General features: G+C 43.2%; 2 protein-coding genes across 2 annotated transcripts in view; one reads left to right on the top strand and one right to left on the bottom strand.

The window, feature by feature from the left end:
* The window catches only part of LRRC31 (leucine rich repeat containing 31), a 68,814-nt gene extending 14,467 nt beyond the window's left edge, over positions 1-54,347 (bottom strand). Inside the window, exons 1-6 of the mRNA XM_069213192.1 lie at positions 54,037-54,347; positions 38,540-38,794; positions 38,303-38,443; positions 30,958-31,125; positions 16,934-17,101; positions 15,466-15,633 (exon numbers count right to left, since the gene is read on the bottom strand). Coding sequence (XP_069069293.1) covers positions 15,466-15,633; positions 16,934-17,101; positions 30,958-31,125; positions 38,303-38,443; positions 38,540-38,794; positions 54,037-54,061 — 925 coding nt within the window. The 5' untranslated portion in view covers positions 54,062-54,347. The remainder of the gene's footprint in view (positions 1-15,465; positions 15,634-16,933; positions 17,102-30,957; positions 31,126-38,302; positions 38,444-38,539; positions 38,795-54,036) is intronic.
* Positions 54,348-67,826: 13,479 nt separating this feature from the next.
* On the top strand, positions 67,827-142,851 carry SAMD7 (sterile alpha motif domain containing 7). The gene is made up of 9 exons (XM_069215414.1): positions 67,827-67,914; positions 84,352-84,526; positions 87,178-87,304; positions 101,349-101,476; positions 103,447-103,525; positions 108,438-109,132; positions 120,193-120,314; positions 130,701-130,811; positions 141,697-142,851. The coding sequence occupies exons 2-9, from the start codon at positions 84,478-84,480 to the stop codon at positions 141,964-141,966; spliced, it is 1,581 nt and encodes a 526-aa protein (XP_069071515.1). The 5' UTR covers positions 67,827-67,914; positions 84,352-84,477; the 3' UTR covers positions 141,967-142,851.
* The last annotated feature ends 1,328 nt before the right edge of the window (positions 142,852-144,179 follow it).

The following is a 144,179-nucleotide window of genomic DNA, read 5'->3' as shown; positions in this document are numbered from 1 at the left end:
TGTAAGAACAGAGCTCACAACCTCTAATCTGGACATACCAATGGAATCAGTCTCAGCACCACCAAAGCCCCCGCCCTTCAATCCAAAGATAGTTCCATATACTGCAGAAATCCATGAGGAATCAAGCCAAGTTTGTACTGATGCTATTTGCAGGGGGGGAAATGCCAGTGACCTCAGTAGTGGCACAATTGAACTAGCAGACTCATTAGAAGCCTCGCAGTCTTCCTCCATCCAATTAAGGCCCAGTAAAGCAGCTCAACTCTTCCTATCAAAAGGGAAGGATAAAAGGCTAAGAAAGCAAAATAAATAAGCATTTTCAATGCAACGGGTCTCGCATTTGTTCGAGTTAGAGCTATTAGCGTTGTAAAGCAAAAAAAAACGCAGCACGATCGCGCTATGTAAAATGCACGTTTGCGCTGCGTGGAAAATCAACAGATAAAGTAGTCCGGACCCCAGGCTGAAAACATCGAGCCTCGTATGTTTTTGGTACTTTACTGGTGCTGTGTAGGTGGGCTAAACACCGGAAAAGGCATGACGTATGCATGCTTTTCACAAAAGAAAGCAAGCGGATTTTAAAAGGCAAGCCCACGAACCAATGTAAGTGACTGACGTGGCATGGGCGTGGTTTCAAGCCCAAAGAGAGATTACAGAATGGACGGAGCACTTTGGGCTCACCCATAAAAACGGGAAAATGAAGCAAAATCTCAAACAATAAAGGAATCAACCACAAAACAATTTCCCAATTTTTAAAACAGCAGCTGTGCGCCAGGCACGCCCGATTTTCAACACAGCGCAACTAGAACAGCAACATTCAATTACAAACCAACCTTGAAACACGAGCGGTGATCGAACTTGGGAAATCAGCTCAATCAGAAACAGGGGCAAAACTCTTGCTAAAGACCAACCCCGCTCATGCCCCCTTAGTATGTATTCAAGGACATGCAAGTCCTTTTTTCTAGTTGTCTCAAAGTGACCAAGCCATGGCAAAGGGAGAAAGGTTGTCAACCTTCTCTCTGCCGCCTGTTGCTTCAACTTCGAGAATCCACTTTTTGCCACCTTTAAGCCAGAACTCAAAGACCAAGCTTATAAGCCAGTGCTGTAGGAGCCCCATGAACCCCAAGACTGATAAAAGAACGAAGGATTATCCTTCATTGCTCTCAGAGCAAAGTAGCCAACCAGCAGCAGCTCAGATTCTGCAACAACCATTTTTGGGATGCCAAGATTATTCCAGCAAAAAGACTGTCTTGTTCCCCAATAAAAATCCAGAGGTTGATGAAACATTCTTAATAGGGGAAATATTCAGAGGCTTCTGGCCTTTCTTAATGGTCTTAAGCATCTGGCATTGTCCGACTTGAAAGCTGTCCAATTTAAGCCACCAGTAGTGGAAGGCCAAATGAGACCACAATTGTCACATGGGCTTCTGAGGACTTGAAAATGTAATCTTATCAAAGCAGGAGATGTTCTCAGCCTGGGGCTTTACCGTCATCAGAGCGCCTGATCAAAGATACCCAATAGTGTTACTGGAAGAATTTAAGAGACGATTTAGAGACAAAGGGCCATATGTACGAACACATTTTCCCATAGACACAGAATGGGTAAAACCCTTTGCTACATCTGGCCTAAAGACCCATCTGGCAGACCAAAGCAGGAAACAATTGTAAAGGATGTGCAGGAACCTGGTGCAAACTAAAAGGCCCCCTAATTAGAAAGGATTTTAGTGTCACGGGATACCCTCCAAGGTTGCCAGTGCCAACCAGGCCAACCCCCATATACCAAGGGAAAAGATGGGATGGTTCTCGATTGCCCTGAACAGTAATAAATATCCATGACCCGAACCCAAAACTCGTGCTACCCCTTTAGTAAATACAATCCTGAAGAAAAAGCCTGTCTTTGATCTCCTTGAACGTCACTGGCCTAAAAAAGCTATGCACAGATACGATGTTGGAAACTTAAGGCATCAAAAAACAAAGTGATAGATGGAATGCTTGATTTTGTCTTAGCCACTGGTGATCGCTCGGGCCGCATTCCAATCCATCATTTTTCGCTAAGCTCAGTTTGGACACAGCCATTTGCAAACTAGCCTTGCCCCTGCTTCTAATGCGAACAGCCCAGCCTGAACTGCTATGCCAGGTCCTCTCTAATCCAGAATACAAGCAAACCATGACTGGTTTCACCCTTATTATGGGCTCATCAGCCAGGTATAGCTTAATTCCAGTGGCACAGTGAGCACAGGACCTACGTCTGGGCATACCGATCACACGTAAGGAATCAAAAAACAAAGGTATAGATGGATGCTCGATTTAATCTAAGCAGTTGGTGATCACTCAGGGCCACATCCCAATCCATCATTTTTTGCACACCAACCCAACTTAGTTTTTGTGTACTTTAGTATGTCACCCTAAGTAGGACAGATATGCCCAGACATGGGTTATGTGCACACTGTCTCACTGTTACAAGCTATATCCAGCTGATGAGCCCATAACATGGGAAAAACTGCTTCTGGGATGCTTGTGTACTGGTACTGGGAGGACCTAGCTTAGCAGTTCGGGCTGGACTGTTCCCTGGAGAAGCAGGATCAAGGCTGATTTGCATATAGCTGGGTCCAAACTGAGGTGGCATGATGTGCAAAATAATGATGGATATGGATGTGGCCCGAGTAATTACCAGTGGCTGAAATTAATTCAAAGATTCCATCCATCACTTTTTGTATATTTTAGTTGGAAACTTATGTCACCTCTCACGTGCTGATATGCCTACAGGAAAAATGGAAGGAGGAAGAACTACCAGTAAGGGGTTTACTAAATTTTACACTTCCGCAAGCAAGGCAAAAAAATGGCCACCTCAAGGGGGTCCTATCAACTTACGTTTCTATAAAACATGCTTTTGTAGTCACAAAGCTGAACCTCCTTTCAACGAACATTCTATGGATCAGAATAGAAAACTGGATGTTTGGGAGAGCTCTGGGCCTGTGCTTGATGTATACATCAATACAAGTTTGCACCTGATGAAAAAAATTATCAACTCAGTCGAACAAAAGCTAATAGATCACCCATGCATGGTAATGTCCCCTGGATCCTAATAGGTGACTTTAACCTACATCTGTCAAGCCATCTCAGGAGAAAAAGGCTCTTCTGTAGAACTGATGCTGCAAGCAGAATCCCAGTTCAGTCACCCAGGTATTGTAATCTGGATCAACTAGATCATCCATTTCTCACGACTTTAGAGGCTCTGGGCCTGAGAGCACTAAATGGAGGTTTTTATACCTATGACCATCACCCACATGGCCAACATGAGCTACTCAGCGCTGGAGTATATGTTTATCTCCTTAAGGATGTTTCATAAAGCCCAAAGGTTTGCCATTATTCCCAGATGTGAAAGGGACCACTATCCACAAATGATCATTATTGGAAATGACAATACTGAGGCCAACCTTTTCGGAAAGTTTGGTCTCATTCAACCATATACCAATGGAAAAGAATTTCATGAAATAGTGGGTCACCACATGGAAGCAGGTCACAGGCACTGCCAGATGACAGCTGGATAATTCTATTCTACAATGGGAAGCAATGCAAAGGGAATTAAGAATTTACCTTGGAGGCCTTTGATCGTGCCCTAACTGCGACACATCATAAAAAAATAGTACACAGAGGAGCTAAGAAAACAAAACTGAATCAAGAAGCCAATAAATAAAATAAAGATAGAGTACTAAACTGAACACGCTAAGAGATTACAAGAGCTAAGAAAGGCTACAAAAAATCACTATGTGAAACTAGACGGAGCGCAGAAGATCAAAGTTGGCTGACACTCTGTCAAGCCTGTAAGACCAAGAACCAGAAGGTCTTCTGGCGTTCCATCAGCTGACTAGAAAGCGACCACGGTGGGGGGGCGTGGCCTGACTCCGATGGCAGTGGAAGCCTCTCCGTGAGGCTCCCGCCAGAGATCCCCACTCCGGTCCAGTCTGCAAAGAGGTGGACCCCCTGCGTGCCCCACGGACTAACAGCAGGGTCGGGGGGGTCCGGAGACTCATTTTTCGGGGTCCGACCCCGGAGGAAGGAGAATTTCGGGGCCGAATTAGCGCCCGTCGGAGTGCCGCGAGGAAGGGAGAAAAAAGAAGATGGCGGCCGCGACTTGAACGGCGTTTCTGGAGGCGGAGGACCCAATAAAGGCAGGTTCTTGCTCCCTTCCAGTGTATCCCTCCGGGAGTCAGAGAACGAAGGGTGCACTGGGGGATACTTTTTGGGACTCATATCGACGAACAGAGGGGGCCGGTATTGCGGCAGAGACCAGATAGGGACCGCGGGGCGTTCGCAGCGCGGCGTCCCGCGCCATAAGGCTGAATCGGACGGGACTCGATAAGGGGCGATAGCGCCGGGATCTCTCCTGGGGCTCCAGAGACAACCTACCTTTGGCGACGACTGTTTGAGAGAGACGCGGTGGACTCGAGGGGCCTTTCCCGGTGCGGCCCGACCCCTTGTTCCGCCGGAGGGGGGCTGGGGCGAGAAAGGCGAAGCTAACGGTTAGAAGAGGCGAACCCGGACGAGACAGTGAAGCGGCGCAAAAGTCCCCGTACTGCGGAGATTCCCCCTGACGATGCGGCGCTGTGTGCACAAGAGCGCAGGAGTTCCCCAAATTCAGGCTGAGAGCCACTCCGACTTGAAGGTTCTCCCTATGAACAACGAAGTATTCGGGCTGGATGAGATCGCACCCTGTTGCACGGACGAGAGGGTGAAGCGGCGCAAAGGACCCCGAGCTGCGGAGATTCCCCCGATTGCGCGGTGCTGAGAGCATAAGAGCGCAGGCGACCCCAAAATCCAGGATGAGAATCAGTCAGACCTGAAGGTACCCCCCATGACCGGTGAAGTAATTGGGCTTGATGTGATCGCACCCGGACTAGGAGGAGGGTGAGAGGGGCCCATCCTTCTGGAGTGAAATACCCCTCGGGAATGGTCAGTAGTCTAGAGTGAGGAGGATGGCTGGTAACAAGAGGCGATAAATCTCATACGCGGGCATAGTGTGCTGGAAACAGTAATTTATTAATGAAGGTCTGGAGTTCCCCCTGGCGGAGCAGGGCACCGAGTTGTGCCGAAAGAATAAATGTTTAATGACCATTGAACAATCGTAGTTGAAGCTACACCTCAGAAAATGGGTAAAACCGGTCGCCGAAGAGACACAGAACAAAAAGAGGGGCCCACAGTTGAGACACAGGCAGATACGCCCGAACACAGAAATGTCGCCTCGGGGGGGGAACATACCGATCCCACACTTCAAGATGTCCTGCAAGCTATAACGGCTTCCCGGGTAGCACTGGAGGGGAAAATTGATGCATTAGCCACGGATTTTACAGTACTACGAGACGATCACCGCCGCCTGGCTGAAAAGGTGTCCACCACAGACAGACAACTTAAAGAGCTCTTCCCGGAGGTCAAGGATTCTACTAAGGCCACAAAGCTGCTAGAGTCCAGAATTAGGACCTTAGAACTAAGAGCAGAAGATGCCGAGAATAGGTCACGGCGCAATAACATTCGGGTGATTGGAATGCCTGAAAGTGTCCCTCAAACAGGCCTGGCGGAGTTCCTCGAGCGATGGCTTCGAGAGGGCTTAGGGGGCGATGGACTTTCTCCCTTTTTTGCCATTGAAAGGGCTCATAGAGTACCGGCGCGCCCTCCTCCACCGGGAACCGCCCGAGGCCTATAATAGCCAAGCTGCTCCATTACCGAGACAGAGACTACCTATTGCATCAAAGCAGAACCAAAGGAGATCGTACAATGGACAACCACAAGGTTCGTATTTTCCCAGACTTTTCCCGGGAAGTTCAGAAACAAAGGGCCACCTTCAGTGCTGCAAAACAGAAACTGCGCCAATTAGGTCTGCAATATGGCATGATGTTCCCGGCAAAACTTAGAGTAGTAACCAAAGAAGGGACACAGTTTTTCACTACGGCGGAAGAGGTATGGCAATGGCTTGACCAGCTTCCACAAGAGGGGAATGGTCCTCCGGGACAAGTCTCCGGTCATGAGCGGAAGAGAGAGGCTAAATGCAAAACGGCCCGTACTGTAAACAGTCCTTCGCATGGGGAGATGCAAACGGAGAGGCGAAAAGCCATGGAGGCAGCAGCTTCATTGAACGGCTCGGATTGCGGGTCACAAGTGCAGTCTGCAGCGAACTGTAAACCATCTGATTCAGAGCATGAGTCAGAATCCTCTCGGATATCCGACGGATCGGGACCAGTCATAACTCCGGGCACCTCTGACTGTATCATATGAAAACCCTCATACCAAACTGCTCTTGTGACAGTTGTCCTAGTAATGAAGTTTTCCAGTGACTGACAACGTGGTGCTTTTTGAGGAGAGAGCACTGGCTGTTGCTGTGGAGGTTATTCTCATCAGAAGGGCGAGAAAATGGGTCCACAAGCACTATGACACCCTGTAACCCGGTAGTGGGGATCAGAGGGATGGCCCACTCCTTCGAAGAACTTGGAGAAACCCCAATTACAATAAGCTAGTTAAGATTTTGAGTCGTTTGGATGAGAGCTGTTTTAACTTTTGTCCTGGGGAGAGGGAGTTGGGGTGTTAATTGTTGGGGTATGTTTAGGGGGAGTGATGAATGGTGGGTATCTACCTCTGATCTACTGACGGTGTGTGAAGTGAGAATAGGGTGCCTAGTGGTAAATGCTAGCCCTACACGGGATTGGACACAGATGGGGCTTGAAACACAGCTATGGCGTCATTAGGCAATTATAAATTTTTATCATGGAATGTACGGGGTATGCACACAATGGCCAAAAGATATAAGGTATTTTCGCATTTGAAGCGGAGGGGGATTCAGATTGCGCTGCTTCAAGAAACACACTTAACCCAGCCTGAAGGGCTTGCTCTCAGAAGAGGTGGAGAGGCCAGACATACTATACCTCTTACTCTGCATTTGCCAGGGGTACTTTGATATGGATCGGAGCCGGGGTCCCATTCCAACTCTTGGACAAGCTCATAGACCCGGAGGGTCGTTTTGTAGCAATCCGAGGGCGATTGCAGGGAAGGGATCTGGCGTTGATTAATGTCTATGCCCCGAACGTGGATCAGGGGGAGTTCTTCACTCGCTTATCGGGCCATTTGGCCGCCTATATGCAGTTCCCCCTCGTGATGGGGGGCGATTTTAATTGCGTGGCTGATCCTTCTAGAGATCGCTCCCACCCCCCGTTACACGATTCTCCTTTGATGAGAGTAGCAAGATTATTTTCTTCCTGGCAGGCGAGTTGGGGACTAGTGGATATCTGGAGAAAGTTGCACCCGGGGGCCAGAGACTATTCCTTCTTCTCCCCTTGGCACGAGCTCCATGTCCGTTTAGATGTGTTTTTCTGCCCGCCGGACATTTCCCCTCGAGTGCATAATGTTGAATACCTGTCCCGCACTGTCTCCGATCATAATCCTCTTTTATTGGAGATAGGCTGGGGTTCACCCCCTTCCTGCATCCCCACCTGGCGGTTGAAGATTGAATCCCTAGAAGACAAACCCTTTCAGGAAGAGCTAAGACAGCATATTGTCCATTACTTTATAGATAACGAGGCTTCGACAAATAACCCATTGATTGAATGGGACGCTTTTAAGGCGGTAGTGCGAGGGCGCTGTATTGCGGGTGCTGTGGGGGTCCGAAGGTCTTTACTTAGGGAGACTGAAAAAGCAGAGAGTGAACTGCGGGAGATGGAAAAAAAAAGGCCTGAAAATCCGCTCCTGCAGCCCTCTATCTTAGAGCTTAGAGCAACGGTGGCTGACTGTGTGGAGCGCCTTAGATGTTTTGACTACCAAAACTATATTACACGGGCACATGAGGAGAGAGACAAAGCAGGTTGGATGTTAGCTTGGGTGGTTTCGCAAACACATAAAACGTCGCCCATCCTGGAAATGATCTCGGAGGACGGGAATTCCCTTTACGGGCAGGAGCAAATTAACTCTCACCTGATGGCCTTTTATGAACGATTATATAAAAGCACTCTCTGTACAGACGGTAGCTCTATCGATAATTATGTATCTGGACTGCAGTTGCAGACACTGACGCCAGATGCTACGCCACAACTTGAGGGCCCCATTACACAACCAGAGATTCGAAAGGCCATTAGTGAGCTATCGAGGGGAAAGACTCCGGGTACAGATGGTCTTCCCATCGAATTCTATGCCGCATATATAGATCAGTTAGCTCCTAGACTCGAGATTCTATATCAATCTGCCAGAGAAAGGGGAATCTTACCGGCAACAGCGAGGGAGGCAGTAATAATACCCTTGCTTAAAACAGGGAAAAATCCAACGGAAGCGGGGGCATACAGGCCTCTATCCATGCTGAACCTGGACTACAAGATCCTCAGTAAGGTTCTGGCCACTAGACTGCTCCCCCATATGACAACACTAATTCACACGGATCAGGCGGGGTTCATCCCGGGGCGCAACACAGCGGATAACATACGCAGATTTATAGCAGTCATGAATGATCGAAAATCGGCCAGCTCAGCCCCCGGAGTCCTCGCGGTCGATATAGAAAAGGCCTTTGACAGCTTGGAGTGGTCATTCCTTTATACAGTGTTGTCCCATCTTCGATTTGGACCGGAATACATTGCCTGGGTCAGACTGCTGTATACTAAACCCATTGCTAGAGTAGAACGGGGCGGATCATATCCAACCCCTATGTCGTTGAACGGGGTACCAGACAGGGATGCCCCCTATCGCCGCTGTTGTTTGCACTGGCTATGGAGCCGTTGGCGGCAGCGGCGCGTGGGGGGAGAGGGGGCCCTGGTATTGTGGCAGGGGACAAGAGACATCAAATAGCGTTGTATGCAGACGATCTATTGATTTTCCTAGACGATATACATAGAGACCTACCCCGGGCCCAACAGTTGCTTTCGCAGTTTGGTGAGCTATCCGGTCTACGGGTGAATTGGGGTAAGACCGGCTTGTTTCCTTTGAATGCTACAGTAACGCCTCCATTAGAATTGGGAAATGTCCGGTGGGTTCCAAGATGCCTCTCATACTTGGGGGTCAAGGTTTTTCACGACCCACAGGATATAATCGACAGCAATATTGGAGGCGCACTGAGTTCTACCCGATCCAACATGGCTTTTTGGCAAACCTTGCCTTTATCTGTGGCGGGGAGGGTAGCCATCCTTAAGATGGTGGTACTGCCTCGTCTCCTGTACTATTTCACTGTCCTGCCGGTATGGGTTCCTAGGGCCATATTTACAGAACTGGAGACCATGGTCATAGCATTTATCTGGGGGGACAGCCGAAAGAGAGTTGCTCTGTCCAAACTTCAGAGGCGTTCAATAGACGGTGGCCTAGCAGTCCCGGATTTTGAGGCTTATTATTTGGCAGCGCAACTTCAATGGTTGGCACAATGGATATCCAGCAGGGCTGCAACAGGGTTGAGGGTTAAGGCGTTTACTCCCCCAGAAGCTAGATTATACGAACTGTTACTAGGGTACCCGAGTATGGGGAAGAATGACTCCCCTGAGTTTAAAACCCTTGCGCGATGTCATCGTGGTGACTGGGGCGGCCTCCGGTCCTGGGTGGAAGCTGGGATACAGTCGGTGGGAGCACTGTTTAGGGAGGGAACACTGATGTCATTTGAAGCACTGCGGTCACAATTTAATCTACAGAGGGGACACTTTTTACTATTTGGCTCTGTGGCGGCTAGTATCAGAAAACATTGGTTAACAGGAACTGGGGGGCCCGCAACACAAACGACCTGTACATATTTGGTGTCCTCTTCGGGGGCCTCCAGAGCAGTTTCTAACCTTTACAACAGAATTCGGGAGGATATGGCCACACCTTTATCTCAGCTCAAGTCGTCCTGGGAGATAGACCTAGGCACAGCTATATCCGACGAGGATTGGGAGCGTACGCTTGGTGGTTTCCCTAAGATGACTCGCAATGCCAGATTTAAGCTGATTAATTTTTATGTCCTACATAGGGCTTATCTCACTCCTGAACGGATCAGCAGATACTTTGGGGTGGAGGGATTGGGATGCCCGAGATGCGGGTTGGAGAGGGCTGAATTTGGACATATGTTCTGGAACTGCCCTGTTGCGGAGGGATTTTGGGCGGAGGTGTGTAGACTGGTGTCTGGAGCGATGGGAAGAGAAGCCCCTTGCACGATAGGGCAATGTTTGCTAGGGTGGTTTCCACGCACGGCTAAGTACAAAATAACCAACAGATTCAGGGATCTGGCCTTCGTATTGGCTAAAAGGGAAATAGCGATATCCTGGAAAAATCCGATTGGACCAAGATTGTCTCAATGGTCCGGAGAGCTAATTAAATGGGCTGGATGTGAGAGCTCTGTCCTTCATAGTGAGGAGAGAAGGGGTAGACGGCCCCTGGGGGCGGCACAATGCTGGGATGCAATACTTGATTCCTTTAAAGAAGAAAGCCGGGTGGATCCAGTGCCCCTAAGAGAAGGGTGATAGGATGCCATTTTGAAACTGTCAATAGTCCCAAACAAATAGTTGCAATGCAAGATGACCCAGAGGTGAGCCTCTAAGTGTAAACTAATCGGAGAACCACGGGCATGATAAGAGCAGAGGGCTGACTCCTTCATATCACATCTACACACAAAACGACAATCTAGGCATACTACTAGTATCATCACTGGGGGGAGGGTACAGTTGGGGAGGTTGAGGGATGGGGAGGGGGGTAGATAACATGACAATAGAATGCTAGTTAAGTGGGAATGAGTGGGTTGGAGTTCACTGGACTTGTGGGTATGTGAAAATTGCTCTATTTTCCCTTTTCTTTTTTTTCTTATAGCTATGTACTCACGAATGTCGAATTGCCTACTTACTGTCGTTAAGAAATGCAATACATTTTGTTTAAAAAAAAAAAAAATATAGAAAGCGACCACGGTCAGATAGCAGGCAATCCTGTGGATCAATCTGTAAGGATAGCACACATAAAGGAGCTGTATCATTTAAAGTCCAGTGAGCCGCTCAGGCTGGGTGACTGTATTCTCCGGAGCCCACTGGCTTATTCCCAACAAGAAATCAGCAAAGGTCAGGGAAAAGGCATCCTCAGCCCAAACAGCCTGCCTGCTACACTCTAGAAACAAGACCTGGTGCACTGGTCAGCCTCCTTCTGCGTTCAGTTTAATCATTGCCTGTCTGCTGATTCCAAACCAGACGCATAGAAACAGCTGGTGTTACAACAAAAAAGGAGCATATTCTAGCCCAAGCAGCTTCCGTTTGATAGCTCTGTTGAATGTCGAATCAAAGTACTTTGCAAGTCTAATGCTGTCCAATCTGGGAGCCTGGCATCCAAGGAAAACCGAATAAGATTTAATCAAACCAGATTCAAGGCAAAATCAAGCACAACTGACAATATGGTTTGCTTGGCAATGTTAATAGACAAGTCCACTAAGAGGAAACAGTTACTCTACACTTCTTTCATTGATTTTGCCAAGGCCTTTGACCACATATCCAGAATTTGCTTTGGCAAAAACTAGCCTCCTGGAAGATTCCTCCCAATTTGATTTTTGCAGTTAAACTGCTTTACACCAATACTTGGTCCCGATAAAGCTAAGCGTAACTCCCACTCTTTCTGCAAAAGTGACTATAAAATGAGGATTAAAAAAGGATGTGTGCTCACCCCAGTCTTTTTCATTTGCTTATTTCAGATCTGAGCACCTTGTTAGACAAAGCACAGTCTCACCCCCTATTATAGGCGGCCAGAGTCTGACATTCTTATAATATGCGGATGATTTAGTGCTGCTTAATCCATCTGTGGTCTCCAGTCTGTAGGTCTCCAGAGGCTTTTAAACATTTTAGATACACGCTGCAAGGTGAATCAAATGTCTTGTCTATGAACTTTGATAAAACAAATATTTTAAGTTTGGCAAAAAAGTGAGCAGGAAAGAGTAATGGCGCTTGTGTGGGTTGACAATTAAAAGGAGCAATAGCTACAAATACTTGGGAGTATGGCTGCAGGATCATGGTTCACACATTTTGCACCTCAATGCATCAAAACCTAGGCTGACAGTGTTCATTCATGTCTTCCAAGTGCTTCTGCACAAGTCTTCCAGCCAATCACTGATTCCCTTGCTGCAGATTATTAGGCAAAGCTTATCCCGCTGCTGCCTTTTGGCTCTATAGCATTTCTGGATAAACTAGGATTTTAAAAAAATGATTCACAAAGTAAAGTGTACCATTTACTGTTTCATCTCCCCATCAATGCCTCGCAAGTCCAGGTAAGGCTAGAATTTGGTCTCACAGATCAGCAACTTTTCCAGAAGGCTTCCTGATTTAGGATTTATTTTCTCAGAAGCACAGTGAAGCGGCTACATTAAAAGCAAACACTTGGGAGGAGATGCAGAGTAGTGCAAATTTCAACGCAAGGGAGTTAGCACTGACTTCAGCCCTCTGAGATCTTCAGGCTGAAAGCCTATGGAAGTGAAGACTACAGTTCACTATCTTTAAAACAATAACAAATATGTGATCCTTGGTGACAAGGAAAAATATCAGGAAAAGAAGGCATACCTGGATGACGGTAAACACCTATAAGAGGTTCAGCATCAGAACTACTTGGATGGAAGCTATAAAACCTATTTTAAACTAAGTCTAATGCCATTACGCTTTGGGGAGTGGTCATCGCAAGACATATGCCCAAAATTGATGGTAAAGGCACCCAGGAGATTGTGCTCGCTTCAAAAAGACAGGGCCAGATTTATGGAAAAGTGACACAGCGTTGCAGTAAGTCACCTTGCTTCACTGCGTCACTGGGAAAGGGCAGAAATACACAATATTTAAGGCATTTGGCACATTCCTGGCCTTTCCCCTACACTAACGCACAATGGGCTGCCTAGCACCAAAGCAGGAACCCTTGCACCACGGTGCAAGGGTGTCTGCCTTGCATGTAGGATAGTTTCTGTGCAGGAAGACTCTTTCCTCTTTCTATGTGTGCTGCTGCACGCATACAAAGAAGAAAAAACAAGGAGGAATAAAGATATTTCTCCTCATTACGCCTATCCTGAGGAGGCGTATCTTTCAGGAGCATTCCCAGGTTTACCTGTTGTAAATCTGAGAAGGCGTCAAAGTCCATGGGTGCTGCGTGGGAACACCCATGTAACACCCATGGCAACACCTCCCTGGTGCAGAGAATTTGTGCTGCATTACATTACTCGAGATTTATGAAGCCACGTAGAGCCATGCAAGGTGGCCTTACATGGCTTCATAGGGGCTCATAAATATGCCCCACGCACTATTGCACCTCGTCTGCATTTGTCGCAGCCTCCTCATTGGACCGGGTTTGCGACTGCACCCAATGTGTATTAGAACCTGCGGACAAACAATGATCTGTTGCACAAGGGGAGATCTCCCTGTGGACACTAATTGATTTATTAAATTAAGGGACAAAACAGAGTGACTTTTATCCAGAGGACAGAGACACAGCAGGTATCATCTACCTTGACTTCTCTATGGGTATGCGAAATAACATAATGAATTGTATATATATTCAGGTGTGTGCCTGTTGGAACTTAACAATAGGCCTTAATTATTACCCAACTCAATGGTACGCATTTCATTTTATTTCCCCATAAAGAGTACAGGTTTGACTCAACCCTACGAGTTCAAATTTAGGCCACGCAAGTGACATGCAGATGCTTGTAGAACGCACATAGTCCATTGGAATTTTTATCAGAATGAGGAATGTATAACCTGCAGATTAGACAAAGATTCTCTGCAACAAACTGAGCGATCCTTTTAGTATCTAAACCTGCAAGTTTGATGTTACACCTATTGTTAAGTAAATTCAAATTAATTTGTATAATTTGTTAAGAGCACTTCACACTAGGCACTTAAAATGCGAGAGGGAATCTGGGAAAGAATCTGAGGGGCTGGATGGCCTGTAAGATGGTATAAGGGATGGCCGGCTGTTTCTGGGGGGTGGTAGGCGCCCAGAGTTGGGCACCTGGCCCAGTCTCCAAGCAGGCCTCTTCCCCATACTTTCCTTCCTCCTACATACATTGTTGGGGGCGAAAGAGCTACAAAAACAAAAAAGCAAAGTGCATGATATTTTCTTAAAGATTTGGGGCAGATGTAGCAAAATTGCAAATTGCGACTTGCAATTTGCGAGTCCTTCCGACGGTGTCTGCGAATCGGTATGGGGTCGCAAAGACCCACCTCATTAATATTAATGAGGTGGGTCGCAAATTGCGGCCCCATACCGACTATGGGCACTCGCAAACATGGAGGCCTGCTGTAGTCAGCAGACCTCCATGTTCGTAACTGCTTTTAAATAAAGCAGTTTTTTTTTTTTAAGTGTAGCCCGTTTTCCTTAAAGGAAAACGAGCTGCACTTAAAAAAAAATCCGAAACCTTTAGTTTCGGTATTTTTTCAGGGCACCTACCCTGAAAAAATAATTTGTGGTCCATTCACAAAGGGGAAGGGGTCCCATGGGGACCCCTTCCAATTTGCGAGTGGGTTACCATCCACTTCAAGTGGATGGTAACTGCGACACCATTTGCGACCGCGTATGCGGTCGCAAATGGTATTGCATACCACTGCGAATCGCAAATAGGAAGGGAACACCCCTTCCTATTTGCGATTCGGAAATGCATTTTGCGAGTCGGTCCCGACTCGCAAAATTCATTTCTGCATAGGAAAATGCGATTTGCGACTCGCAAACGGCAATTTTTGCCGTTTGCGACTCGCAAATCCATTCCTACATCTGGCCCTTGGAACCGTTAGTGATATTTTTTTATTTTGCCTTTAATTTTGCAGGGGTACACAGAAATAGTCCGTTTTTGTGACATATTTCAGGGTTCGTCAAACAGATTGCTTTACCGAGCATCTCGTCTCATTCGGGAACTATTTTAAAAAGAACAGAACAGATGTGAAATGTGTGAAAACAGCCTCATATTATGCTTATATACGCCCACAAAGAGACGAACGTGTAACCACACATCCAATCATTAATATATTTACTGGCAAATCAAATATGGATGTTTCCTATTTGCCTGAAGCATCCCATGGTCTCTGCACTAGCTGAACCCTTTCAGGGCATTAGCAGCCCCAGGAGCCATACCCACCACATGTTGTACATTGCACATTTTCGATACGTGTAACCTCATTTTTAAACTTTGCAAGGGAAGGGGGATTTTGTGAGAAGAATGGAGTTAATATTTGTGACGATGAATTATATCTTTCCTTCTGAGAACAAGTTTTTTGTCACAAGGTCATACTACATTGACCTATACAGAGAGTACTCACATATGGACTAGGGTGAGTTTATATGTGTTCATATGTTTTTAGCGAATAACTCCAAGTGATGGTTTTCTAGTGAGAGACCTGGTCAGTTGAATTGACAATTGTCTTCTGATGTTTGCTTTGCTGACTACTTCCGTTGGGTGTCCAACAATCCTGCTGGAGAAGGAATTGTGCATGAAAACCTAACACCCAGCTTTTGTTATTTTTAGGGCAATTGTAATGCTACTCACTTAGAAACTGCAAGCTGTCTTGATTTAATCCACACATCTGTAGCTTCAGTCCTCTCAAGCATGGAATGTTTTTCAGTTCCTGTGCAATGTTCTCCAAACTGCTGCCAAGGCTTGTGTTCATGGAGAGATCCAGCATCTCCAGGTTATGCATCACACCCAGAGCTTTGGCTGCAAATAACAGCATGTTACATGTTGATTATCATGCATGTCAAGAACGCTTGATGCACTGATACCGCTCCACAAAAGATTACCACATCAATCCTGTTTCATTTATGAATCAAAGAGTTCTGCAAAGAACACCAAGAGAAGCCACCATTGCCCATTTGATAGCAGACTTATGCAAAGCACAAAACTGGCATAATGGTAGCATGTTCTTCTCTAGTGCTTCATACTTCAGTATCTTCAATGTCTACGGGTGATAATTGTCAGCTGTTACTGTTACCCACTGTAATGGTACACAAAAAGTGTGGTGGAGGAAGTGGTTGTGTCTCAGAGTATTGTTAGCAAAAAGTGTCCAACAGAAATATAGTTTCCTAAATATCTTTTACGAAAATATCATCCTAACTGGGTGTAAATGTTCTATTAATAACTCCAATGGGTAGATCTTTGTAAATTATTTTTAGGACGCAATATTTCTGTCAGATGATATTTTGTTTAGGAAATTCTGGCACCATACTGGAGGAAACCCAGTGATAGATTTTACTCCAGATTTAGCACTTCCTCTAGAAATCAGATGGTTTTCCATTACCAATTGACTCTCTGTTATTTAGCTGGGGAAATGGCTAAGTGAGATAAACACTCTCCGCTAAGTTATACAGGGATGTGGGAATCCCAAGTTGGAATGCCAGCAGGGCTGCTCCAACGAACATCCTTCTAAACAAGGAGATAGGAACACCTGTATTTACATTCCTTAGAAAGGGTGGACATGTGCTATGGAAGGATCATAAAATCAAGTTTTCCATCATCCCCTTGAAAGAAGATTCCAAGTCACAATATATAACTGAGAATCTACAGAGGCAGGACAGGAAATTAAAGGACAGTGAAGGAAAAGGCCAGCTACATTTTCGGCCATGTAAAACTGCATACCAACTTTATTTTAACTGCGGATAACATTTAAAACTTTAAGTGAAGATTTTGAGACATTGTGTTTGAGAAAGCACCCTTCTGCCACCATTTTTCAAAGTTTGCCTGGGTGCAGTGAACCCTCAATACCTCTTGACTGGCTAAAATGTGTTTGGCATGATATGAACTATTGAAAAATGTCAAAACTGACCCAGAACCCATGACCATTTAGCTAATTTACACTTGTTCTTCTCTCCAAATGCACAATTTTGAACCATATTATCAGTGTTTCTTGGAACACAGCACACCCATGAATGCCGTTTGCGGAACTTGGGCTCATCTGCCTCACGCAATCTCAGGCAGTTAGCTACACCTGTGCACACGATGGTCAGTATATACAGCTTACCTAAAAAAGTTCCATCTTCTGATGTCAGGTTACAGTCTGTCAACTTAAGTACTTTTAGTTTACAGTTTCTCTGAAATTTGCTGGTTAACAGATGCAGATTTCCTCCTACGTTTCCATTCCAGGATAAATCTAAGTTTTCGAGGTATGGAACATAGTCAAGTGACTCTCCTAGAAAACAAAATCCACCAAAAACGATGAGTAGGAACTTTTTAAGTACTTTTTGAATTTTTAATCTTAAAACAATTAAAGTTGACAGGAGCTAGTCTTCGGTCGTTCAAATAAAAATGTGAATCAATTTCAATATAAGAAGGTGTGCCACTCTGCCCTAATAGTCTGCAGCACTGTGCTAGTTTCACCAGACAGTGAGGGATACATATGAACATTTGAAGGGAGACACATATTTTTTTATATCTTTATTGAGATACATGGGCAGGATCAAAGATGCACACATAAATCAGTCAGTCGGACAAACAAAACTTTAATTAATCATTACCAAAACATGTAATGCAATTGTAACTGAAACATTCTTAATTTAAAGCATATTATTTTGTCTGTGAATATATTTATTTATTTAGGAGTTTTACATATCCCTGTGCTTGGGCTTTCGAATACTTGAGAGTGTTGAAGTTGAGTAAGAGTCTAGATGTTGTGATGAGAGGAAGGTCCTTTTAGTGGCAAGTAGGACCACTCATTTATTCTTCAAATACTTTTCAAAATCCTTCAACCCCTAACCCTATGTGCGTGGGGGTCTGATGTAGTTTATCTGTAACCAGTTAGGATTTCAGGCATTTTCTGAAAGAAGACAGAAAAGTTGGCTCTACTGCCAGATGCTCCCCGCCCCATGATCTTCCTTCCTGTTTCAGTAGGCTGAAGGCTCAATAAATAAACTGTTCGGAACATTCTTCAGGCTGCTTGAACTGACCAGTACACTGACCTGTGATATTAGTGGCATTTCTGTGCCAAATTGTGATCTTCTGTTGTTGACTTTAGTAGATAGGGCACAGAGAAGCAGGGCAAACAAACAAGCATAGCCTATAATGAGCACCATTATTTAAGATGCACTGGATTTTTATTGTATATCGATGCATCGAATGCCGCCACGCAAGGGGTGAAGTGCCCAGGTTAGTAGACCAATGTGTGCTACTGGTGGTGAGCTGGGAACTGTCAGCATTGTTATACAAAGAGAGACATAGATTTAATGAGAGGAATCAGTGGAAAGAGATACAATTTGAAAACATATGACAGACTGTGTGGGATCCCTGAGGAAGGAAGGCTAATCTGAAAAGAGGCATCGAAATTATGAACACATGCAAGATCTGACAGCACATTCCCTTGTCCACATCCTTGTCTCCGGTCCCTGTTTGAGTGGGCTAGTCGATCAAAATGGCATAAAGGAACAAGTAGCTGGATTCAGTCCCTCTTTCCTCTGGTCACACAAACATGCCACCAGGCTAGGGCCTCATCAAGTAGAAATCAATATGCAGATGAATTCTGACTTCTTATCTCTTAAGGGCAAAGTAGATGTAGCCCACCAAGCTGCTTGTATATCAGAACATCGTTAGACAAAATATCATTGGACAGAAACCCAGTGGTGGCTCCTTTCAAATGGCGAAGTAGTGTCACCCCCCTGACTAAGAGCCAGGAGCTGTAAAATAAACCATATTTAATTAAAGTTTGATTTTACATTTGCTGGCTCAACCAGCAGCATGTTCAGGGAGGGGTGGGCTGGGCCATGGGAGGGGGAGGGGGAGGAGGAGAGCGTGCACCTAAGGATGCTTGTGTCTTTGGCTGACCATCTTAGGCCAGCTAAACATACATGCACACTTAGGTTTCTCCAGCCCGGATGTGTTGAGCAGCCGGGCTGGAGAAACTGCATAGACCACAGGGTTGTGCCTGAGCGGCAGTCCAAGCCGCTCAGACCAATCCTGATGCTGTTTCATGCTAGGTTTAGCATGAAAGCAGCGCCAGGAGCCTCTGCTGGTACCCCAATGAATGCTGGGACACCAGTAGAGAAGAGGAGCCCGAAGCGGCCGGCAGCATCCATGAAGGTAAGTTTATTTTTTATAATATTATTTTTTATTCCATATACCACCCCCCCCGTCCCCATCCCCTGCCTGCCCCTCCCCTTGAGATTTGCAGTGGCCACCGCTGCAGAAATATTACACTCTATCATTTTCAAAAATCACTCCTTTTCCTGTACTTTTTCTATTGTTAACTCCAGTGGGGCAATACTTTTGGTTAACACTATTTAGTCCACAATGTTTCTATCAGATACCACTTTGGTTATTATATTCTAGTGCCATATCTACTAGGCCATATTAAGTTGGCCAAACCAAAGGATCAAATTAAAAGGATCATGCCATTTTTAACATGTTTGTGTGGGGGTGATGTCTACCATGCTTCTGTGGACTTCCTTCTTCTCCATTACACTATTTGTCTCAGACACAGTAGCACTACATTCCATTGAAGCCCTTCTAGAAGTATAGAGTTCAGTTCCTCCGAAAGACATGAGCTGATTTAAAAAAAACAATTTCCTGTATGGAGATACAAATGCAGGGATGGAGATTTGCTGTCCTTGAAGAACACTATCTTTACAATCACAGCCAATTACAAGGGGTTATAAATAGTGATCTGCCCATCATTAGCCAGGTCGACTCGTAGTCCTTTGTGATTGTGAAATTTGAAATACGAACTATTAGTACTTAGGTCTCATTCCTCTACTGAAACCAGTCAGTGTGCAATTTGCACATCCCAGGTTTGTGAACGGCATTAGTCCACTTGGCCTGATATCTCTACAACACATTAGTAGTGGTAACATCTACTTCATACGAGGGTTTCTGTGGGATACTCCTTCAGAGTACAATGTGCCTGTCATTAGCCAGGTCATTTGTAGTCCTTTGTGACTGGAAATATGAAGTACAATATATTAGTACGTATGATGCATCACAAACTGTTCTAAAACCAGCCGGTGTTGAATTTGCACATCCCTGGCTTGCAAACAGAGAGTACATTGGGCCGGGTAGTTCTACAACTCAACCTTAACTTGTAGTGGTACCATCCACTCCATGTAAGGGATTCTGTGGGCCATTCATTCACAGTACCTCCTTGCAAAACTCATTGGTGTGAAGACTAGAGTGGAGGAAACCAATGAGTAACGCAAGTGGTGTGAAAATTGAAGTATTCATAATTGCTACGTCCAGGTTGCACTATTAATATTCAATATGTTTTCCCTATGTTAAAGATCTTCCAAAATGCAGCTAATACACACCTGGGGCTTCCTGGCACATAGACGCAAAACCAGTCCCATATCACAGGCTGCATCAGATCTAAATTTGAGTGTTGGGTGAGCCATGGTATCTCTTGATTAATCCTAATTTTTAGTATTAGTTTTTAAAACCCTAAAACCGATTTATTCATTCTTCTCTGCTCGTTTTCAACTGGATATGCAAATTTCTCACTTTTGCCACATAATTAGAGACAAAAGACCAGAATAAACATGTACAGTCAGTGCCTCGGCTCCGCACCGACCCTGGAGACTCCATGGATGTCCATCACAAGTTCGTGAAACTAACATAAGCAAGTTCTTGAGACGCCATTACTTAAACCTCTGCTCCACTGAGGGTTATAACTGCTCAAGAGCTTTCTAGTAAATCTCCTGTGATGTCAAAAATATCCATGAATAAATTAAATGATCATCCTTTATGGACAGGTATGATGATATACCTCTGGCACGAGCTCATTATTCACAGAGTCCACCAATCCCAATCATGTTATCTTTCACATAACTCTTGACAGCCTGCCCTTCCCTTGGACAGCTCTGTGGAAAGTATGTAATATGAACAATTTACGTCTGCTCGCGCACTCCTGGATTCTGTGCGCATTCCTTTCCTCAACTGACCCACTTTTTACACTTGCATATGCATGACATATATTGCCCTCGCTAGTAATGCTTTTTATGAAACCGAGCTGGAAACCAAAATGTAATTGAATTTATCATATGTAGTGCTCAAGGATGGAGAATAGATATAAATTACAGAAGTATAAATTCAATGGCAGATTTGAAAAAGAGACTGTACATTGAAGGGAATGATGCATATTATAATTTCAGATCCGCCAGGAGCAAGTTGCTTTAGGTCTCATGAACTGTGGTCTGCAGGGGTACAAAAATTGTCACTTTCGCATGTCAAACAAGCACTGTCAAAGGCAATTAGCGTATCTTAATTCATATATGGAAACTTGCACATGAAAAATCTACATTACTTGTTTTTGGGATGTGTAGTGCAACGCATAGGAAAAGTAACTGGTCTACGTATAAGTTGTACGATGTAGGAAAAATGTGTAAACACTGGTATGTTGACATTGCAGTGTTATACGTTTAAAGTTCTTCGCATGTTATTTATAGTTAAGTTTACATGTAAAGATCTAAATAGAAAGTGTAAATGTTAATTTTAAAGGGGAAAGGTAAACGTTCAAAAGAAGTTCGCAAAATTGAATGGTGTACAGAAAATCTAGCACATGGACAGGAATATCTGATGAAAAATGTGCGCACGTGCAAACCTACTGCTACCGCACGTTATGTTGGTTCTGTGCGTGTCCAGAAGAATATGCTAAGTTATGTATTTTTTTGCATTAGAAAGGCTTTCGCTGCTGTGACCCATGGTGTAGATGTGTTGTTTGTTATTGATGGCAGGTGAACCCTTTTCACCATAGGAAAACCAGAAAGATTGGTCCGAAAACGGAAATGGGTGGGGCAAGCTGTGGGGAGAGCACAGGTGGGGGTGGGAGGGGGGGGGGTGGAAGTGGGATTGCTTAGTGTGTGGTGAAGCACAGGGTGAAAGGGTGTCGGACGCTTTGTTTGAACACATAGAACAGGTGCAAGCAGGGCCGGCTTTAGGGCGGTGCGAGCGGTGCGGCCTCACCGGGTGCTGACGTCAGGGGGGTGCTATTAGCAATAACTTATGAAACTCGCGATTTAAAAGCACCTGCTGAAAGGTTGCTTGTGCGTCCAGCCTTCATGGGGCAATTACAATTTCAAGATACCTCTTGTGATGAATGTTCCTGCTAGGGAGAGAGATGGAAGGTTTGTCTAGTGGCAGTTCTGACTCGCCATGAAGTAGTGTGGAGGGTTAATGTGCCTGCCGCAAAGAACAGAATGATATTTTGTGTGGATGGCTGAGTGGATAAGTAAAGCCAGTCTTTACAAGCGCTTTAAAACTAATGAATGTATGTGAAAGGGGGGGCTATGAAGAGATGAGTGGCACATTTGCCGGGTGGTAGTGAGGGATCTGAGGAGGTGGTCATGGGGTGGGGGGTGCCAAAAAAATGACTGTCGCACAGGGTGCCACCGCAGCTAAAGCTGGCCCTGGGTGCAAGCAATGCGGAAGCCGTGCTACCTACCAACACACAGAAAAGTTTCAGCAGCAGCAGAAGGTACCACGTGAGTCTCAGCAGAGCAAGCTTCGCTCAGATACATATATATATATATATATATATATATATATATATATATATATATATGTATATAGTGCACGAGAGAACATCTACCTATACGCATACATACATGTATAGATTGTCGTCTTGGGTGGCCACTTGTGGGCTGTATGCGTGCATGCTTGACGGCTGGTGTGTTGGGCTTTGTGTGCATAGGATAGACTGTAATTGTTTTGCCATGTGTGAATTTGTGTATGTATGTGTGCAGCTGTCAGGCAGACAGAATTCTCAATGCTTGTTAAAGCGTGCAAGCAGAGGACATGCCACGTCTGACATGTGCCTGACTCTGCCCACCCCAAGGGACCTTTGAGAGTTGTGTCCGGCATAAGATTGACCCTAGCTCAGCACTCTGCCTGGCAGAAGTGCACCTAAATTGTGAATGACCATACTCTCACTAGTGCCTCAACAAATGGCGAAGGGGCAGATTTAAGAAAAGTGGTGCTGCACCCAGAGCAGTGCCACTTTTCTTGTGCCCCTTAGCACCCCCCGCCACCATGTGTGCCCCAGATTTAAAATACGACGCAACATGGCAGGGGTAGGGGGCAATAGCGTCAACTCTTTTGGCCCTATTTATTTACTGCTCAGGGTTAGCGCTTTTGGCGCTAACCCTGAACAGTACATAGGGGCCCATTATAACCAATGATATGCCCCCTTTTAATGCCTGCTCTGAGCAGGCGTTAAAAATGCCAAAAGAAATGTAGCAAATAAATCTTTTTGGGGGGAAAGTCTACCCTACATATATTATGCCTGGCGAAGGCATAATTTGGCATAAGGGGTTCCAAATTGTGCCTCTTTGTAAATCCGGTGCAGCAAATTTGACCTTGATGGGCCACATTAGTAAGAAAAAATGATACTATTGTGGTACAAGGAGGTGCTAGGCCCTCTTAAATATGAGCCTAAATCTACAAAAGTGCTATCAGCTTTCCAAAGGTACAGCTGAACTGTGACTGACTAGTCAGAGAACTGGTTATTGCATTTATTTCTCCTCTTCAGCCACATTTGCCTGGCAAGTGTTTGTCGGATGAGACTGACTCTTCCAAAGCACCTTCCATACTTTCAGAGGTATGCCAGATATGATCAAGGGTCTGGTTCAGTCCGGAAGTGCGTATGATATGAGACCGACGTTGCCCCAACACTATCGACATACTAGATGTACGCCTGGCATGTGATCAAGACTGTTCCAGCTCTATTGCCCCATCAAAGCTGCCTTTCCCAGCCCCAGAGGCTTGTCAGCTTTAAGCCTGACATGTGGATGTCTCTGTCCCAGCCTCCTGGTATTTCAAAGGCATTTGTGTATCTGTAAGTCTCCGACTCGCCCATAGGCCAGTCTTAAAATCCATCCCTACATGTCATGCAAGCTACATTCTGATGAGGCTGGTGATCTAAGCACATCAGGATTCTTAGACTGTGAAAACCAAATGGAGTATCCCTCAATCCTTCACAGTTCTGAAACGTGTACTTTTCTAAACATAATCAAATTGTGAAATTCATCACCACACACAATCCCGTTGTATAATCAAATGTAAAACACGCTAGATTCCTGGAAATCTTTTCCCAAGTCTGACAAAACTCTAAGGCCCACATTTCACAAGTTTGAAGGAATTCTCAGTTTAGTCAGAGGCATTTTAATGCCTCAACCCTGCAGGAATAAAGCTTTCCTGATTCCTCCTCGAACACAGCTTGGGAAATTGATGGAAGTCAAGGGCAGGAATTCTAATTTCCACAGTCATCCCAGACACCTCTAGGAACCCTTAAGGGTTAGCTTGAATACTGCGTCATTCCTTCATCACAAAATTAGATAGCCACATTGTTGGTAATTTCGAGAATTGAAATACTGCATTGGTATTCCTGCCACCTTGGGAATGTGAGCACATATGTCGTTTACAACACTTACAACAAACCAATGGTGGATGCATTTGATGACTGACACTCACATGAACCGATGTATTCACTGTATAGATTACAATAACTCCTTGAACAGCTTAAGGTGTCCCCAAAAAACCTGAAAAACACATAATATTTGCCTGGCTATCTATGTCACAATATATTACACAGACTGCATCAAGGTGGTGTTTAGCACCACACTAAATGGCACAACCATCTTTGTGATTTTGATATGCGGTGTCGAGCTGGTGGGTGATGCGCCAGAGTTTCTGTCGCACAGCAGGTGCTGCGTTAATTCCTCACACCGGAAGTCGGATTCGTCGTTCTGGTTCGCATTGCATCGATCTGGTGGGCTGTGCGTCGAAGTTCCGGTCGCAACGCTATCTCTGCGTCGATCTCCACTCGAGGAGCCGGGCTGCGTCGTTCCAGGTCAGCGATACAGTGATTCTTTCACTGTGGGGCACGCTGTGCGTCGATTCTGGCAGGCTGTACCTAAATTTTCACCACACAAGGAGTTTCTTTGCAGAGATTAAGTATTTTTAGCCCTGAGACTTTAGAAACAGGAGGCAAGCTCAATCCAAGCCCTTGGAGAGCACTTCTCAGCGGAGCCAGAGGCCATCAAGGCAGCAGGGCAACAGCAAGGCAGCAGTCCATCTAAAAAAAACAGTCCAGGTGAGTCCTTTGGGCAGCCAGGTAGTTCCTCTTGGCAGGTTGCAGGTTCTAGGACAGAGTGCCTGTCCCAAGGAGTATCTTGAAGTGTCCAGAAGTGCCTAAAATGGTAGGGTCAGGGACCCAGTTTATATATACAAAAGTGCCTTTGAAGTGGGGAGACGTCAAAGGGTGGTTTTGAAGTGCACAGGGTCGCCTTTCAGTACATCCCTGTCTGCCAGGGTCCCAGTAGGGGGTTTGGCAGTCCACTGTGTGAGGGCAAGCCACTGTCCTTTGAAATGTACGTGTCAGGCCCTCCACCCTTCCAGCACAGGAAGACCGATTCAGTATGCATATGTGTGCAGGTGTGACTGAGCATCCTGTTTTTGTGGTTGCCTGGGTGAAATGCACAAGGGAGCTGTCAACCAGCCCAGCCCAGACATGGACTGTACGGCACAGAAGGGTTTAAGTGTAGAGAAATGCTCACTTTCTAAAAGTGGCATTGCTAAAGTAGTAATATAAAATCCAACCTCACCAGTAAGCAGGATTTTGTATTACCATTCTGGCCATACTACCGCTTTCTGATCAGGATCTACCATTCAAACAGTATATGAGGGTAGCCCTAATGTTAGCCTATGGAAGGAGCAGGCCTCACAGCAGTGGAAAACAAAGTTAGGAGTTTTCCACTACCAAGACATATAAACCACACAGGTATATGACCTGCCTTTTACCTATACAGCACCCTGCCCTATGGGTTACCTACGGCCTACCTTAGGGGTGACTTATATGTAGGAAAAGGTGAGTTTAAGGCTTGGCAAGTACTTTTAAATGGCAAGTCGAAGTGGCAGTGAAACTGCACACCCAGGCCTTGCAATGTCAGGCCTGAGACATGGTTAAAGGGCTACTTATGTGGGTGGCACAATCAGTGCTGCAGGTCCACTAGTAGCATTTAATTCACAGGCCCTGGGCACCTGCAGTGCGCTTTACTAGGGACTTACAAGTAAATTAAATATGCCAATTGGGTATGAGCCAATGTCACAATGTTTTAACGGAGGGAGCATATGCACTTTAGCACTGGTTTGCAGTGGTAAAGTGCGCAGAGTCCTAAAACCAGCAAAAACTGTGTCAAAAAGTGGAGGGAGGCAGGCAAAAAGTTGGGGGTGACCATCCTAAGGCTGTCAGGTCTAACAGATATAATCCTAATTTGCATAAAAACAATCCTGTCCCATTTATATCTGTTGAAAGGTGCTCATTTTTTCAATTGATCATTATAATGATCCTTTGTCAAGTATAGATAAACTCTTTCTTAGATGAAATTGTGTATATCTTGTTTTATTGTATTGATCGTGTTTATTGTATTTTCTTTAAATGATTCATTTTCTCATTTAATTGCTGAACTGTGTGTTTTCTTTGCATTTTTTTAGCTCTTGACTGTCTAGTAATTACTCTCATTTTTTTTTATTATTGTGATGGTACATAATTTTCAGTCTCAGTGGTTAATATAATCTAAACATCTGAACATGCATTCGCTATGGAAGTCCATTCCTCTACAAATACACATGGATCATTTTCAAAGTCAAGTCATTGGGCTATTGGCTCTGCCAAAACATTTCCTTGGGAATCAGTTGTTATAATCTTCATCTTAGAAATAAAGGTGTATTCTCCTTAAATCTATATATTAGAGACGGTCTCAGAGGATAAGAAAGAATAGTGAATATACCCCATATAGCAAACAAATATGGAAGTTTAACCATGCATTCAATAAGTGGGAGTTCTTGAAGAAGGAGCTGATCTATGACAAGAGATTGAATGCTGGAGCTGACATTTTTTTCATAAAAATACTTTAGAGTAGCAAACTAAGATTACCACACAATTTATTTCCTCTTCAACCAGAAACTGTTATGAGATGATATACTTTATTGTTAAAGGGTCAACCAAGTACAGTGTGAAAGAGAAAACATGAATGTTCACTGCGCTTAAGCATGATGTGTAAGGTTATATATAGATACAAACTTTTACAATGTAAACTAGAATTACATTTACAGTTTGCAAACATTGAGCTGCCATATCAGCAATAGAAAGATTGATTGAGTCACAAATATACTCAATAGAACATTTTGTCTTCTACAGTTAGTAGTGACATTTGCAGTTTTAAGTACTCTGCTCATCTCATTCCATTTTGAGGATGAAACCTAGAAAGATGTGGGAATTAATATTGCTCTGGCCCATGCAATTCCTTTGAAAGGAACATGCTGCATATCAGTCTAAGACTTCCTGTGTAGGTCAAAAGGCATATTTTTACAAAGAAGTTTCCTTTGAGGTTTCAAACATATATTTGTAACCACCTTTGGAATCTTAGTGACTGCTTCCAGTTATTTGTTATTCCACAAAGTGATCTTATTGGTTTTTAAGCAACAAAAAGGGGGCAAATGAACTAAACACATCCCATAAATTCCAATGCTGATACTGACAATATTTGCAGTTACACTCTGTGCAATCCTAAACCCCACTAGTTAGAGTGGTTCATACTCCTGCCTTCTGGTCACGTCAAGTATTGGTTCACTAAAAACATTGCACCAGCATACATATCTTACGCTTGCTAATGTTGTACGTAAACAGATTAATGTGGTGCAAGGCACACTTACCGCAAGGTCTTGGGGCATAACAGAAGTATACTTTTGTGTGGTTTGTAATCGATCAGTGGTTGCTAAGCTTTCTCAAAGATATCATCCATTTAATTTATCTCACCAATCAGTATTTCCATTGCCAATAGTGTCCCAACTCCCCCATCCAATCCTCTAGATCTGGGACTCTTGCCAATTTCCATCTTTAAGTGATCACTTGCTTTGCCACCAGTAGCATATTAAATCTCAGTCACCAAAATAAGAGTGATGGGTGGCAGATCTCAATGGGATGAAGGCCCAGCAAAACTGTTACCAAGTTAGGTCATATTGGGTACCCATTGCCCCCCCCATATTAGGTGACTAAGTACTTCTTTCCAGAATATGGATAGTACAGGTCAAGACCAGCTCACATGTTCAGTCCCCCCCTCTTGCCCATATCCACTCCAGCTTTGGCCATAAATATTGTTATACATGCTTTCAATCTTTGCAGGGTATAGTGCCAGTTCAGTTTGTGTTTCTACATAGATTCCCTATTTTGGTCACTTTTACATAGGTGGGATGTTGGACCAGAGCATTGCCTATTGTGCAGAAGTTTCAGGGGTTCCCAAGGTCTGCTGCCACTGCATTATATATATCCAGATAGTATTTGGTCTAATATCACTTGAAGTTGCATTGTTATTGGAGATGAGGCCACTACTGGAAGTCGAAGATAGAAAAAGTTTTTCCCAGAGAGCAGGTGGTCTGGTTAATGCCACCCTATTCTCAAGATATATTGCTGAATGGCGCTGCTGGAAATAATGCGTATGTTCTGTTTCTTTCAGTTGAAAATGCTGTTTGCACTGTTGGAAGGAGACCATTGAGCCCTGTTGTGAACTCGGCATTGCCCACGAGTGGAGTAAAGTATCACAGGATTGAGGTTAATTCAGACACAAGCGGCAGGAAGTGCCATAGCTGAAGAGGGGGGCATAGTAATTCAGAAGGTTTACGCACTGGGGGGGTATACTGACCTTAGCAACTAGGGGACTGCCTATAGGGCCAGACCCATCACTGCTGCATCCATGTAAACCTAAAGGCCCTCTGTTTTGTATAGAGACCATTCAAAGAAAATTTGAATCTGTGTACCCTGGAAGTACTTCTTGGTGCCCAGCGAACATGATCCTCCTTGACATTTTATAGAATTTGAGTACCCTTGTAGAGATACGCGGTCACTTCCCAGCCTAAATGAAAGTCTCTATAGCTTTCTGAAGAGTCCTCAATACTATATCCAGAACCTTCACTGGGGGTGTTTTGAAGATGTAAAGTAGGCGGGTCAATACATGTGATTTTATAGTGGCTATCCCTCCCAGCTAAGAGACATACAGAGAATGCCATCTATGCAAATCTTCCATAATGGAATAGATCAGTCTGGAGTATTTGGCCATGTAAAGTGTTCTATGTTGCGATGTTGTATTTATTCCCAGGCACTGAATTGTATTTATTTAATTTGGAGCCCAGTGAAAGAGTACTTGAATAAGTGCTGGTGGCAGGCCTACACTCAACATGTTAGTTTTTGTCCAGAAACCCAAAGCCCTATCAAATCGATTTGGGGTATTCATGATTAATGCTGTGGAGGACTGGGAATCAGTTAACTTTAATAAGACATAATTGGCAAACAGGTGTATTGCCCAAAAGACATTCCTCTGATATCTTGGTGCTGTCTCATCAATGTCGTCAATGGCTCAACAGCCAATGCAAACACAATAGAGAGGTGGCAACCCTGCTGAGTTCCTCTGGCCAACAAGATCTCTTTCAACCTCCCTCCACTGACTAAAGCAGATGTCTTAGGGTAGGTACAGCTTGCCCCAATCCATTTTTTCACGTCAGGGCCCAGACCTATCGCCTTCAGCACTTCAGGAAGGAACATCCCGCGGACCCTGTCAAATGCTTTTTCGGTGTCCAGAGACAGGATCACAATGGAACTTCTCCTCCTATAAGCTTTCTCAATAATGTGAAGTACTTGCCTAATATTATCAGCTGTGTGGCCTTGTGGGATAAAGCCTGACTGGTCTGGGTCCACTAAAAAGTCAAATGAGACATCAATTTGTTGTATAAAATATTTTGCTGTTTCTATTCCACAGAGCTATTGGCCAATCATTTTCCCATTATTTATTGTGTCTGACAAGTTTGTGGATTAAGGCAATTTTCGCTTCTGCCATAGATGGCGAGACCACTTGCAAGTGGATGACAGAATTTAAAAGAATCACAAAAAGCCGCTGGACAAGCCATCAGGTCCTGTTGCCTTGTTAAGGTGGAGATCGTGAACGTCCCTGGTAAACTCATCTAGAATAATAGGGAGTTCTATGCTTGCCATAATAGAGTAACTTTTTAAAAAATATTCTTTCCCTCACTGCCATCCTAAAAGTGGAGGATTGTAGGCATAGCCGGGAAACTGGGTATTTTTTTTAATATAAAGCAAGGTTCAGGGCATGATCATCCTTTGGAAAAAAAATAAGTAATACTGTGTCTACAGTCACAAAATTATTCTTGTAAGTTAATTGTTTATTATTGGATTTCACACTTGTGTGAAATACATTTGTATATTTTGATGGCGTAATGGAGAACCTCTACTAGAATCAAAAACCAGCAATTGTATTATAACATTTTTAGCACTCACAGATATGTTTCATTGTTCTAATAATGGAATCCCTAAGGAAGTAGACATGCCAACTTCGACACATTTAATTGACAAGTACATTGTTCCATTCATCTATTTGCCACTAGCAATGGGTGGCGGCTAAAGGAGTCGCCATTAGGGATTACCAATAACTGTAGGTTATACTAGAACACATTTGAGTAAACTATTTTTGGAAATCTGCTTTTGATGGGGACATTTGTGACTTAAAAAGTTACCAAGTTGTTAACAGAGGCATGTAGAGCTGGTACATAAAGCTATTTTCCTTAGCATGCCTTACTCTTGGAGATGTATAAGTAAGTCATACCAATGGCTGAATCAGAAACAAATATTCACAGAAAAAGCTTTGTGATTCTGGCAGCAGTAGGTAGCACATACTGTAACACATCATGTTATTGTTATCTCAATGGTCATTACTCAATTATTTTAGTGTGCGTCCCTTACCAATGTGTATGTAGTTCATCATTATTTTCAGAATAGACCAATAAAACATCCTTGCTAATGACTTAGGTTTCACAGTAACATTTACTTTGTGTTGACATCTTGTAAAATTATTATTGCCCATTCAGATGCTAAATGGTAAAATAATGAGTTTGGAATTAATTAATTCATACGCCTGATTAAGGATGTGTACGCTAATGGCATTTCTTAATAAAACAAAACCCATTAGGGCTTATGCATAACTTGTATCACATTGTATTGCATACCCAAAGCTTCGATGTCATCTGTCGTCAGTCTGCAGTTGTTCATTTTCAGGATTTTCAATTTGCCAATGTGATGTAGTTGAATGGCGACAGGTTTAAGAGCTCCACCAACAAAATCATTCCAAGAAATATCAAACTCCTCAAGTTCTGGCAGAAAGGGCAACAATGTCACTGGGATAAACACAAACAACATGTGAATAAGGAGTTAGTTTTCCACCAATTTATTGATCCTACACACTGTGGTTAAGATAGCGACTATGCTGGTGAAGTCTAAGTTTCAGATTAGAAACTCATTATCATGGAAGTCTGAGAAGCAATAGGGTACATTACAAACCATGTCACAGACAACACTAGTTATTATAGAAGTAACACAGCTAGAATATTTTACAATGAACATAATAAAGTCCAAATATGTATATTAACTTCTGCACTGATTGGAGACCAATAATAATTGGGTATGGCAAGGCCCTCACCCAAGTATCATCAACACTAGAGCCAGTGCCCTGATTGTGGAGAGAGTCCGGCATGAGGCACTACATGTTAGCTTGTAGAATAAGCTTCTATTAGGTCAACCTAAAGTTCCATCAGGTATCATGCATGGCCACATGACAGTAGAGAACCCTCCTCTTTGGCCTAGGGAACACTCTGGTACAACCCGTGGCACACAGTTGCACTTGAAAAGCATAAGGCATGCATGAGAGAAAATTATAATTCAAGCATCTCCATACACAGTGTATTCAACTCAGAAGCCACAGTACATTACCTACTACTCCCACCTATGCCATGCAGTGCTTATACCATTTTATATTATCTGACTTATACAATCTAAAACAATAGTATTTACAAAAACAGTTATGACCGCAAATCAAATATTTTGTGAGAACATAGTGCATGGTAGAGTGGTGAGTTATGGTGAATGTAGTGTGACACCGAGTTAAATACACTGTGCATGGAGGTGCGTGAGTTATAATCATTTCAAGGTGTTGCGTAAATCATAAATTAAACTTATAAGCATAAGTTTATATATTAAACTTGTTGTGTAGTTTAAGTTTGGTTTGAAGATGAAGAATAAATAAAGTTATATTAATTTAAAGGTGGGTGTAAATTATGAATTTAAGATATATTTATCACTTAAGAAGTCTTAAGCAGTATAATGTTTGTGTATTTTAAGTCTGGTATGTATAGAAAGAATAAATGAAGTTTGTCCTAAATATAACAAAGGTTTAACCTTTGTTTTTTTTCATTGAATTTAAATTGTTTTTATTTTTAATAAAAATGTGTTTCAAATTGTAGAGATTACTGTCGTTGAGTGGAGTGTCATTAAGTGGAATGTTCTACAGTAGAGTGGACGAGAGTGCCATACAGCATTCTTTTATAGTGTTGTAGAGTAGAGTGGAGTGGACTAGAGTGGAATGTGGTACAGTGTAATGACATACAATGGAATAGTGTAGAGTAGAGTTGTGTAGAGTGGAGTGTTATACAGTGGAGTGGGTTACAGTGGAGTGGGTTACAGTGGAATGGTGTAGAGTGAAGTGGAGAATTGTGGAATATTGTAGATTAGAGTGGAGTGGAGAGGCGTAATGTACAGTGTAGTAAATCTGTATATAGTATAGTAGCATATTGTATAGTACAGTGACGTGGCGTGCACTAGAGTGTACAGGCAAAGTTTAGAGCTGACTAAATTGTTATATCTTTGATGTGGTGACTTGTAGAGTATTGATTGGCATCCAAAGCCTCTCAACCAAACAAATTTGTATTTCTATTCTTAGTTTTATTAAATCCGCTATCATTATTAGAAATCGATATGAATTGGTAATGTGACTATTTATTAAGAGAAATTAGGCATTGTCCTTTTACTATATTGTCTTATTGTTATATATGTTTTATAAATATTTATTTCTTACTGTTTTAGTAAGCTTGGGTGGTAAGCTTAGATTTAATAGACTTATTTTTAATGAATGTCACAAGTACTGTATTTTACGATGATTTTTATGTATGCACGTTTACTTTTATGGCTAATCGCCAAATAAAGTAATTTTGACTTGACTTGACTTGACTTGTAGAGTACAGTGGAGTGGTGTGCCATAGAGTGGAATCAAGTGTTGTACACTGGGGTGTAAAGGGATAGAGTGGAGTAGAGGGTTGTATAGCAGCACAGAGTGTAGAAGAGTCGTGCAGAGTGGAGTTGCATTGCATGGAGTACAGTGTGGTATAGTGGGGTGGTGTATAGCACCATAGAATAGGGTAAAGTGCCATGTAGTGGAGTAGAGTATAGTAGAGTCCAGTGGAGTGGTGAAGGATAGAGTGGAGTAGCATGTTCTAGAGTACTGTGGTGTGGAGTCACGTACAGTGCAGTGGCATGGTATACAGTGGAGGAAAGTGTTGCAGAATGGAGTGTTGTGTGGTACAGCGGAGTGGACAGGTGTGTTGTAGAGTGTTGGAAAGTGTTGTAGACGTAGACCTGGTGTGGCTGGGAAGCCTGTGTTTGGCTCTTGCTTGGCAGGAGCAAACATGAACCTGCTATGTCCCAAGGGTGGATATCCCGGGACATAGCAGGAGCCAGACCTGGTGGATGAGGTCCCCAAGGCTATTAATGGCTTCATGAGGTGCAGGGGCTGTGTGACCCCCTCACCTTTCTAATTGTGGCTGGGCCCCTGGGATGAGGTCCCCGGGGCTGAAATAGGCACATGGAGTGGGGCTGAATGTCCCCTACCCCTTTTTACCAACCGCAAAGTCCTGGGGGATGGGCTCCTCGGGGTTGAAATTGGCCTGGCAGGGGGGCTGCATGCACCCTACCACTTATGTTTAAGGCTCGACCCCGTGAATGGGGTTCTAAGGGTCAAAATGGACACAGGAAGGGGGACCACAAGGCCTCCTCCCCCTTCTCATAATTACACAGGCCCAAGGGGATGGGGCCCCGGGGCTGGAATCGGCCTGAGTAGGGGGCCATGCACACCCACCTCCACTATGTATTTCCACCCGGGACCTGGCCCAGTCAGGAGACATTAAAAAAATAAGCATGGTTTCCTGTGCTTTTTTTTTTTAAAGTTTTGCCAAGGATCCACGGATCTGCAGAAAAATGCAAAAACACAAATTTTTGGCCCCCATCAGAGCTAGGGGGTCAGGGTAGTCCTACCTGGCCCCCTTATCTGTTTTGTTTGTGGTTTTTATTGGGACTCAGTCGTGTCCCAAGATGGCTGCCACCATTTCCTGGTTAAAGTGGTGGCTGCCAATCAGATATCCGTTTGAGAGCTGTCAGATTTGCGGACCATCCGCTACTGTAGATATCCATAAATCTTTTTCCCTTAAGAACACTAAAACTACTGTACAGATTTACACCAAATTACAAAAAGAGATCATTCTGGACCAAGGTATAGCTTTCTTCCAAATTTGGTGTAATCACGTCCAGCGGTTCGGGCTGTAGTCGTGTCTACAATCCCTAAGGGAAATTGCAAGGAGAAAATAGGTTTTGGGCCCCCAACTTTTTCTCAGCCACCACTTGACGAATCGCCCCAAAACCTTCCAGATAGCAGTTGGAGTGAGTGACAAACTAGTTTTGAAAATCTCGTGAAGATTCGTCGTTAGAGGCCGAAAATTGTCATGGATGTAAGATTACAGTAAACATCACAACCATACCACCTTGCCTTGCAGAACAGAGTTTGTCATGTGGAAACTATATATATGTGTATATATATATATATATATGTATATATATATATATATGTTTTGGGTTTTTTTCACTTAAAAAAACAAAGGTTACAGGTACGTTATAGTTAGGCTCACATTTAAATGTACAAAACCATAGAAATTCAATTGTTATAGTTAGTTATTGCTGGACCTGGCCCTTTTTGCAAGGTTATTCCCAAACTTTTTGCCTTTTCCTCCTATTTGTTCTGACCTGTTTGTGTTGGCTGTAGGCCTCTGGGCACTTTACCACTGCTGACCAGTGCTAAATGGCAAATGCTCTCTGTCTAAACTGTATTGGTAATTGGTTTGTCCATGATTTACATATTTGATTTACTGGTAAGACCCTAATACAGCTCAAAGTGTGTGCCCAGGGCCTTTAGATCAAATGCTACTAGTGGTACTGCAGCACTGATTGTGAAACCCCCATTAGTAACCCTGTAAACATGTCTCAGACCTGCCACTGCTGTGTCTGTGTGAGCAGTTTTAACTGCCAGTTCGACATGGCAAGTGCACCCACTTACCAAGCTCAAACCTTCCCTTTTACTACATGTACGTCACTCCTAAGGTAGGCCCAAGGCAACCACATGGGCAGGGTGCAGTGTATTTAAAGGGTAGGACATGTACTAGTGTGTTTTACATGTCCTGATAATGAAATACTGCTAAATTCAGTTTTAACTATTGCAAGGCCTATTTCTCCCATAGGTTAACATGGGCATTGTCCTGAAATATCTTTCAAGTGTAATTTCTCATTGGGAGCAGATAGAGATATGGAGTGTGGGGTCTCTGAACTCACTAATTAAATATACATCTTTTGGTGAAATTGTTTTTTAGATTGTAAGTTTGAAAATGCCACTTTTAGAAAGTGTGCATTTTCTTGCTTAACTATTCTGTGTCTCTGTCTGGCTGTGGAATACACGACTGGGTCAGAATGACAGTTCGGCTGTTTGTGAATTCACTCTAGACAGTCACACAAAAGTAGCTGAGGTGTGCCCTGAATATCCTGATGGGTTGTCCTGGGCTAGAATGGTTGGAGGAGCTGACACTTACACCTGAATAGGGCTGTGCCTGTCCTCACACAAAGCAGTCTCCAACCCCCTGGAGTGTGAGTGGGGCCGTGGCAAGGAAAGGCAGGGTCTTGTTTACTAAAAGACTTTCCCTTGAAGTTTGCCTACTTCAAAGGCAGAAATGAGTATAAGTAATGGACCTCTGAGACACAACTTCAGAACCTGGACTGAGGAGATTCTGACAGGAAGAAGAGCTGGATGCTGTAGGAGGAACTGCCACTCTGCTTGTTGTTTTGTTGTGCTGGCCTACTGCTTGAGGCTTCTGTCCTGGAAGTGGAAGGACTGGACTTTGCTTTCTATATTATGCTTTCCAAAGTTTTCCAAGGGCTTGAACTGAGCTTGACTCCTGTTAAGAAGTCTCAGGGACATCAAAGACTTCATCTACCTGTGTCTGGACTCTTCTACTGAGAGTCCTGACTTGCCAAGTGATGCCAAATCCAGTCCCTGGGCCCTAGAAAGGGGAAACTGGTGTCCTGAGGAGGAAACTCCACACTTCAGAATGCCACAGTTGAAAATTAATGCATTGCCTGGCTTGCAGCAGAAGAATCGACACAGCTCCTGCCTTTGCGGCTGAAGAATTGAAGAAGTGCATGCCTTGTGGTAAAAGAATCGACTCAGAGCCTGTAGGATCGAAGCAGCGCCTGTTCCACCGCAGCTCTATTATCATTGTGCATCTGGATTTTCCCTCGCATCATCCCTGGTGTCATTTTTACATCGACTCTGCACCGGAGTAAGGAAATGTGACCGGAAACTAATGCATCATCTCTCCTGCAGTGAGAGAACGGTGCATCACCTCCCCTGCCAATAAGGAACCGACGAATTACCTACCCTGCCAGCATGGAACTGACGCATCACCTTTCTTGCAAGGACAGAATCAACGGATCTTCTCCCTTGCCAGTAAGGAACTGATGCATCACCTCCCCTTTGCAGTAAGGAACCAATGCATCGCTTTGCTTTTCCGATGCATCACCTCCCTTGTTGCCCGCACTGTCTTTGTTTTTGACGCATCCCAGGTGCTGTGTGGTAGCCCCCCTGCATTTGATTACAAATTGTGCCATGGGGAAGTGGTGGTCCCTGGTGCTACGAGGGGGTGCGCGGCCCCTCTGCATTGGAATTTACGCTGTGCCCCGGGGAGGTGGCGGTCCCTGAGGATGCCGGGGGGTTGGGTTGCCCCCTGCATCCATTTTGTGTAAAGCCCCACGGAGGTGGCGGTCTGTGTGGCTGCAGGGGGGCACGCTCTCTATCCTCCCCCCCACATTTCATTTGTAATTTTGCCAGGGGGAGGTGGAGGTTCCCGGGGCTTGGGGGTTGGACGGCCTGTCCCTTCAAAATGTTAATGCCACCAGGACCTGGCCCAACTGGAGGCTTCACTAAAACAAGCGTGGGAGCCCCAGTTTTGGTTTTTTCCTAATTTGCAGCAGATCTGTGATTCCCACTGAAAAGTCACAAAAAAATATTTTTTGCTCATACACATATATATATTTTATTAGATATATATATGTGTGTATATAAACGTATACATATAAATGTATGTGTATATATATATATATATATATATATATATATATATATGTATATATATATATATGTATTTATAGATTTATATATATGATAATATGCAATGGTGTAGCTTCAGCGTGGTGTTTAGGATGTTACTCCCCGCTAATACATGTATTTTCTAACAAATACTGTAGTTGGGTACAATTGCTTTCAGTGATGTACGGGGAGGTGTCTGTCGGATTTCACCAGGAATTGTTACAAACACACATAAATGCACATGCTCTCTTTCCCTCTCTGCTTTGAAAGTGGTACAAAATAAATGTTGGTTATTTTACAAAATATTGTGCTTTCACACTTACTAGCCCTGCCAATCCACATTTGTCTCCCATTCCACTGCCCTTTAGCCCCTCTCATGCGTTCTGCTTGTCATATTTGGTGGAAAATCTGAAGCTCACCCCCCCAAACTCACTGATCAAGCTACGCAACTGAACATCTGTTCTGCTCCTCTATTGTTTTTTCTCACTGATTTCTTCGAATGATTATAAGATCATAATCCTTGTATAACTCTTCAGACTACTGATATATCAGATGGATGTGTCACTTTAGGGGTATCAAAAGTTTATTTTTTGTGATTCCATATATCAAGGGAACCACTATTTGTGTGACTCTGATTACCCCATGTGCTTTCTTGGTTTACCTAAAGTTTACCCATGTAGTCTTAACATTTATCAGTATAGCAAGGGATGTCATGGGTCCTAGAGCAAACAAAAAAACTGGCCGCCTAGGTCGGGAACTAAAATGCAGTAATCACAAGTGTTCAGTGGACGTCCCAGGAAACTGGGCCCTGGTGCTATTGCACCTGCTGCACCACTAAGAGCTTCGCCTCTGGGTGCATTGCGAGTTTAGCCTTGCCATGTGACTCTAAAGTTTCTTTTATAAGCTGAAAGCCCTTCGGGAATACCTTGGCAACACTGCTAAATGTTCTGGGAAATTTGTCTTTCTGGAGTAAAACATGTGCTGAGCTATGCTGAACAGCAGAGAAGGTAAATATTGTGTAAAAATTTTAGGGGTATGCTAGCTGGAAAAAGTATACCTACCTAGCTCCATGATATCACTTGCAGTTAAACCACAATTGTTGAGGTTCAAACAATTGATGTTCGGCTTCTTCTCAAATTTTTCCATAAATTGTTTGACTTTCTCCCAACCGGATGATATTTCCAAAATAGAGTTCTGTTTCTCTATGAAAAAAACAGCAATATATTTCCACTGATTATTTCTCACTGTATCTGTACATAAAATTAACTGTTTTAGGCAAAGTGAATAGGTATTAATACCTGTAGCAGAAGCATCATAATTTCCATCTTTTTTCGGGACATCTGGTTGACAATCACTTTCCTCATTTTCTTTGTTTTCCTTCTCATCCTCGGATTTTGATTTATCTGCTTCTAGTCCTCGGAAGAACCTGCTAACTGAAGATGATTTGCGTTTGTCTGCATTCGAGGTCTTCCTTTGGATCTGGTTAAAAAGTAGGTCAAAGGGGGAGCGCTTCAAGATGCCTTCATCACGTTTCTTCTCTGACCCTTTAACTTCTGCAGATAGGTGCAAAAATTAGTATCATTTACACAGCTTTGACTATTGCCAGTAATCCAACAAATACATCAGTTTGTACTCTATATACAAATACTGTGCTGGGTTCACAATGCCAATGGTCAAAATGTTGTGAATTTACTCTTGTAGGAGTGCCTCTACGTTTGCAGTAGATTTCTGACTTATTTTAAATGCAAAAGGTGTCTCATGGCCTTCTGGAAAGGCACAATAGTCTATCTCAAACTTTGCTTATGCTGATTTTCCGCGCACAGTTGAAGATCGTTAAGAGTAAATCATGCTGAGTTGTGTATTAGCCAAAAAACAGTTTTTTTTTTTTTTAAATCCCCAAAGGCAACACTTTTACCCCATATGGAAGAGTTCCTTCAAAATTCCCATGCTGTAAACAACTTATTTCTGTCTTTCAAAGCACTAGATTTGCATGTGTTTCCAAAGTGGGAACTTACCAGCAAGAGATACACGAACCCCCACAAACCTACATTTTTGATTGTTCACTACTGTCTTCCTAGTTGCTCACTATGAAACCTTCCTTTTCCAGCTCTACTCCTGGTCTTTGGAATTTGCAGTAACTTGCATGTTTGAAATTCCACAAATCAGGATGCTGTGAATCCAGGATCTGAATTTAACATCACAAAATGCTTTTTATGCATTTATGCAATACCACTTATATGCACAAACTTTGTGAATTGTGAATTGGACCCTCATAACCTAACCACACTTCCTGGTTGTGTACACTAACAGACATGTACTTCCTGGATGTTCCCAATGTGGCTAAGATAGCTTTATCGGTGAGGATGACCGTTGACAAACACAAAGAAAAGATGCCACGTCAGTTGCTGCCAGGATGTAGTACCACATCTTCTTCCCTCAGATCTCTCTACTTTTAGGAATGCAGCCCCTGGCAGTATATATAGGTTCCTCTATCTTAACACACCAGTCCATTGCAGAGCGCCATTCAGGCAGCGTTAGTGGTTCCGGGGACTTCCAGTGTTGGTCAATGTTGCGTTTGGCAATCATTCTGCCTATGACAAACAAGGACAATCTCCCCTGGGACCTCCTGCTCCCTCCAGGATGCCCATCAGTGTAACGATGACAGAGCAGTCTACAGGACTCTTTAGGATTTTGGAAAGTGTGGTAAAGATCACAGACCAGATCACAGACCAGTATCAGGTGACAACTGGGCGGAACCATATCACATGGAAAAAGTTGCTATCATTGCTTATGCACCTAGGGCACATGGGGACACGGGTTCCGCTCATCCTCCATAGTCGCTGAGAGGCGAAGTATGAGACATAGGTATTTTAGTTGAACAAGTCATAGGAGTTTGACATCCTTTTAAGGTCTTTGACAGTACAGATGTCAAGCAAACCTACTGTTAACAATATACATAGAGTGAGACAGAGAGGCTGTGGGTCTTCTCCTTGTAACCACTGGCTTTCTTTAACCAGCCTCTTTCAGCCACTGGCTTGAACTTTGTCAGTCATGTCTTGGCTCACCCTAGTGGATCATTCATCTCTTGCCTAATGTTATTGGTTGTTTGAATGTACCCTTCAGCCTCCACTCTTGTGCTTGCATTGAACTTCATAACTATAGCCCTCTGTCCACTCCTGCTGGCTCCCTCTTTAATGCCTCACTCTAATGTACTAACACTGCATGTGCTAGCACGTTCCACCCAGATCTATTGGATTTGTCAATACATGTTTCTTATTTTCAATAGTATTCAAGCCCTGTAGATTTCCTGAATTAAATCCCCCTCTTTTGAATGTATGCATTTGAATTCCTATAACACAAGCCTAGCTAGAAATCAATAGAGAGCTTTATAAGTTGGTTGTGTGGTGGGTGGGGAAGAGGGGTCTTTTGACCAATATGATGGGCAGACCCATCATTTCATAGGTGCAAGCAGGTCTGATTTGTCACCACGCATGTGCGCCTCTTTGAAAGGGTACTGGCTCAATTCCCAAGATGGTTAGGTAAATAAAACAAGTATTTGCAATGCAATAGGTCTCGCATTTCCTTATAGTAAAGCTATTGGCATGGTAAATTCATAAATGGACTTTTCTAGCCACATAAATTGGTCAACCCTGCCTCATAATTTCATCTTTTCCTGCCATATAATTCCAGTAGCCCTGCGTATAAATAAAGCACTTATCCAATAGAATACCACTTTCACAACCCCACCATCAGTGTTGCTGGCTGGCTAACACAATTCCCCCAGAAAAGACACAAAACAGCCATAGAGGAGAAATAAACTAAAATAGTCACCCAGATATATCAAGAGTATCCAAACAGTCATAGTGCAAGGATGATAAATTGGCCTGAATTATGGTCATAATTGTAATAAGGAGAGAATATTAAAACATATACAATTATCATATAAACCTTTATCAGAAATCAGCTTTTGGCATTAGACTGTAATGCTCAAAACAGCCCCTATTGGGCACCATAACAAAAATATAATTAGAAAGAAACATGGTCATGTAACCATACTGTTAGCCTCTAGAGGACATAACCCTATGAAAAATACAGGAGAAAGTAATGCAGTATAATCATATACTTAGCTGGTAGAGGGCGTTTTTAGGGCTAGCAGGCCTACTGCAATGATATTACATACCAGGCCTTTAAAACAAAACTTCTCCCAGCTGTAAAACAAAAGTTCTAGTCATGAGAAATCTTAAAAGACACTGGATGGTGGGAGGGGTTATTATTTTGGCATCCCCACTAAACTAGTGTTGGGACTCAGAGATGACGTAGACAGAAAGCGCTTATTGAAGGTTGTCACATTGTCCTAGGACCACCACAAGCTGAGCTATGTGCAAAAATGTTTTGTGAAAGTAATGTCCTGCAAAGTATTATGTGACAAAGTTCTGTGCCACCAATATTTTAATATGTTGATATGACTGTAATGCTTAGAACAGCCCAAAATGAAAATAGCATTTGTAATAAACATGGTTATGTTACTATATATTAAGCCCCTAGAGGGCATCACCACACAAAAAGAAAATGGCAAGAAATAATGCAGTGTAGCCATATATTTAGCCCCGAGAGGGCACAGCGCATTACATATTTTCAGAGATAGCAGGCCTATAGCAATGATATTACAAACAAGGCCCTTAAAACACAAACTATTCCCAGCTGCAAAACAAAAGTTTCAGCCATGAAAACGCTTAAAAAAAAAAGACACTGAATGGTGGAAGGGGTTCTTATTTTGGGGTCTCCACTAACCCAGTGAGGTACCCAGAGATGACCTGGCCAGAAAAAAGCATGTTGTGGTGAATGTTTTGGCGGTAGTCCTATTGTCCTAGGACCACCACAGGCTGAGTTATGATCAAAAATGTTTTTTAAAAGTAATGCCCTGCAAAGCATTATGGGGCGAGTTTCCTGAGTGTCGTGAATATTGTTGTATCAGCTCTCCCACTGTGTCAAGAGAGCAGCTTTTGCTTTGATGATTTCTGTCTTATGTAAAGCATTTACCAATTTCTAGTGTTTTAAGGTTAGGGCCACAAGAAATGACTCTGATTAGGTAACTGTGAACAATGTGACTAGCGCTCCAATACCGACGATTGAGTTCACACTGTTGGGCCTGTTTGCGCTGGAGTGCCATGGGCACCAAGCAGCACGAAGGGGAGAAACAAAAAAATAGTTTTCCCATGCTGAAATACATCGGCAAAAATACAATAATCCATGTAACAGGGGCAGTATGCAAGGCGTGACAAAAACAGTCTCAAGGCGGGACAAATGTAAAGCATTTACCAATTACATCAAGTGATTTTTGAAAGGCAAGCCCAAGAACGAGTGAAAGTGGTGGCTTGGCATGGGCGTGGTTAAAGCCCACAATACTTCCAACAGGTCAAGGCGCTTGCACGCTCGACCTAAAAAAACATAATCAGGAGTAGCACAAAAGTACTTTTTTAAAAGGTATAAGGGCTGTATCCTCGAAAAAAAATGTAATTAAAGGAATGGTGGGGGGATCAGAGAAACTGGAAGGATGAAATAAGGAGGAGCGTGTAGGAGGAAAAGAAAAATAAAGCTGAAAGGCAGCACATGAAGAAAAAGAGCAGAGTAGCATTTGGGAGCAACAAGAAGCGCAGGAGACAGCTATTTGGCAGGGGGTGAGAAGTGTGAGCGCGTCTAACCTTATTTGTTCTCTGGTAATTTATTTATAGGGGGATGCGTTAGAGGTTCGATCGACCTTTTGATTACGCTTTGAGTGATTCCACCATATATACAATTTTTACTTGTGTTGTGATCAGCAACAACATTGCATGAACAACAAATCCCTTCTTAAAAAGGCTTTGAGTGAGAAATCTTTACACACCATGACCCATGTGGTCATGATTAACCACACCTTATAGTATTATTAGATGGTTTATTTCCCTATATTAACAATGTTAATATCACATAGATTAGTCTCAATACCAAATCATAAGCGCATACAAACAACACAAGCTGACCAAAATGTTGAAAGACTCTCAATTTAACTAAAGCATTTACTATCAAGCCTTCAAGGGTTGCCGTACAAATCAATAGCAACAATAACTGAACCACAGAAATAGCACACATCTAGATTCAACAGGTGAACAAAAACAACTCTTTGTTAATAAACTTTCCAACACATGGGCATACTAGCTAAACCTCCAATTACAATAGCATGTTTCAATGTTCAATTACCATAGCAAATCTCTTCCCAATAAGGAAACTGGACTTGAGTCACAAACTATGAATTTGTGTAATCCATTAAAGTTTCCAATTTTAACTGTAACTGGTTCTGTAATCAGATTTGTCAAATACTGGTTTGCAACTTTCACATATGGACCCTTCTGGTCTAATTCTAATGAAGCTGCTAACACACACTCCTCTTCATCTGAACTCTCACTCACCCAATCCTCATTCGATTCATCTTCACCGCGCAATGGGTGTTGGTGTATGGTGTTATTACTCGTGTTAAACCTCTGACCTGCGCCCTGCTGAGGAAGCATCATCTGTTGCTGTTCTATTGGGGCTTGAGGTTTCTGAATTTTTTGCCTTGGTACCATTTGAACTTGGGGTTGCATTTGCTGTGACTGAGGCTTCTGCAAACGTGGCATTTGCATCTGTTGCATGGGCTGAGGACCTTGCACCTGATTCACATTGTTTTGGAAACCAAAGTTTGGACCTCTCACTTTTGGTCCTCTTATGTTTGGAAAAGAATTAATTTCATTTGTCTGTGGAACAACACCTTCCTATCCTAGCATCAGACACTCCCGCTTCCAATGTCTGAGGCCTCTGCAAGCGTGACAAGGTAACGTTCTTTTCATTGCTTGCATCTCATTCTGAGTAACTACAGTGTTCAAATCTGGACCACAATTTACACTTCCAATTCCAACTCGACCTCTACCTTTCGCCTGATTTGGAAACCACATGTTTCCCTGCTGCTATTGCAGAAACCTCCCTTGCATTCCTGATAGTGCCACTTTAATCTGCATCACCATTGCCTTCTCTTTCAACTTTCTTAGCTTCAACTCAATCTCACCACTACAGTACTTAGCATATTGCAGCACTTCATCAATGGGCTTTGCTTGCCAACAAATCAAATTACTTTTAATCATCTGGCTAATTTCAGGTCTCAATCCTTCAACAAACCTGAACACAAAATGAATCATGTCCTTCGGCTCAATTGTTTATGTACCACTGTAATGTTTGCATGCCTGCAACATTCTCTCATAAAACGCATGTATGGACTCCTTTCCTTGCTGAGCTGTCCTGTCTATGCAAATTGATATTCTTGAGAGAAATTCACGTTTTGAAAAATTCAACCACCTTATAGTAATATCTCATTACATCAGGAAATGGTGCACCTGTGGCCGGATCTCATGGTGGTTCTCTTGGCAACCAATCTACACTTCTTTTGCATTCCTCCCATAAATCTGCTGGAACCACTATCTCTAATCGAGTGTTCAAATCTTCCCACAGGCATTTTGCAAGCTTAACAAACCTATCTGTTTTCTGGTACCATTCCACTGGTTTCTCTCTCAACCTGGGGTAATCATTGGTAAATGACAGAATGCCACTTCTGCTCCAAGGGACATGGACAAAATTCCCTCCTGGAATCTTTCTCATCTGTAATATTTTTACTTGGTTATCAGTCTGCTGCACATTAAGAGTGAAATTCGCAGAATCCCTTTTCTTATTGTCTTGTTTCTTTATCCATCTGCCTTCTCACTTACGCAGTGCTCCCCGTGTCTGAATGCTCTGGATTAATTCCATAATGTGAATTTTCATTCCTGGTATTCTCGTGTTCTTAATACCTTTGGAGTCAAATTCTAATCTGTAACTTCTTCTCAAATGCTTTGTTTTCTCAATTTCTATGTCGTATTTCTCTGCTAGGTCTGCTAATTTCTGATGTACCAATCCTGCTTTGTTGGTAATTAGCTTGCACAAAAAGCGCAACTCGTCTTCTCAATATGAGTCAAGTCTGTTCAATCCAATTGTTCCCTCAATCAATTCTTCTATTTCTAATTTAAGCCTGGTCAAATTTAGTGGACTGTCTCCACTTGAATCTCCAGCTTTTTCAGCCACTCGGTTAATTGTTGGGCTGTCAAACCTTGTAACGAGATATGGTTATTAATTACATTGAGTGCTTGTTGCAATGTTAGGCATGGAGCCTCTGGTGTTCTCGAAAATGGGTTGGGACCTATCTCTGGTCTCCTCGGATTATTCGGTGGAGTCCTGGAACAACTCAAGTCAATTAAGGGGCCTGTCATGTCTAAAGTCTGCTTCATTGGAGACATAGGGGGTCATTCTGACCCTGGTGGCCGGTGGCCGCCAGGGCCACCGACCACGGGAGCACCGCCAACAGGCTGGCGGTGCTCCCACGAGCATTCTGACCGCGGCGGTTCAGCCGCGGTCAGAAGCGGCAAGTCGGCGGGCTCCCGCCGACTTACCGCTGCTCGGGGGAATCCTTCATGGCGGCGGAGCGCGCTCCGCCGCCATGAGGATTCTGACAGCCCCTACCGCCATCCTGTTCATGGCGGGAAACCCGCCATGAACAGGATGGCGGTAGGGGGTGCCGCGGGGCCCCTGGGGGCCCCTGCCGTGCCCATGCCAATGGCATGGGCACGGCAGGGGCCCCCGTAAGAGGGCCCCGCTAAGTATTTCAGTGTCTGCCTTGCAGACACTGAAATACGCGACGGGTGCAACTGCACCCGTCGCACCCCTGCAACTACGCCGGCTCAATTCTGAGCCGGCGTCCTCGTTGCAGGGGCATTTCCTCTGGGCCGGCGGGCGCTCTCTTGGAGAGCGCCCGCCGGCCCAGAGGAAATGTCTGAATGGCCGCCGCGGTCTTTTGACCGCGGTGCGGTCATTTGGCGGCGGTACTATGGCGGACGGCCTCCGCCGTCCGCCATAGTCAGAATCACCCCCATAATTTAATACTCTGATTATTTCTCTGTGCAAATAATGGTATGACTGGACCAATAGTAACAGGTACTGACACAGCATCTGGACTCGGTCGGACGTTTTGATCTCTAGGGTACATTACTCCTGTATTCTGACTTGTCAATGCAGACATCTCTGTCTGTGATCCTGTGATGAGGGTGTACCGCAGGATTGTCTGTGCTTGTATTCAGGGCATTAAATTTGGTGTAGATTCTACCTGAATCAGTGTCAGCTTCTGATAGGTCTGTCTCATCAGTGAAACTTGTCCTGTTGGCACCATTAAACTCATTGCAGTATCTACAATAGGTACATCTGGGTACATTTTCGGTATGTCAGCCTGCGGCATAAGTATCTGTGATGTGTAAGTAGTAGGAACATTGTGGCTAATCTGCATCTGTGTAGTTTCGATGGATACTGGAGCTATAGGGTCTGTAATAGTACTTGGACTTGTCTCGTGTGCTGCATATGGTGGGGGACGACTTCATAGTAGCTGCAAATTAAACTCATCATCATCTGATTCCTAAGCATAGGTAAAGATTTCTAGACTCCTTTGAATTCTGTTCTCTTTCCTCAGAAAGATATGAATCCCTCTTTTTGGTACTCTTTCTGGCATGGTTTTCATTCTCTTGCATAATTGCAGGAAACATCCTAATTCCCTGTAAAGTTTCCGTTCTCCAAAACTTTTGCTCATTATCCCATCTCACTTCAGCTAAAGTTTTCTCAGCCTTTTTCATTATTTTCTCAAGTTACTGTTGCTGTTTCTGTCTGGCCACAAACTCCCAAATAGCTAAAGCTTCAAATTGTGCAGGTCTCGGAGGAGGTTTCGAATCATACAGTACTCTCCTCAAATTCTCTAAAATTCTCAAATTGAATGTTCTGTGGGCAGGAAATTCTAAGCTCCCTTCTTTCTCATTCTCTTTGCACCATTGTTTTAGCCAAAGACATGGTAGCACAAATACACCGCCAGGTGTAACTTCTGGCGGTGTACTTTCTCCTATTCTAACTGGAATTTGCACATCTCACCTTAGAACACTCTTTAATTCTTTGAAGAATTTCATTTCTGTATTTTACGCTACTCTTCAATCGAATCAGGAAGTGAATTTCAATGCCAGAATCCTTTTCGCTTGCCTTCTCAAGCAATGAGGATTCACGGTTGTCCACCAATCCGTTTGCGGCCTTTCTCACCAACCAACCTATCGCCAGCGCTGCTCTAGTGACGTCACACTCACACATACAGTGGCTAACAAAGCCCTTCAATTTGTCTTCCTCAATTCAGATCCGCGCCAAACAAAATGCCAATATTGCAAGCACGAAATAAAAATCAATACACAAAATCGCTTCAGAAACCTTACTGAATTTTCAACTGCAGCTTTTAGCTCTAACAGATACTCCTTCTATCTCAGTTTTCCTGACTCCCAAGCAAAATTTGACCAACACATTTTACCCTCAACTGATCATTAGGTCCTCCTGGTACACATAGGATTCACCAAATCTCTGCTGAAAACTAACACTCACCTTGACACGCATTCTGAGTTTGTCAACCACGCCCGATTGACCTATTAAACAGACAAATTACAACATCGAACCAAGGGCATATTTATACTCTCTTTGCGCCATTTTAGTGTCATTTATTTTGCCGCTAAAATGGTGCAAAGTTAACTCCATATTTATATTTTGACGCTAGACTCATCTAACGTCAAAATATAGGGCATAGCTCCATATTGTGGATGCAGCAAACTACCTTCCACTAATTAGATGCAAGGTAGGCGTCCCTGTCCCCATTATGACACTATCTACTGATTTATACTCTGGGATTTAAATGACGCACACAGAGTAGGCAGACACAAATAATAGTGCTAAGCTTGCTAAGCACTATTATTTAACACCTGAGTCTTACCAGAGGTTAGGGTACCTGTGGACCCATTTCCATAGCTAAACACCATGTAATGGGCCCACAGGTGCCCACCCCAAGCCTCAGAAACTCCCACAGCACAGGGACCCCATCCTGGGTAAGTAGAGGAAAGTATATTTTTTTTATTTTTTCTGTCCGAAAAGGGGCCCCTTAAATGGGCCCTCCTGGCTGGCACTGGGTATGATGTAGATGAAAAGGTGATGGACACTCCTGACATTGACCCCACCATGGTCACATTCATGAAACAATTTGGCAAAGACCCCAAAAAAGGTTTGGACAGATCATGGCGGATTTGCCAAGACAAACTACTGGACGTCACAGGCCCCTTGACAAAAATCCTAGACATGGCCTTCCTCGCCACACAGTCAAATACCCCCGTGGACACAGATGTCCTGATTGGCTGGGCCCAGAGATCGCTTTGCCTACTGGGCAACGCAAACTGCGCGGTGTCGTCGGAACGTCACAAGTCCATTCTTATGAGAATAGATCCCAAACTAACAGACTTGGCGACCTCCGAAGCTGGCCCATCAGCTGATGGCCTCCTCTTTGGCTCGTCCTTTATCAAGGATTTAGCAAAGTTTTGCGCTACCTTCTCCTCCCTCGACAAGGCGCACTTATCGCTTAAGAAGGTCTTCAAACAAAACCTTTTTGCCAGGGCCGGACGTTTTGGAGGGCGTATGCCCGGCCGCGGATCATACCAAAGCTCTCAATATTCCCAACCAAGAGGGAGGAACAGTTGGTACTCCGACCACTTGGATACCACCTTCTACCCCACCCGCAACCGAGGCGGACGCCCCAGATACAGACGAGGACCCCGCAGAGGTCAACAGGGTGCAATCCAAGACTCCAGTTATTCAGGTGAGCATTATTCCGCATTCTCAAGTAAGTCTTGGGGGCAGAGTGGGCTTATTCCTAGAAAATTGGAAAAGAATTTCAGGAGACCCTTGGATTCTCTAGACAGTTACTGGCTTTCATCTAGAGTTTATAGGAACCCCGATCCAGACCTCTCCCCCAACACAAATGTATTTTTCCCTAACAGATCAGACTTTTATAGATGCAGAGGTACAAGACCTCTTACACAAAGGAGCGGTAAGCTATGCCTCCCCTCATCCAACAGGTTTCTTAAGCCCCATCTTTGTCGTAGACAAAAAGGGAGGAGGTCACCGTCTAGTACTAAATCTCAAGGAATTCAACTACTGGATTTTGTACAGACACTTCAAGATGGAGGGTATCCACTTGTTACAAGACATTCTTATAGAGGGAGATTGGATGGTGCGCCTCGACCTCAAAGACGCTTACCTGTCAGTGCCCATTTTTCACCCCCACAGGAGATTCCTACAATTCCTTTGGAAAGGACACTGTCTGGAATTCAATGCTCTTCTCTTTGGTCTCTCATCGTCCCCGTGGTGCTTCACGAAATTATTGAGGCCTGTGATGGAACGACTGAGATCCAAGGGAGTCAGACTCATAGTTTACCTCGACGACATCCTTCTGATGGCTCAGAAACCCCAGACACTCCTGATACATCTGGAATGGACAATCAACCTTCTGCAGGAATTAGGTTTCCTTATCAATGCGCAGAAGTCATTATTGATTCCTTCCCAAGTGATAGACTTTTTGGGATTCAGGATAGATTCCAGCCTTTCCCTTCTTATTCTCCCACCTAAAAAGATCTGAGGCATCAAGAGAGAACTGAGAGCGGCCTTAGCCAACCAGATGATTTCCCTGAGGAACATTGCCAGATTAGTAGGTCTCCTGGCCTCTTCGATTCAGGCAATCTTCCCAGCCCCTCTCCATTACTGCGCCCTTCAGAGACTCAAAATCAGACACCTCCAGCAGGGTCTCAGCTTCTCAGAACTGATTCCCCTGACAGACGAAGTGAAAGCAGAACTTCATTGGTTGCTTCAACACATGGAAGCTTGGAACGGCAGGGCAATTTTCGGCTCTCACCCGGAAACTGTGATAGAGTCCGATGCCAGCCGTTGGGGATGGGGAGCCCGGTGAGGCTCGATAGTAACTGGAGGTCGTTGGTCGACCTGGGAACAGACCCTTCATATCAACTGCTTAGAGCTTCTAGTGGACTCATTTGCCATCAGGAGTCTTTCCCCTCAAAAGACGGACTTCTGCATTCTGCTACGAATGGACAACATATCTGCAGTGCGGTATGTCAACAAACTGGGGGGGCACGAAATCCAGGATACTGGCCGAAATTGCCAAAGACTTCTGGCACTATTGCCTCAGTCACCGCCTGACTATCATGGCAGAATATCTCCCAGGGGACCAGAATACGATAGCGGACTGGAACTCCAGATACCTGACAGACTTCAGCGACTGGAGACTGGATCCGATAATATTCCAACAGATCTCCAAAATTTGGGGCCCGTGCAAAGTGAATCTATTCGCATCTCGTCTCAACACTCAGATACCAGCTTTCTTCAGCTGGTGCCCAGACCCTCTGGCTCTAGCGACTGATGCTTTTCTCCAAGATTGGTCAAAGTTTCGGGATATGCCTTTCCCCCGTTCTTAATGATCCCCAGAGTACTGTCTCAGATAAGACGCCAGAAAGCAGAGATCATCTTAGTGACCCCTTGCTGGAGAGCTCAACCTTGGTTCCCACTTGCCCTTCAGTTAACCTGCGCTCTACCTCTTCTCATTCCTCCTCGCCCGAATCTCCTTTTGAACCCGGAGAATCATCAACATCCAATGATTGTTTCACTGAAACTAACATTGATGGCTTGGAAGGTTTCAGGGCAAGATGGAACTCCCCAGGAATTTCGCAGCAAACTGCGTCATTCATCAAACAAGCCTGGGCAGCAGGTACCCACAAGAGATATACATCTGCATGGCGAAGATGGACTAGTTGGTGTGATAGACGGGATCTCAATCCCGTGGAATCAAATACTGAAATGATTGTTAATTTTCTAGCTGAACTAGCTGGCTCAGGCCTAGCGTATAGAACAGTCAACAACTTTAGATCAGCCATTTCAGCTGGCCATAACCACCTGGATGGGAGACCAGTGGGTGAGCATCCGTTAGTATGTAAATTACTTAGGGGTATTCGCTTATCCAATCCTCCCCAAACTAAATATTCTGTCTTGTGGGACGTCAACATTGTACTGAGGTTCTTGGAATCCTGGCCAGACAATATTTCTTTATCCCGTAAACAGATTTCAGCCAAATTGACAATGTTACTATGCCTCATCTCCTGTAAACGCGTCTCGGACGTCAAAGCCTTGGACTTAACAGGTAGAGTGTTCTCACCAGAAGGAGTTACTTTTAACATCTCCAAACGGACAAAGACTAATTGCAGGTCGGTAACTTACCCAGCATTCTCAGATAACCCAAAACTTTGTGTGGTTCAATGCTTAAGACAATATGAAATGGCTACAGAGCCTCTTAGACAGGATAACTCTGGTCAGCTACTTATAGCTCTGCAAAAAACATTTAAACCGGTCTCATCTGCTACCTTGTCTCAATGGGTTAAATGGTTAATGAATGAAGCAGGCATAGACATTAACGTATTTGGAGCTCATTCAGGTTGAGGCGCAATGGCGTCCAAGACATATGCTCTAGGTTCTCGCTTAGAGGACATTATGAAAGCGGCAGACTGGTCGTCGGAATCCACATTTAGAAAATGTTATCAAAAACCTGTTTTAAACGTTGCTTCTGTGGTTATTAATCAGCTTTAAACGAGCATAATCGGAGCCTCCGGTCCTGAAATAGAATAAAAAAAATTCTAGCTTACGTGTCAAGAATTTTCAATTCTATTAAGGACACGGAGGCGAGGATTATCCCCCCTAAGAAACAATGTTGTTAATATAAAATGTTTGTAATTATGTTTCGATTATATAATAGACATTATTTCTTCCCACTCTGAACTGCTATTGCCATTGAAATATTCTTCTCTGCCTTAGTACGGGATATTACCTTATGTATATTTTTTCCTCAGGTTCTGATCAGAAGAACGTTTGAGATCACATTTTCCTACTCTGAGGGATTTATTCAAGGACCTGTTCGTCGATCCTTCAAGAATCTCGGTTCCAGAGGAATTCGTTTCTCACCAAGTTTGGAGTTTTGAGAACTTTTTACTTTAACTGTTTGCGAAGGGACCTAACCAAAGAAAGAGGAAGTGACGTTGTAGGTCGTGACACTTATGGACAGAGGGTGTGGGTGGTGATTGGGCCACGTGATGCTGGACTTATGCCTTATGGGGATTGTAGTTATTGTTTTTTCTGTGTAATGATTGGCTGATGTTTGGAGTAAGTAAAGAAGGAGACAGCATAATCCTCGCCTCCGTGTCCTTAATAGAATTGAAAATTCTTGACGCGTAAGCTAGAAAATTGTTTATTCTAAATCTGAAACATAACTTGACAGTCTTTCACACGTTGATGATTGGCTCTTCTTCTCCCATTCCTGTCACCAGTTTCGTCAGGTAACTTTTGTTGCACATTGAGGCTGAAGTCAGTACCGCCATTGTCAGCTCCTGAGAACCTTTGCTTCTCATGCATCAAAATTACAAAGTATCAACATCTAGTACAGAGCATTACAGCAGGCAGTTCACATGAGAAAGTATAAGACATTTACAAACAGCATGGGTCAGCGCTGTGTGAACAATGGACAATATTAATTCTCTGCTTTCACAAAACATTTACAAGCATTTATTTTTGCAATGCAACTTAACATGAATCTTGGTCGACTAAGCCCAAAACTTCTATAGATAATCCATACTCAAATATTCTTGGCAAATACATAATATTAGTCGGTTATTATGATCCACTAATACATTTTATTCTAAGTATGCACATTATTTAAACCTCAAGTACAAATTCTTTATCAGTTGTCATATGCGTGATGGTGGCCACTTAAGTGGGCGCATTCTTTATGAGATTATTTTCTCCATGTTAGCCTAATTCATGTAAATTCTTAACCATTAATCAATGTAAATTTACTAGTTATTAATTCAGCTTTCACAGAAGCATACAATGGAGAGGGCTGAAAAACACATGCACTCTCATACAGAGCTTAACCAAAAAATAAAAAGTCGGTAAATAGGTCTTTCGCGTCGCTGTCTTTTAGGCGAGACCTAAATATGCTTGTTCCTAACATAAATATGGGTGGACATATACACCCTTGTCAGGTGATTCTTTTATGTACTTTATATTATAATGCTGTCTCGACGGGCTAAGTTTTTTACCCCAACATTCTATATCTTCTGGTTCTATTACAGACGGCTTGGCACTCTGCCCCTAGCCGGAGGTTCTATCCGGATGCACGCTGTATGCACAGAGCCGTCACCTGAAGACATATCCGGAACTCAGACGCAACGTAAACATGGCTCACTGCGGCCGCCGAGCCCGTACCTCGCCTACTTATGAGGGGCGCGTGCGTATGTTTTATGTAATGCCTGTTTCTTATAGGCGCATCTGTCGGTCATTAGCTCCAATGATCTGCTGGTTTGAATTCATTTGCATTGCACCTGCCACATGCATTCGAAACTAATAACCCACAAAAATAGCATAAACACATTTATTTTTGCCTTCTGGCTAAACAGAATATAATTTGAATTTTTAGCACCGCTCTATGCCAAAAATATAACATAGTGTTCAGTTATCTTCAGTCAATAAATATGTCACCTCGAATTCCTCTGCTAACAATAGTTGGCTTGTTGTCTTTCTACCTTTATTGACTGAACTTTATATCCGGATATCGGGTCCAGTAAACATTGCACACGTACAGTAAATTAAATCTTGAATCAGCCCAGATTCAGAGTAGAAAGGACGATTTGCATTTATCACAGCATGAATTCCTGCATTCCCGCCTCATTAGAAAGTTAATACTTGTATTGCATCACAGACAAGCACGTTTTGTTGTGAAGAAAACAAACACTTTTAAAGGACTTACCTCTTTTATCCATTACTTTGCTCATAAAGGGACGGGCAAGTTATTTTTGTTAAAATTCTCCAATGGCAACTCTACTACCCATATGCAAATGATGTGCGTGATGTGCCGCACGTGACAAGACACAATTCTCCTGTGTTCAATATTTACCAGGCGCCCGGGTTAATTGCAGCCGCCGCAAGTAAGTGCGGTGTCATTGCGTAAATGAATTATTGTAGCGTCTTCTACTTCCCAGAGTTGGGAGGCGCATCGTCTAATTCTGAAACCAGGAAAAATACAGCGATCTTAATCTCCAGAAGGCTGAAGTAAAACCCAGAAGCAAAACATATTCCACCCAGGAAGCATTGGTAGGCACGGGGTGTGGACTTTGTCTCTGAGCTGCTTCACGGTTCACGGCCGCAAAGCCTGAGTCACCGCGCGGATCACATTTCAAGGCAGATTTTTCAAAATATGTTTGTTTGTCGTAGATAGTTCCATGCTTCCTGTCCAGCGAGCAACAAGCAAGAATCACGCACTGCAGGAGATACCCTCCCTCCAAAACCCCAAAGTAAATCACACCTCCCTCCAAAATGTCAAATAACACCATAACACTATAAAATAAACACAAGCATTTCACTTACATGCATTACGCACACACATGCATTACTTACACATTGAAAATAGAAAATTGTTCACAGGCCGCGTGCCCTCCTCCATGTTCTTCTGCTCTCCGACAGAGGAAGCGCTCCCATAAACAATCCAGACACTGCTCTCATGCTGTTAACCAGCATGAGAGCAGCGCCTAGATTGGCTGGAGCAGCCTAGCTGGCTGCTCTTTCAGGCCCTAGAGGCCTGTGATGGTAGAGAGCTTCAAAGTGCACATGTCACTTTGGCCGGCGCAAAACAGCTGGCCAAAGTGACATGCACACTTTGGAGCGTCTAGTCAAGGCACTGCTCCAGTCCACTGCTGCAGGCAGCGGAAGACATGCCTAGCATGTCTTTGGCTGGGACGCGCTTCGTAGATAAAAATAAAATGGCACTGAAATCTTTTCATTGCCATTTTAATTTTGCCTGTGCGACTTGCAGCGGGCGGGGGGGGCAACGCTCCCCTGCCCTCGAGAAGAAACCGCCTCTGAGTCCTGTCCCTGCAAAATGTGGCTAGAGAACTAACTTTTGGAAAGTTGACTTACCAAGGGTGGCATGGGCCCTTATGCAAGGAAAAAAAGTGGGCCCACCTGCCTTGGGGATTGTGTAATACAACACTTGTGGCGCATGGGCCCCACATATTCCTGTGCCTTGGTGCCACTGCACCTGCTGCACTGCTCCAGTACCCCCACTTGACAAATGCAAAGGCCTAGGGCCGAGCAGAAGCTAGGAGAACCTACCTTGCTGCACTTGATACGGAGAGAGATTTGGAGCATTCTGTAAGTCTAAGAACTGCACTTTCTCTCCTGGCTGTGCAAAAACTTTTAGGTAGATGCTATGCATTTGAAAATGCTGTCTTTTGATTCAGCACTATGGTTGTAACTAATGTTCTGATGTATTGACGAATAGTCGATGCTCTTTTTTCTTTTATTTTATAATTGCAATGGTTTTAATTAACCGCACAAATAAAGATCTAAGGGCCATATGTACGAACACTTTTTCCCATAGACACAGAATGGGTAAAAACCTTTGCTACATCTGGCCCTAAATAACATGAAAAATGGTTTCCAAACAATAGTTCAAATTCAGCAAAAAGTTCCCAAAAATTGGTCACAATGTTGCAGGTTTTATACGCATTTCAAATATACTGGCAATGCAATTTGAGAGGCGCCAACTTAAAATGCAACTGACTGCACCCCAGCCCTTCCAGCAGTTCAGAGGTATTACCTTGTCATCTGGGTAAACCTCCACAGTCCTCTGCTGTGGACCTATGGCCAAATACACAGCAGGCCCCACAAGAGCTCCTTGACCTTTGATAATCAAGGGTGGTAAAGGCTTTTGTCTGTGCCTAGTCACACAACCTCGTTGACTTGATGTGTTACTGGCTCTAACGCAGACTGAGCAAGTCTCAGTATCCTCTGCCCTTCCAGATGTACTGGCCCATTGTGTAATTAACTGCGTCTCAGCGCTACATTGCACACTGAAAACATTTCAGTAATATGTGACTGACATTCCCCAGCACCACTGGCTGACTAGAGATGCTGTCTCAAATGCTGTTCAACTGTTTTTAAGGTCCACCAGCCTTTAAGTGCCAGGACCTCATATAACACTTGTTGTGTCTCACTGATCTCAACAGCCTTTAGATGACATCCTGACAGGTGATCGACTCCATCTATGTCTTCCAACTTCATGCAACATGTGACTGGACACTCGTACTACTGTTCTTTGAAGGCCCTTATACTCATCACTCACAAGTACTCTGTGGAATGAGGAACTTCGGCGATCATGCCAAGCACGTAATAGACAACCAGAAACACCGGTCAGAAATTGAAGTCTTTCCAATATATACCTAGATATACACTAACATACACTCATATAATTAGAGTGAGGGATACTTTTTTGCCCTGAAGAATTCCCCTGACCAGTTATCTGGCTCTTAGAGCAAGCACAAACATGTCGGCCCTTTCAAAGGATGATGAGGTCATGGTAGCCCTAAATATCCAGTTACCTGTTTATTCACATCTTCATCATACCTGAGGTACCAAGGTACCTCAAGGTATTATTAGTATAAACTGGATCCCTGTATTATCTAGGAAAATAATACTTCTTAAGAACTCCCCATCCTACTAGAGTGGGATGAGGTGGCCAATGATGACACGTGCCACATTACGTGAGTGAGACCACCTCATCCAAATCTTATTTTGACCCAGAAGGGATCCAATAACAAGCGGACAAGGAGTTAGGGACAGGAATTACCAGTTCTGTCAATAGATTCACTGCACTGATTGTGATTCATTATACTATAGGGGCCACTCCATGCTAAGAAAATGAATTGCGTAGGAAATTAAACGAGTGGCTTTGGTAGGGTGAAAGAAGGCGGTGGCACATAAGACCATTTACGCATTCTGGGTTGGTACGCACCTCAATGTCCGATTACCCTGCCTCCTCCCCACCCATCCACGCTTGTCACTGTGTTGGCTTCTCAGCAGCAATCATGCTTTTTATGGAAGAAGCTGCTCAGAAGAAGTCAGAAAGCAGCAGACACAATACACAAAAGAGGGTGCCCTGATAGGGGGGAGGGGACACATTTTTTTTAAAGAGAGTAAAACGAGAGTTTTACTGGAAGGGAATGTTTCACAGTAAACTTTGTGAAATTCCCTTTGCTGAATTCCCTGGTGGCTATTCAGTACTTTAAAAGTGCACCAAGTACACATGATTATTCTGTTTCATCAAGAGCTGCATCCCCTATATCGGTGTTCCCCAACCGCTGGGCCGCGGACCGGTGCCGGTCCGTGGATCAATCGGCACCGGGCCGCAAGAGGAACTGCAAATCATTTCACTGTGGCGGGCGGCCGAGGCGCAGAGCATTGCAATCGAAACAAGCGGGCCACGGTAAAATTATCAAACATTTACCGGTCCGCGACGATAAAAAGGTTGGGGTACACTGCCCTATATGTATCACCTGGGCCCTGATAAAGCCTGAGCACAGCTCCTCCACAGGCAGACCAAAGGATGGAGCAATCTGGTGGAGGCTAGAGGCTGAATGGAGGCAGAGACGCTGAGAGGCATATGTGAACGCATGGTACAAGAATATTGAAAATAGTATTGATGCAAAATACCACAACGCAAACTTCCAAAATTTTATGAAGTCAAATGTACACAGGCAAGCATATATTTATCATTCTTAACTCCACCTTTTTGTACATTGGGGATGTACATACATTCAATATTTATGTCTTGGCATCTTTACAAAACAACATTTTTGGTGTGTATTTTCTCACATAGATATACAGAAGTGGCTGCCATGAGCACTCATTATCCACTCAGGTCCCAATTTCTTCCTCTCTTGGCTTCGTCAAGCAATGGGAGGAGGTGAGGATCCTTTCCCCTTGAATGAAGAGGGCACTCCCAATATTTACATTAGTACTTACATTTGGCTTTTAATTGTACTGAAGAAAAAACATAGTTATCTATTGGTGGAGGGCTTGATCAATAATTTACAGGTGTATCTATTTTAATTAATGTCTGAAAATACTGCAATTTTACTACAAATTAATAATTTGCATTTTTTATTGATTTTTTGCAAGACATGCTTAGAAGCTGAACAACACCATTCTACAATTGTTAGAAAGAAACTTGTTTTGGTCGCAGTAGGTGAGCCCAAGAATGAGATAACCTGATTGGGGTACTACATACACCTCTGTGGTCTCCCGAAAACAGGAACGGTGTGTAAGCAGGCGCCTGACAGTAGGAGGCAGCACACTGTCATGTTCACGCTACTTGCTTGTCTTCACACTCCTCTTGGTCGAAGATAAATCAGTGCGTGAATGACACCCTCAGTAGGTCAGGCAGGATAAAATGAATGAATATGGAGTCAGTTTTCCAAATTCTGACCTAATTTACTTACCTGAAGCAAGACCCGCATTCTTCAGTTTCCCTATGCAGGCAGTAGTGGGCGGGGCGGTCATTAGCTAACATAACCACCCCTTCCATGTCACGGGCAATCAACAGGGGAGGGGGAGGAGACACAATGCAGGAGTCCAATATGCATGCGAGAAAGAGAGCGGAGGTGGGCATTATGAGTGTGGGGTGTTATATAAATCTGCAGGACTGCAAGGGTGCTTAAGGGCTCTCCGCGGTCTCCATATAGACAAGTTGCTTCAAAGAGGGAAAAGGACAGGGTACACTCTAACAAACAAGGTGCAATAGACTGGAAGTGTTTCGGGACTGTAAGGATACTTATGAGATCTAAGGGCCAGACGCATCATGAATTTTTGCGGTCAGTTTATGACCGCAAAAATTCATTTTGGTATGTATGATTTCCACTTTGCAATTCAGTAACATGTTACCGAATTGCAATTTGGAACTACAACTACATATCGATTTGGTATAGGAAGAGGCGTGTCAAATGCATCCCTTCCTGATACTGAATCTCAGCGGTATGTAGGAATGTTTTGTGACCAAAATGTGATTGCAAACCATTTGCATTTTACCACCTACTTCAAGTAGGTGGTAACCCATTCGCAAATGGGAAGATAACCGTTCCATTTTGTGATTGCATGCAAAAACGTTTTTTAAGAACTCCCTTAAAAAATTAAAAGTAAACTTTTCATTTTTCTTTTTTAAAGCCATCCTGTTTCCTTAAATGAAAACGGGCTGCATTTAGAAAAAAAAAAGATTGTTTTATTTAAAAGCAATCACAGACTGGGTGGTATGCTGAGCCCAGCAGGCTACCATCCCTGTGATTTTAGCAATTCCTAATGGGTTGAAAATTGCGATCTTCCTCAAGAATAGTAATGAGGTAGGTCAATTTGCGAGCCATTGTGAACCGCCAGATGAAACTCCTGGAGTTTCATAAAGTCAAATAGCCAATACCTAATTGTAATTCGCAGAAAATCGCAATTAGGTAATCGCTATTCAAAAATATGATACACCTGGCCATCTGGTCCTAAGTTCCCTCCATGCAGGAATTATGGTGCACGGGCCCTGAGCATCCCAAGGACTTAAAGACTGATCTCCAAACATCCCCAACCTACGAGTGAAAAAACTCTTATTGACTGAAAGGTTTCCTTTATGTGCGTTAGAACAGAAACTGGGATGGGCATGAACAATACTTATTTCGAAGCAAGCAGTAATGTCTCAATAGCTTCCTTTGTATAATAAGTAACCTACATCATATTGTCAGTCTTGTCCCTTCACATCTCTGAAGACAGCATGCAGGGCATTTTTTTTGCAGTCTGTGACATGAAGCAGAAGGTGTATAAGGCAGTGTCAGTCTGGGGAGGCGCACTAAATGGTTTTAGGGATTTTTGGGCCATATGTACCAACACATTTTCCCATAGACACAGAATGGGTAAAACCCTTTGATACATCTGGCCCTTTGTTGTTTAGGTTCGTCTGCTGGTTCTGGATTGACCAAGATAAGGGCGACCCTTTTTAGTAGCCACGATGCTGCTCATAAACACAGAGCTCAGATGTTGGTGGAAATCGTCAAGATAATTTTTCTCATTTCTTTCTTCTGAACAGGATTGTCATGACAGCAGAATATCTGCTGGGATGGAGCAACACAGAGGCAGACTGGAACTTCAAGTTTCTGTTGGATCCCAGCAACTGGATGCTTTACCATCCGGTTTTTCAGGAGGTTTATCAAACCTTAAGTCCTTGCAAGGTGGCCCTGTTCCCATCCAGACTGAGCTTAAAGTTGAAGGATTTCTACAGTTGAAGCTGGGATCCCACAGCGATATTGACCAGTTTGTGGCCCATTCAACTAGAGGTGCCATTGCCTCTAAAGGCCTTTGCGTTTGGGGTGTAGATTAGAGGATTTACTGTGTGCAGCAGACTGGTCCTCTCTGTCTGCGTTTAAACAATTTTACTATAAGCCTATTGTGAATGTGTCTTCTGTAGTGGTGGGTCAGCTTTGAACAAGCATAATCTGATCCTCCAAGCCTAACATAGGGATAAACATTTTCTATCATTCGTGACAAGAATTTTCAGTTCTATTAAGGACACCCAGGTCTTAGCCTGTGGCCAGGGTCAGCACCTACCCCTCCACAAGTGACTAAGCTGCACTCTTCACAGATTCTGAACATACATGTGGAGGTTGTCTGCGAGGCCTGGCGTCACACCAGACCCTGCTTTCAATGTACAATATCGGTTGGGCGGTGGGCCTGCCTCGTGACCAGGGTCTGCGCCCCCCACTTCATGACCACGTAACGCAATACTTCCTTAGCTTCCATCCCTTCACAGCAATGGTCGACCAAAGAGTCTCTTGTTCGGTGATGTTTGGCAGCCAGCTCTCTTCAAGTGGCCTACCTCCACTACACCCATCCCTAGGGTGAATATAAAAAGCCAATGACCATCAAAAGTGCTTCACTTCTGAAATATTTAGTTACTTTTGCATCTTTAGAAAGCTTACAGACAAGCTTATAAAAGTCCAACCATCAATCTAGGCAGTGGATTGCTCCTTGTTCACAATGCCTTTAGCACACTGCCTGCATCATTGGTTGAGGCTATTAGTGATTCCTGGGTGATCTAGTTATGCTGTATTTTGTACATTGAATTGACTACACTCACCACTGCTTTACAGATTTATGATGGGTGGAAATGGCCAAATATGGTACTAAGTGCTATATAAAACTAGTTATCCCTTTTTCATATTATTATCATTATAACGATGATGATGGCTTCCATTATCATCATGACCATTATTATCATCATTATTATTGCTATTGTTGCTAGACCTCGGTGAGTGTGTGACAATTCCTGCTTTGTAGAGTGTAATTGATAAATGATCATAAACGGGTATTGCTTTATTCCTTCCCAGGTGGTGCATTAACAGGGAACACAAATAGGGGGAGCGCGGGGATGGAAGGACGACACCCCTCTAATCAGCAGTGTCTGTACTCGGAGGATTACTCTGGGTTTAACTGCTTTGCCTTGCCCTGACTCTTTAAGATGGGCTCCACTCCTAGGAAATGATGCCATTAAGTGATTAGGAGAACGGGCTTATTTTAAAAAACGGATTTTCAAACACCGAAATCCTCTATCCCCTTTACTTATTAACTGGGACTGACGAGTATTTCTTCTGTCAAATATAAGCACTGGGATGATACTTCGATTTTTAATTTGGAAGCCTTCCCTCTGCAGGCAGATTACTGCAGAACTTCCAGAGATTAAAATATTCCCTGCAGGTTTTTATTTTTAAAGAAACACAACTCATTTATCCCTAACACTCACTTGAAAAGGAAAACTCTAAGAAGTTTGTAGAATAAAAGTAGAGATTAATTAAACAAGCTTTGCCAAGCTCTGTAAACCTGGCTTTTGTAAAATACTGATGACATAGAATGAATCAAGATCTAGAATAAAGATGTTTTGTTTTTTAGACACATCAAATGACTTTGAGTGAAGAATCCAGTGGTGAGAAAAAGGGCTAATGTATTTTCGGACATTTGTTTGTTTTGTGTATCGCATCTTGCTGTAGAGCCCTGGTGTGTGCAAGAGGCAGTGTGTACAGGGCAGTGCAAATGTTTGAAATGAATGGCTACGGGCAGACAGGACCTAACTTTGTTGCAAGTTCCAGGTGGGTTGCAAACTGACTATGCCATGCTATGCACATGTTTTTTAAGGATGTGTAATTAGTTGTGTACACCTGACACACCACAACAGCAGGCATGTAAGAACATTTGGTGCAGGTTTTCTATCTACTTGGTCACAGGGGCGGGGGAGGGGCACAGGAGCAATGCAGTGACCAAAGCTAACCTTCTGATGAGTGTGGAGTGCATGTTCCCTTTTTTTTAAAGAGTCAGGGAATAGACAACAGAGCAGCATTTTGGGTTATTGCCCCTAATACGTAGAGTAGTTTGGCCATTCATTGCCCCTATGATGCAGTGCGAACGAGCGGCTTAGTCTTTCAAGATCCACTACAGTGTGGTGGATTAGGATCCCTAGGGCATAGCTGATTGGTTAGTGTTTAGAGGATGCAGTGCGGTGGGGGTGGTTGTGATTCCTAGGTATAGTTTGGTAGGTGAGTATATCTATGGTACTGTGCAGTGTGGTGTGTTAGTGTCTATGGGAATCAGTACAATGTGGTTGGTGTCTTCCCAGTGCAATGGAGGGCAAGTGGTTGGTTCTGCTATGATGCATTGGAAGGTATTTGGATGGTGTCTTCTGTGATAAAGTGTAGTAAGTTAGGTTTCCTAGGGTGCATGGTAGTGTGGAATCCACATGGAAGGCCCTGACATTCAATTGTGTAAATTTCTGGGGTGCAGAGCCGGCGGCCTATTTAGCCATCATTAGACATTGTGCATAGTGGTGGACTATTGTATGTGCAATATACATGTGGTGTATTGGCATGCCTGTTTTGCACTGCAAAGTGGTGAGTTAGTGTTGCTAGGGTTCACTGTATTATGGTGATTTAGTATCTCCAGGATATAGTGAATCACTGCGGTTCAGGTTTATGGGATGCTGTGTAGGGTGTTGAGTATGCAACTAGGATTAGATCATTATCACTGGGATGTAGTGCAGTGCACTGGGTTCATGCCTACAAGATTCAGTGTACTGTGTGGTGTAGTGTATGTAGGATTCACTGTGGTGAGCTAGGCTCCATAAGATGCAGTGCAATGTGGTTGACCGGTATGCCTAGGATGAAGTACGGTGTAAGTGCTAACCTTTCTAGTATGCAGAGCAGCTCTGTGGGTTAATGCCCATAGGAACATTGCAGTATGATTATTTAGTAACCTGAGGGTTCTGTGCAGTATGGTGAGCATGTGTTCCTAGGTGTTAATGCAATGTGGGAGTCTGGGGTGCATGAAGTAAAAGTTGGTGGAGTTTTGGCCTATATGTACAGGGCCATATTTATGAGGGTGTTACGTCGCTCTTGCACCACGCAACATGGTGCACACGCACGGCAACTCCAAAATGTGATTTATCAAGCCACGCAACACCTTGATAAACCCAGTGAAATCGCTGTGTTGTATTACGTTGCCCCACGGAAAAGGCATGAATGGGCTGTATTCTTTTAAATATGGTGCATTCCCACCCTTTCCCTATCACGTAGTGCAGTACAGCACAGCAAGGTGACTTGCAGCGCTGCGTGACTTCTTCATAAATATGCCCCACGGTACATTGTGATGGCTTAGTATTCTTAGGATGCAGTGCAGTGTGGTGAGTGTGTGTCCTTGGGAGACACTGTAGTGCAGGTGGATCGTTCTTCTAAGATGTAATGCACTATGTGAAAGTCCTGATGATTTTGTGCAGGTAATAGAGCCAACATCGGACTGGCCACACCGGGCATTGGGCATTTCCCGAGGATGCTGGAATGGTGGGGGGGTGGTGCTTTTCTTACTAGGAGACCGGCTTTGTAGCAGTGCAGCAGTTTAAAAGCACTGGAGAGTTCCTTGTATATTCAACAGTTTTCTGCAACAATAAAAGTGCCAGAATAAGTCTGGTGATTCATGTATCTGCTGAAGAGAGATCAGAGTTTTGCCTTTTGGCAGCTTTGACTCATCTAAGGTAGCACAGAGGGTTAATGTGCCTGCTGCAAAGAACGTGTCCTATGCAGATCACAGAACAGTATTTTATGTGTACAGCTCAGTGGGATATTGCTTTTGTCATAGAGATCCTTTTGCCACTGTGCAATTCATAAATTACAATCATAATCTAGTACAGTGATATATGATCTGCCAGGTTAAACAGTTTTATTTTTTCCCAGTCTTTGATTATCCTAATTTTGCTAAAAAAAAGGTTTGCTTATTGGTATTAATAGGTCAATCCTAACCACTGTTCTGTTCTGCCGATTGGCAGCAGAGGACATAAGCACGGCTGACTGGGCGCAACAAAGTGTGCATGTCAATTTCGCCCGCTGTTTTGCGCTGGCCAAAGTGACATGCGTACTTTGAAGCTCTCCCTCAGCTGTCTTAAGACAGCTGGGTGAAGACAAAGCCCAGGCCCTCATGGCCTGAAGGAGCATCCAGGCCAGCCCGCTACATCCATTCCATGAACTTCGCTCATGCTGGTTAACAGCATGAAAGCAGTGTATGGATTGGTTAAGGGAGCTCTTCTTTTACAGCAGAGACATCATTAGAACACGAGGAGGATACGCAGCACGAGGGTTAGTGCAATTTATTTTATTTTATTTGAAATGTATAATGCATGTAAGTGTGTAATGCATGTACATGTGGTGATTGTTTTTTATTTTGCAGTTAGTGGTATGTTTATATTTGGGCTTTTGGAGGGAGGGGTGGTTTACTTTGGGGTTTTGGAAGGAGGGGGTGTTTGATTTTTTTTTGGGTAGTGGTGGGGCACTTCACTTGCCCCACCTCTTTCAAAGGTTACCAGCCGCCCCTACAAGACAGCAGCGTCAAACAATAAAAGGTGCCACACAATCCGCACTATGATTAACCCCTACCAGATCAGAACGGTCATAAGAGTGGGTCAGTTAACTCTGATCCATTCGTAAACCCTTGTTTACACATAGATCAGAATTACAAGTTTGATGGCATTTAATGCATCCGATAATTATCGGATGCGTTCAATAACCCAAACTTCATTACATTTCTGCAGGTCAAACCTGCCGAAACTTAACAGGGGAAAAGCATACGGTATTTACCGTATTATATGGATTTTGGTGCCTTGAATACCAAAATCTGCATGTTATTTCCCACAGCCTTGTAGTTAGGTGTTATTTATCTCACCCAATGAGTAACGTACCTGATGGCATCATTATTTAACTCACAACCATGCCCTTAGATTAGCCATGCATAAGAGAAACGGATTACAATTCCAGACCTCTTTAATATGAAAAAGTACTTGGCCCTCTAGCCACAGAGTGAGAAACACATCTCAGTTTGTTCAAAGTTATAGAAAAATATAAGGAGACTCTAAATGTAAAGCTCAGCACAGCACACAGCTACAAACAAATGGCGGGAAGAGATTATTTATTCTGCCTTTTCCTATTACACGTGCCTCTTTCTAGGGAGCTGGTGTCAGTCCTGTTCTGTTCCTCATCCCCTCACTGTCTGCTCCAACTCCTGTCCTCCTCTCCCATCACCTTAAGTGGTGTCCAGTGTCCAACTGCTCCACTTCCTGTCCTGCTCTACCATACCAAAAGTGTTGTCCGGTGCCAAGGGGGGTGATGTTGGCACTGGGTGGCCACAGAGTTATAACCCCTTGCCTCATACATGACAGCCGGAAATTCAATTTCTGGATAGTTTTTTATCTGAAATAAAAACTGTTATTTATGTTTATTCTACAAGGAATGGTGATTAAACTCATAGATCTATGTATACCAAGTTAAAAAGAATCAGTCAACAGAAGACCGGGAGGTAGTAAAGGTGGAGAAGAGTGGGTTATGGCATCCCTCACTTTGCACGAGAGGAACACGGTCTGCTCCCCTTGTAATGCCTCAGGGGGAGCAGAGCCTGTCCCTGCACCATTAAACAAGGTCTGGGGTCTCCAGGCTCTAAATTATTGGGTCTGGAGTTTGCAGACCACAGAATTCCAGGCCCAGGGACACTCAACATTGCAAGCGGTAGATTTTCACTGACTGACTTATTGCTCTGGATGAAATTCTGGCACTTGTAATGAGGGCCTAAGTTATTGGAGGAACATTTTGGCTATGTACCATTGCCGTCCCTCAATGGGGCCCATTGGCTGTTATTGTGCATGGTGAGACTGATCTAGCAGAATTCAAGAGCACACGTTCATCATGACATGGACTCATCCCATCGCAGGGTTGGCCTAGTCCTGCATTTAAAAGTCTTCAGCATGTTCTAATCCGCTCCCATCTGATGACACAATAACAGTGAGTTTGTTTTTCTTCTCTAAATGAAAACGTGTTTACATAATGCAACACTGCATATAAAGGCTAATAGTTTCTGTGATTTATTATTCTAACAAAAACATAGGGCCTTATTTATAGTTTGGTGGACTGGATACTCCATCACAGATGTCATCTATGTCTTCTGCCCTACTACAAGTACATTATAGTTTATGGCATTTGTAATAAGATGAATGAACGGGACATTGTTTACGTTCTCCTGGCACACCCCCATCCACCAAGTCTGAATAAGGAACCTAGTGAACAAGCAGCAGCACTTGCAATGTAACATCCTTTTATTACATGATATAGTTATATGTTTCCAAGCTCAGTTCTTGCCCAAACTGAAGAATTACACACAAATCATCCGTGAGATTAGAGACACAGAATCTGTAAGCGATTGTTTGCATTACAGTGTGGGTCATACCGAAGTCATGACAATCACGTCATTCCCGGAGTGAAAGCAAAGAGTGAAGTGACAGTGGTGGGAAATACTTGCCAACTGCCTCGCATGGCTAGTAAAATAGACGCATTTCAGATTTTGACTCCTTGGCTAAATCTCTGAAATAAAACTTGCACTGGTATATGGGAAGAATCCATTGTGTTCAAGGACAAGACAAAACGTGTGGCAGTATTCTTAAAAGGGGTTTTCGGGTGTCCATTTTCACACAGTGCTTTGTGCAAATGACATCCTGATACTGGGGCTGTACAAATGCCTTACACAGAGATGCACTCCTCTCTAGAGTGTGCTTAATTTGTAAAAGAATAAGTGCCAATGCCCAGTTTTTTCATAATCCTGCCAACGTCGGAGCCAAACGTCAGGTAGTTGAATTCCAAGGATAATCTTGATTCCACATCCTGCCTCCTTCATCCACCACCAGACACTCCCTGCCCTTTGCCTCCCACTTGCAGGTTCTTTTTTCATCCTGGCCTCTACCATTTTCCTTATTTTCCTCCTCCTTTCCCCTTGAACTGCCTTTCCCTTTCTTGTTCTGGGTTAAAGTCTGATTTTTTAAAATAAATAATTGCTCTGCAAAAACAGAGTGCACGTGGGCCCCACCGGCCACCGCCGCCACGAATTAAGCACGGTAGAGGGCAATTGAGCATGGGCCTCCTAAACCCCCGTTTCTGACTTTTGAGGGTGTCGGGACATAGACAGAGGCCTACTCTCTCCAGCAAGGCCAGCGCCCCTGCTAGGTGCTCCTGTGAGAGGGTCTGCTCACTGGGTCTTAAAGGGTATTGTATGTTGAGAAAAGTCAATGTTAGTTACAGTTCCGCATAGTAATCCCTGTGTGTGAGGTAATCTCTTAACCCCACGACCTAATCCGATCTAAAACGCCAACCACCTGATCCAAGGGATTTCAGCTGTGAGGGAGGACTGAGGGAGTTCGGCGCTCACTTCTTCCGGTGCACCACAGCGGCTAGACCGCGTCGACACTACAGTAAGTACCATTTGGAAAACTACGTCCCAAAAATAGCAGAAATGTAACAAATCTGGGACTATTCATTGCCATTTTATTTCCGGGTTGCATTAGGGCACGGCTTGTCGATGTAACTGATGGTAAAATCCTTGTTTGGTATTCATGAGATTCACAATGAATATGTATAAGGCTAATTTGCATATAATGATTTTCGGGCTGATCATATTCGTATGTTTGTCCTTCATTCTTTAAACCTGATTGAATTATACTATAGGGTAGATTGAGTGTGTTTCCTTTCTTTGTATTAAATAGTTCATACGTATTCTCCTGTTTGCACTGCATGTATTATAGACCTGTACAATTTGTAGCCTAGTGCTGTGACACGCTCCCTTTGACCTTTAGGGGCATATTTACAAGGAGCTTGCGGCACCAATGCAACACTTTTTTTTGACGCAGTGGTGGCGCAAGCCGTGCTCCACCCTTCCCCCATATTTACAAACTGACGCATTGGGCCCTATGCGTCAGTTTGTAGAGGCCAGCGTCACAGTATACCTGCGCCAGATATAATGTATGCAGGGTAGGCGTTCCCATGTTAAAAAGCACACAGAATTTACGCAGTGAAATTTACAACTTTTCACTTTGTCATTCAATTACTTGACTGCGTCAAAATCCTTATGCCCCCTCAAACCAGGCGTAAGGATTGATGCAGTTTTTTAACACGGGTCTTGTCTCAGTGTTCCGACCCATTGCCGGAGTTGCGTCAGTTTTATGATGCAACTTCAGCAATGCATCATTTTAACGGCAACAGATGTATCAGAACATCCATGGCATCATTAGGGCATTCACGGCAGGCGCAAGAAATCTGATACATTGATGCCAACGCATCGGATTCTTGTAAATATGTCCCTTCGTTTTCACTACTGCCCCTGGTGTACTATTAAGAGAAGTATGAAAAAAGCATCTCGGAATTCAAAAGAGACACCAAGCAGAAAATATGCAAACATTTCCTTATTTTCTGGAATTGAATCTCTCTATTTCTTCAGTTTGGTACAGGTTTCAATAATTTCTAACATCTTAATGTCTAGTTTGCTGGTTAAACACTAACCAAAGTGATAGGTTACTAAAGTTAATATAAGGTAACAGAGTTCTAACCTGCTTGTGTTGTTTAACCAGCTCAGGCCTTTTGAGCTCATTTGATAGGTGCAAAAATATCCTTTGACTTTGTGTAAAATTTCATTCCAAACCATTAGCCCTGATTGTCACATTTGTCTATTTTTTTATGTGATGGTTTGGAGAAGGTTTGCAGAATATCAACAACCCTCTTGGCCCAAAGATAGACAGGAGTGAAAGACATGTCAATATGAAATAGGCTGACATTTCAGGGAGCAAACATATTTGGAGAATTTTGGGGAAAAAATCAAGACAAGTTTTAGTGTCCTCGTTCTGACCTATTTTGTCAAGAAAAGTAAACCCACTTCAGCATCCTGAGATTACAGTCTCAAATAAGGAAATGTTTGTTTTGCCTCTATCGTACTCATATACATGTGTGGAAATTGTAGAAATGAGGGGTGTCAGGGCTAAGTATTTGTTCCATTTACATAGCTTTTTAGTTAGTGGTGAATACTGCCTTTCATTGCAGATGTTGCATATGTAGTTACCACCTGAAAAGTTTGGCGGTAATAACGGTTCAATGAACGCCAAAAAATATGTGTTAAGTTGGAGTGTCCGACTGATCAACGTAACCCAAATTTGTAAAGTTTCAGGGCATGGTGAAGAAAATGAGTTAATAATAATGGCAGGATAATCCATAATGTGGGAGCCAAGTTCAAAGATCTGCCAGCCTTAGGAGATTTTTAGATCCTGGGACAGCAAGGAGCAGACTCCGCGTGGCAAGCAGAGCACGAGCTGGTCGATGAGGCTATAACAACGTGGCCGCTTCAATTTTATCGAGGTCATAGAAGACACTGTGCAACAGAGGCAGATATCTGATTTAGACTTTCTGTTCCACTTAAATCCAGCATAGGGATTTCCCGGCAGAATTGACATGGTTGAGCTTGCAGAGGTTACAGACCAATCTTCTTCAGTGTCACATCAAATTCAGGCAACTTTCAGTAAACATAGTGATGTCCAGCTTTGAGGACATTGATGTATGTGATAAAACAATCTTTGGAAATAAAACAATACGCTTGGCGCTACAGAGAATTATGTATCTGTCAGGCAAAATAGTTTGCCTCAAAACCATGCGCTCTTTAACATAAATACAATCAATCTTTTAGATGACTAAATCTACCTTTGAAATTGCATATTTTCATTCCCCGGTGTAACAAAAGTTTCATCCCACCACACTGATGGAGGGAGGCCTGCTGAGATGGCACCAGGAAGCCTCTCCACCAATGAGAGGGCAACCAGTGTGGATATGTTAGGAGAAAAAGTCCATGAAGTGGGTGCATCTGGAAAGGTAAAATTAACTTCAACAATTGTGGGGCCTGGCAATGTCCCCTATTCTGTGACTACATTGCAAGTACACTCCTGTCCAGTGTCCCTAACAAGCCGGGATTTCCCTCGCCCATTCTTAGGAAGCCATTTCTGAGGAAGACTGGAATGCACCCAGTAGTGTTCTTTCCAGGTGTCAAGATTCTTGCAAACTATGGAGTTCTCTGCACCTTGATTTTTCTCACCTTAACTTTTGTGGGCATCAACCTTACTGCATGATGCACCTGAGTGCAAAGCCAATGGATGCTCTTTAATCCGGATAGTCAGTCGTCTGCCACCCTCCTTATAGCACAGCGGAACACTCAGAAAAGTAAGCAAGACTTCTGCCATTTCTGGGCAGACGACCTGCTAACGCCCTTTTCTAATTAAGGCCCCAAAGCTTTGAGTATGACATATTTGAAAAAGAAAATTGGCTTGATTTTGAGGATTTTTTAACTGGAACAGATGCTGTTGCTTCAAATGACCAGGCTGTGATATTCAGGTAGAAAATAGTTCGATCTGATATGAAGGGGTACTAAAGGAGTACAACTTTGCCTACTTACAAAGGCCTACCTGAATCGGTTCCATTGTTTTTACTCCATGTTAGAAGTGAAGGTTAAGTGCAGAAAGGATATGTCTTGTGTAGGGGCGTCACTAACCCCCCACTGTAGCAGTTCGGGGGGGCGGAGTGGGCAATTCTGTGTAACAAAAAACATTTAGGGGCATATTTATACTCTGTTTGCGCCAGATTTGCATAATTGTTTTTTATGCAAATCTGGCGCAAACGTTACTCCATATTTATATTTTGACGCTAGACATGTCTAGCCCCAAAATATTTGAGTTAAAGTCATTTTGTGCCTGAGGAAAACTACCTTGCGTCAATGAAATGCAAGGTAGGCGCTCCCGGGCAAAAAATGACTCAGAGGCCCTATCGCCTTATTTATCCTCCCGTGCAAAAATCATGCACGGGAGGAGGAGGGACATAAATAATGGCACTAAGCCTGCTTAGCACCATTATTTAACGCCTGGGTCAGGACAGGCATTAGGGGACCTGTGGGCCTTTTTCCATGGCCAGAGACAATGGAAACAGCCCACAGGTGCCCTTCCCTGCCCACAGGGACATTCCCACCCACCCGCACCCACACCTGGAGGACACCTAGGGATGGGGGGAGTCATCCCAGATAAATCCAGGTAAGTTTTTTTTTTTTTTTTGCAAAGTGCCTTGGGGGTCTAACTTGCCCCCCCTACATGGCACTGTGTCCAATGGCCATGCCCAGGGAACATAAGTCCCCTGGGCATGGCCATTGGGCTGGGGGGCATGACTCCTGTCTTTACTTAGATAGGAGTGATGTCCATGGTGGTTCGTGTGTGGAAATAATGACGCTAATCAGGTTAGAGTTTTTTTTTTTTACTCTAACCTGACTAGCGCCGTTCTTTCACACACAACCTCCAGTTTCCCCTACGCCTCCCTCACCCAGTTAGCGTCAATATTTATGACACTAACTGGGCCTTACCGCCGGCTAGCGTCATAGCTTAAATGTGACGCCGGGCTGGCGTCCAGGAATGGCGCTAGCCAGCTGGATGCTTTTTGACGCAAACCTGCGCTAATGCAGGTTTGCGTCAAAAAGTGTAAATCAGGCCCTTAAGTTGTTATTTATGGCTCCTTTTACTTTGATCTTAGTTTCTATTCTCCAAGAAGCTCATAAAACGGCTTTTTGCTGTGAAGGACAGAGCGGTGAAGATAAAGAGAGAGATGAAGAAAGGGATGGATGGATGCAGAGATGGATGGATGGGTTTTGGGTGATGAGAAGTCATCTAAACCCCCTTTATCCTTTAATCCACAAATAGTGGATTAATAGAGAAAAGATGAATGTAGAGAAGGATGAACAAATGGATGGGAAATATAGAGCAATGGACGAAAAGGAAGGAATGTAAGAGGGATGTGTGGCTGAATGGATGGATGGTAAAGGAAGGAAAGAAAAAAACAAAGGATGGAGAAAAGGATTATTGAATAAATATTAACAAAGAGGGAAAGAGACTGTCAGGAGGCCCACACAGTGGTGGCTCCTTGAAAGGGCATCCTAGGGTCCCATGAGACATGCTCCTGAGGATGAGTGTAGTTACTTGATGCACCGCTCTCTATAGCGACTTCGGCCTTCTTTCAAACTCAGGCCGGGCTGCATCATGCACAGTGAAAGGTGGACCAGTAGCTTCCAACAGCCAGTCCACCTTTCACTAATGCGCTCTTCCCCGTGCAGGCGCAAGTTTGCATCTGCACAGGGAATAGCAAATTCACTGTAGATGGGTACAGATCACATTTCAGGTTTTTTTCCTCAGTACATCAAAATTAACATGAGAAAGCACTCTTTACTGCTTCAAGGACTATATTAAGTTTCCTAATAGTCAGGGCTTCTCTTCAACGCGATTTTACCATACTGCGCAAATATAAACCATTGCATCCTGGTTTTGATTAAATACATTTTGTTGAAACAAGCACACCTGAAAAAATACTATGCTACAAACCATATATGCAGACGAGCACAGTAAAATATGCTACTGACTACTATGATTGAGGAAGGGAAAGGAATTAACCTCTTGTGAGTCATGGTCACTCCCTACACAACTATATATTTCAAAACCCAAAGATCACAGCGACGTTGTAGTTAGGCTCAGATTTTAAACATACGTAAATACAGAAATTCACCAGTTATAATTAGAGTTACATCAAGTAACTAAAACTTGTGCCCTAAGGTGACTATAACTCATATTTATCATTTATCATATATATATAGTTACTTGAGGTAACTCTAACTATAATAATTAGTTAATTTCGATGGTTTTGTACATTTAAAATGTGAGCATAACTATAACATCCCTGTAACCTTTGGTTTTTAAAGAGAATTTCTATTGTTTTTTTAAATTCTATTTCCTAACTTTAACGTCCCAGTAACCTTTTTTTTTCCCTGTGAATTTCTGTGTTTTTTTTTAACGTATAAGAATTTTCATTACTATACCTTAATCCAACCACCACAGCACACATGTTGACCTGATTTCATTTACACTTTTAGGCTACTTGGGTACATCACAGTCCCATAGCATCCCTGACCCTTTGTATGGTTTTTAATCCTGTCAAGAGAGCCATGACATTGAAAGACTTATTTGGCATCTCTTAGACGGTTTTATATTTCTCTCTCACTTGTACATACACTGTCACTCCACCCCATTCACTTAGAACACCCTCATGCTTACTGTTCTCATCATACAGCATTTTGAAAAAAGATCTCCGCCAAAGTGACCCTTCGAGGGGCCTGTAGGACATTGCAGCGCTGGAGGAGTATGCCCAACAATGAAGCATGACATCCCTTTGGAATGTGTGAGGGCAACACACAACAATCTATAGGATTCCCATCTTTGTTTCATCCAACATTCTGCTTCTTTGTTGATAAGAGCAGTTCCTCCCCTTTGTGTCGAGTTGTTCTGGGAGACACTATGTGCCAGATTGTAAAAAAAAGTAATAAATCTGCAACTTCAGGTTTACTTATCACACAGGGGTGCAAATTTACAATTTTCAACCATTAAGAGAGTTTTCATAAGTGCGCTTGCGAAGCTCAGACAGTCACAGTTTCCTGGCATACCTCTGGAAAACTGTTTTGAGGTCCTATTGGCAACATTTAGCCATTCTAGTATGGTATACAGGTTACACAGTTACCCCTGATGAAATGATCTCACCTTTGTAGAACTGCATCATGTTTTTGTCTATGGAGAAATTATTTTTCCTCCTGGAGAGACTCCTTTCCCCAGACCCCAGCCAATTTTGGTAGTGTTACCTCCTACTCTGAAAATGGGTTTACTCCTGCCTTTCGAAATCTGTAACCACATCCAGGGTGGGAAGGGTTGGAAAGGGGTTTGAGAATAACCCCAAACTCTGGAGTCTGAATGGGTGTTCCTAAACTTACTAGGAAATCTCTCCTCAGGAACTACCACTCCCCACACCTTGAGTGGGATTTACCTCTGTGAAATATTACATCATCCTGGCACAATATTTCACGCAAAAGCAAATCAAGTCATATGCACAAACAAGTCATATTTGCATGCGGAATGGCTTTGTGAATCATCTCCATGTGGCAGATATATATATATGTGTGTGTGTGTATATGAAACTGACATGTCTGTAATGCAAAGATATGTTGAAGGTGTTGGTTACAAAGGGAGCAAATCAAAAGCTGGCATAAGGCGTACCTGGAAAGTCAATGTGAAGAAAGTACACGTCCATTAAAAATAGAAATACAGGGAGTGCAGAATTATTAGGCAAGTTGTATTTTTGAGGATTAATTTTATTATTGAACAACAACCATGTTCTCAATGAACCCAAAAAACACATTAATATGAAAGCTGAATATTTTTGGAAGTAGTTTTTAGTTTGTTTTTAGTTTTAGCTATGTTAGGGGGATATCTGTGTGTGCAGGTGACTATTACTGTGCATAATTATTAGGCAACTTAACAAAAAACAAATATATACCCATTTCAATTATTTATTATTACCAGTGAAACCAATATAACATCTCAACATTCACAAATATACATTTCTGACATTCAAAAACAAAACAAAAAGAAATCAGTGACCAATATAGCCACCTTTCTTTGCAAGGACACTCAAAAGCCTGCCATCCATGGATTCTGTCAGTGTTTTGATCTGTTCACCATCAACATTGCGTGCAGCAGCAACCACAGCCTCCCAGACACTGTTCAGAGAGGTGTACTGTTTTCCCTCCTTGTAAATCTCACATTTGATGATGGACCACAGGTTCTCAATGGGGTTCAGATCAGGTGAACAAGGAGGCTATGTCATTAGATTTCATTCTTGTATACCCTTTCTTGCCAGCCACGCTGTGGAGTACTTGGACGCGTGTGATGGAGCATTGTCCTGCATGAAAATCATGTTTTTCTTGAAGGATGCAGACTTCTTCCTGTACCACTGCTTGAAGAAGGTGTCTTCCAGGAACTGGCAGTAGGACTGGGAGTTGAGCTTGACTCCATCCTCAACCCGAAAAGGCCCCACAAGCTCATCTTTGATGATACCAGCCCAAACCAGTACTCCACCTCCACCTTGCTGGCGTCTGAGTCGGACTGGAGCTCTCTGCCCTTTACCAATCCAGCCACGGGCCCATCCATCTGGCCCATCAAGACTCACTCTCATTTCATCAGTCCATAAAACCTAAGAAAAATCAGTCTTGAGATATTTCTTGGCCCAGTCTTGACGTTTCAGCTTGTGTGTCTTGTTCAGTGGTGGTCGTCTTTCAGCCTTTCTTACCTTGGCCATGTCTCTGAGTATTGCACACCTTGTGATTTTGGGCACTCCAGTGATGTTGCAGCTCTGAAATATGGCCAAACTGGTGGCAAGTGGCATCGTGGCAGCTGCACGCTTGACTTTTCTCAGTTCATGGGCAGTTATTTTGCGCCTTGGTTTTTCCACACGCTTCTTGCGACCCTGTTGACTATTTTGAATGAAGCGCTTGATTGTTCGATGATCACGCTTCAGAAGCTTTGCAATTTTAAGAGTGCTGCATCCCTCTGCAAGATATCTCACTATTTTTGACTTTTCTGAGCCTGTCAAGTCCTTCTTTTGACCCATTTTGCCAAAGGAAAGGAAGTTGCCTAATAATTATGCACACCTGATATAGGGTGTTGATGTCATTAGACCACACCCCTTCTCATTACAGAGATGCACATCACCTAATATGCTTAATTGGTAGTAGGCTTTCGAGCCTATACAGCTTGGAGTAAGACAACATGCATAAAGAGGATGATGTGGTCAAAATACTCATTTGCCTAATAATTCTGCACTCCCTGTATATTAAACATTTGTCTAAGATCATAATAACAATATTAATCTGGGATCTGATCTACTTACTGGGGTAACTGTTTGATATCTAACATTTTCTGGTGAATCCTAAAAGATACCTACCTACCTAATTCCACAACCTAATTTGCTGTGCAAAGTAGAAACTTGTTTTGGCTAATGCAGCATCTGTCGCGCTTTTTCTAGCATGCTTAGAGGCTAAATTAGAGATGGGTGCCCAGACTGGTGGCTGGAAAGGCAGGTTTGCTGAGGGTAAGACTCTAAATTCAAAGATTAGCTCCACTTCATCCCTTCTAATGTGCTCTACAGCCAGGATTTGAGTGGCGGGATCAAGAAGGTCCCAGGTAGGAGGAGATGACCCCCAGTCCGAGCTGTCAGTGTGAGCATCTCAGGGTTGACGTGCAAGCTCTTGAAATGAGACCTCTAAACATTTGGTGCAGGTTAAAAAAAAAGATGGGAGGTCCTACTGGTATTTCTTTATAGACCAGCTATTTACCCCGTCTTGGTAAATTCCCAAGGACAATTGTTTTGGAAGAATGATTTGAGTGTAATGTTCTCATTATGAGGTCTTTGAAAAAGTGAAATGGTAATAACGCATTTTAATAACTGATACTGTGTGGTACTGTAACTAACAGGTGAATATCACCACATTGTTGTACGTTTACACATACAGCAGGGGGGATCACACATACAAAATTGATGTTCGGGACGTAAAATCAGCACGTTTTGCCCACATTCTGGTCAGTTTTACTAAGATATATTTTTCGCTGGTGAAATGTGCCCCTGGAAAAACCCGAAGGTGTTGTTCTACCACATATCATGCAAGTCCGATTTCAGCGGAAATGAGTGTAGGCTTCAATTTGTCGAGAACGGGCAAAGTGAGCTCAAACAGAAACGTGAAAACAGCAGATTAACAACAGAGATTTTCTTTGAGTATCATTGAGTTGAGTTATAACAAATACAACCTTCTATTTTGACCCACAGCAACATTAGGACCATGTACTGTGGACTGAATGCAATTAAAGTGGGTAACAGTACCACCTGTCATTTGCATCACAAAGAAACAACAAGTTGCGACATGAAGCTCTCAATTAAAATCACGCTTTTATTAATATATGATAGTTCCAATTAAGCATTTACATGCAGGTGTCCCCGTTCGGTGTAAACAGGGAATGCTTAATTTACGGATCACTCTGGATTTGTTACTTTTTTCATAAATAAGGGTTATTGCCTTAAGATATTTAAAATGGCGACGAAAGGGAGGGGGAAGGTCAAAGGTCAAAGTGCTCCGCGTTCAATGTTTAACCAACAATAACTGAGGTGAGAATGCACAGGAGGCACAAAGAGGCATGTCTGCGGTTTGGTGGGCTCACTCTCAAGTGTGTGTACAGAAAACGTAGCAAATATTAGAGGATGGATGGAAAGAGGGCGGAGAACGCTTTGTTAAGACGTTGTGAACTCACAGCAGGAGAACGGCATGCACACTATTTCCAGACCTCTATTGAGAACCAAAGACAGACTTGGAAAACTCCCCAAGAGCCAAAGGTAAAGAATCGGCCCAATAGTTTAAGGGGGTGTTTAAAGTCCGGGGGTCCCCCAACAATCTTATTCTAATAAAAGAGGTTCCCGCAGCACTACCAGAGCCCTCTGTTCACTTTAGTAACTTGGAACTGTGGGTTAGAGTTCAGTCGCATATTCACACAATAGTCCCAGAGCGTCACCATAGAAACATGCTCAGATGCTGCCATAAACACCCCGTTCAGACACAGGTGCTGTGGAATGTGCACCTCCCATTCCGACCTGGCGCAGAGCAGGCAGGGGGCAGACATGTCTGCGGTGGACGCAGAGTTATATTCACTCCCTTCACTTTGAGATGGAGATGCAGAGCTGAGCATTGGCATCTGCGGGCACTGTGAAGCAGGTATGGGAACTGACTGCTTGTGCCCATCAATGCTGCTCTCAGGGGTGGCAGCAGGGCCCTGGCATCATGCCCCATTGGCTTCAGGGAGCTAATAGACAATGGCACACTGGGCAAGCACCCGCTGCTTTACTATGAATGGATGGATGAGCTTAAAGGGCAAGCTCAGAGTATCTGCTGACTGCAAAGTCCTCTACATACTCGGGGGTCTCAAATGCGAATAGGTACCAGGGGGCTTTAAAACTGTGGCCGCTCATGCCAAAGGGGAAACGGTTGGAAATAATAACAATACTACTACTGCTACTGCTACTTCTACTGATACCACTACAGTTGGTACTACTACTACAGCTACTACTGATACTAATACATCCACCACTACTACTGATATTGCTACTACTCATAATGTTACTACTATTAATTGACACTACTACTATCGATATTACTACTATTATTGATACAACTATTGATACTACTACTGTTACAACTTATCCCACCCATTACTACTACTATTACTGATAGTACTACTAGTAATACTACCGATACTACTACTACCACTAGTACCACTACTACTACCACTACTAATACTACCACTAATTCTACTTATACTACTACTACTACAATACTACTGCTACTTGTATTACTACTGATACTACAACTAAAACTGCTACTGCCACTATTTCGAATGATACTAGTACTGATACTACTACTTATATACTACCACTACTACTACCACTACTGCTACTAATACTGATACTGCTTCTAGTACTCTTACTACTGCTACCACTACTACTAAGACCACTACTGCTAATACTACTACTGATACTACTAGTACCACTGCTACTATTGACACTACTACTAGTGATACTACTACTACCACAACCACTACTACTACCAGTTCCACTAAGAGTACTACTGTAACTACTACTGATACTACTAGTACAACTACTACTAATACTGATACTACTACTACCACCACCACTACTACTGCTGCTTCTATGGATACAACCACTACCACCACTACTACTTCAAATACTACTACTGATACGGCTACATACTGAAAGCATCCTGCATAATGCGTATGAAGTGAGTTGAAACAAGCTCTAGTAATGGAAGAGGCATCATGCATTGGTAAGAAGGAAGAAACAGAGAGGCCATGCCCAAATGACTGACAGTCAGACTGCAATGTTGGAGGAGCAGAGGATCTATGCTGGCTCTAAGGGTAAGGATGCCAGGAGAGCTGTCGGGTAGAGTTGTCATAACGTGGTAGAGGGGAGATAGCCCGAGCTCTAAGAGTTAAGGTAGAGATGGTACCTGGAGGTCATGGGTTCGAGGACATGCCCTGCAATTACTGCTTAACTTGTGTCGCTGGTTACAGGTCGCGACACTCATTTCTGGTGGCCGAGGCTAGTTTTTCAATTTCAGACCTTGACACAGCACAAGAGAGAGAAAGCCAATGAGATGGATGGATGAAGAGGGGACAGATTCACAGATTTAATGAAAGAAGGCAGGAAAGACAGTCTGAGGAGAAAATGGAGAACGGGTGGGCAGGAAAAAGGAAAGGCAGAAGAATGTATGGATGAGTGGAGGGAAGGATGGGTAGATGAAAAAGACAGATGGGAAGATGGAACGAAGGGAAGAATAATGGCAGATGGATGGATAAAAGAAAGGGTCGAAGGCAGGAAAAAGAGAGGACAGATGGAAAAAGAAACATTCAGAGGAGAAAAAGAAGAAAAGAAAGAAAAAAGACTCAAGGAAGTGTGGAGGAGCAGACGGACATTTCAAAATTTCCTCACTGTATGACCGATGGGTTGCGCCCCTCAAATGCTCAATAACTGCTATTTGAGTTTTGGTTCAAAGTGGTGTTTTAAAAATTTCTGGCACCTCCATTGCGTGTGCTAAATAAGATGTCTAGGGGAGAGACCACAAACTCAAGGAAAGGTTTGGAGGTGAAAGGCATTCACCATTCACATGTGCATCAAAATGGAGCCTCTTTGGCTGGCAGACTCCTGATTAAGAAGAACCAGGAAGCGGGTGGTGTGCAGAAGCTCCTTATCTAGGCCCTGGTTTCATCCTGTGGAGTGGCTTCATGGAGGGATGAAGGAGGTTCCAGGCAGCATTACCAGTGTAAGCAGTGAAACTAACAAAGGACTAGTTGATCTGTGCCTACCATTTCAAGCTGTCACGTGACTGCATGACGCATCAGGAACCTATGGGCAGGTGGGTGAAGTCAGTCATCGCAGAGCATAGAGCTCAGATGAGGTACTTGAAATGTGACTGAAACTCCGTGCCCATCCTCTCTTCGGACTGGCCTCGGAGTTTGCTGGTTAACATGGAACAGCAGGGACATAAGAAGAGTGAATGAGAAGAGGCCTGGGATCCTTTCTAGACAGCCATCAAGCCAAAGTGACCAGCAGAAGGTTGACAAATGGTATCCGTATGTATCGGAGTACAGTTGCACGGCCTCTTCATTGGCCTCACTCTCCCCATAACACACATGGCATTAGGAGGGCGGTGCTCAGGTAAGACAATTTCATTTCCTTAAGCAGTGCAACTCCAACACTCACCCAGGTCCAAAAGTATGAGTATCCACAGCATTCAGTGATGCTGCATGAAGAAATGTGGCATACTGACCTGCAGCATTATGTCAAACAAGTAGGGTCCTGTGAGGACACTGTCATGGAGATACCAGTGTCCTGCAGACAACTGACCAGGCTGACCAACATGTCACAAATCTTTAGGTTCACCTTGCTGGTTTTCAATTAGTTTTGCCTACTTTGTAGTACTAGGACAACTCATGCACTGTGGTTCACCTTCTCATACTGCTAGAAACATTTTTCCTTCAACTGTTACCTTCATTTCAGATTACTAACTATTCAACCTAGACCCTCAGCCTTACCAAAGGGTGTCAACCTATGTAATCATCAACGTCTCCAACGAACTTAAATGGAGTGTGTTCCTTAGGTTGGCGTCAGAAACTGAGGAATGCTTGGTTGTCGGTGCACAAACTTATGGGGCCGATCCACAAAGTTTTTTTCTATGAATCAGTGGGACTTACTCTTGTGTTACTCCTTATTTAATACTGAATTTTAGCAGTGCTCCTGGTTTACACACAGCTTACCTCTGCAATGCAGGAGTACTACAAAAGAACATCACTGCAATATTTTTGTGACTCCGGGCTACAATATTTAGTTGCATTTGGGTGGCACTTGCTTTATTCATAAATGTTTACGCCCTAAGATTTGATGTGCTTACAGATGACATCTAGCCTAATTTGATTCAAAAGAGTGGCACAGCATCTCTCCCTTCAACTTCAGTTCAAGAACGGCATGACACACATTGCTACTTGGATGGATGCCAGCTCACAATGGGCCTCATTTAGAGTTTGGCGGATGCGTTACTCTGTAACAAACGTGACGGATATCCCGCCTGCATATTACCATTCCCAAAGGATACTATGAGATCATAATACAGCGGATGGGATATCTGTCACATTTGTGACGGAGTTACCCCATCCGCCCAACTCTAAATCAGGACATATGTCTCAATTACAACAAAAAAAAATGTCTTGATATTTGGCAGTTCCTCTGGTGTCTGGTGGTCTAAAAAATGTAGACTATGGGCCTGATTACAACTTTGGAGGAGGTGTTAATCCGTCCCAAATGTGACGGATATACCACCAGCCGTATTACGAGTTCCATAGGATATAATGGACTCGTAATACGGATGGTGGTATATCCGTCACTTTACCGTCACTTTTGGGACGGATTAACACCTCCTCCAAAGTTGTAATCAGGCCCTATATTTTTTGTGCATTTCTTTGGAGCCACCATAGAAATGTAGGTAACATTCAAGGATCATAAAAATAAGCTGCTTTGTAAGTGTGATGGTGCTTTGAAAAACTATTCTTTTGCTATCTTCCAGTCTTTGGAAAACAGTAGTACAGTCAATGGTTTATTCCCAACTGGACATCAAAAGCAACCTTTTTTTGGTGTCCCTCATTCATGATGTTTCTCCAAAATATCCAAAATTCTGCTACTCTTTGCCCCCCTGGTCCTTGCACCTAACATATTTTCTAGCCCGACCCTCCTCTATAACATCTTCATTTGTTGTCTGTGTTGAAAAGTTGTCTGCACAAAGATTTAAACCTTTGCTATTGAGTAATCCATTCTGCTGCTCCAAGCTGCATCCAGGGATTGTTTATGTATTATTATTTATATAGTAAAAACCTAGCTGTGAAACAATGCAGTGTTGTGCATTACACAAGGGATCCGGAGACGTTCAACAGGATCGTGTACACCAAGTGGGAATCACAAAAATACATTTTGCATACATTGAGGCACAAGGAGATTAAGCAATTTCCGCAGAGTCACACAGTGTTGAGTCTAAGGCTCAGGCCAGGATCTGAACCTTGGTTGCCATGTACTAAATGCAGCATCTGGATACCTGGAGAAGCTAGACTACATCTCTCCCCTGGTCCTTACTCAGTATTCCCTCCCTTTTCAGATCTTTATGCTCTGAATCCTCCTCAAAGTCCCTCAAACACATCAGCGGTGGTGCCATTGCTAAAGCCTTAAACTCCCTCCTATGTCTATTTGTTTCACCAAGATTTCCCCCTTTACATACAAAGTTAAACATCAATGTTTCCTTTCTTCTGTAAACACTAGCTTGAGCTGTCTGTCTGGTTAGGGCCTTGGTCCTCTGTACCTGAGTAGCTGTGCACTGTACATATGAATATAACAAAAACAGAAATCAGATCAGATAACCATTATGTTCTCCCCATACACCCACACAGAGGGGCTATCTATCACAGAAGGGTGGGAAATACTGTATAAGGTATCGTAGACATACATTTAAGGTATTGCAGATTCCACGACTGAGCCCTCTACCCCCCATACAAAGAAGTTTGCCATGTAGGAGGACAGGCAAGGTTCCTGCTTAAAATATATGTTCCTGCACAACATTGAAGTGCCCGAGATATTACACATTATGGTTAAAGGAGCATAGTTGTTGTAGTTAAAGGCCAAGGTCTTGACACAGGCTGAAACCACTTAGGTGGCAGCTTCTTTATTCCATGTTTGGCTCTTACTTACAACACCAAAGTTCCAATCAGGGCTCCATCCTAATAATTTACTGCCAGTCAACATTTCATGCATCATTACATTCTCTCAGCAACCACCCTTTCCATTCCACACCATGTCTTTAAAACTCATGCATACACAGACACAGCAAGCCACCACAATGCTCTTGAGCAACCAGGGAGCTCAGTAGGAAAGCACCAGAAGAGTTGATGATCTGGCATTAGCTGGGACCGCCAGTGTTGTATGCATGCCCCCCACTGCACCGACTATGTAAATTGAGCCCCCACAAAAATGTAATCTTGCATTGAAATTTTTGTTCTGCCACTATTCACTATTACAGGCATGGCAATAAGGCCCATTCAGTGTGACTAAAATGTTTCAATGTGCATTATTGCTGCCTATTGTTTTTTTTAGCAGAGTTTATGTCCATGGGACACAACCCCCTGCACATGAGCTCCCCCAATCTTACCTGGTGCATGTAACGTTACTTAAGAGGTGGCAGCTGACCCAAAAGGCCTGCCGTGTCTAGCCCACCTGTGATTGCTAAGGACTTGCATGGGGTTCAAGACTTGTCTTGAAGTACACCCCAACTCTTTACTGAGGCTCTGATTATGATTGGAAGGTTGAAAACCCGTCCACGTGCAACCAGGAATATGTGAACGGATCAGAACTCCGAGTTGTGTGACCTTGATTGATCTTCACAAATAAAATCTAGTCAAATTTACTTGGGGAAAAGGCCCAATAAAAAGGCAAAAAATGTGAACTTATGAGAGATAAGTGCTGAATCTTCATGTTATGACTCTTTTCCAGTGCCACAGTTTGTAACAGGACGTACTTTCCTCACCGTGCAATTACCGCATCCCACAGTACCAGTATTTACCTGATTTGGTAAATACCAACCATTGTTATGACATAAGCAGAATTAGGGCCTAGGGCTGTGTCTTTTTGGCCATACTCGGAACAAATAATTGGAAATATTTAAAACCAAATTAGAAAGTTGGGACTTGCATCAATGATGCCGTCCTGCCCGAATATTGCATGGTATTTCACTTCACAAAAGCTGCGACAAGTTTAGTACTTTTTGTGGGAAATGAACATTTCCAAAATATAAAGTGTGATATCCTCCACAGACAGACTCCGAGAACATGTTTACCTGTTGTGCACATTGGAAAAGGCCAACTGTCTTCAAGCCCTCCTTGTAAGAGGACCTCACGAGATCCCCTACAGAACATTTTGTAGCCAGAGAACAAGGCGCTATGGAAGAAAAACATTTATTTCGATTAGCAAACTGTATGTCAGCTGGAGGTAAGCAGATAAACCTTGAGAAAAGTTTTAAAGAGTCATAACTTTTCTACTGTATTGCATGATGGTGTGTTTATTCATGTTAACTGATTTTATGGACCTTGCCTCAAAAAATAAAACTTGATTTAATTTAAATATTTTAAAATATTTCTTTAATCTATCAGCCAACCAAATTTATAAAGTCGTGAAATTTAAAATTTGAGGTGTTTGTTGGACCTGCCTGCTCCATGGCACTGAAAGACCACCCCTATTTAGGGCTGGGTTTCTGCTGGTGTTTTATGCTGCCTATGGGGGCCTCAATGCACACTACAGTAGATTCTGGCAGGGGGAAAAAACGCCAGTGTCCCCCATGTGCTGGGAGAAAACTGTCAACACATCAGGGACTGTTTTTTTTTTTTTTTCAGAAATAATCCGCCACTTTTGGGGTTGTCTTTGAAAAATAAAATAAAATAAAAATGTTGACTGGCCTGCCACGCTGCTGTGATATGGCGGACAGGTTGGCATGGAGCATTTTTGTCAAAAGTGCTCCTGCTGTGATAACGCAAGCTCTTTTGGTGATAAATTCCCACTGACAAAGTGAAAACTGTAACACGGAAGCCAAGCAACAGTGGCAGAAGAAGGAAGAAGGACTTCTTCCACCTTAGTGGCTTGGTGATGCAGCCACCAAAGTATAAAATCAAGCTCTACCTCACAAATGTTCCTTACACATAGATGGACCAGTGCTTAATTTGTGCTTGTTGTTTCCGGTGCTGTGAACCGGCACTTATTTTTGAGGGCCGGGGCTTATTCTTCTTTCTCAAGCATTTGCTACAAGCATATGGGAAAGACTGAGGAAGACAAAAACGAAAAAGCGTCACAAAGGGCAAAAGCAGAAAGTTGCAGGAGTGAGCTGAAGGGGCAGGGAGTGGCTTTAAATGGATTGAACAGGCCCAAGGTGGCTTCAGGATTACGCTGCCTCAGTATTCCGTGCTCGCACATTTAAATGCAGCAGCCATGTGTTTAAGAGGAGGGCTTAGAGCACCGGCACCTTTTTATTTACAAATTAAGCACTAAGATGGACACAGTGGGTCTCATTTCAAAATGGCAGGTCAAACATTGTTTGTGGGGCCACCACCTCAGCTTGTTGTAGAGATGGCATAGTATAGTGAGAGAAGTAATTAAAACCTTCATTACAGTCTGTCTTGCGTTACATGGTAGAGGCTCCGCTCCTCACTCTTTGTTGACATAAAAACAAACACTGTTAACACTGCACAAGACCTACAACATCAAGGCCCATATTTATATTTTTTTTAGCGCTGCATTTGCGCCGCTTCTTGACGCAAAAGGGGCGCAAACTTACAAAATACAATTGTATTTTGTAAGTTTACGCCGCTTTTGCGTAAAAAAATGACACAAATGCGGCGCTAAAAAAGTATAAATATGAGCCCAAACTTTTAGTGCTGAAGCAGGGAGACAAAGCCTATCAAGTTGCACCACAATGCAAAACAAGAAACATTTCAAGTGCGTATTATTCGATCAGGTTTTCAATATTTTCTTTCCATAAGCTTGCAAACATTCTATAAAAATTGTACACAAAGGGATTGTAGGTGCATTTTGGATTTCTTTCTTAGTGCATTTCAAACCCCTGTGATTTCTTGTGGAGGTACCACAATCTGCTTATCATCAATATTTTGCATTAAGATAATTGAAAATAAAACATTGGCTGTAATGTCTCAGCCAATTTTGTTCTGGCTCTTTCACAGGCCATGAAGTGTTGGTACCCGGAACCTCCATAACCTTTGAATTCTATAAACTTATAAAGGAACCGGGGTTTTGGCCCCATGTCTCTATGCGGTCATGGAACTTCTCTGTGACTTGCAATATCCTTATAATAAAGGAGGTACCTTATACCATTTATATTATATGTTATTAGATTAGATTCCATTAGATTACACTAAATTATAGACTCCCTGCAGTAGTGTAGAAAAAAAGAGTAAAATAAACTTTCCAAAAAGGGATTGTGTTAGGAAACATGGGCTAATAGTCCTAAAAGGTGAAGTCTGAAGCATGAGCCCCATGTTGGTGTTGTTTGTCACGCACAGAGAAAAATGGGCTAAGCGGGTGGAAAGAGCAGCATTTACATTACATTTTATGGAGCAATACCTCTTCAAATATATGTGTTAATAGTAGTGCCTAGAAGAAGCAAGGTTCAGTCGCGGCTGACGACTGGGCAAAGTGGTGGGGCAGGGACGGGGGGAATAAAACCAAAATCTTTTTTTTTTTTTAAACTTACCTTAATCGTACCGCCGCACTGCCGCACTCGTCACACTCCAGGCACAGGCTCCCAGCCTGCCATGCAGCCAATCATGATGCTGCTCAGAGCAGCGTTATGATTGGCTGAAGCGCCCTGGTTGGGCGCTCCAAGGCAGACTGGGACCCTGGGCTTGCTGTCTCCAACCTGGCAACAGAGTGCCGGGTTGGAGAGAGCCCTGTGCGGCCAAGACGGCCGGCCAAACATACATGAGTGCCGAGGGGGAGTGCTCTGTGCACTCCCCTAAGTGCTTGTCAACCCCATGTCCCCGTCCCTCTAAAGTTAAAACGATAATAAACATTGTTTTATTTTTAATGGTTTGCAGCTGCTAACTAGTAGATTTACCTCATTTGTGTTGATTCAGAGATTCGCCAACGTCAAGAGATGATCATGAGAAATCAAATGATGGCCGTCAACCCTCAAGTCCTGGGCCCTGGACCGCAGAGAATGCCCGCCATCCCTTCGCCCTTTGAAGCTCGCTTCGTGGAGAGGTACGTTTTTTTTATTCTCAAAGTAGTAAATACATTATTATTTTTGAAAAGTAGAACTGACTCTAATGTCTGTGTTGTGAAATCTCAAATGTAACTCTTTATAGGGTGTGATGATGAGATATGTGTCAAAATCGCTTAAGCCATATGACATTTGAAAATTTTTCAACTTAAGGCACCGTCTAGCAGGCAAACAAAATGGAAGCTGCAATAACTGGGAGGCAATCTATTTCCTGAGCAGAGCAAATGACGCAGTGGGTGTCATGAGACAGGAAGTGGGGCGGTAATCATCCGAGCTTATGCTAGGATTCTGCTTCCAACATCTTTGTGATTTTGGATAGCTCATTCTAAAAGCTGCTTGCTTTGTTCAGTTTGTTTCTAAAGTTGGTAACAGGGACATGAAACAAATGGTAACAAGTAGGCTGTCTATAAGACCAGACTGGAACACAAATATGCCCAGGCACCAATATAAGAGTGGCATACATGCCAACACTCCCGATTCAGGCGGGAGACTACCGATTTCAAGGCTAGTCTCCGGCCTCCCAATTCCTGCATGTAAAAACCCAATTCCTCTGTGAGCTTGAGCTGACAGGGCCCGGTCTTGTGTAACTCGGAGTATGCACTGCCAGTAACCTGCTCCTGCAGGCCAGTGCACAGCACTTGCATCACGCTCTCTTAGCCTGCCATAGCGATGTCTCCGTGCTCCTGACAGCGAAGAGGAAAAAACGTACATTTGTGTGTCTAATATCTGATCCTGGAGCAGCAGACTGGCAAATCCTACACATAGCAGTAACCTTCAGGCGCCAACAGAAGTTAATGGGGGAAATAACATTCTTACGATTTGTTTCTAGAAATCTCCCACTTTTCTCTTCTAAAATGTTGGCAGGTACGGAGTGGTCCCCATTAACAAATCAGAGCAAAAAAATTGTCTCACATTCTGAAAACTGGGGCAGTTTTGAAACTATTCATACACGCTATATAAGTGTTTTGCAAGGTTTGGGAGATTGCATGCATTCGTGCTTGCTGCAGACACTGTTTGTTTTTATATCAGGGAAATCAACAGTAAAAACCGGCTGCTCAGACCATAAGACAGGCCCACAAACAACCAAAAAGCCCACACACTGACCTGACAGGCCTGCTATTCTGGCATTGCCACATTGCCCTGTAGGCCAGTCTGACCCCGCAAGCTTGTTTGCACAGGGAGGACTAGTTCTCCTAGCCTTGTGTTCTACAGGAAGTGGGGTGATAATGCCCTCAGCAGCCACGGTTATTCACAACTCTTACACCCTTATCAGAGGGAAGCATTACTGGATTAATTGAGTCCTAAATAACAAAGATACCAGTAGGAAAAATATTAATAGTAATAATTGTTACTATTGTGATTATTATTATTATGTGCTAATGCTCTCAGCAGCTTACAACCTTATCAGAGGGAAGCATTACATAATTATTTGAGTCCTAAATACCAACAATAGCAGTGATAAAAAATATTATTAATAATAATTGTTACTATTGTGATTATTATTATTATTATTTAATAATATATAATGCCCAAGCACAGCCACGGTTATTCACAACTCTTAGCGCCCTTATGATGTAATTGTTTGAGTCCTAAATAACAACAACAACAATAGTACTGGTAATAATTGTAAGCGTTGTTCCTTGTATATCATCCAGTGGTATGTATTTATCACAAGTGTTGCTTTGCATGATAAGTATGCAGGTGGTCCCTGTGCCAGGATGAGACACAGGTTTGTGCACAGTGTCCCCTTGCATGGCTACAAGCACCCCTAGGACCCTTACACACACCATCAAACCACCTCCTTCGAGGTCTGCAAACATGCATAGCATGCCTCAGCCAGCATACAGTTCCAACAAGGGAATAGCAAGCGCTGCGAGGTCACATCAGTGCTACAAAAGTGCTACACGGAAGCAGGGTATTAGTACTGAATGACATCTATAGCAATTCTACTCCCACACGACCGGCCCTTAATGTCATGAAATGACCCAAATCATCATGCCAGTCCGAATAACTGACTTCACTTCTTCTGGCAGTCCGTGGAGGGCGCTTGCTGTGGAAAGTAGAGCTTATATGTGCCATTTTGAAAGAACAGGGACTCCTTGTGTACTGACATCTACAGAACTCAATGGGTACAAGCTTTGGAACAACAGCCTCCATAGCTTCTCTGTTCGGTACCTGACAGATCTTCCGGGCTCAACTCTCTCTATTCTTGTAATGTACATCTACCTTCAATTACCGTCGCGTTCTTACCTTTTGGTTTGGTTCCCGTTGCCTACAGACAGTCTGCTTTGTGGAACACTCTTTAAAAACGAGTAAATAATTACTAACTAAAGTCGGGGCTTTAAGTGGGATGAAAAAACCGGGGTTATCTCTAAAAGGGGCGTGGCCTACTTAATTAAGGACTTGATTTAAACTTGAAAAGTACATTTCTGTGATTTCCAGTGTGCCACCCGACATGTATTTTGGCACCTCTGTAAGTTCCTGTTATTGCATCCACATATGTGACACAACAAGTGCAATACAACGAAAATCAGTCACAACTATTGGCTTTGACACTACTTATTAGCTGTTTAAGATAAATGAGTAACAACATTGATTTTGTTCTAAATAAGTACATTGAAAACATTATAATTCTGGAATTGTGAGACTGTACTTGAGCATTACTGAGGCCTGTGAAAGAGACAGTTGTCTTTAGAGTGTCAATCATTCCCGTATGTTCACTCTGTTAGATGCTCTTTCTCTCCACATTTCGTCCGTCTACATATTTTACACTGCGTCTCTTTCCTCTTCAGCACCCTCTTTTCACTCCCTCGAGTGCACTTCGTCGCATCTCTTTCTCTTCACCACCCCATGGTCCCCATACACACCCACTCACCTGTAGGCACTGTATTATTTTTACTTTCACCTTGTCAATACTTTACCAGCTGTGTGCCTCCCTCACACACATTTGCAAAGATTCACAATTGCAACTGGAATAGTTGGCCATTTCTCTGTGTGTTCGGCACAGAGGCCAAGGATTGGATGAGCATATATTCTGGACAACTCTCTGACCCATTGACAGGCACTGTCAGAAACTTGCACTTTCTTTAGCCTGAAGTTCACAGATCTCAATAGTGCTCAGTTATAAACACCTGGAGGTGACTCCCTTCAAAGCATGCACTATACATCAGCATTCTAGTACAGAAATAAAATACAGAAACACAAATCCTATAAATAGATAACTCTATTAGAAGTGCAAGATTACGTGTAAAACCTGTAAAATATGAACCGGAACTAAATCAATGCCATGGATTTCCTTAGCGTTTCTTTTCCGTTTGCTGTTCACCAGTGCTTGAAATGGGAAAATAGAAGTGCAAGTACTCCGTACCAGAGTACCTGCTCGTTTTTGAGAAGTGCCGCTACTCTCCAATGAAAATTATTACGTTTTTCTTGAAAAGTGCAGGTACTCTCCCTTGCAATATAAAAAAGTGCCGGCACTAAGTATCGGACATTAACGGCCCATTTAAAGCACTGCTGTTCACAAATCAGTCAGTGGTTTCTACCAGGAGAGATAAGGACATCCATACAAGGCCCAAGAGGGACCTGTTTCAATGTCCGTTTTTAATTACTACCGTGTCAGAGACCCGGAAGGACCCGGTCCACTTAAAATTTGAAAACACGGTTGCGGCTGATGTGCTTGCAAGACCTATTTAGGGTTTCTTACACTCTTTTTACTTTATTTGACAAAACTCAGAACAAATACATTAAAATCGGTCGCTGTGAACTGACCATTAAAGTACAAAGTCAAAATTATTAAAAGTATAAACGCTGCATTTAAGTATGACCACAGGAGGGCGGCATTAGACAAGATATGAATATATTTTAGGATTTACATTAGTGAAGTTACAGTATTGTATAACTATTTTGTGGAGCTACCGCCGCCATATGACACACAGGACGCAACTTGCGGCAATCTCTTTGGTAAGGTGGGCACCATATTCACAAGGGCGGATCTTTGATATATTTTTTGCCGTTTTATATAAAGTGAACTTGATACGAAGGTTCTGGAGCGCTCTACATGAGCACCAGTTCCACTACACGACGCCCACTCATGTTTTTGGGGGCGCACGAATAGTAAGTGATTTACCCAGAATCACATCATGTTGAGCCCATGCTGGGACTCGAACCTTGTTCCCCAGGCCCTTACGCCACATCCTCCCCATTTTCTAAAATAAATGTGTACCCCAAAGGTATCGGTCTAATTTACAGGTGAAAATGCATTTAATATCCTAACCTCCACATGCTTTTCAGGTAAAAAAACACCTTCGTAGTGTGGGGGATTGAAATATATCGGATGCCTTTCACATATGACCACCAGAAAACAACCGGAACTGAAAAGAGGCAGAACAAACCGGGGATTCTAAGATTTACACGCAGCACTTGGGATGTTCTCGCAAATGTGCACATGGTCAACGAACAGGGCAAATTTGAGATATTTGTATGGTGGAAATAAACGTAAAGCAGAAGCTCCTTAAAAAAAATCGAGCATGTTTTTAAGCACAAAGTCAATACAGTGACATACAAATTCATAAAAGGTACATATTTTTTTGTGTAAAGGCGGCTGTACGTTTCAGTAATCTTTCCCCGCACAGCGCGCGACAGATGTTCATTGCTTTTGCTATCTGGAGCACCGGCAGTTCCGTGGCGTGATTTCTCGTTGTGTTTGGGATACGGATGACTTTCCCCTGCATGGCCCCTCCTCAGCAAAGAGAGCATGCTGAGACATCAAAGCGCCGGGCTGGGGTAAGTGTAACCTAACCGGGTGAGCTGGAAAAAGGAGCAGGGAGACCAGATTTTTTAAACCAAATAACCGGCCTATTTACAAACATCAAACATAAGAGTAGGACTACAAGTTTGCATCGATCCAGGGGCACAGAATAAATTAAATGCCAAGATAGAAAACAGATACAACGATGGATTAAAAGTAATTGAATGAAACTTTACCCACATTTTCATTTGAGGTAATTAAATCAATTTCTGTTGAAGGCTGCTAATTAATCCTGCACTGTGTCATGATATAAAGGTTTAAAGTTTAGTTACTTACAACCATAACTGTGTGGAAAATATTTTAAAATACATTCATCTCGTTAGTAGGTCATCTTTAGCTGTCTTATTGGTTTACATATACTCCTATTGCTTGTTTGTGTGCTCCTTCCTGATGCATATAAAAAGCACTGTAATAACTAAATTGAACCGTCCAGTCCACGTAACAATTCGTTTGCTTCTTAAAACAAGCATTTGCAATGCAAACGGTCTCGCGTTTGCTTGAGTTTGAGCAATTAGCATTGTAAACTCCTAACTGGACTTTTCTTGCCACATAAATTGAAAATGAAATAAAACAGTTTCACATAACTAACTGGACTTTTCTTGCCATATAAACTGAAAAGTAAAAGTTTCACATAAGCGACCTGACGGCCGCCATCAGTGCGAAGCAGACACACAAACGGAAAAAAACAGTTCACTCATAGTGAAACCTATTGTTAAAAGTGCAATTATCTATGTAACCGGCAAAAGTGCAATTAAGTATGTAACAGGGTCGATGTCATGCAAAGCTCTCTACTTCTGACGAGCGAGATCGCGCTGCGAAACAAGAGAAAAGTAGTCCACAAACCGGACGGAAAACAGTGAGCCTCGTATGTTTTCAGTACTTGGTCGCTGCACTTGAGGAGGGCTAAACACAGGAAAAGGCATGACGTATGCATGCCTTCCACTAATGAAAGCAAGCAGATTTTAAAAGGCAAGCCCAATGAAAGACACTGACGTGAGATGGGCGTGGTTTGAAGCCCAAAGAGAGATAACAACACGGAACTGAGCACTTTGCACTCGCCCTTAAACAATACTCATTACATTTGTGATTAAAACATATCTTAATACCATATGATACCAAAGTCAAGTATTTAGGCTGAGAAATGTCATCTTGTAGCTTTACCCAATCTTCCCAGTGTCCCACCCCTTCCCTAATATATTGTTATTTGTTTATTTGCGCGGTTGCCAGGAACCATTGCATAAAACAGTTGGCGCAGCCTTGCAATTTTCTCTTCCAGTTGGTTAATTTAAACGCCAGTACCGGCCCAATTTGTCGCAATGGCAGAGATCTTATACCTGGGGGACCGTGTGAGGAGTTGAGGGGGATGATCCTGCTTTATTGAATGCTGCTTTTGTGTTACCTCGATAGACATTTCACTAGGGTGCAGTTGAATTGCAGATCCCTAGATGCAAAACATGCCAGCACAGCTTGCCTCCTTGTCCGTAGGCCTCTTCCGTTGGATTTGTTCTTTAGTAATGCTTTTCTTTTTGATACAAGATGATTGCATGAGCAGAGGACATGTAGAAGACCTTCTGTGCCCACACCGCATAAGCGGCAGGTAGTGTTTGATGCGTCTCTCAGCCAGGGGGCTGCATTTGGAGCACTTGGTAAAAGCCCTAGTGCAATGCTTTAAGAATTGCTCCTTTGTTTGCCTCGAGAATCCCTGGCCTAGATATTGTTGTGGTGCCTGAGACGTGTAGGTATACAGAGTCATCCTTGTGCGGGATCTCTGTGAGAAGGCTGCTTTGTCCTCCAGCAGTGATTGAAGCCTGATTGGTTTCCCAGCTATTTTTTTAAGGGGCTATGTGGAATTGAGGTCCTCCAGAGGTCAGTAAGTCCAGTCGTCCTAAGTGAGTCATCTAGGTAGTCTCTGAACAGGGACGTGTTTCTTGCGTTCAAGCTCCTGCCACAGATAGTAGTTAAGGGACTCCGAAGTGGCACCTTGGGCTTTGCTCCAGAAGTTAATGTATGTTGCATATCTTACTCCAGTGTGTATTTTCATCTACTAGTCTAGGTGTCCAATCATCCTTAATAGGTTTTAAATAGAGTAATAAAAATGCCCCTACTGCTCCTAAACCGAGGATCAGGAATTCTGCTCCTATGTATCGGAATCCTTATTGTATCTGATCCACAATCAAAATCAGTTCAAGGCAGGGGAAGGGAGGAGGTGTCTTAGCGCCAAGTTTTCTAGATTCCCTGAAAAGACAAGTGGTGAACAAGAGATGAACAGAGAAAGGCGCGTAACTTCACAGAAACTGTACTAAAATGCATGTCCCCCTTGATTCTGTTTCTGTACAATGACAGCAACATTTTATTCTTGTACATCTAGTGCACTAAAATAGTGCAATAACGATAAGATTACATATTATATTAGCAACCGCATGTGTTTCAAAGGGGAGGTTTTGTCAAAACAGGTAAACTGAGGGAAAATGAACCAACAAAAAAAATCAAAGCGAAAAGGCTTCATACAGTGACCAAAACTATTTCACACTAAGCCACAAAATTGTGAATGGAGTTGACAAAAGTTTTGGCAATCAGGCATTCATAACGGCCTCCTCAGTACCCCAGTCGGTTGTGTGATTCGCGATCTGGATCACAATGAAATATCAGAAAATTAGAACTTATAATAGTGCTCGAAAGATCCAACTGGTATAAAGATTGTGCAAAGTGCAGGAAATGCGCCTGCACAAACAGGACACCATGGAGCAGAAATATTGTCTCGAGTTTGGAACCCTCATTTAGCATTGAAGAAGACAAATGTTGTTCAAAAGATTGCCGACATGGAACCGCAAGAGTAGGTTACTAGCTGGGCTGTACATCTTCACACAGGGAGCTGTGACTTTACATCTTCTATTTGTATGTCAAATTCAAATTATTAAGATGGTAGGGATTCATTTCTCAGGATAGATTAAATTCAGAAAAAAATATAAGTTGCATATCAGGAGGAGTTCAGGACCAAAAATCAAGTACCCAACTAAAATAGGGGTTTGGTCTTCCTACTGATAAGCAATGATGTGGCTTGATATTTTCCACCCAGGAATGCACCTCTAATAACTAGGCTTAAGACAGCAGAAACTGTGTTGCCTTGGTGGGAAAAAAACACCTTTCTTGCAGGTGTGGATGAAGAAATATTTCAACAATAAAAGCATTCTGCCATGGGGACAAAAGCATCTGCTGTATAAACTCACAAATCTGCTGAATGTATTCATGAATCTAGTCTGCATCAGTAAAGGCATGAGTTGTTTAATTATATATTGTTTTACTTTGCTGCCCTTCCTCTGATATTTAATTCCTATAGCTATTACCTATTGCTGCATATTGTTGCATATGCACATCAGTTTCTAAGAATGTACTGTTCATCTTTTCCATATGATAACAAGCCTTTAGTAATTGTATTCATGTACAAAATAAAGCTCTGATTAGTCCCAGTGTGCTCTTATACCAGTATTCACAAATATCTGTGTCTATCATTGTACTAAGACTACAAGAATTCCCAGGAGAAGCTTCCAATGTATTGTCAGAAATTTACAATTTTTCCTGCCACATGATTTAGTAAACACTACCACATAATTTGGTCAGCTTGCTGCATAATTCCAGTGGCCCTGTTCTATGTCCACATGGGTCAACTACTCGTGACTTACATCTCGAGTCTTCAGGCAACACGTTTAGGATTCCTTTAAAGTGCATATGTTGCTACCGTTTCACCTGCCAAGAAAGTGTTGGATAGATTAACGGAATCTCATCTGTTTCCCTGCTCCAGATGCTAATTTGGTATACCTGCACTGCCCGAGGGGCCAAGGAACACCAATATGGCTTGGCTAAGATTAGCTTGGAACCATAGTATGTAGAGTATGTATGGAAATGTATGATTTTCCATGAATACTATGTAAAGCCCTTGCAATTTTTGTAAATCCTCAGAAAGACACAAATGTACACAAACTGTAGGTGTATGTCATTCATTCCTAGTTTTTTCAGTTTCATGTTACTTTTCGTAGAGGCTATAGTTACCATAGTTGAAAATGCACTCTTGCTCCATATTGTTGAAATGTTTGCCAATTGTTGGAAATAGAACAGATTTCTAGAGGTGATACAGTAGAATGTTAACAGCCCTGACCATTAGAACATCATATTGACGATTCCTTTTACTACCTTAATAATTTTAGAAAAAGTTTTGCAGACCACCAATCATACTTATGCACAAGCGTATCGAGTCTGGACTCAAAATAAGGCTGCTGCAACTTTATTTGATAGAGGCCTTTTTACAAACTGTAACCACGTGTTTTTTGCAACAATTCTTAATCGGTATATCAACGATATTCCAGAGGCACAAAGTGAACCACATACTTTCTATGTTGTGTATAGTTTCCACTGGAACCCATTACTAACTGTAGTGGATGTGGAAGGAAAAAGTTTTGTTTTTCACTGCTAGTTTTGTAAATGGCCCTTTGTGCAGGGTTATCCCCAAACTTTTTGCCTTCTTCCTCCTATTTTTTTCAGGTCTGTTTTTGCTGGTTTATTGTCTCTGTGCACTTTACCACTGCTAAACAGTGCTAAAGTGCATATGCTCTCTGTGTAAATTGTACTGTTGATTGGTTTATCCATGATCTGCATATTTGATTTACTTGTAAGTCCCTAGTAACGTGCACTAGAGATGCCCAGGCCCTGTAAATCAAATGCTATTAGTAGGCCTGCAGCACTGGTTGTGCCACCCACATTAGTAGCCCTGTAAACATGGCTCAGACCTGCTACTGCAGTGTCTGTGTGTGCAGTTTTAAACTGCCAATCTGACTTGGCAAGTGTACCCACTTGCCAGGCCTGAAACTTCCCTTTTACTACATGTCAGGGACCCCTAAGGTAGGACCTAGGTAGCCTCAGCGGCAGGGTGCAGTGTATGTTTAAGGTAGGACATAATCTAGTGTGTTTTACATGTCCTAACAGTGAAATACTGCCAAATTCACCTATCTCTCTCATAAGTTAACATGGGGGCTGCCTTCAAATATCCTTAAAGCTCAGATTCCCTTCGAGAGCAGATAAAAATGTGGGGTTTAGGGTCTCTGAACACACAATTTAAAAATACATCTTTTAGTGAAGTTGGTTTTTAAATTGTCTGTTTGAAAATGCCATTTTCGGAAAGTAGGCATTTTCTTGCTTAAACCATTCTGTGACTCTGCCTGTTTGTGGATTGTCTGTCTGGGTCAGTTTGACAGTTGGGCTGTTATGCACCTCTCTAAACAGTGATACAAAAGGGGGTGGGGGTGTAGCCTGCATATCCTGATGAGCCATCTGCGTTAGAGGCGAGGGAGGAGTGGTCGTTCACACATGAGAGGACTGCGCCTGCCCTCACACAATGCAGTCTCCAACTCCCTGGTGTGCGTCGGGGGCCTGGCCTGGACAAGGAAGGAGCTTGCAAACACTTGAGACTTTGCTTTGAAGTTAGCCAACTTCAAAGGCAGAACAGGGTATACAAAGAGGACCCAAAACCCCAGACTTTTAGAATCTTTCTGGAATCAAGAGAAACCTTTGCCAAGGAGAAGAGCTGAAGAGCAAGAGGAGGAGTACTGTCTCTTTGCTGTGTTGCTTTGCTGGGTGTCCTGCTTGAGAAAGTTCTCCAAGGGCTTGGAGTAGAGCTTGCCTCCTGTTGGAAGTCTCAGCAACACCAAAGACTTCAGTTTCCTCCACCTGCAGCACTGGGAACTGTGTGTTCTGTTCTGTACAAGAAGAAAAACCACAGCGACACCACCAACGAAGCCGCTGGCCTGCTCCGTGACCTGCCGACGCCGCACGGAGTCACATTGCCTTGCTTTGCACTGCGACCGTAGTCTCACCGACACCGTCATCAGATGACTTCACCATGCCGCTGCTCGCACCGCGACCTGTGGGCCCCCCACTCCGGCATCGCCTGCTCACACCGCAGCCTGGGCCTCCCGGATGCCACCGCTCCTGCTGACACCGGTGCACCTGCCTACACCGTGGCCTGTGGACAATGCTCATCAGGAGCACAAAGCACCGTCCAGTCCTGCACCGCAGCCCCGGTCCACCGCAGCCCTGGTCCACCGAACCCAGCACCATCGACTCCAGCATCGTCACCAGGCATCCCTGCCTGCGCCATGGCCTGCGGACACTGATCGTGAGGGCCACAAAGCAACGTCCCGCCCCGCACCACTGGCTTAGGCCTACTGACGACAGCGCTTCCGCAACGACGACGACGCTGCCTGCACCGTGACCTGTGGACACTGCACGTTGCTCTGCCCTGCTTCACACCGCAGCACTGGTCTCACTGACACCGCTGGATGCCGTCACCGAGCCGCTGCCTACACCGTGACCTGTCAGCACCGCACGTCGCATCGTCCCGCTTCGCAACGCACCCCCAACGCAATCAACGCCGGCGCACCTGACTTCATCAGCCCGGAGTTCTAACCGCAAGGTGTGTGACTTCAAGGGCCCAACGACTCCTTCACCGACTCTGGAACCGACACCGCAACGTCAGCGACGCTGCTCTCCAGAGCTCTCCGCGAGGATCATAACGCCCTACAAATCCAAGGTACTGCTTGCGGGTCTTTCCGACACTGTAGCTTGCCCGCGACGCTGAGGCCGTCCTGAACTGTTGGTTTTGTTGCTCATGGCACCGTGATAGCCCCAGTTGGAGCTATTGACTTCAAGGAACTGTATTTTTGAGTAATATCATATTTTTATTACTGTATGTTGGCTTTTTATCATATTTGGTCTTGTTCTAAATAGATAAATATTGGATATTTTTCTAAAACTGCTGTGGTGTCCTTTTGTAGTGTTTTCGCTGTGTTACTGTGTGTTATGTGCGAATGCTTTACACATTGCTTCTGAGAGGAGCCTGACTGCTTGTGCCAAACTACCAAGGGGGTAAGCAGGGGTTATCTGAGCGGGTATCTCCCCTATCCTGACCAGAGTGAGGGTCCCTACTTGGACAGGGTGCAAACCGACTGCCAACCGACTAGAGACCTCATTTCTAACAGCTACCATTTCATAGTTCTGAATAAGGACAGGAACTGCAGTGCCGCCTTACACAAGTATCCAGAGACCCATAAGAGGAGATAGTGTTGTAATCTACCTGAATGGTACCTTCCTTCCCATGCTCTTCCCCCACTACTATTTAAATATGGTATTGCCTTTAGACCCTTCAGGTGAAGCTCAAGTGGAATGTTGAGTTCTCAGTCATGGCAGGACAGGAGACATAGCGTGTGTTATAATAAATCTTCTTTTCCACATAATTGCCTGCTTCCTCTTTTGTCACCTCTTCAGATAGATTGGTGAGTGATGGTCTTTCATCTTCTTCACATGTTCGCTTCTTCTTCAGACAAGAAAGATGTGGAAGAATGGCAGGGTCCACCAACCGCCATCACCCTAGCCTGCCATAGGTCAGTGCTGACCAATGGCAGAGGGGATTTCTCCCCATACCAGTATCCACTCCAACAGCACCATCGTCAATACGATGTCTGTTCTCTGAGTGAAAGAGGAGACTTCAGTCCTCTGCTTGGTGGAGTGAGGCATGGCCCTGCGTGGTGGTGGGCGACAATGACAGGAGGCCAGGTCTTCCTTGCAGATTTTGTAAGCACAAAGGGAGGTGAGTGTGGCAGGATGCTAGATATTGATTTTTACGTATTTTTGGGCAAGGAATGCTAAAGAGGGTGCAGTGCCAGGTGTTACCTCTTTCTTTGTCCATGTCTGTCGAGGGAGCTATGGAGGAATGGCCAGATGGAGGTGATAAGGGTTGGCGATTGCCAAGTACTGGTTTGGTTTTTTGATGACTAAAGAAGGAGGGGTGATGGTTCAGGGAGCCCATGTTGTTGAAGCACCTCTCAAACTCTAACCCTGGTGGGCTATGTACTACATGCCATTGTACAAGGAACACCTGTCTATCGTGTACAGTGGGGGGGCTTCCACCTCGGAGCTCCAAGAACCATCATAGAACATGCGAGCCTCAGGCTTCCAAGAGACCTCGCAGGCAACTAACACAACACTCTTGACAATTTTTGGTTTAGTTAAGTTTATGGGTCATAATTCATCTTTTAGCGATTCTTTTATAGCATTTTTTCATTATTATTTCTACCACAGCCATTAAAGAGATGGCTTGACCTTGGCAACCGTATTATTTCATCAAAATAGCAGAAGTAACATTACATTTCTTTAATTCCCATCACACAAGTGTCGATCTCAAAGTCTTTACCTGAATGTCAACAATGGAAGTGATAAACGCAATCTGCAGTGACCCGCATGCTTCCCGATGACGTCAGATGAGTAATATCACACACAGTTCGACCATGATACCATGATTCTTGACAATACATAAGAAGATAAATTCAAGTGTAAATTAAATACATTTCTTTCGAATGTTCATATAAGAAGAAATGAATAATCTCAGATTTAATATTCTTACTCCTAAAGAAAACCTAACATGTTCTTTGCAGAGTACCAGCACCTGTGATGGCATATACATTGTTGAAGTACTTTGCATGTAAGGATTAATTTGATAAAGGAGATGCAAACAGCGCTCTAACACGGTGCATGCTTGTGTGTATATTTCTGTGTCTATGCACAGTCGGCAATTTAATTGTGTCAGCGCCAACACATAATGGAAAAGGTAAATGGCCCAATAAGCTGCAGGGTGACTGTACCGTATCATGTAGGAGTTTACAGTACCAGATAATGGAAGATCGCTTCATATGTTTTTTACATCATTATAATTGATGCCAGTATGCATACTGTTTCTTCTCGTCAGCCACCCTGCACCTCTAGAAGCCATTTTGCCTGACGAGCAGCGCAAGTTGTGTTACTCTTGGCTTTCCCATACCTCCCTCTTAGACTATGATGGTCCCAAAAGGGCCCTCCTGTCTCTCTCCCAGAATGTAACTTTCAACAGGTTATCTCACCCTCTCCAGTGCTTCTCCATCAGCCCTGAACCATCCATATCATGCGGGTGATTTGATCTTTATTGTTGGGTTTGTTAGCCTTATGTAGCTGCTTCGATACAATGCACCACTTGTCCTACAAGCACAGCATCCATTGGTTTGTATGTCAAGCCCACCACAAAATCACCACAGATAAAAATCACAACCCTAAACGAACCACAGCTGGCATGAAGATTGAAAGTGTACTGAAGAAACCACCATTAACGGCATGTGATCTTTTATTTTTCATTTATTTAGAGAATTCTTGCCATCCAATGAAATCATTGCGCCAACTGATGCCAGACAGATTCACATGGCTTCCCATCTGGGGTCTCCAGTTCCAGGACATGTGAACATGTTATCCAACCGAGTGTACACAGGCCCAGGTAAGAGCTCCCATGTTTGATATGTGAGAGGCAAAAGCACACAGAACAGAATCAACCGTGTGATGGAAATTGAGCCTCGCCTATGTAAATAGTGTAACACGTTGCTTAATTTGTAAATTAAGAGGTACCGGTGCTCAAAGCCCTTCTCTTAAACACGAGGCTGCTGTAATTAAATCTGCCAGCACTGAATACTGAGGCAGTGTAACCCTGAAGCCATCTCGGGCCTCTTCAATCCATTTACGGCCACCCCTGCCCCTTCAGCTCATCCTGTAACTTTCTACTTTCTCCCTTTATGACGCCTTTTCGTTTTCCCCTTCCTTCGTCTTTCCCCTATTTGTCTTTTGCTCGCAGCAAATGCTTGAGGCAGACGAATAAGCCCCGGCCCTCACAAATAAGTGCCGGTGCTGAGTACCGGAAAGAACAAGCACAAATTAAGCACTGGTGTAACAACTTAAACAATCCTTGCTGTTTTGTAGAAGAAGCCTTTAGCTACAGTATCTGTCCCTGCAAGAATTTGTTTTATAGGATATTTTTTATTCGAGTGTGGGCATCTTGCCCCTGGCACATAGTGCAGCTACTCTCAAGCTTGGCACATTTGTCCCCCTAAGGGGACTTGCCTACCTTTTCCGTTGCTGGTAGCTCGAGCCATATTAATATTATTTATATCAGTGCATCATGTTCTTAAATTGACATGAGTTTGGTGTAAGTTCTTTTCTTACTATTTATTTTAGAGAAAAAGTGTGAGTGTTCATATGTGGTTGTGTGTGTTTGTATAAGGTGCGAGTTATGTAGGCAGAGCCCCTTTTCTTTCCTTGGGCCTCTCATTCCTCCACTTGTCATAAAATGCACTAAGGTATGAGTTCAGGGTGGCTGAAGTTGCATCTTATCCCAGAATGAGCACTATAGTCTATCCCCGCTCTATGTTTGTTTAAGATAAGACAGAACTAAAAGTGTTCACTCCCTCTTCCTTGTCCAGTTCTCTGACTCAGTAGAAGGGTAAACATAGATTGGTGCTGCCGGAGGTGTGTGGACTACAGTGCCCCCTACATTTTACCCCAAGAAGATCACATGAGACTTTCTCATTTTTTTCTATGTTGTAATTAATTTTGACTGCTCTACTTTACCTACCTGATACCTACTTTTTACCAAAGTGATAACTCTAAACAGAAATTCAGTTTATTGAGTGTGATTTCTGTGGCAAACTCGATGTGGGTTACCCACTCCCAGAGTGAGCCTTGTCTGCTCAGCCTCGCTACCCTTGGAGAGTCGAGCGTGCAAACAGAGGGAGGGATTTACAAGGCCCTAGCGCTTCTTAGCAGCACCCAAGCGTAATTTTTTAATGCTAATGTGGCGTTAAGGAGGCCATTCTCATTCACCATATTTACAAAGTGGCGCAATGCCTGCATTGCGCCACTTTGTGCCCCCCCCCTTGCACCACATTATACCTGCGCCAGGCATAATGTATGCAAATGGGGTAGGGAGGCCCATAAAAATGGCACAGTGAAATCTACAAGATTTCCCTGCGCCACTTTTAGTGGCTTTTTTATCGCCTGCTCAGATTAGACATTAAAATGACGTGGCCATTACTTTCCATGGGCCTCCTTTACAGCGCTAATCCTTCAAAGTACCACAATAGGGTCATACATTTTTATGCCATTGTCCTAACACGCACCATGGTGCGCCATATTGGAAATACAGCTCACACATGGTGTTGTTAGGTGCCAGTAGGGGGGTGCAAGAAAAGTGGAACATCACAACTGAAGCGCCACTTTCTTGTAAATCTGGCCCAGAGTAACTTTGTTTTCCAACCTAAGTGCAATACCCTGGACATTAATAGTAATTGACAGTAACCACCACAGATATCAACCACTGACTGCTCCAGGAGCCAGAGAAACGGCCTCACATCCACTGGATGATTATCAAGAAAACTCATTGCAATAATATATTCACGATTTTGTTTTCTTTTTAAGGCTACGGGCTTCTCCATCCAGAGTCAATAGACACTTTGGCCAGAAGGCAGGAGCTGGTTCAAAAGCAAAATATAGCCAGGTAAGTGTTTTCATTTTTTTAAAATAACAATATGGGATCGTTTTAGCACATAAAGAAATTTAAAATGCAAACATCAGTAAGAATACAACAGGGATTAAAAAAGACTGAAAGTGCATTTGCTACATTTTGTTCTGACTGAATGGCTGTGGATATCTAGTATTTGCGATTTAGCATCATGTGACTAAAATAAATACACAAAAAAATAAATTGCAGTAAGTTGAAGGTGAAATATACTTTGCAGCAGGAAGCATATATTTTGAGGAACATCAGAAGGTTTGAGAGAAGAACATACTGCTTTCAATTAAGCAAGGGCATTTATATTAATTAACTTCAGAATCTCTGAAGAAAAAATGCAAAGGAACAAAAAGGTATCCAATGAAAGACAAGTCGTTTAAAGGAGATTTTTTAAACCTAAGGAAAATGCCGACATGAAATCACTTAAGTACCATAAAAAAAAAAAAACATATAAAACACACAGGCATTTTTTTGCATTAAAATTGTGAAAGAAAATTAGCAATGATCGAAGAATATCAGTACATATAATGCATTTACTGAAGCTCAAAAACTGACGGGAGCAAGGTTAAAATAAACTTCTATCACGACTTATTATTCAAGTTCATTCTTTACGGGCGAGCGCAAAGCGCTCCGTCCTGTGTTGTAATCTCTCTTTGGGCTTCAAACCACGTGCATGTCACGTCAGTTTCTTTTATTGGTTCATGAGCTTGCCTTTTAAAATCTGCTTGCTTTCATTAGTGAAAGGCATGCATACGTCATGCCTTTTCCGGTGTTCAGCCCTCCTAGAGCACAGTGAGCAAGTACTGAAAATATACGAGGCTCACGTTTTCTGTCCGGTTTCTGGACTACTTTTTCTCTTTTTTCGCAGCGCGATCTCGCTGGACAGAAGTCGAGCGCTTTGCACGACATCGATCCTGTTACATAGTTAATTGCACTTTTGCCGGTTACGTAGATAATTGCACTTTTAGCAATAGGTTTCACTACGAGTGAACTTTTATTTCCCTTTGTGTGTCTGCTTTGCACTGATGGCAGCCGTCAGCTCGCTTATGTGAAACTTTTACTTTTCAGTTAAAATGGCAAGAAAAGTCCAGTTAGTTATGTGAAACTGCTTCATTTTCATTTTCAATTTATGTGGCAAGAAAAGTCCGGCTAGGTGTTTACAATGCTAACTGCTCTAGCTCAAGCAAACACAAGACCGGTTGCCTTGCAAATGCTTGTTTTTAGCTTGTCTCTGCCACTACAAACAAGGACCAACAATATATAAATCAATCATGACCCTGATCGTTAAGGGAACAGTCCAATCCGAACTCCAAGGCCATGTCCCTCTGAAGAAGAACACAAACAACCGCAGATAGGTGTCTTTTCCTTGTTTGACCTCATTAATTCAGTTTCAGTCCTATGACGCGAGAACTTGGCCCCTATACATTGACATAACTTGTATTAATCTGGGTCACTGATAATCACTCTGGGATGCATTCCAGTGCATTGTTTTTTATCCCTTCTGAACCATTACATACAGGGACCAGCCACGTGCAAATCAGTGTTGCCCCTACAGCCAGAACAGCCCAGTCTGCACTGCCCAGCGATGGGACTGCTGAATAAGCACAAAAGCAACCCCAGGAGGATTTCACCCATGTTGTAGCTCCGAAATGAAATTCAGATTTATTCTAGCATGTTTGGCATTTTGGAGCTCAGAAGACACCCTTTCTTCTGATGTATTCCCCCCTTCTCTTCCCCCCCGGGCAAATTCAGTTGTTTCTGTGATGTGTCTAAGCTCCTGCCATTTTGCAGGTCAAGGTAGAAGCCAGAAGAGTGTCACGAGAAGCAGAAAGTTGGAAGGCTCTTCATTATTATCCTCGTTATGAGGGACATGCTCCAGTCCTCGGTGAGGAATGGAGTCAGAGTCATAAAAGGCCTCATCCTCCTAAATATTGCTTTTGAGGCAAAGGGGCAGGAAAAGAGCCATCCTCAACTGATTGTTGTGCCCTGGTAATCTCACCACGTGACATTAGACATACACTAGCCGATTTCTGCTCTGATCTGCCCATGGAAGTGGTGTGAAATTCGGAACAGGAGTCACAGGAGCCAGGACAAGCACTCGCACCATAACAACCAGTGGCGTCTGTGGAAACGAATGGCCCCGAGTCCAGGGAATAAGCCCCTTCAAATGCATATTGTGAGACGGGAGTGCCACAGAGGCAAAGAGCCTTGTTTGCTTGGACATTTCGTATTTGGGCTTGGACACGTTCTTCAAATTTGTCTTGGACTTACCTGAGAATTCCAAGCAGGAATGGTAGAAGGAAAGCCTTGAAACTTGAAATGGGACCATCTACACATAGAGATTGGCTTACCATGCCCCGATGGCCTTTGGATGCATCAAGAAACAAATGTTGCAGGACATGAAATGGTGTTTGGTTCCAAAACACCAAAGGCAGACATCATGGTGGTCTGTGGCCAACATCTTGTGATTTGCGTGGCACCTCGTAAAATCAGTTGTTTTGGGGGAAGACAACCCTGTAGGAGCAGAGCTTTGTGTAGGGGTGGCCCTTAAATGCAGCTCTGTGTTCTCATGTCCAGATGTGGAATGCAGGCTGGTGGTGCCAACTACCCTAGTGCTGCTGCAAGGTGTTTTACGGATCCACTCTCGTGGCTGAAGGAAATCACAAGGTGAGGAATCTGCAGTTAGACGTCTCCATCAGAACATAACAAAATCATGGCAAATGTGTTCTAAGCGGATATCCACACATCAAGCACAATTTTAAAATTTACTGTAAAGGGTTGCTACTGCCATATCATGACTTCAATGCATAGGAGTTCTGTGACTGGTAGCACGACCTATGAAATGCTGTCTCTGTTTGTTAGTCTCCATTCAAACTCCTGGCCAGTGTGCATAGCTATTCAGTTCTTGCCTACACACATACAAATAACACTAATAGATTTGAATCATCTCTACACAACCCAGCTCAGTTGTACACACCATGGGGGTCATTACGAGTGTGGCGGTCTATAGACTGCCACACACGTGGTCTGAATGCCACATTAAAACCCTGGCGTTCGGACTGCCAGGGAACCACCAGCTCCGCCACTATCTTGGATCCCGGTGGTATTGAGGTGGTGGAGATCCTAATCTGCCAGGGGATTATGACCTTGTTCTCCGCCAGCCTTTTCATGGCAGTAACACTTCCATGAAAAGGCTGGCGGAGAACAGGTGCAGGGGGCCATAGGGGGGCCCCTGCACTGCCCCTGCACTTGGTAATGGCAGTGCAGGCCACCAGCTGCCCTGCACCATTGCAATATCCACTGACTGCTTTGCAGACAGTGAACATTGTGAGGGTGCTGGTGCACCCTATGGGCAACAGCATTGCCGCTGGCTCGATTTTGAGCCGGTGACAATGCTGTAGCCTGTTTACCGCTAAGTTGACGGGCAGAAACCACCCCACCCCCCCACCTAGTGGGAAACTCTTAATGGGGCTGGTAACCGGTGTGGCGGCCACCTCCCCGGTAGAAGTTCGGCGTACGCTAAAAATCATCCGCCGAGCTCATATGACCCCCATCTGAGTCACATAAAAACATTTACACCTTTAACAACGATTCGGAATTTGACGATTAAGAGAGGAAAATAGACCATCATAGCCTTGAAGCACACCTAGTGCTGCAGCTACCTAAACTGACATACTTACCCTGGGCTGTTGGGTACACTGCATCAGAAATACTAAACAGAGGCCAAGTTTCAGTTTTTATTGCACAGGGATAGAATAGGTCCAGTTGATCCTGAGTGTACTATGCCTTAACATTTTGGGCAGTTTTAAGATGTATTTAGAAAACAGAAATTCAGAAGTCGGATATCACAATAAAAAAAATCGCCTAACTGAAAAACAAAGGGCACCCTTTCATCCTCTCACTTTCTCCTCCCTTGTAATGTGACATTTCAATTTCCGGCACACTTGTTCCTTGCCCAGTGAACTTGGAGTTGGATTCTTACTTAGCACCCACCCAGGTCCATCGGGGAGGTGGGGAGGGGTCTGTATGCTGCTGATACTATAAGTAGGCTATGGGCTGGAGAAATCTCATGGGCTATTTATCACTTTTTCATGAGGACCATTGTATTGGTCCAACAGAAAGCCACTCGTGATAGGGTATATTTTCGGGCCTCCTTTGGAATTGTCCAATGCATGCAAATTTCCTACCAAGTTAGGGTGTCCATTTGGGGTGTCCGTCCCTCAGCAACATTTCTGCCAGTGCCAGAAATTCTCATTTCATAAACAAAAATTATAAACAGTTATAAAATGAAACGTTCTGGTGCACAATGGACTGAGTTCTTATTCTCACGTGCAATTCCGGAGACATTAGCACTATAGTGAGTAGGTGTTTTACCTCACACCTTCTACTACTGGCCGGGTTCAGAGGACCCGTACACAAGAAAAATTACTTCATTAGTCTTCTATCCGTGTTTGGTCCACTCACTTGGTGATGCAAGATGAAACCTGGAGAGCATGCTTTTGTCAGCCATTTAAAAGCAACACTATTACCCTGTATTACTATCCCTGGGGAACAGCACCTAAAGCAACGGAGCATTGTCAATGTGAACAGATGTAGACTGTCAATTTAAGATATATATTTTTAAAAAATCCCAAAATAAGAGAAGAATCGGAAATACATTTGTAATATGATTTAATGCCACAGCAATCAACACCACTCAATTACATCATCCTTCTAAACACATGAGATTACATTTATTATCTCTAAGCTATTTTATCAAAATAGTCAGTGGTCCAAACACTATTTACATTTGATTAGTTGCGTTTATTTCTGGCTACAAAAAATAACTAAGTAGTCGTTTGTCGGTCATTTGGTTATAGTGGAATAATGTTCTTCTGCTTTGTTTTTTAAACTCCAGAATGGAAATGGAAATGAATGTTATATATCAACAGAAAGAAATAGAAAAAGCACATAGAAAAGGACTACTTGATTTGGAAACATCATTTATCTATCCAGGAATGCAAGTTAACCCAGTCACTTTCCGAGGGAGACACAGACTGGCAGAAGGTCATCATCCAAATGACATGTATGTCCATCACAGCACACTTGACGACCTTCATGGCGGTGCCATGTTGGTGACCAATGGTCCATACCCACCCATCGGCATTCTACAAAGGGAGCGGGGTCGCCGGACGGGGAGAAGACCTGGGAATAACAAGTCCTTAGATGGGAACATCAATGTCACCAAGAACCAAGCAGAGGATAAGAACATGGAGCGATCTTCTGCCAATTCCACTGTTGAAGATGAAAAGGCAGATACAAGAGAGACTGATGTAGACACCTTTGGAAAATCGGACCAAAGCAAAATGGCCATTGATCTATCAACCCCAATGGATGAGGGTGGCAAAGAATTTGAACAAAGCCTCACAAAAAGTTGTGGTCCTCATGATGTACCCCGGGAAACCAACAACTGTAGAAATGGTAACAACAAAGATCAAAATAATACTTGCTCGATGTTCGATGAGAAATTTCCATACCCTCCTACACTTCCATTGCCGTCGGAACCCTATGCTTTTTCAGCAACCAACAACAATCTACTGCCTACAGTATCAGGTTTGTCAACCGTTCAGCGGCTGCTTTTGATGTTTTTAAATTTCGAACTGTATTGTTGTTTTTCCCCATATATTTAATGGTCTGTTGTAGGCATAACACGTTTTCATCCATTAGGTCACTACACTACAGGTTTTCCCATCTTTGCACAGTGAGGGGTGTCACCGCATTATTTCAATCCTTGTTCACGATCCTGGCCACAATATTTACTGCACATTTAAAGAAAAAATAAACACAAAAGAAACACTTCCCTTCTCATAATGAAGGGTGCCATTTTGAAAGTACCCTAGATTCAAGAGCACCATATAAATCACATTCAAAATCATCATATGATCTTAAGAAATTCATCCTAAATCATTTCTATTGACTCTTCCAAAATTGTCTTAAAGTATTTACAACTCCATGCTTTCTAGGAGACACATCCAACAGTCTTAATACAATTAATTCTGTGAAACTCAAATCAATTCATCCCAAGTGGGCTAATGCCTATACCATCACGCTAGACAAATCAGACTTTCTCTCCTGATATTATAATGTTTTATTAGCTGACATCCTCAGAATTTCCTTGTTGTCACCCACCCTCGCAGTATATGTCAGTATTAAAAACGATGTTTTAAAAGACACATACTTAAAACCGGCAATTAGATGCACATGCATTTCTTCGTCCACACTCAATCTTTGCTGTTCCATTGAGTCAATTTGTAAAATATAGCGGCGCCCTATGGTTCTTCAGCAACCAATGACAATCTATGGCCTACAGTATAAGGTTTGTCAATTGTTCAAATGTCAGTAGAAATTCACTGGCTGCTTTTGATGTTTTTAAATCTGGAATTGTGCTTTTGTTTTTCACCATATATGTATTGGCCTGGTGTAGGTATAAGGCAGTTTCATCCATTAGATCACTACACTATCCAGTTTTTCTCTTCTTTGTACAATGAGAAGTGTTACCGTAGTAATTCTTGATTTCATGATACCTCCCTTTCTCTCTCTCTCTCTATATATATATTTATATATATACACACACACACACATATTTGTATTTGTATTTTGTATTTATAAAGCGCATTCCGGCCAAGGCATCGAAGCGCTAAGAAGGTAAGGAGAAGAGCCCACAGAGTAAGAGAAATTCAAAGGAGAACACTAGCGTGGAAAAAGCCATGATTTGACCAACCTCCTAAAGGCTAAGACATTTTGTTCCTTCCTGATAACCAGGGGAAGAGAGTTCCAACATTTAGATGCAGCTACTGTAAAATCTGTGTCTTCCCATTTCGCTTTATAGGTGCAGGGGACCTGAGTTCTGAAAGCTCCTATCGAGTGGAGTTGTCGATTGGGTTTATACCAACGTAGCCTGGAAGTAAAATATTTGGAACCATTTCCGTGTACTCCTTTGTATGTCAGACATAAGGTCTTAAAAATAATACGCTGGGCCACTGGAAGCCAGTGCAGTTGTTTTAAACTGCTACTGGCCGATGCTGAACATCGGAGGTTCAAAATAGCCCGAGCAGCAGTATTTTGAATCAACTGAAGTTTCTTTAGAGATGTTTTATCCAAATTAAGCATCAGAGCATTGCAATAGTCCAATTTGGATACTACCAATGCTAAAGTCACTGTAATTCTCCATTCCCTTTGAAGGAAAGGGAAAACTTTCTTTAGCATCTTCAATGTCCAAAACCTAGTTTAAACAATGTGATTGACATGCGATCAAAAGGAGAGGAAATTGTCAAAAGTGACACCTACATTTTTTGTAGCAGTAATAGGCGCTGGGAGAGTGCCACAGTCTATCGGCCACCAGCGAGAGTTCCACAATTCCTTTCCTGATCTAAAGCATAATATTTCAGTTTTATCACCATTTAATTTGAGTTCATCCATCCATTGACTTCACGCATACATTTGTTAAGGCGATCTGCCACTTCCTCCCAATTTTTATTGACTGGGATGATTAATTGGGTACCGTCAGCATAGGAGGTTGGCCTAAAGCCAAAAGAACAAATTAATTTGGCTAGAGGAGCAACATACAAATTCAACAAAGTGGGGCTAAGTGATGATCCTTGGGGGACACCACAAGGTAAGTGGTATGCAGGGGACTTAAAGTCGCCACAACTCACGTGGTCCATCTATCTTTCAGAAAAGATTCCAGCAACTTAAGAGCCTCATCTCTAAACCCTGATTAATATAAGTGGGATATCATAATTTGCGGAGAAATAGTGTCATATAGCCCCTTGTCCTTCATCCACCATTCTCCGGATTTAATCCGATGAGGTAATGAGGGCTGATTCTGTGCTATGTGCCTTCCTAAATCCATGTTGAGAGGCATCTAGTCCTCCTGAATCCATTAAAAATTGGCTAATTCCATATTAATATGCTTCTCCAAGATCTTGGCCAGAAAAGGAAGTAAGGAAATGGGTCGCAGCTTATTCAGGTCATGACTGATTCCATCTCATTTCTTTTCAAAGGAATTACTGTAACCTCCTTCCAAGAAGTAGGATAGACTCCAGAAGTGAGGACCTCATGAAAAATTGGAGCTAAGGCTGTTGAAACAGGATCACGGGCTAACTGAAGAATAAAAGGGGGGCAAGGATCGGAGGGGGAGCCTGATTTGATTTCTGAAATAAACTTTTTTAGTCTTTCAGGAAATAGGGGTTGAAAATTAGTTAGTGTGGGGTAGTTAGTATTTGATTGAATATTGACTACATCAGGGCAGCCATCCCTCTCCTCAGGATGAATAAAACTAGCATACAGTTGTAGAATTTTCTTTTCAAAATGTAATGCCACTTTATTACAAAATTCCTGTGAATTCTCGGACTCTAACAGAGGCGGGGGAGAAGTCAGTGCATTAATAACCTTAAAAAGCTCTCTGGGGGCATTGGAGGCCACTTTAATTTTTGGGGTGTAATATTCAGATTTAGTTTTAGTGCTTACCTCTTTATAGTGTTTAAGAGCAATTCTTAATTTTTCTTTCTCAATAGGAGTAGAATTCAGTTTCCATCGCCGCTCTTGTTGGCGATACTTTCTTTGGAATAACTTAAGGTCCTTTGTGAACCAAAGTTGGCTAGGTTTTTTTGTTTTCCGTGAATCATAGGCCTTAAGAGGAGCCAATTGGTTCAAAGCAGTAGCAATTCTCTGGTTAAAACTATCCACTGGTGGCAGGGACAAATTTGTAGCCCTTTCCCAGCCTGCCTCCAGTGCAGGTATTAACTGTTCTTTCTTAATACATACGATTCCAGTGCCTAATCGATTTTATTTTACAGTTGGGTGGCTGACGTAAGAGACCCTTCATAAATCTAAAATTTAGGAGAAAATGATCGGTCCAGCTTAGAGGGGCATTGGATAATGCCAGCTGATCCTTAGTGCAGGCAAAGATCCCATCTATCAAATGTCCAGCTATATGTGTAGCTGATAGGACTTTCAGCTCTCAATCTAAGGCTGCCATAAGATTTATGAATTCTTTAATATGCAAGTTTTGAATCTCATCGAAATGAATATTAAAATCCCCTAATATAATGGCTTTAGCTGACATAACTAAAGGCTCTAACAAACCTGTCCAATTCTGATTTTTTTTTAAAAAGTGCCAGGTGGTCGATATATTAGCAGTCCTTCAAAGAGTAAAGAATTATGCTGATAAATTTTAAAATACATGGCTTCACATATCTCAGAGGGGAGGTTCAGTCTATTCCATTGGCACGTAGGATCTGATCTACAGATAACCGCTAGTCCTCCTCCTCTACCAGTTGTCCTATCCAATCTGTGGAAGGTATATCCCGGGGGAGAAGCCCCAATAAAATCGGGATTTGAGTCCATTTTAGTTCATCTTTCTGTAATAAAAAGGCAATCGATGTTGTTTAGCCCGATTAATAAAGCAATTTCTGTTTTATGTTTAGGTAATTAGCAGGCATTTATCAGAGCGTATATTAGGGGCCCCCTACTAGAAGTCCTGTCCTGTATATGCTTTCCCCTTGTCCTATCCAACCCTGAATTCAGGCTCTAGCCTCCTCTATGGTCTGGGGCGCTTGAATCACCCAGTTACAGTGCTTACAACCCCATTCAGTGGGGTAATCTAATGCCATCTTGTGCTGGCAGGAATTACCTGCGAGAGAACGAAGATATGCAGGGGAAAAGTGAAGAGTGGTCTGCATATGGGCATGGTCCCCATGCCGCGGACCCGGTCGGTCGCGGACGGGTGGAGACGGACTTTCCTTTGGCTCGCCTTTGGTGCGCCATCGGCACACCCGCTGCGTGCGTCCTCTGCACGGCCACATTCTGTGAAAATATATTGCCGCCAGGTCGGAAGAGCAAAGCTCACATGACCCACGGCATCCAGACTGCTGACCAAAGGATTGGCAGTCAACAGGAAGTAGGGCTCTAACTGGCCCTTACTCCCGAAAAATAAAAACCAAGTTGAACTCCCAAGTTTACAGAGATCCCAAAGTTTGCCTCCAAAACGATCAAAATTTAGAAATTTAAAAACAATAAAAACAGTTGAGTAAAAGCAGGAAAAGAAAAGCTTGTGGCACACGCGCTTTCCTTCCGCTGCACGGCCGCATTCTGTGAAAATATATTGCCGCCGGGTCGGAAGAGCAGAGCTCACCTGACCCCTGGCGTTTAGACTGCTGACCAAAGGATTGGCAGTCAACAGGATGTAGGGCTCTAACCCTTACTCCCGAAAAATAAAAACCAAGTTGAAATCCCAAGTTTACAGAGATCCCCAAGTTTGCCCCCAAAACTATCAAAATTTAGAAATTTGAAAACAGTTGAGTAAAAGCAGGAAAGGAAAAGCTTGTGGCACACGTGCTTACCTTCCCAGTCAAGCAAAGTGTCACTTAGTGCGTTCGTGCAAATATACCATTTAAGTATGAGTGAATAGTTTCATATAGATTTTATTTTGACTGCTAAAAGAGGAGAAACTTTTACTCACAGAAAGCGAGAAACATAAGAAGCCCTCTCCCCTTAGTCACTCATATGAAAAGAGAATGCAATGACCCTCTGGTGCAATTCAGCTGTAATTCACCAAAGGCCTTTCCCGATTTCTGATTGTTCTTTTTATTGTCTAGTTGTGATGCTTAATAGCTATTCAAAACCAAAAGAAAAAAAAGTATTTGTAGGTCAGCTCCCCTTTCAACTTAAACTGCAGGTGGCTTTTTTTTATATAGCTCAGTCTTTCCTGTATGCCGGTGACACTGGCCTGCTGCTTTGTGCTTTAACTGTGTTGTAAGTGTGAGGGATGCTATGACGGTTTTGTGTGGAAAGTGGCATTGCTGCTGTCTCTGCTGTCCAGGTGTCGTGTGTGTGAGGCACGTGTGTGCTGTCTGGTGCTGCCTGAGCTGACCCTGCTCTGCATGTGAAAGGAAAGTTTCCTTCTGTGCTCCACACTGTACCTGATCCTTCACCACCATTGACCATGCAGTGGCCGTGCTCTTGTGAAGAAAGCTTGCACGGATGCTGTACCTATTCAGTGCTCATATGGAACGTGCGTGGAGGTTCTCCATATTTCAGTTTTATGTATGTAGGAAAACTTGCATAGCTATTTGTGTGCTGTTAATTGGTAGTCGTCTGTAATGCTGCTGCCCATGTTCATTAACTGCTATGTGTGAGGGGTGCTTGTGTTGCTGATGGCTACACTGTCAGAAGCTTGTATGTAATCCGCATTTTCTGTGTGTGTGTGCGTGTGCAAGTGTGTGTGTGTGTGCGTGTCCGAATATATGTGTGTGTGTGTGTGTGTGTGAGAGAGAGAGAAAGAGAGGCTTACACCGCTCCTGCTGAGCTGTATCAGTTCCATGTGACTTAAATGCAAGGTGCCCTCTATGTGGACTACCACCTATTAACCACCCCTACTCCACCCGTCACCACATGCAGACTCAATCATTCCACCTTCTAGCTCTTCTGCACTAAAACTAACTCCACAACCAATCACTTCTCTCCACTTTAAGACTACTACCAAAAAAAACACCTTACTGAAACGGCAAACCACACTAGAAGATAACCACTCCCTTCCCGTGAATCATTACTGCCCAGGTGATCTTGGATAGGTGGTAAATATGTACTAACTGTAATTGCCCTTGAGCAAGTTTCATCTATTTGACCTTCAATTCACCTACTTTATGCATGCTCATTGTCCACTTTCATGTATCTCTAACAGCATTGAATGCAATTACTCAAACTGATTCAGGCCCCATGTGCCTTCTTTGTAGCTCTGTAAAGATCGGTGATAGAACCACTCTGCATAAACAATATCCAGGAAGGAGAGCAGACCAGGAACTAGAAATACAAGTACATGAGGCAGTAGATTAGAAAGCAAGAATTCAGCTTAACAAGCAAACCAACCAAGGATGAATGAAAGCAGTAACATCAACCAGGATCCAAGCAAGCATGCTATGATAGCACAGTAGGAATCAGGTGTTCAAGCAATACGATAAGCACTGATCCCGCTGCTGAGGGCAGGACACCAGATGAGGGTACATCTTGCAAACGAGAAGGGTTGACTCATTGACATGGAAACAAACAAATCTGCGCCCGAAACACACTCAGAGGTGAGCTATCACATGCTCAGCAGTAGACTTGGGCTCTCAAAATAGGATACCCCCTATGCACACATGCCCGTCAGTCACAAGCATTACTCTGCCACCCACATATGCTCCCCCACACCGCTTCAAAAGGGGGAAAGCTACCTACTTAATAATATGTCTGGAGAAGAAACAGCAATATTTATGATGGCCACTACTCCTCACTACTTGAACTATTTCAGTAGTTTTCAGTTATTAATCCTTGCAGGCAGGTCGCTTCCTCCTCACCACTGCTCCGGTAAGTGCTGCCATTGTTTTGGGATTGTTTGGGCTTGTCTGGGCTTGTTTGGGCTTGTTTGGGCTTCTTGGCTTCTCCTCTCCCGGAAGGTTTGCGCCGCTGCTTCCCCACGGCCCCATCCCCCTCCCTCCTCCTCGGAGCTCTTCCCTCTCCTGACTCCTGCTGCCCCCGCACTCCCATTGGAGGTTTCCCTCCCTCCTCCCAGCTGCCACTCCCTCCCACCTCCCCTCTTATGCTGGCCGCAGCGCAAGGTTAGAACCGACCTCTGACCCTGCATCCTTGCAGGCAGGTCGCTTCCTCCTCACCACTGCTCCGGTAAGTGCTGCCATTGGTTTGGGCTTGTTTGGGCTTGTCTGGGCTTGTTTGGGCTTCTTGGCTTCTCCTCTCCCGGAAGGTTTGCGCCGCTGCTTCCCCACGGCCCGCCCCCTCCCTCCTCCTCTGAGCTCTTCCCGCTCCTGACTCCTGCTGTCCCCGCCCCCTGTACTCCCATTGGAGGTTGCCCTCTCTCCTCCCAGCTGCCACTCCCTCCCACCTCCCCTCTTATGCCGGCCGCAGCGCGGACGCGCCGCTGGCACACCAAAGGCAAGCCAGTCTGCGCCCGTCCGCGCCAAGGCCGTGCTCAGCGCCAGATCCCCTGGCCAACACGCCTCCGGCGCCACAGAACACCTTTACACTGCCAATGAACTCCACGCCCTTAATCCAGGACGCTCCTCCATCTGCTTCCAGGCCACACAGACGCGCACCAAAGGACCCTTCTCCTGCAAAGCCTGCAATTTCACCTGCAACCTAACCTCCAAACTCCAAATCAAAACAGACAACCGCCTAAAATGCATCCTGCTTAACACCCGCTCCGTCCACATACATGCAATTGAACTCTGGGACCTCCTGACCACACACTCGCCCGACGTCGCATTCCTCACTGAAACCTGGATGAATTTGGCCTCGGAACCAGATGTAGCCATAGCCATACCAGAAAACTACAAGATCACCAGAAGAGACCGAATCAACAGACCAGGAGGAGGAATCGCCATAGTCCACAAAAACACCATAAGAGTCTCCACCAACTCCCATGACACCATCAACTCCGCTGAGCACCTCCACTTCAAAATCTACGTCAACACCAACAACACACTCAGAGGAACACTGGTCTACAGACCCCCTGGACCCAGACAGCAGTTCTGCGATGACATCGCCGACGCCATCAGCTCCCAAGCCCTCGCCTCAACAGACTACATCCTCCTCGGTGACCTAAACTTCCACCTGGAAAACAACAATGATATCACCACCACCAACCTAATCGACAACCTCGCCAACTTCGGCCTCAAGTAACTCGTCACTTCACCCACCCACTCAGCAGGCCACACACTCAACCCCATCTTCTCAGCCAGCAACCACATCTCTTTCAGCCACACCACCAAACTCAGCTGGACAGACCACCGCTGCATCCACTTCTCCTACCAGAAACCAGTCACTCACCACCACCTCACCCAACCCCCGCGCAACTGGAGCAAAATATCAATGGATCAACTGATCTCCACTCTCGCCCGGGCCCCACCCCCTGGGACCCCGGACCCTGACACAGCCACCACCAACCTGCATCGCTGGATAGAAGATTGCGCCAACACCCTTGCATCGCTCAAAAAAAAAAAAAACACCGCCCACAGAATCAAGAATCCAAATGGCTATGTTGCAGAATGGAAAAAACCTGCCACCTTGAACCTACCAACTCCACCCACATTGCTTTCAAGGATGCCCTACGCAAACATCACCAACTGATCCGCACCACCAAAAGGACCCACTTCAAAAACCGCATCGACGCCAACGCTCACAACAGTAAAGAGCTCTTCGGCATCATCAATGAGCTCTCCACCCCCAGGACCTGCTCCAATGAACCCCGCCATCACAGGAGTTCTGCAACTCACTGGCATCCCACTTCCGTAGAAAGATAGAAGAAATCCACAATAGCTTCAAACCCCAGTCCCACCAGCTGACTACAAACACACAAGAATCCAACGCTCCAAGCAACACCCATCTCCTCCACACCTGAACCCCCGTCAACATAGAGGACACCGCCACCACCATGGCCTACATCCGCTCCAGATCACCATCGGACCCCTGCCCACACCATATCTTCAATAAGGCAAACATCATCATCGCCCTCCAACTCTGCAAAACCATCAACAGCTCCTTCGCGTCAGCCACCTTCCCAGAAAGATGGAAGCACACAGAAATCAACGCCCTGCTGAAGAAACCAAAGGCAGACCCAGACGACCCCAAGAACTACCGGCCGATCTCCCTCCTCCCCTTCCCAGCCAAGGTCATCGAAAAAATCATAAACAGCCAACTGTCCCGGTTCCTGGAAGACAGCAAGGTACTCGACTCCTCCCAATCCAGATTCCGCAGAAACCACAGCACCGGGACTGCACTCATTGCTGCCACAGATGACATTAGGACCATGCTCGACGAAGGAGAAACAGCAGCACTCATCCTCCTGGACCTCTCCGCAGCTTTCGACACAGTATGTCATCACACTCTCCGCACACGCCTCCACAACGCTGGAATCCGCGACAAGGCACTCGACTGGATCTCGTCATTTCTCTCAGGCAGAACCCAGAGAGTCTGCCTCCCACCATTCCTGTCAGAAGCCTCCAGAATCATCTGTGGCGTTCCCCAAGGATCTTCGCTCAGCCCCACACTCTTCAACGTTTACATGCCCCCCTCTCCAACATCGCACGAACCCACCACATCAACATAGTTTCCTACGCAGACGACACTCAGCTCATCCTCTCCCTCGCAAAAGACCCTACAACTGCAAAGAACAACCTCTAGAACGGACTTCACGCCATCGCCAGCTGGATGGAATCAAGCCACCTCAAGTTAAACCCAGACAAGACAGAAATCCTCATCTTTGGCACCAACCCCTCAACTTGGAATGACTCCTGGTGGCCCACCTCACTAGGAACCACGCCCTCACCCACCACCCATGCACGCAACCTAGGCTTCATCTTGGACTCCACACTCAGTATGACTCAGCAGGTCAATGCCATCTCCTCTTCCTGCTACAACACTCTCCTCGTGCTCCGCAAAATCTTCAAGTGGATTCCCTTTGAAACCAGGAAAACTGTCACCCAGGCCCTGGTCAGCAGCCAATTGGACTACGGAAACACCCTATATGCAGGAATAGCAACCAAACTCCTAACAAAGCTGCAAAGAATCCAGAACGCATCCGCCCGCCTCATTCTGGACATCCCACGCTGCAACCACATTTCCCCCCACCAAAAACACCTTCACTGGCTACCAGTATCAAAGAGGATCACCTTCAAACTCCTCATCCTCGCACACAAGGCCCTCCACGACACAGGCCCAGCCTACCTCAACGACAGACTCACCTTCCACACCCCCACCCGCAATCTTCGCTCCGCCAGCCTCGCCCTCGCCTCCATCCCCCGCATCCGCCGCACCACCGCCGGAGGAAGATCCTTCTCTCACCTAGCCGCCAAGACCTGGAACTCCCTACCGGTCCACCTTCGCCAGATCCAAGACCTCTTGACATTCAGGAAACACCTCAAGACATGGCTCTACGACCAGTAGCTCACGCCCCCAGCGCCTTGAGACCCTAAGGGGTGATTAGTGCGCTCTATAAATCCTTGATTGATTGATTGATTGAATCATCCATTTTTACCAGCAAGGACCTCACTAGGCAGTTCTGGTAATACTGATCCGGATGGAATCGTGATTACAGCATATGCGGTAGCTCCATGTATTAGAAGTATGTCACCTGATAACACACCAGCTAAAAGTAGGTGGACCCTCTCAGTGAAAATATGCGGGGAAAATGTAATCTCGGGGCAATCTGGAACGAAATCACATGTCCCCCTTGTAAATCCTCATTTTTGAGTGGCCCCTTAGGATAACAAAACTAAACTATTTTAATTCCTTGCTTTTTATGTGCTACCCCTTCCCTTCTGAAGGGAGATTTTGTGTTCCTCGTGCACCAGCCAAGAAAGCAAAAGTCACTGCCATGAACCATTGATATATATTTTTGCATGAATTCCCTTGTCTGATTTTTGAGGATATTCTGGGTCAAGGTCTTCTCTGACCAGGGACTCGAAAATAATCCACAGCCCTGAATCTTCAAGATTTGACTGTTGTTTAGCTGATTGATTCACTGTACTGTTCATAGAAAATATCACAATATACCATAAGTAATATAGTGTATTTAATTTTATGTCTGACGTTTGTAAAATAATGCTCTTTTTTCCTTAAAGGAGCACATAGTTTGTATCTGAATGGAGATGACGCAACTTCTGTAGAAGACATTCGTAAGTGGACTGTCGATGATGTGCAAAACTTCATCTTCAACCTTCCAGGGTGTTCAGAATATGCACAGGTAATTTTTGAAAATAATTCTAGTAAGAAAAGGTCCTAAGTAGTAATGATTTACACACATAAGCTTTGAGATGTGCAATGATTTAATAGGTATGCTTCCCATGTTTACTATGTTTTTTATTGTATTAAATATGTTGGTAGTTTTACCTTTTGAAGTATGTTTTTGGCTTTTATTTTTATAGAATCCCTTCTGTGTAGGCAAAGGTTTTATAATAAAGGAGTAAAGGCTTGATTTAGAGGCAGTTAGTAACAGAAAATCCGCTGCAAGACAACATATTTACTAACAGCCCATGCAGCAACATACCCACCCGAATTTAGAGTGGTACCAATGATGGCTGTCCCGCCAGTAGAATGTCCTCCATCTCTGCCATCAACCCTGCCACAGTGTTGTTTTAAGGATTTAGGGGGCCATGAACAAGCCATATTTGGGGACCCCTGTACTAAACAAATTTGAATGGTATTTCCCATTTCCTGCTAATTTAAGCCAGCCCGGTGCCAAATATTAATTATATGTTAAACCTTAATGGACGTTGTATGCCTTGCTCAGGACTCCAAAAATTCTTAAAAGACACCAGGTAAAAAAACTGAGCCATACCTACACCCAAAGGGACAGAGGTTTAGCTGGAGAAATAGGACACACAGAGTTCAAATGGTGGGGGGGGGGGCGTTAGAATGTGGGGGTCCTGGCTAATTGCCCACTTTGCCCACGTCTTAAAATGACTCTGCCCTACCGATGTCTGGAAGTATTTGTGCTAGAATTTGTTGAATCTAAAGTGACACTTTTCCATTTCTGTTGAAGTTACATCTCTGAAACATGCCACACATACGGTGGTGGTCTTTGAGTGAATGATCAATAGAATGCTTAGATGTTGGGAAACTCACCACCTTGTTTGCGGGTGAGAATAGATATGTGAGCACTGACAACGCACCACATCTTTGAGGATAGAATTGTACTGTATACATTTGCTGGTACACTTTCCACCAGCAATGATGGGCATGGGTGGATCTTCAATCAAAGTGGATTCTCCAATGAAGCATACAAGTTTCACAGAACAACTTCTGTTATCTTATCAAATTACCACATTTTCCTCACCTCTGTAGCTTAAGAGGAGACTGTGCAATGATCACTTTACCTATTCTCCTAAGAAAGCAATACCTGTGTTAATTTTGATCCTCATCAACAAACGCTTATGCCACATTTTCTGTGAAATATTCCCCCTTCAACTATCTCCCTCTACATTTAAATGTCTCAACCAGCTCTCTTCCTTTATTCTCTCTTTCAGACTACGGAGATCTAAGTTTGTGCATCATTTTTGTCCGATTTAGATAGAATTGGTTGCATCAACTACTCTGTACTATCACAGGTTTATCTCCAATCCTCTTAGACAGAATACCTTTACCTTTTGTGGGGTTAGAGTTTTTGGCTTTAGAAATGTATAGCATAAAATAAGTAAATGGAATTGACACCAGAACTGAACACACTACTCTAGGTGAAGTCTCACTAAAGATAACCACAAAAAACACAGCCTCATAATGCCATTGGTCATTCTCCTCCCTATGCACTCTAACATTTCCCTGTATGCATCTAATGCTTTCTAATGATGTATTCAGATACCCTTGTAATGGTACAGGATAACCCCAAATTCCTTCTTGTGGGTATCAGTTACCAACAGACTCTCCCAAATCTCAAATAACTGTTCCAAATTTCTAGAGCCCGACTGTAGGACTTTGCATCCAGATGCACTGAATCCTGGATAAACCGTTCTGCCACCTCTCCTCTCAGACTATTCCATATCTTATCTCCCTATTTCTGCTCCTTGAGGGATGTCAGCCTTGTTTCAGATCTTAGCATCATCCACAAAGAGACATCACATACCTTCCCGTCGCTTACTTATAGAACTGCATTGATGAAGCAATTGAAAGCGATAAGAAGTGCTGCTGATGATTATCAAACTGCGCTGTTCACCCTCACTCTCTAAAGTGAACTTAGTTTAGCAATGCTACTGGTATGGTGCTAGCAAGGACTTCATATGCACTGAATGATCCACTGGGAACAGAATGCAAACTTTCCATAAGTGGAAAGTTACAGAAATGTTTGTTTTCATCACTGATCACATTTTATGTCTATATAATGACATGCTGTCCTCATTAATCAAATTCTAATAACACTATTTGCACAACTCTCGTCATAACTGCACATTCATTGGATTTATCCCAGCGCCTCCAGGAAAGGTTGGAGAAAGCACTACATAAATGGGAAGCCATTCAATACAATGGTATTACCATTAAAAACAATGGAGCTCTTCTGCTATCTCTCTAACAATACAGGATGGGAAAAAACAACATTCCACTGCCGATCAGGATCTTCAGGAGTGAAACCTTTGAGATTTTAAATCAGTGACATTTTATAATTACAGTAGACTGAGTCCAGATTTTAATTATTGTGCAACAAAAGAAAGTTAGATAATGTAAATGTTGCCGATTGCAGAATTGATTCTGCCAAAGAATGGGCACTATTGCTAAAATCAGACAACCAGCCACCAGAAGAGAAGCCTCTGAGTGATACGCAAGATGGAGCAGATAAATGAGTCCCACTAATGTCAGTCTCTCTTCTATGAAAGTGTTGAAAGACCTTGATAAAATGTACTTCTTCTGTAATCTGTAGCGTTTCCTAATCCATTGATTGTTGAATGACTACACCATTTTGAAGTCCTTTTTATAGCGTCATGCATCTTCCATGCTAGATTGAAAATAAAGATTTCCTGATCACATTATGCTTTTACAGGTTCTAGTGTCCACCCAGCACAAGGCACTGATAAAAACTACTTGATTCTGCACCCTCACTGTATATAATGTATCCAAACTAAAAACTGCAGTCAAACTTTGCCTTCAGGAGTAGGGAGAGGAGGCATCAGGATAGTTGTACAAAGTAAATACGGGGAGATAAAGAAAGACATAAAGGCATCACAGAGAAGGGTTTGATGGACTGAGCTGCAAATAGAGGTGTGGAGGAGAGAGTTTGATACAGATGGGATAGAAATTCAGCACCAAGGGAAGGAGGTATGACATAAGGGTCTCCATGAAATACTGTAAACCAAACTTGGGGGACAAACAGCAGAAACGTGAAGGTAAAAAACAAAATATACTTTTTTTAAAGATTATAATGTACCAGAAATAATGAAAAAAAATAAACACTACCAAAATTAATATTACAGAAATTAATGATGGACACTATTACAAATGACACATTTGTAGAGAAGTAATTAGTATCCTGAACAGAATACTACAATTGACTCTGTTAAATAAACGTCTTAGAATGGTAGCAGTAAATATTGATACTTGCCTCGCTTCTAAGTTCAGTAGATAGTGTTTATTTTGGGAAAATTAACCCTGTAAAACAAAAACCTCAGGGCTAAAAAAGGGAAATAAAAAACACTGGGATCAAGACCATCAGGAAGAAGACAGGTAAGTATTAGGACATAGAGAACAGGGCAACCTAAATAAGTCCAAAATAAAAGTAGGGAAAAAGAAAAAAATGATGGGTAGTGGGACTTCTTCATTAATTAAATACATTAAATGCCATACGTACATAAAAACAGGAAGGGTAAAATTAAAGGAAAAAGATCAAAAGGTCTATGCTAAAACTAGGAAAGGGGGTGTTTTCTGTACAAAAATAAAATATATATGAGATTATATGTAAACATATTGTAAACATACCTGAACATGTATTAGCAGACACACAACTCAGTCACAGAATTACCATACCATCTTGAGTTTTAAAGAACACAACATTTGTATTTCATTAAGTCAAAAGTATTAGTCCTACACTAAGATAAACAAAAACAGAATCTCAGTATTATCAATTACCTGGAGATGAGTCTTCTGATATTAATCAAAAACCATTGATTTGAACCAAAATAACTGTACGGAACCTTTTAATGAAAGGGCATGAATAACACAGGATCTGTGAGTGGGTGATTCTACCTGTATTGAATTAGTCTTAGAGTGAGTTGGGGTTAATAGTCCCACATCCTACATGTTACACGGAATTAGGGGCAGTTAACTGCCATTTCAGCTCAAAAATACTCTCAATTTCCACTGGCCCCTAATTATAGGGAAGGCAGTTAACAACAGTGAAAGCCTTCGGTACAGGCCATCAGTAAAGGCCACCAACCTCTGCTATTGCCCATACCAAAGGAAAATAATGCTTAATTTGTACGTGAAACCAATCCCCTGGGACGTTTTTTTATAATTTACCTTTTAGGTACAGTTCAGAAGATTCTCCTTGACCCTCTGGCAGACACCGGAGTAGACAAACTTACCAGCTTGAGCAGGAGAAGCAGATGTATCCATGTATCTACCACAGCTTACGGAGATATAATGCATATTGCCACCACTTAGATTCTGTCACTGAATATCAGAAACACATTTTATTTTAGTGGGTTACTGGAATACGTTTCCATCTGTGATGCACAAACACTAGAAATCAACACTATGGGGTAAAGGTAAATTTACAAGTGAGTAAATCTATACGTTCACTCTTACACTTTGTAATCAATTTGTTACTTTTGGCTAGTCACTGAGGGTATGTTTACTACATGTTTACTGACCTTTTTTAAAAGTTTATCAAACTATAAAAAAGTACAATTTATTTACGTTCATTATTAATGTAAATTAGTTTTATATATTTATTTTAAAAGTAGAACAAAAAATAACTGCTACAGCACTATTAACCTAATAGTGAATTAAACATTTAATTTATTTAAATTGAAATACAATTATTTTTAGGAAATTTATTCAAACAAAATCCTTCCCAAAGTAAAATGTTTGTATTATGTAGTAAAAAGCTACGTATAGAATTTATTTACATGAATTTAATGATTTAAGAAAAAATTAAGTAATATTTATTTTGAATAATATTTAATTATGTTATCAAAATATGTTATAATAAAACAATATTTATTTTTTATTTACATATAATCTTTTAACATTAAATTACATGTAGATATATTTTTAATCATCAAAATAAGTTCATTTATTTTAACATGAATTCCCATGGGGTGTTATTTTAAGTCCTTGCCTCCATTATTTTCTGGGTAAGGGTGTTGCAGTACCAGTGGTTGGCCTTCTGTGGTACTTAACTGAACGTATTCCAGTTTCAGCTGGAGTACATTTACTACTGTTGTGAGACATTTTTGGTCGTCATAGTTTTAGAAGGGCAGTTATTTTGTGGGAATTGGTTTACTTTTTTGTGGGTGGGTGCATATATGTCCCCATATTCCTCTCTAAACCCCACCTATTAAGTCATATCAATCTTGCCAAAAAGAGGAGCTTCTTAATGACACTGTCAGTCCCTGGTTGGAATGCCATGGGGCAAGGAGTACCTATTAAGCCACAGCCGTGGAGGCTATAGTCATTTGCCTCTCATATCTTGGGCTGCATCCAAATATGGCTCTACAAACCGCACCAAGTCCTACCCCCTCAGCACTTGATTCTCATTGATGACAATAGTTAGCAGTCAGAGGCTTCTCAGGGAGGCTAGTGTGGGGGTACAACAGGCTCAGCACTCAACAGACATTCAACAGTGTAATACCATGAATGTCCAACCCAGTGGTTATCTTTGTAAAATATAGTAAAACTCATTACTACACACTACGCAAATACCAGGACTGAGAATCTTTGGTGCGGGACTACGGCTTCCCGTTGAGCATGTCTCCCTTGCCCCCTTCCATCTTATTTATTCTGAAGTATTCAAGTTTAAGTTTCAGCACAGGTTCAGCACTCCCTGCTTTTGTCTGGTATGCACTAGCAGGGACTTTGTCTCTCAGTGTTTGTCTCACCACTGTTCCTGTCCCTATTAGGCCTCAGTCCTGGCTTCCACTCTTCAGTCCAGCTCCTCCACTGGAGAGGGAAGATGAACTGGTTGCAGGAGCATCAATAAGCTGCTCCATTCCTTCCAAGCAGATGTGGGCTGCACATCAGTGTCTGGATGGAATGGTAGGCAAGCATCTGTCTTCAGTGAGCACCCCTCTACTGACTCTGTGCACAGAGTGTCGGCAACAGATGGACTTTGTTGGAAATTAGGTTACTGGTTGAAGGGGGTGACACCCTACTCAAGCAGCAACCTCAATCTGTCAGGGTGAAACATGAGTAAACCCCAAATGAACCTGTGCCTAACACTCTGATGGCTTGGCCAAAAGCATTTAGGCTTCATTGACAGGCAAGGTGTAAAGTATTTATGCAGCACTTCAAACAGTAATAGAGTGAAAACACAAAACAGGAAAAATCCCACACCAATATTTAATAAATAACTTGCCACCAATATGACAAAAATCCAATTAATAGAATCAGAGATATGAAAAGATTTAGCTGAAACTAGTGTCACATAACAAAAATCACCACTCATGGCTATCTGGCAGTGCAAGGCCGGATGAAAGTCACAAGTGTGTGATGGACCACGGGCCAGGTACAGGAAACAGGTTCAGTGCCGCTGACAGAGTTACCTTCAAAGTCCTGCGTGAAGAGTTCTGTTTGCGGTGGAAAGGGCTGCTAGGAGCAGAGAGAGCATTGCAGAGGGTCATTGATGTAGCATGAAGAGCAGGACAGAAGTCGTGGACAGTCATCTCTGTAGCAAAAAGTTCCTGTTGACGTTGCAGACGGTTGTTGATGGAGCTTCGCTTTGGTGGTCACCGCAAGCTGCCAATGCTGTAGTGAGGAGGGAAGATCTCATGCTCGAGGCATCATTGGAGGTGTCTGTAGCATGAAGAGTTGGGTTCACCAGAACTTTGTCTTGGAGACTGGCGTGGGCAGCAAGATCTTGGTGAGAACTGGCCAGTTGGCAAAAAGCCCAAAAACATCAGGGGAGCTCAACTGAGACCACATCAACAGTCTAGGCTCTACAGGCACCACATGAGCGTCAGGAACTTACTCCAGCAGAAGCCAGCAGGGCTCACGTAGGTCCAGTGGCATGTCCAGGCACCAGTTGCAGGGAGCCTCTGAAGCTTGTTTTGTCCCTGTAGTTCAAAACAGGTGGTCACCTGGCTGAACCTTGGAGTCACTACAGCCTGGGATAAAGGGTGCAGCTCCATTCATCCTTCTCAGCAAGCAGCAGAGTAGCAGGGCAGCAAAGTGGCAGTCCTTCTGACAGCAAGGCAGCACAGCAGTCTTTCTGTAGTATCCACAGGTCCCGGAGTGTACTGAAGAGTGGGGGGTGGCTAACGTCCAATATTTAGATTTTCCTGCCTCCCTGTCCACACCACAGATTGTCTGGGGTCACAATAGATTCGTATCAAACCTCTTTGTGATAGTGCTCAGACAGAGCCTTTGAGATTTGCAAGTGTGGTAGATGACAGCTTCTCCCCTTAGTTGACTCAGAGTGACCATCCTGCCAACACCAAGCCTCCCTTTGTCTCACTGTCTGGGAGCAATACACAAAGATCAACTGCCAACTACACATGGTCATGTGATCTAGGATACAGACAGCAGACACCAAATGGTTTGGACAAGAAAATGACAACTTTCCAAAAGTGGTATTTACAGAATTGTGATTAAAAATCTAACTTTACCTTTAAAGTGGCCTTTTAATTACAGTTCTGAAGACACCAAACTCGGGCTGCCTACCTGGTCCCAATTGAAAACTATCACTTATTAAATGTATTAAGGTAACTCAATGTTTCCTACTATCCTAAAGGAACAAAGTTAAGTGTTTTTCACTACCAGGACATGTAAAACTTAAAACTACATGTCCACCTTTTTAAATAAACTGCACCCTTCCCTCTGGGTCTTTTGGGGCTTACACTAGGGATTTAATATGTATTAAAAAGGAAGGTTTGGGCCTGACAAATCTGTATTTTGCCAGGTCAAAGTGATAGTTTACAAACTGCACACACAGGCTGCAATGGCAGGCCAGAGATATATTTAAAGGGCTACAAACGTGAGTGGCGCAATCAGTGATGCAGAACCACTAACAGCATTTAGTTTACAGGCCCTGGGGACACGTAGTACCACTTTGCAATGGACTTATAAGTAAACTAAATATGACAATTGAGTATATGCCAATTTTACCCTGTTTAGAGGAGATAGCACAAGCACTTTAGCACTGGTTAACTATGGTAAAGTGCACAGAGTTCCAAAAGCCAGCAAAAAATGGAGGAGGAAGACATAAAGTTTAGGGGGGAGACCACCCTCTGGCTGACAGGTCTAATAGAACTGCAGGTCATTCCTCCTGGACAGGGTGAGTTTTGATTCAGTAGTCTGCTCCTCCCTGCATCAATGTGGTGATGCAGTCAGTTTCTAGTTGTAGATCTGGGGACAGCAGCTGAGTGGCTTCAAGGTGTGTTTGTGCAGCAGTGGCAGCTTGGTCCAATAGGCGCACAGTGGCAAGTGCCTCGATGCAGCAGCTTCACATTTAGGAGCACAGTCCACATTTGGGCCAAGGGCCATGGCTTACACAGGTTTCTTCTTCAGTAGTGCAGACGCATCAGGCACATGTTTGGCAAGTACCATGGCTGCAATAGCTGTGTTGATGGTCCGAGCTGCTGGGGCACACATCGACATTGCAGCAATTCATTCCCTTCAGCAACAGTGATTTTGTCAGACAGACCCACAACACCATGCCAGAAGTCTGCTGGTGGGCCATCAGTTTCCACTCCAATACAGGTACAGAAGACAGGTAGTGTGTATTCTCTGTCTGCGTGTTCAGAACCAGTTTGCTCAGATCTTCTTTTACTTGTACTTGAGGCCGTCTGCGGACTGAACCTTTGTTTAAAGCGTGTTTCTCAGAGTACGGTCATCTCCAGCTTGGAGGACTCCAAGAGAAATGAGCATTCTGCACCAGGCTGTCACACAGGTGCTGGAATATCAGTGCAGGGATTAAGGTGACCTGTAGCAGCAGAACTTTACACAAATGGGTGGGAAGGCCACAACTCCTCTGACACAGAGAAAAATAGCTGGTCACACAAGGCTCACTAAAACCACAATATTCTGACACCACCGCACTACACATGTGATAGGGACAGTGGTCCTCTGTCACTATTGAGTGCATGCCTGGTACGCCCCTTCTGGTCCAGGAAACATCCAGGACTAGACTCACATCAAGGGACATGTTTGGGTCTTCACACTTATTCTAGATTAGCATGATGCGGAGCCAAAAATCTTACAGCCATGCTACCAGATACTCACAATTGGGCACTCAGGGCAGGTGACAGTCCACGATGCAGGGGACATTCCAGCCCCACAATCACATACTCATACCAGCTCATTGTTTAAAAATGTCCAGTATGTTATCCTGCCCATAGGTGAAGGATAATCTTCAGCTCTGTTTTGTAGATGTTTATAAAAGAGCGAGATAGAAAGAGAGAAACTGCGGCCATTGAACAGATTGTTTGCCTTTGATGCTCATTCTGTAATGTATGAAATTAATTTCTTTAGGAACATCTCGAGCAGGGTTTATATAATATTCTCAAACTTATTCTGTTAAAATGTCACCCTGTGATCTATGATGATTATCCAAGCTAATAAGCCTTTTGTAAATCACATCCTTTATGAATATAACATATTAATTATTCATAAACTATCAATCTATAAGAAAAAAGTTGTATTGTGAATACCTATACATGAAATAGCAAACAGTGATAATGTTTATGGAATATAGGTTGGCGTTAGCTTTAATGTGCATATGAGTAAATATAAAGTGGCTTTGAAGCAGAAATAATGCAAGGCATGGGACATCTTGCTTCCCCTCCCCGTTTCTGCCCTCCTCTTCTTCCCCCATGTGCCTTCCGAAGACTCCCATCCTCAACTGCAAGTAAGAGAAACATCAGCCAAAGCATGGCTGCATTATATGAGGTGACACTGTTGTGAAGCATGGCTGTTAGGTGATATGGGTAAAAAAACAATGACTGTCAATGTCTTGACTGGTTAGTCATGCTCTCAATTAAACTTCTGATGTGGTGCGCTTAGAAGAACAAAGCGCATTGCAACTGGTGCAGCAGCCAAGGTGAAGAAAGAATGCAAAATATTGAGGTGGAGAGAGGATCAAGAAATTTACTCTCTTCGGCTTTCAAGCCGTGGTCCATTATAACTGAATAATGCTATGCTCATTGGAGCGGGAAAGCTAATTGTGGTAGCCCTCTTCCATCCACAGGCCCCAGGAAGTGAAACACAGATACAGTGACTTGTAGATGATGCTTTATTTTTTAGCAATGGTTGTTTTTTTATAAACCATGAATACCACCACTTTAATGGTCTATATTTGGCCTCAAGAAAAGCAGTGATGTACTAAACCAGAACAGCTGGATTAAATTGATTGTCTATTAAATGATTTACACAGTAGAACTGTCCTTTAAGTCTCAGTTAAACATTATTGCTGTAACTGTTTTTGAAACAGGTATTCAAAGACCATGCTATTGATGGTGAAACCTTACCTTTACTCACAGAGGAGCATCTTTTGGACACAATGGGGCTAAAACTTGGGCCAGTATTAAAGGTCAGATCCCAGGTATGTAATTGTTTTTTTACCATCGACAAAACAGTGGAAAAACTAAATGCTTGCACATTAAATAGATTACCTGTAACGCTGTTCCTGATTTTAAAAAAATAGTAGCATGTAATTATGTAGCATTTATTAGCACGTTAGTGAAACCTGAAAGATCTGTAATAAAAAGATTGTAATATTTCCAAACTTAATGCTACTCACAGAATAAGGCTTTTCATGTAAAGTGATGCAAACGTTTGACTGACATACTTAGACGTCAAAGTTTCACTGTTTCAAGAACTGCATTGTTGCTGAGCACTTGGCTCTAGATAGCCCTTTTTCTCAGATGGGCAAGTGTTTTGTAGAGGTGCAACCCACCTACTGTATCGAGCAAGATCCAAGCACTCTTGTGCTTCCTTTGATCCTTAGTCATAGGGTTCAGTTAGACACTGTTTGAGCTAGTGCCGTGACCTGGTAGGTCCTTCACTTAGGGGGCACCTAGTTAGAATGATACACAATGACAGGTGTGGGCCACCTTTGTAGAGGTCCCAGTGTCATCACCATGCATCAAATGAGGAAACCCTTTTGGTTAAGTTCAGATCTTTTAGATAATGGTAGAGTTCCATTTCAGAACAAGGTACTGGACCCTAGACTATCCCACTTCCTCCTAGAACCTCCATTTTGGAGGTCTGTGGTTTGTGAAGCTCAAGAAAAAGGATTGGCAAGACTCGCAATGCTGCTGCTGTGCCTGCCATTACCCTTATCCTCATGGAATGGTGAAGAGGATTTGGAGTCTCTCTGTGTGCTTGACATATCAGTGCAGTCTCAGTTCCACTAGAGAAGATACATGCCAGGACGTTGTGGGTACCTCTACTGCACCATATCTAATGGCAAGAAATCCCTCCAGCTGGACTAAGCCTAGAATCCACCTCTGTGTCAGGCTTTACAGAAGAGCGCAGAAGCAGTAGGCCCTCTTGGCAGCCTAAAGGTTCTGCACTTTAAGTGGAAATAATTTGGGGGGCATACCTTTATGTTTCTTATTCACAGAATAAGCTGGAAGCGCCAAATATTTGTCCCAATCTTCTGTGTTGAAAGAGTTGGGGAGGGGATAAGAGATTATTCACCGAATTAAAAGAGTCTCATCTGGAAGTAAAGCTCTTAGATTTATTTTCTTACAGGGCATTGATAAGATGTTGATAGCACACCAAGGGTGTCATTTTGAGTTTGGCGGATGGAAAAATCTGTCCGCCAAACTCCCGAAAGGTTGGTTGCTGCCTACGAGGCGACTTCCCCGCTGGAGTTATTAAGGGGTTCCTGCTCGCTTGGCATGCAGAAACCTAAGTTTCCGCCCGCTGGCCTAGCGGGAAACAGGTTACAGCATTGTCTTCGGCTCTTAATCGATCCAGCAGCAATGCTGTAGCCAGCAGGGTGCACCAGCACCCTTGCAATGTTCACTGTCAACAAAGCAGACAGTGAACATTGCAAGGGTGCTGGGCAGGGGGCCCCTGCACCTGTTCTCCACCAGCCTTTTCATGGCGGTGTTACCGCCATGAAAAGCTGACAGAAAATAGGTGGTAATCCCCCAGGAAGCGCTGCTTGCAGCACTGCCCTGGTGGACTAGGATCTCCGCCACCGCTTGAATGTTGGCAGAGCTGGCTGTTCCCTGTCAGTCGGACCGCAGGGTTGTTATGTGGCAGTTGGACCGCCGCGTCTGCAGTGGTCCAGACCGCCACCGCAACTGTGGTGGACTAAGACCGCCACACTCGTTATCAGGGCCCAAATGTTTTCTCAGGGAACATTAAGGAGAAACTAATTAGAGGGAAACAAAGAACCAAATGAAGTTTGCAGCACTGTAACTCGAGTTTGAGAAGATAGGGCTCAAGTCTGAATACTACTGCCGTACACTACTGCGATTCCCTGCTCTCATTTCCATTTTCCCAGAAACACAAAAAATAATTTTAAAGCTATAACATCTCAGTCCTGTGCATGTAGGTGCAAGTGCAGAAAATGTGAGAAAATTCATCTCCCGTTTTAAAAAGATGTGGGATGAATGAAACACTTTTCATAGAAAGACTTTTCCATTGCAAAGAAAAAAGGAACACACATACATTTTCAAAAAGTGTTTAAGTAAACAATTGGTGTTTACTTTGTTAAGAAAAAATAGATAATTGAGATATCATCTGCATATGTTGCACTTTTAACTGTCATATCCTTGAATTTAATGCCAGTGATAGTTCCAATTGATCTAATGTTGAAGAGGTTTCAGGACTTTTAAAATAGGGAAGGACACCCTTGTCTGGTGGGAATGAAGCCTTAATGCATACGAAAGAGGAGTTCTCAAAGGTCTCAAGATATACTCTTAATAGACAACTCAAAAGTAAAATTATTAAATAACCTAGGTACGAATTAGATGTTGGGTAATTCGGGGCTAGCATTGCAATGCAAACATAAAATATTTAGGCATAGAATTCACAAACAGTCCTATAGATATCATTAGACATAATAACCCTTGACAAACGAAAGACCTAGATTCTCCTTCGAGAAACTAAGACTGCCAAATTCGATGGGTGGAGTTAATTTGGCTAATTCGAAAACTTATGAACAGCCTTCCTTTTAAACAAAGCACTTTTTGGCTGAATCAGGAAGCAGAATACAACCCCGCGTGGTTGGAAATAAAAACTTTGGTTCTGTCACTTGCTAATTTAATCTTGTTTCTTTCCATGCCCAAAATCAATCCCTTGCACTCTAAAAATAAACTAGGTTAAAACTAAGATAGCATTAGATAGCCTAGATCTTATAGGGTCATTCCCTTTACGGATAACAACATATGGAACCTAAATTAGAAAGTGACATAATATGCTCATAGTTGTAGTGCAAGCACACACAAGGTGATGAGAGGAATGCTACCAATTTTTCTAACCACTGGCAATCGCTTTGGATAGCATCCAAGCCCATTGTACTTTTTCTCATCATGCAACCTCAGTTTGGACACATCCATATGAAAATCAGCCTTAACCCTGCTCTTCTTGGGAACAGTCCAGCCCGAACTGCCAGGCAAGGTCCTTACCGAACTGGAAACCAAGCAACCTAGGACAGCTCTTGGATTGCTCGTGTTTCAGTTCAGAGAGGACCTGGCTTGACAGTTCAGGCTGGACTGTTCCTACTGGAGCAGAGTCAAGGCTGATTTGCATGAGGGTGGGTCTAACATGAGATGGCATGCTGGGCAAAAGAATGATGGTTTGGAATGCCACCCTGAGCTACTGTCAGTGTTTACAGCTTATTGTAAGCATTCCTCACATCACCCTCTGTGTACTTGACATAGTTGCATTGCTCCAGAATTTAATTTGGCTATTTCTATATTTCTGACTGTAATATTAACAATGCTTATAAGAAATGTATATATTTATGCTTGCACACTGAGGGCCAGAGGGTAAGTAAAATTTTGGGACTTGCAAATTGCGAGTCTGACCGACTCGCAATTTGCAACTCGCAAAACCATATGCAGAAAGGTGTCTCAGACATCTTCTGCGACTCGCTATGGGGTCGCAAAGACCCACCTCATGAATATTAATGAGGTGGGTCGCAGTTTGCGACCCCATAGCGAGTCCATGCACTCACAGGGATGGTGGCCTGCTGGAGACAGCAGACCTCCATGTCTGTGACTGCTTTTTTAATAAAGCAATTTTTTTGAAACTTTTTGCAGGCCTTTTTCCTTAAAGGAAAACGAGTTGCAAAAAGAAAAACTTCCGAAACCATTTGGTTTCGTTTTTTTCAGAGTAGGCAGTGGTCCATAGGACCACTGCCTGCTCTGAAAAAAACATTTTTTTTCGGCATTCACTGCATTTTTTTTCGGCATTCCTTTTTTCTGCATTTTTTTTGCGAATGAGTTACCACCCACTTCAAGTGGGTGGTAACTGCGAGTTGGTTTGCGACCGCATTCGCGGTCACAAAGCAACTCAGCATGGCGATGCGGTCGCAAATAGGAAGGGATCACCCCTTCCTATTTGCGAGTCGCATCCTCAAATTGCGAGTCGGTACCGACTCGCAATTTGAGGTTGTGCATCACGTTGGGCCTTTTGCATGCCACAAACTGCGTTTTTCGCAGTTTGCGACATGCAAAAAGCTTCCTATATCTGGCCCTGAGTGTTTGTTTTATACCCTACTGTAATTTTCCATGTCTTAAATAAATAAAAAGTAAATAAATAAGTACTAGGACCCAACAATTATCTTAGCCCCCTTTTTTAGAGAAACAAAATAAAATTGAAAAATGACAAGCAAGTTTGTGGAACACATGCGCGGAAATTGTCTCCTGGTAGAAATTCTGCAAGTGGATATCTTAAACATGTCAGTACTTCTGGAAAGCTACAAATGTTGCACTTTTCAACGAGTACATCACACTTTTATTGCGAAAACAGTCAGACTATAGGAGTATCTCACTGGGGCAAATATCTCAGTGTGTTCCCACTCTTTGTGAACCAGGTCCCACATTGATGCTGTCTGGGGAAAGGGCAGGCATTGGGTCAGCTGGGAGCATTCCAATCCCACCCTCCCAACATGGAGTTGGTCCTAGACAGGTGCATCTGCCCAGTCTAGCATATGGTTATTCTAGGTGTGTTTCCGCGCCTGTTAAAATCATCCAGTGTTCTTCCACCCGCTATTCCTGGGTGTATTAACACAGGGCCAGATGCAATCGGGGGTACAACCTCCTTAAAGGTTACTGCTCTTGCTGACTTGTAATCAGCCCCACAAAGGGGACGAAATGGACACAAAGGAGAATCTGAAATTTCACTCTACTGTTTTTGCGTTATGATCACAAACAGGCATGGTAAATAATTTGGGAGGGAAGATGTACCTGTTAAAGGTCACTACTCAAAAACTGTAAGAGCTACAGACATCTGGTTTTATTCGGTTGCTCTGTTTACAAGCTCGGGGCTGAATTCTAATCGTAGTTCAAAATGACATTTGTGCAAGGATCACAGGTCTTAGTTGGGTGAAAATTATCACACACCCTCTGTTTTACCCTCCCAGATTTTAGCAGGTCAACCCCGTCAAAATTTACCATGGGGAAAATCCCAGAAAAAAAGGCAAACGTATGGAATTTGGTGGGTTTAATATATTTTGTTGTGTTCGAGTGGTAAACTACAGGAAAGTCCAAAAAACAGAGTGCTGCTGTCCTTATCACGAAAAAAAAAGTAAAAAGAGGAAATAACACAGGACAACATAACATACTGAAGTGACTGAAGTCAGTGCTGCTGCTATACGAAAATTTACAGAATGTTTGCAGATAAGGCACTGTCTTGTGTGACACCTTTAACCACTACCTGCTTTTAAATCAACACCATTTTGCTGATGCCATTGGAAGTGTGTTTGTTAAACTGCCAGGATGCAAACTGTTTCTAGCTGAGACATTCACTAGTGACACCAGGTGTCACACTCTGAGAGCAGCATTTCCATCAGTGTTTATTCTGTGCATTCTGTTACTTTCAAACTTCATTTTCACATCACAAATCTAGAACTACACGTGTAATGGTCATTTCAAGTGGAAATCTGTTATCTGTGTGGCAGGCATACTGCACATTATACCACTACACTCTATACCACTCCACATTACAACACTCTACTACACTCGATGCACCTCCATTCTATGATACGCCATGCCACTCTATACCTCTCCACTCTATGCTACTCTATGACACGCCATTCCAATCCACAAAACGCCACTCAAATCTATGTCAACGACACGCACATCTACGCCCCTCTACTCTATGACACTGTATGACACGGCACTCTAAAGCACTCCATTCTATGACATGCCACTCTATGCCACGCTACTCTCCTCTACAACATGCACCTCAACTCTATGTCACCACACTCTACAACTCGGTACTGTACTCTATGACACACGCCTCCAAGCTATCCCACAGCTCTCTATTCCACTACACTATATGCTGCTCTAATCCACTCTAGCTCACTCCACTCTATGGCACTCTACAACACTCTACTTCAGTGTTTGACAATACTCCACTCTCTGCACTTTACAACACTCTATGCAACTACCTCTATGCTACTCCGCACCACTTTACTCCACTCTGCTCTGACACCCTACTCCACTCTGCTCTGACATCCTACTCCACTCTAATCTACAACACGTTACTCCTCTCTACTTCACCCTATGCCAGCCCACTCTATGCTACTCTGTGCACTCCACGACAAACTATGTCACTCCACTCTGACATTCTACAACACTCTCCTCCACTGTATGGCAATAGTCCACTCTCTGCCCTCTACAACACTCTATGCACTTTATTCCACTTAGCTCTATGACACACTACTCCACTCTACGATATGTTACTCCACTCTGTCACTCTATACTACTCCACCCTACACCACTCTATGACACTCTACTCTATGCCACTCCCCTCTATGGCACTAATTCACGACACTCCACTCTGACACTCTGCTATACAACTCTCCACTCTATGCCACAGTGCTCCACTCTATGCAGCTCCCTCTATACCACTTCACTCTACTCCGTTCTACTCCCTCCATAACACTGTACTCCATGCCACTTTGATATACAACATTCTGCGCCGCTCCACAACAATCTATGAACCTCCACTCTATGACACTATACCATATGATACACTACTCCACTGTATACCCCTTGACTCTATCCCTCCAATCTACTCTACGGCACTCCACTCTGTGCCACTCTACCCCATTCTATCCCACTCCACAACAATCTACTCTTCTAAACTCTATGACACTCCACACCACTGAACGCAACCACCTTTATTCCACTCTAAACCACTCCACTCTACCTCACTCTACAGTACACTAGGCCCACTCCACTCTACAACACTCTGCTCCACTTCTCAAAACTCTACACCACTCTATGCCCCTCGACTCTACACCCTTACACTCTATGACAAGCTACTTCATCCACGATACTCCACAAAACTCTGAGCCACTCCATGCTACTCCACTCCACAACACTCAACACCACCCCACGACTCTCTACTCTATGCCACTACACAACACTCCACTCTGCCACACTCCACTCCACTCTCCTCTACGTCAGTAGCATTTAGCTAGGTGGAACAGCAGCCACGCTGGTGTACAACATGGCTAAAACACATTGGCAAGACCAATAGCTCTTTCATAAGCAAGACCTATTGGCTTTGCCAATGCTTGTTTACTTTTAATAGTTCTATTTCTATTTGGAATTTTATAAAGCACATGGTTGCCAAAAGGCTTTCCAGCGCTAATGTGGAACCAGAAAAACAGATAACAACTGAGAGACCCTATAAGGGCAAGAGGAAGGTCTTCAAAGATTTCCGAAAGGAGAGTTCAGAATCTACTGATCGGACTTCAACCGAGAGAGAGTTCCATAGTTGGGCTGCCCTGAAAGCAAAGGATCTGCCTCCCCATCTCAATCTTTTAAACCGAGGAATACTAATCAAGGATGCGGATGAAGATCTGAGCAGTCGTTGGGGAGTGTAAGGAGTTATAATCTGTTTAAGAAAAGCTGGACCTCTGTTATGAAGGGCTCGATGGACAAAGCAGGGTGCTTTGAAATGTATGTGCTGTTCTGTAGGTAACCAATGAAGGGAGGCCAAGGTGGATTTTACCGAAATATGACTCGAAATCCCCAACAGGAGACGGGCAGCGGCATTCTGTATTACCTGCAGCCTCCTCAAGACATATTTAGGAGAGGTCATGAACAGGACATTACTATACTAAAGACGTGAAAGAATTAAGGCCTGGACAATAAGTCTTTTGGCTAAAAAAGAGAGGAATGGGAAGATTTTCCTACAAGTCCTCAGTGCACAGAAACAAGAGGAAGCTAATTTCTTTGCATGGCATTCCATTGTGAGTTGCGTGTCCAGCCAGAAACCTAAGCTTTTAATGGTATCTTTTGATGGAGGAAGAGTATTTAATCCTACTGACGCAAGTAAGTAGTTCTGGGAAGTCAAAGAGTGCCCCACCAGCATCACCTCTGTTTTTCCATCATTTAATTTTAGTTTACTGTCCAGCATCCAACCAGCAATGTCCGACAGACAAGTACAGAGGGCAGCAGATTCTGAGTTACTCTTGGTGAAGAAGGAAAAAAACTATTGAGTATCATCCGCATATGAGATAAGAGATAATCCAATAGGTGCCACAATCTTTTCCAGTGATGCCATATAAATTTTAAATAGCGTAGGACTCAAAGAGGAACCCTGTGGAACACCAAATGTCAAGGAGAAAGTATCTGAATAGTGTGACTGATTTAAAATTTGAAACGTCCTATGAGAGAGAAAATATGTCAGCCATTTATGGCATTTGCCCTCAAATCCCATTTGAGTGATTCTGCGTAACAGAATCTTATGGTCCACAGTGTCAAATGCCGCACTCAGATCAAGAAGAAGAATAGCTGCATAGCCGCTTGCGTCTAGGCGGTGTCTAGTATCTTCAGTAACAGCTAAGAGGGCAGAATCGGTACTGTGGAAAGGTCTAAATCCCATCTGGGTATTGTGAAGACAGTTAAACTTCCCCAAGAAGCCTGACACCTGAGAGTTAACATGTTTCACCATTATTTTAGATGCAATAGGGAGAAGGGCAATAGGTCTAAAATTCTCAGGTAGAGTGGGGTCACAATTTGTTTTTTTCAACAAAGGCTTGACCACAGCATGTTTCCAATGATGGGGGAGACAACCAGAGGACAGGGACTCATTAAGAATCCTAGTTAGAACAGGCGTTACAACCTCTGAACCCAAAGCCAATGTGGATGGAGGGGATGGATCTAAAGGGGAGCCCGATTTAATGGAGCAGAGGTATTCATATACCTCCTCTTCCTTAATGGGCTGAAATACTGAGAGTAGTGCACAGGGGGCCAAACCGTCCCAGCACGAGACCCCATTATCCCTCTGATCCAAATTAGACCGTTTAACCGAAAAAGAAGCCTGAATGTTAGATATCTTTTCCAGGAAGAAGCAGGCTAATTCATTGCTATACTCCTTAGAACCATCTGTCAAGGTTATGCCTTATGGAAGCTGAGTCATTTCTCTGACTATAGAGAAGATCTCTTTAGGGGAACCGAGGGACTGTTACTTTTAGGTCCTTACGTTTTTAATCTTCTTTGTTTCAATGTCTAACTAGTTGTAGCCTCCAGTCCCCAAAAAACGTTTAATCCTATCCCTGCAGCTTAAAATACCCTATGTTTATGTATATATATATATATATATATATATATATATATATATTCACAGTAATTTTAATGGGAGGGTAAATTCCTCACATACAGCTTTATTTTAAAAAAAATGAAGGAGAATCCAAAACCCTAAAAACAGTCACATCTATTACAAAGAAACCCCTAAAAACTAATACTTTTACAATGTTACATTGCAACTGAAATTTTCACCTAACTATAACTTAACTGTAACATTTTGTGTGTGTATTTCTGTGTGTGTGTATATGTATATATATATATATATATATATATATATATATATATATATATATATACATATACACACACACACACATATTTTTTAAACATCGGATTTACATCCAGATTAATCTGAGGAAAAGTTAATCTGAACTGTCAATGGATAACGCAGCATAAAAAAACAGGGCACCCCTATTATCTACTTCCCACGATGAATTGCGTCATATAAAACTAAAGTTGGATGTCATGAAAAAATATCACACGCTGTGACAGCAAACCACACTCTCCATCTTTCTCTCCCACAAGCAAGCTCCTCAGAGACTGCTCTCCTGACCACAATTTTATCCGCGACCCCTTACTTGACACACCTAGTTGAGCTTTGGGTGTACAAAATACGGTACACACAAGGCACAGAGAGGCAGATTTCAGAAATAAACGGCACAAGCAGTCTGTGCATATTTATGCATCCCTTTGTTTGGGTGCTTTTACAAATTAAAGCCAGACCAATTTGCTTTCTCAATGTTTGTCTTAGACTCTGACCACTAAAACACACAGCACTTTCTGCAAATTGTAAACGGTGCCACCGTATTGCTTTGTGCTAGCTATCTTGCAAACTACTTATTCCTGATAACGGTTTAGGGCACACACTCACCAGGATTAAGTTTTTAAAAGCCTGATAGTGAAAACATGGTCATGTGTAGCCCAAAGACTACTCCTGGAAAGGATGTACTCAAATTATTTTAGAGAATATTTTCAAGCCTAAACACTAAAGGTTATGGTCGGCCCTACTACCTGGCACACCTAGACAATTGTCTGAGTTGGCAGAAGATAAAGGGGCACTAATATGCTATCATCCTAGTGAACCGTTTGATCACACCTTGATTTTTGCCACCAAGTCAGAGGCTGTGACTGAGGACCATACATACCTCTCATCAGCAGCCTTCTTTGTGTAGTCAGAGTGAATGAAATAGGCTGTTTATTTTTTTTATTAAAGTTAACGTGTTTGAGTACATCCTTCAGGTTTAACACAAAAACCTTACCTTTAAAAAAAAAAAAATGCAAGCAGCGTGTTTTATTTTTATAGAGCAATTACACATTTTATATGTTTTTGTAATGTTTTCACTTTTAGTGAGCTGTAATCTCAAGTATTCCTTTAAGTATGAAAAGGATGCATGAGATTTATATTCGGTGAAAAAGGGGGGGGGGGGTCTGCTTATGTCTGCGTCAATACACGTGTGCATGTTGTAGGGGGGGAAATGCACTGGGGAGCCTTAGGAAATGTGCTGCAAAATTCTAGGTTTAGCCCTGCTGAATTATATTTATGAGCAATACTGAGTGACTCCTGGAAAGTACGAAAACTTGGCATTAAATGAAGCACTGCACGCAAGTATTGTTTAAGTCGTTGTTCAGTTACAGAATCAAAGAACTCAATTTTATTGTGAAGTTAAGAAAATCTAAATATGTTTTCTTTCTTTGAAGGTATCCCGGCGTTTGGGAAATGTGTTCTACATGATGAACCTTCCTCTTCCCCTACCACTTCAGTCCTCTTCAGGCAAAGCCACTGATCAACCGGCAGAACTGACCTCTCCAATAAATGGAACTGATGTAAATAGTATGCTTGGGAGTCCTGGTTCTCAAGAGCCAGATCTTTGTAAACAAAGTGAAGTCACAACCTCACAAACAAAGGATAGTCAATGCGATCTAGCTGCCTCCCAAACTGACTTTCAAATAAACTTTCTAAAGAGCTGATGGACTGGCTAAATACTTGATCCAGCACTTGAACGTATCTGCAGGGTGGCAAGCGAAATGCAAATTACATAAAATAAAACAAATATAAAATGTTAACGAAGGGAACATTTGCTACAGGTTGAAATTTGGCCCTTGAGAAAGAAGTGGTGGGTTAAATTCCAAAAACTGACACATGCACGTATACGCATCACAGAGACACATACATACCTGTATTAAGAAAAAATATGTTTCAATAAAAAGTAACTAGAAAAGTAAAATGCCTTTCTATAAATGAATATGTCTTACAACCAGTGTTTAACTATGAAGTGTTTGTTGTAGAACACAGGTACTTGTTTGATCTTGTTTGTCTGGGCACAGAATAAGGAACTTGCCAGCACTTTTTGTTTTCAGAATTAAAAACAAAAAAAACATTCATATATAGATTTGTATCTTTGAATCTCTTTAAAACAACTTGTTCTGTTTACTTTAATGAACTGCCTCATTTTTTGTTTTCGCCTGCACAGCGCCTGTGCCGTGCTTTTGAAATCTATTGTATTCAATATAAATCTTAAAATGGGCTTGCATCCCCCCTCTCCCCTGGTTTTCATTGGTTCCTGTGCTTGTCACTTACATTTCCTCGGTTTCTATTGGCTGTCAAACTATTTTCTTGCATTTATCAATGATTGTTTGCTCTTATTAGTTTTCCCGAGGACCAAGTACTATGTGCATCCACTTAGGTTAACTTCTTTAATTTGCTTGTATTCTATTACGACCTATACATTGCCTTCAACAGGCGCTCTTGAAATGTGAGCAGCCTCAGGGAGATTAGCGCTGTGCTTGTTTACCTAATCTCCCCGAGGCTGCACGCATTTCAAGCTTGCATGTTAAAGGTAATCTTGAAATGCGGGCAGCCATGGGGAAATTCAGTAAACAGGCACAACAAGCACTGTGCTTATTTTTATTTTTACATTTACCCTGCACAGCGCTTGCGATGTGCTTGTTCATTGAATTTCCCCTTGAATGCACACATTTTAAGATTGCTTTTAACATGCACGCTTGAAATGCATGCAGCTTTGGGGAGTTTAGATAGAGGTCTGAGATTAGGTAAAAAGTACAGTACTTGCACTGTTTACCTAATCTCCCTGCCAATGCTTGCGCTTGTAATTTAAAGTATATATATATTGTCGAAACCTAATGCTTTTACCAATGCTTACTAGTTTTCCTTTATGTTTTCCTAAGAAGGTTGAATTGTCTGTCTTACAGATACTAAAATCAACAAAATTGACTTCAGCTACAAAATAAAAATACATGCATTTTGTTAAAAGTGTATACATATACCTGCTTAAAAGATACAATACTTCCATTAACACTGCATCTCCTTTTGGGTATTTTCTTAATTGTTAATCTTTGATTGCCCTCTTATTATTCTTTATCTTCTTTGTGTATTTCCATTTACCATACAGATAGCCAAACAACACATTCACATGGAGAAAGAAAGGCATAGCAATGCTATGAGTTTGGCATGGACCTAAGGGCCAAAATACAATCTAATCTACCAAAAGAATTGTCATGTGAATAAAATAATCAATTTCTTTAACATTAGCAAATGTTTCAATTTAGTATGAAATGGCATTAGGTAGCATTTTTTTATTTATTAAGGGTCTGAAGTACAGTTCGACATATGGGTTGCGCTGTCACAAATATAACAGATATCATGTCCGCCCTATTACAAGTTGATTATTTTTTTACTTTTGGCTCTGGTGATAAGGGAAATTCATCATATTTGTAACAGAATACCCGTCAGTCAAACAACGAGGTAAGAGTTGTCATACAGCTCGCTCTCAGGTTAGAAGAGGTCCTTGGGACATCTGCAAAATGAAGTTCCTGTCTGTACATACACCGTCACTGCCTGGCTTGTCACTTAGACTGTAATTTCAGTGGAGGACATTCCATTTTGGAAGAGTTTTCTCTTTCATAACATTATGCCAGCTGCCCCTCTACTAGCAGGGCACTACATTTTTTTCAACAGTGAATTACTAGAGGGGAGAATGTTGGCACTACTATAAATGCTGGGCTCGAGTCTGAAAGACATTGACCAATTCCATGTGACAAAGGAATAGCCAAAGCAAGGACAACAATTATGGATCACCAGACTTAGCATCTACTGCCACTTGTTTGCGGTCTGGTACACCTAGCAGTGCCCTTGTCAACACTTGCCTCCAAGGTCATTAGGA

The sequence above is a fragment of the Pleurodeles waltl genome, chromosome 11 (genome assembly GCF_031143425.1).
Source record: "Pleurodeles waltl isolate 20211129_DDA chromosome 11, aPleWal1.hap1.20221129, whole genome shotgun sequence".
NCBI lineage: Eukaryota > Metazoa > Chordata > Amphibia > Caudata > Salamandridae > Pleurodeles > Pleurodeles waltl.
Note: the sequence above shows the minus strand (reverse complement) of the source record. Positions and strands in the feature narration are given on the sequence as shown.

What these genes read in the sequence shown, in the direction of transcription:
- SAMD7 (XM_069215414.1), top strand. Translation starts at nt 84,478, where the DNA reads ATGGAAGAAAAACATTTATTTCGATTAGCAAACTGTATGTCAGCTGGA. An exon ending in GAAGCTCGCTTCGTGGAGAG is followed by an intron (nt 87,305 to 101,348) that starts GTACGTTTTTTT and finishes TCATTTATTTAG; the next exon opens with AGAATTCTTGCCATCCAATG. An exon ending in CCGAGTGTACACAGGCCCAG is followed by an intron (nt 101,477 to 103,446) that starts GTAAGAGCTCCC and finishes TTTCTTTTTAAG; the next exon opens with GCTACGGGCTTCTCCATCCA.